Genomic DNA, 144,179 nt, shown 5'->3' with positions numbered 1-144,179 from the left:
GTCAGGGCCAACAAGGCCTTCTCTGCTGGCCTAAACTCAGAATCACTGATTTACGTTTTAATATTTTCCCATTAATCATTTTAGATTATTCCTAATAGTCTATGCTCTTCATTTCATAGCGTGTCTCTGTGTCTCTGGGCTGGGGTGCTTCCAGCAGTGTATGTCTATATTAGAGCTTTTATCCAATCATATTTCAGCCATCATGTGTTGCCAGGGTCAAAGAAATCTGCCCTGAGGCTTTCAGAATCAAAAGTGCAGGCGCCCGTAGCTTAAAATACATCGCAATGAAACTGTTGCTTTAACCAATCAGATTTCGAGTTGGTGACCCCAGGGCCTTCTAGCAGGCGTACGATGACGTCAGTATTTTCACGTCCTCTGATTGGCTGGTCAGAGAGCTTAGCCAAAGCTAGCGATTCTTATCTGTAGCGACCTGCACAAGCTAAAACTTTATCATAATTGTAAGTATTAATAGCAGTTTTTTTTAACCCACAATGGCTGACGGAGGAGAAGATGTTAATTTGGTCGCAGATCTACTTAGAAATCCATTTTCAAGGCGGACTTTCCAAGAATAGCTGGACATTTTGAGGAAATGCCGGCCCACCCCGAAGCTAGCAAGCCTGTCCCAGCCGGGAAAAGGGTTAGTCCGCCACTTTCAGGTCAGCAACTACGAGCGGTACCTTTGGCTTAAATTGTGTTGCTGAGAACGCCTGGTATTGGCAACTGAACGACTCTGTGTTTGGAGCCCAGTCGGTGGTTAGAGTGTTTGATGTATATGGAGCAGGTGCACAGCAGCACAGCTGTGGCTGCAGTGACAGGTGACTTGTTGAATTCTTTTAATTGGGTTTCTTGCTTTAGTGACGTCATTCATTCTCCAGCATGAGATACCTGTCTGCGATGCAACGTCCTGTTATACTGCCTTTCTGTATAATATTGATGGTTTCTATAGCCGTGGCATCATAATGATGGTATCAAGAGGTGGTTTGATTCAGGTAGGACGCCACTGAAGGCCCAGGTGTAAAATGAACGGCCCGCCACTGTGTTGTACTATATCATTCTTGTTTACCGTCTTCATTTCTTTCATGTTTCCTCATCATTAGTCCTTCCCTGATTTCTCCTGTTTCCCAGTCTCTGGCTGCTCACACGTCTTCATTCACGTCTAATACTCCCGTGGAATGGAAAACAACTGTTTCACCCCGTCAACAATGTCACACCCAAAAAATTACAGCTAATGAAACTGCATCCAAATTTCTCAAACCTGCCGTTGCTGTTGCATTTTCGAAAACTCATCCGCGAATCACTGTCTACCATGTCTCTCAGTCTCTCGCCCAAGGGGACCTCCTACAGGTTCCTGGCAGTGAAGGAGTGACGGTTGTTGTGAAACATGACTGTTGTATTGATTGCACCGAGCACTGCAACAGCTGGTAGGCTGAAAGAGAGCACAGCGTGCTATGGCCAAGAATGTGATGTGGAGGAGTAGGCAAGTGTGAATGTCTCCCAAGGGTTATCCCTCTCAGGATCTTTGCATAATCCCTCCTGATGGATACCAAAATCGATTTGGAGGGCGTGGCTGGGAAAGAAGGCCAGGGGAGATGGTGCTGGTGGGGAGAGATGAAGATCTGATATTGCCAATTGTGGGCCAGAGAGCTGACAGTCCTGATTCCCTGGAATGCACTCCTAGATCAGAGATATATGAACAGATCACTGTGTATCACTACACAATACAATATCCCTGCAATTAAGGAAGCATGATGCTGAAATGTGTGTGTGTGTTTTATGAAGAACTGGACAGAGATTTACGTTTTTCTGGTCACAGTATAATAGACTTTACTGAGTCAGTATGTATGGATGAAAATGCAAAGGAGATGAATAATATATGAGTAGTGTGTAGTTAAAGGTCCAATCAGCATTTTTATGACATAGTAAATTGTCTATATATTTGAATAATTAATTAAAGACGCATTGTTGAGGTAGTTGAAAAGAAAAATTACAATTGAAATTCTGCTTTTTTTTAAAAATCACTGCTATAGAGAGACCTTTTACAGCAAAATAATGTTTATGAAATTACTTGTCAGTCAACCTGTCATAGCAGGTTTCAGTCCCGTGTTCTGAATTTTTAATGTGGATCACAGATTGTGCCTGTGAGGTTGCATTGCATCTACAGCATAGTGCTAACGACGACAACTCAACAAAGCCAGTTGTTGATGGTGAGATAGCATGTGTTTTAGTGACTTTGTGAAAGAGGTGATGAATGGCATGAATCTAGTCAGCTAAGCAGCCAGTCACCTTCCCAGCCATCTGCTTTATTAGCCCATCTGTAATAGCTGAAACGCACACTACACATTACTATTGCATAACTTTTGTATATTTCATGTATTTTATCATCTCAGCATTTCATTTGACCCATATCCAAGTACAAGGTGAATTAATTAGGTCAGCACAGCTCTAAGTGTCTTAGCCTCTCAGTGCACTGAAGTCAGGAGGATAAAGTGGCACTAATGGCTCTCATTATTAACTATTCAATAACTAATCAAGCTCCTGTCCATTTTTGGCAAAGAAAATGGATAGAAATTTCAGTTAAGAGAGAGAAACTGCTTAGATACTTTCTTTATTCATTCTACTTCAAGCTTTCATTTTATTTCATCCATCAGACTAAAGGACTCTGTGGACTTCTACCGACATACAATGAGTATGTTGTATTGTATGTATATTTCTTTTATAATTTATACATTTAGTGTCATTTTGCTTTTGACTGCCTTTCTGCCATATTAAATTCCCATGTTTTCTTTGCATTATCCTGTTCTTACAATGCCCCAGCATTTGTCGGCATTTCTCCTTATTTTACTCATAAAGGGAACTCCACAGTATCAGTTTGCATGTCTTGGATTCCACATAAAAGAGGTAAGCTGGAAGAAAATCACACTTCAGGTGTCCTCCAGCATTACATCCATCACCTCTTTCGAGCAACCCCAACATACAGTGCTATGGATTCCCTGAATTATGGTTGACGCAGTTCAATAGTATTCTGATGAACTGAAGATTACATAGCAACAAGATAGTGGCTTTGGTGGGAGGGTGGTCATTATTCAGGTCTCCCAGGTCTGCCTCCATCACTGATTTCCCCTCTCCTGGTACACCACTGATCAGTGATTGCAATTGATTGGGGACTGCTCATCATTCCTCCTAGGGCAACATCAGGAATCATCGACACAGGAGGAAATGGATTTAGGCACATAAGCAAAATGGGAGAAATGAATGCAGTGAGTGGAGGGAGAATGAAGCAATGTGAGACCCGAAGGGGTGTAGTAAAAGAATTAAATAACGGGGGGGGCTTAGTGGCGTGACTTGTATTCCTAGTGTATTTCTCCTATATCCAAGTGGGTGTAGCCAGTGATTGATGGTGTAAGGCCTAAGCATGGATAGGAAAGGCACTTGGAGAGGTTTTCCTTATTGACTGCAGAGAAAACAAATTTACTACACTGCATAAGAAGGAATCCACCTACTTAGCAAACCGATACACCCCTCTGTCATTTTGAGCAGAACCTGATGGAGCACTTATTAACTATTGATCAGCCTCTGACTAAAGAATCATTCACATCTTCAGCGCAAAAACCATCATCATTTGGCTGTGGTGTGTTTCTCGACGTATGTGTTCAATTCAAATGAATGTATTCCCAAGCTACGGACACAAACGTATTTCACCTATTGTAAGTTTATTGTGTACTTTATTTAGATTAATCTAGAATGAAATGTTGATTCAACCTATAAGAAGAGTGAACAAAGACGCAATAAACACACCATCTGGCTTTGTTATTCCAGGCAAGTCAATTCCTGATTCCTGTTTAAATATTTCCTGTTATCATTCTCTAATCACCTACGTGAACAAATAAACGGAGCCTACATTTACATAATGGATGCAGATCATGCTCAAGCACACACTTGTCACATCTTGGAACCATTCAGTCTCCCCAACATGTGGCTCCTCCGGCCCACCAAAGTCCGCTTTGCGCCCTGTCAGCACAATGCGCTGCACTCGGGTCCCTGTTTTGACTGCACTGGCGCTCCAGACACAATTATTTGACACATGAGCCTTTAATTGTGCGCAGATACGGACGATCATGTGGTGATGTATCATTTCACAATGTTGTTCACGGTTGTTGTTTCGTGCCCGGCGGTCCAAAATGTGTGGGCGAGGGAATCTGTGTGATCCATCGGTCAGTGGTCGGACACTGTTGCTGCTGCTGCTGCTTGCATGAAATATCTCACACACACACACACACACACACACACACACACTAGCTCACTCACTGACTGGCACGCGCGCACGAGCACAGGAGAACTAAAGGCAGCTGACACCGAAGCCCCCATTGCAGGTAAAGTGTGGCGCCTGTCGTGCGACAGAGTAGTCAACACTGCTGGAAAGCTGAGCTATTCAACCACAAAAATACAAGCTACACACACACACACACACACAGAGAGAGAGAGAGAGACGCACACACACGCACACGCATCGCCAGTTTTATCCCCTGCGTGATTCCTCCCTCGATACTAAATCCCTTCTCGCACATCTGTCCATGGCGCGTACTCTCCCGTTCATCCTATCCCCGCAGAACCCAGCATAAATACCCGCCTGGCTTCATGTGACACTTTAAATCTTATGGCACAGATTTTAATCACTTCGTGCAGGAATAGCGCGCTGTGGTATAAAGCAACAACTGTAGCAGACCGTGTAGGGGGGGGGGGGGGATGTGGACTAATAAACAACACAAAAACAAAAATCTTATTCCATACACGTACGTCATTATCCAATATCACAAGTCTGCTCAAAATTGCACTTCATTCGAGCCCCCCCCCCCAAAAAAACAGGAAAAACAACAGGGTTCCACGCTCTCGTAAAATCAACCATATGGGCTCGTGTTGCACCAAGAGGACTCAACCCAGCAGAGCGTTGGAGTCTGTAGTGCAGGTGCATGCTCACTCCGCCGTCGCTTGCATCCATTGCATTTAATTTATCATCATATCGAGGTAACATTAAAACATCTCATTCAAATCTAAAAACGGAGAGGTAAATTCTCATACAGTACCTTCACTTATTTCCCTTCCAAATTATCCGTCCATTGGTTGAAGCAAAGAGAGAGGGGTATATATATATTTTTTTTTTTTTCCATCCACTGCTAACGTCGCAGGCTCAGCAGCACGGCGGGAGAGGATGACTGAGAGAGAGAGAGAGAGAGAGAGAGAGAAAGAGGGAGGGAGGGAGAGAGAGAGAGAGAGAGAGAGAGAGGTGGAGGATGCACAGACCTCTGCGTAGAGTAATATAGTTGAACTGCAGTGGGCATCTGCCTCTACTGGCTCTACTGGAGACAATACCTGCAGATACAGGTTGGGGTAGCGCTTATCTTCAAGTCTGGACCTGAGAAAGGTAGCAAATAAACGAAATAAATCATAAATAAATGTAGAATTATCAGTGGGCATGCACTGTACAGGAGAGTGACAGAGACACACATGTATCAGTGATGCAAGGTAGTCAGACTCATATATATATATATACCACATAACTCCACATTCCCATTACAATTAAAAGGCCAACATTTAACAGACGTTTCAGACACAAAGACAGATAAAAACCCACAACCACATTGAAGCTGATTAGCCTTTGTAATTCTACATCGGTAATCACTGTAAGAAATGTAGGAAGTGGAAAAAGGTGAGAGTGAGAAGAGGAATGAAGCAGGATTTTACTCCATAATATGAATCTTTTAAGAGGTAAATTATTGCTAAAAATACAGCATGGAAAAAGCAGCACATGTTGCAAGTTACAATGAATATCAATTTATTGAGGTTAAACAATAAACAAGCTCACAATAATTCCAACTAGCCAATGGGTTAGAATCCATACTATAGTCAGCTCCCTCCCTACTTCATGTCACCTCCTTCTCCCTTCTTTACTCACTAGTAATATATTCATTCTCCGTTTTTCTCCACATATACACTGGAAGCTATAGCAAGAATGAAAGATGGAGCCGGCGGGTGGGAGGTGAACACGTCGCCAACAGTTTGTGAATCAAGCTGTGGGAAAACAGTGCAAGTCCAGAGCTAGGAATGAGAAGGGCCCTGGTGATGTGCTGCATGCACGTGTAGGCGGCGGGGACATCGATCCTCCCTGTTTAACATGAGGGAATATGTTGAAGGTGTGATCATACTCAATTAACACTCTTCCCTTCCCCATTTCTCACTTGCCTCTTCTGTCTCCTCGCCTTTCTCACTCACAAACGCAAGCGCACACAGACACATGCAAGCACACGTGTATACTTCATCTCATTAACTCACTTTCTCTCCATCTCTGTCTTTTTTTTTTTCCTGTCAGTGGTGGACTATTAGCTCCAGAGACTAATGCAGTACTGAGACTCATTAATATTTCCTCATTATCAGTGCCTGTAGTGTTAAGCAATAGCACAATGGCTTGTCTTGGCATGATGCTTAACAAAACTGCTATCTATTGTTGCTACTGAGAAGATATGTAGTCGGTGTGATGAGCTAGTTCATGACTATTCTTTTACACACAATAGGTTACATTGTATACAGGCAAAAAAACACAGCTGTGCCACTACAACGATAATTTGCTAATGATGATTTCTTGCTTCAAAAGTAATTTCTTACCGCAGAACCATTATCCCATATCATCTGGAAGGTACAGATGCAGCCACAATACACTCTTCTCAGTATCCCCACAGCTGGGCTGTAGTCTTGACTTTAAAAGAACGGCCTGGGAAAATCGTGCTCAAATAATCCCGTCTCGACTGCAGTTGTCCTGATCTGTTTTTTTTCCCCTAGATTGCATTTAGCCAATAAATGCAGTCTCAGGAAAGCACAACAGAAGGCAAAAAAAAAAAATTAAAAAATCAGAGCAAGGGAGAGAGAGACGAGCAGGAGAGTGTTTTTGACTGACTCATCCTCCACTAGCCACAGCGAAGACGTTTTTGTTCCATCCTCACCTTTGCACATCTGATACAATTAATGGCCTCAAGGTAATTGGTTGAGCTGCGTGAAAGAGGTGGGAGAAAACAGAGACTTACAGGACTGGACTGGAAATGATGCAGTCCGGCGAGAGAAACACAATATTGACAGCAGATTTTATGTAAATCAAGTTGTTAGGTTTTGAGATGTTTTATCATGGATGTGTGCTCTGTGATTAGTGGGGCAATATGACGGTGAAGCATGATTCTGTCTGACCACGAAATTTAAGGTTTCAGGCTAGTGCTGATTGTCTTATGGGACACAATGATGCTGGTCTGTCTGCTTGCATTACTAAACAGCCTCATCCAGCTGTCTACTCATAAATAATTCTTTCCTAACTTCACTCCCACGTACAAAGACACTTTGATGCATGGGACACTTTTCCTGACAGCCAAACAATTAATAGCTGGTCTTATATTCTCAAGTTACTGCCAGGGACTTTTAATTTTGGATCCTTCTTCTGAGGCACCTATTTGTATGGAGACAAGTAGGCTTGTCATAACGCCACTACTTAAGGTTTGGGGGCAAAGACAGTGGCTGCTCCTTTAATGAATCTAAATTCCGACGCCTTCCCATTCCAGGCATCTTTCTAGCTAGGCCCTCTTTCTAAGCTTTTCTGCTTGATTTATCTTTTGTACTTTTCCCAGGAAACTGCTGTGGGGCACCTTGTCCACTTAGAATCCAACTGAGATCACATTTAGTAGCCTAAAATAATGTCAACATCTTGTTTAAATAACTAATATTATTATCAAAAGGAAAGAAAAAGGCTTTTGGGGGAAGGGGGCATGTTGCTGTCTATGTCTGATTGATAGTAGCTGGCAGCTTGGGAGACAAAGTAAACAACAACGCTGTAGCCTACATGTCATGGGCAACGTGGTGTTAGGGTGTTAGAGTAAGGACCACACCAGCATGCATTCCTGTGACAGACCGCTGACATTGCTGCTTTATGTAAGGGATTGTGTAAATGTCAGTCATTCAGTCATTCAGTCATTCAGTCATTCATTTATTATCTATGCTGCTTATCTTTAAAGGTCATGCGGTGGCTGGATTTTTTTTATTTTAGGCCAAATAGAGGAAGCATCCCTTTCCTACAGTGCATCACAACATTTTGAGGCATTGTCTAGTTTCTCTGCGTTCAATATGATAATCACAAACACCACATTGTATGTAAGTATGTATTTTGTCTGTAATTGTGGTTCCAGGCTGACATATGGCTCATGTACTCACTTACTCCTGATAAGGAAAATTTCCTTGGCATTAACAATTGCTCTGATCTGCATGGACTAGTAAACCAGTGTTATTTGTGCTGATAATGAAAATCAGGATGCAATGGCAGTGTTTACACATTACATCTAGTTGTCTTCGTAGACAATAGAAATAATTAAACCTAATCTTAAATTAAAAATCTTAGTTAGGTTCCTGTACTGATATTGATAACTATAGACATGAAATGACTGCTTTAAAAATGCATCTTTATTAAGCTCACGTGCCTGTCAGTGACCAGCTTAATCCTCACCCCTGACTGTAACCTTTCAACTGATAAATCATATGTGAATTTTTAGCCGCACAGTTCTTACAATTCTTCTGATATAACCTTTTCTATTTGGGTATGCCAAATAGGTAAAATAATTATTTTTTAAAAAGGTTGGATGTTAAGAGGTTAATAAATATGCAGAGTGATTTTGAACTGATTCTCAGTGTGTCTTTTTTTCCCTTTATGACTGTAAAATGACTGAAAAAAACATAAAGCCATGGCCGCTGCATCAGTTTACTTATGGTCTGATTGATAAAACAGGCTCGTACAGTATCTGTTGCCTAAATCTCAGTCAAATAAAGCATCAAAACTTGCAGTGGGAAAAGTTTGAAGTTGTCACATCTCACATGTGTCAGTTCCAACCCTGGTCCTGCCACCTTTCTGGCACCCACTACCTTTGGCTGATGTCTACATACTTTGACAAATGCAAACACATACCCAACATATTCAGTTCAGATTGCAGGATTGTTTACCAGACAAGGTATCGCAGCTGACTGGCCTCACGACTCAAGTGCTGCAAGTGTGTTTCCATGGTAACCAAGTATAGTATTGAGAAGAGGAGCAAAGAGTGAGAGACATTGAAGCTAACCCTGAGCACCTCATTCTCTCCCTCTCACCCTCCCTGTCCATTATTTCTTTTGGAGGCGGCTGCATCTTGAATATCATGTCAGAGCCACGGTGGCATGATTACCCGAAACATTTGTTAGAGACTTAAAAAATGTGTCTTGACAATGTGTCTTTGTGCTTATGCAACTCTGTTTTCAGTCCAGTAAGATTATTGCCTTTTACAGCTCTGGCTCAGCAAAGATGCACACATTATTGGTTTAGATAACAAATTTGTTGGACTGTAGTTTGTTACAGATGACACCATTTGGTACTTAGTGAAAGAACACAGACATTGCTTATGCAAAAAGCCTAAGCAAGAGTTTTATAAGAAAACTGAAGACCCCTTCAATGCTTTTTCTAGTGACTGTATACATTTGAAGCAATGAAGTGAATATGCAGAACTTCATGACCTGATATTTGTGTTGTCATGAAACTTTGACAGTGATATATTAGGTTGTTCAGCGACTGAATCACAGTTCTCTCAAGTTCAAGTTCAGTTGTGGTGCATACGTGTAAAAAAAAAAAAAAGAAAATCAGAATTGATATTAAATGGATTTAGTGTGTGAGCCATTCTGAATAAATGGGTGTGAACACGGTTTTCAGAGTGTGAATCTTGACTGAGTCATCAGTGGCCTCATTCCTGGACAGAGTTGAGGGCATCATCACAAGACTCAACTGGGATGCAATCAGCACTCAAGCAGACAGAACGCAGAGAGCACAGAGTTCCAGCTGATCCTTACAGACGCTACACATCATTAAACAGGAATATGCACAAAGGAGTGCGCAAAGTTTCACTATTCCTTACATACATGCACGCAAACACACACATACAGATTGTTGAAGCTAATCTAATCTAATTGTTAATCTTCTGTTTAAACACAGTTATGGGGTGTTTCTCCACAAACTAAAGCAAAATCCAGAGAGTATCACGACAGGAAATATGTCATGATATGATATTCAATGTTATTGCATCATAAATATTTGTGTATAAAGCAGATTAATACACTTTTGCTGCTGCAACGGCAAAGCTTCTGGGATAAGTGCTGCTGTTTAATAGCTAATATTGTTTCCATATAAGGGAAGCTAAAGGTTGTAAAACGCAAAAGGTATTTCAACTTCTGCTTGCTGTGCTTTAATGATAATCCTCTGAATAGAACAACAGTGCAAAGTAAGCTTGAACTGTTTAAACCCTCTGTTCCTGGTAACTCTGTTCTTGGTCTTAATTCCTGGAATTCAGTAGTGCTGTTATGTGTGTGTGTGATGTTGTATGTGGAGTTGCTTATATTAATGCAAGTGCAAGTTAATGCATAAAAGCAGCAGCTGATGATAGTCACTATGTCAGGTCAACCGGGACTGTTTAGATTTTGCACCAGGAGCCATTTGGGGAACGTTAGACCCAAAGCTGTCATAAATTAAAGGTACGGTGAGTAAAATATGACCCTTGGGTAACATCTAGTGGTAGTCATAGAAAACTACATCAGCAGCAGCAGCAACTGTGCCGATTCTACAGTATATTGGATTTGATGAACACATTTAGAGTTCAGCCCTGTTAGGTGCAGCACTTTTAAGATAAGACACGAGGCTGCTTAAACAGTGTAAACTGCACCTTTATCGACAATGTTAGCATCGGCCTCGATAATGTTACATCTACCCAACATTACAGCATTCTGTGCGAGGGAATGTCGGACTCTACAGACAAACTAATGCCATCACAAGCCTCTAATCTGCAGCAGTTTGTGTGCCAAATTTCACCAGCAGCTACAAATAAAATGCCCACTGTTCAACAATATTGCAGATTTCCAGGTAGCTCTGTGCTGAGTATCCCTAGTTATTACACTGATTCAAGCTCCTGTACAGAGAGGTTTAAATCTCAGCAGCCTTAACAGAGAAGAAATTGGCACTGTTCAAAAACACTTAAGAACCCCCACTGATACTTTGTGGTTATTTTTGGCAAAGAGCCTGGAAAATATTGAGTGCACCTTTAATCATCTAACAGCACTTAAGAGCACCAAGGTTGCAGTTGATGAGGGAGTGGAAGGAAAAGAGGACATTATTTATTTCCACTTTTTTGCGCAAATTTTCATAGGGGATTTTAGCTGCTTCCGTAATCTGCGACCCACTGTAATCACTCCACTATTGTTCTGCTGGGTAACTGGTCAGTAATTATTGCCCCATGTACGTGTTAATAAGACTGAGATGTGTCATACAAGCATCATAGCCACTAGCTAATTCCTATGACCAATCCTCTGCATCACCAGTCTGTCTGGGGATTGATGGCAAAAACAATCATTACAGAAATAGAGGATGTAAACAAGTTTCCCTCAGTCTTTTCTTATATTGGCATTAACGTCCCCCTCCGAAGAGTTTTCCTCTTTATCATCATTGTTCATGAATCCTTACTAGGCACCATTTCATTGGGACATAAAGGTACAGTTCAAAACAGAACACTATGATTCTTACTTTACCTAATGTTATTATTATTATTATTAAAGTAGGTAATGGCTTTAAAATTATCATCACATTGCTATCAAGAGATCAACTGCATTGTCATTGTATGCAAATAAATACCGCATCCTTGAAGTAGGCATATGCATTGTACTGCAGACAATACAAGCCAAAGATGTAACATTTCTAAAATGTATACACACTTATTGATTAGATGATACACAAAAAACACACACATTTTTTTGTCACTATATTTTACATTTGCAGGTCTAAACCTCTGGTGCAGACAGTATCATGAGTAGTGAGATCCATCATTATTTTACTTTCATAATTTAGGAGAGCAGGCAAAGAGCAACGCATACAGACATTCAAATGTCAGCAAGAGGTATTCCAAAAACAGACAACAACAATAATGTATATTATACTCATTCTGTAAGGCATACCTTACATGCATGTTAATACACAAAGAAGCCGACCAGATCAAACTAGGCTGATCCTTGCACTTTGTTAATGTGTTTCTTCACATTACTAATCAATGAATTTAAGTTTAAGATTCCTCTGTGATCACTGTATGTTATTCTAAATCAACTTGTCAGGTAAATATAATACCATTTAAATGCATACAATTTAAATGAGACTTTGCCTGTCCCTTGAATTTGTCTTGTAAAGTTTGACACACCTCGAGGTGTCCCAGCTGTCATGTAAATACAATACAAATGGAAAGAGAAAGAAACAACTGAGACATGAAGGTTTTTACTTTGTAGAAAGCTTGTTTTTTTTAGACAGCGACCATTGGGAAAGTTCCCACAGCAAATGAACAAGGAGGAGAGATGGTGACAGATTCAACAACTCCTCCTCTTGTTTCCTAAAAAATATACTTTTACTCTATTATTGTCTTTTGTGTGAGCCCCCCCCCCCCCCCCCCCTTTGTGCTGTGCTCTGTCCATCTGTGTAATCTAATAATTATTATGTTATAACTTATAACAATTATTCACACCAAAATAAATCTGACTATAGTAATTGAAGAAAGAGTACACTCATTGTTTGAAACTTCTTCAGTCCCATCAGAAAAAAACAAACAATGATCCACTTCTGATAAAGATCTTCGTGTTGAAATAAACATCACCTTCTTTAAACTAGAATTTACATTTAAAAAACATAAATAATAACTTGATAGAGATTATTTTGTCTTTCCTCTCTCTTTTTTTCTGATCACTTCATCAGGATTAGTTGTCATCCTTTTTTCTTCATCTGTCCGTTACTCATTCTAGTCCAAATCCTCAGAGACTGAAGGTGCGTCTTTCTGTTGATGCAAAGTATTATAACCAGTATTAGTGTAGTGTACAAACCAAATGCTTAAAATCTGCAGTGCATTCCAACTTTTAAAATAGGTGTCCATTAAATAAACTGTGGACATTTTTACAGCTGCTTTAGGTAATGTGTTGTATTTCCAGGGACTCACCACAGATCTGTCTTTTCCACAAGAGCATGTCAGCCATCTCATGTACTCCTCTCTAACCTGGACCATACAAATCAACAATTCAGTGCTTTGAAAAATATACAAAAAAAACTACAAACCGAATCATACACAGCTAGCAATGCTACATCGTCTACATAACCCACCACCGTGTAAAACTTTATGGGTTAGACATCAGTGTAGCTAATCTGTTTAACAAATGCAAATTGACATTCTATTAGCTTAAAATCAGTAGGTAAATGACAACTGGCTGAAGGCTACCTCCTTGTTGAGCAGACAGTGGACGATGAAAAGGAAGGTGCCCTGCTGGGAGTTAAGAATTATGAAGAGGACCTGGAAGAAAAGGTTTGTCTGGTACAGGCCCAGAATCCAGGTGCAGCCCAGTATGACAAACTGGGCCACGATCTTGAACACAATCAACCTGTGAACAATGGGAATTTTTGCCTTATTTTTTGCCTGAAGAATTTTTGACTCTTTACACATAGATGGCTACTGAGTACAGTATTTTTATTACTTCTGATTACGTTGACATGTCCTTTATCAGCTGACAAAATATACACTGTTGCCCATAGAGTTGGAATAATTGTTAAATACCCCCAGTTATGTTAAAGCCTGAATATACAGTTTGCAAAGGTTAATTGTGGTTTAAGTTTCACTGTGATATGTTTGGAAGAGTTTGATCAATAAAGTTGAGAAGATCTACACTTTATTTATCAAGAATAAATCACATTGTCACGATCATTTCATGAGAAGAGGTAAAAAACATTTTATTCCAACTCTATGGGTAACAGTGTATATATGGGAATGGGGGGGGGGTCCTGGAGTCAATCCCAGCTGACATTGAGTAAGAGGCGGAGTGCACCATGAGCTGGTCTTCATTCAATCACTGGATGACACATGGAGATAGACAACCACTCAGGTTGTCTTCTGTCTGACACCCAGGCAATTTAGAGTCACCAATTAGCCTGACCTGCATGTCCTTGGACTGTGGGAGGAAACCACACAAGCACAGAGAGAACAAGCAAACTCAACACAGAAAGGCCCAATCCAGACACAAATGTTCATACTTGGTGTCTTTGGATTGAGAAGCACCACTTTTCATGTTGGCCAAGGTGGGTCTCACACTCCATAGAGTAGCACAGAACAATATCCAGTTAAGCTTAAAGAAGAAAAGACACTGATGCTGAGCAGTATATTGCCAAAAACCTCCACAAAAACCTTCATCACTCCTTGTAACCTGAAGAAATATTCCTTTTCTGAAGGATGAATAAACAGACAAGCATTGTGTAACTAAGTACGACTTTAACCAACAGTGGGACTCTGTATCAAGCTTCCATTTCTTGTCTGTAAACTGTATTTGTCTGTAATCTTGAAAGCAAATTACATACAAAAGAGGAATTTATGCTAGCAATGTCCTCTACAGATATTCATCCACAGCTGGTTAGGACTACATTTCCAACCTACTGCTGAACCACTTGACTTTTTCATTACCTTTTTTTTTTTTTTGATAGATTTTCTACTCCAATTTTTTGCGTGTCTCAGGTTAGTGAACAAAATTTCGCTTTGGATTGTACCACATTTGATGAGTCCATATATCCAGCAGGGAATTAAGAGAGCTTCAACAGAGAAATCTTGTTAGCTTTATGTCTTACAGTGCATGTTTTTTTTTTTTGGTATACTAAAAAATGGACCAGACCAGTTAAAGTTAGAGAAATAGATGGGATACAATTGCTAACATGCAATATACTCACTCCAAGGATAGCAATCACAGGGCCTGTTAAAGCCCAGTTGAAACTGCGCTGCGTAGAGAGCCAGCACCTGCAATAGCATCAAACAAACAAACAACTCTTTGAACCCATGTGCACAGTAGCCATGCAGGAGAATATGAATGAGTGCATGTGTTACTGTTTGTCCTACTCACACCTCTGCCTCAGTAGCACCATATCCATCAGAATATACCAGTGCAGAAACACCCACAGTCACAAATGGAACGCCGTAGCCAATCAGGTAGAGAAATGGTCTGGGGAGCCCATCTCTCTGGATGACCTGCACCTTGGAGAGCCGTCGGACCACACAAAACTTGCGACGACTAAGAAGTGAAGAAGCCCCGCCATGACGGTGCAGGCCAGCTGTGGAGACACGTGATCAGATTTAGAAAAAAATAAATCTCCTGCTCCTGTAGGAGCCCTAAGCTTGATGCACAATTGGATACAACCACAGCGTAGAGTTGTTGCTGAACTTTAGTCACATTTAATACTCGTGTGAAAGCAAAAACAACAATCTGCATCTTAGTCTTAGTCTTAGTCTTAGTGTACCTCTTGTTCTACATATTTGTCATTCCACAGCAGCAGCAGATGGGACAAGGAGAGGCTGAGGCAGAGGTGAAGACGAGCTGTGTTGTTTATCTTGGGGTTCCAGCTACACAGGAGGAAGGTGAGGATGGCCAAAGCAAAGAAGAACAGTCCGACAATCACACACGTTCGGTTTAGCCACTCTAGGAAAGGATCCTCTGGCGGAGGCTGAGGAGATTGAAGATGCATACACAGAGAATTACTCGTATAGATTCTGATCAAACTAACCTTGGATCTGCAACTTTGTCCTCAGCTGGGTAGACAGTAGAAGAGCGTAAGGCTGACAGATGCCAACGTTCATAATAGCAGTCGCTACCCTACGATGCCATTTGTTATATCTCAGCCTCTATTGTGTCCCTGGCCTTCGTAATACACAGGAATCTGACATACCTCCCCAATCTGCATGATGAGGGCAAATGTAGAAAGGTGAGAACAGCTGCACACTGTGTAGTTTTCATCAGAGTATGCAACCCAACAGCCCTCTACTGACCAACGCATCGTCTCTCCCCCTTTTCCTCCCTTTTCCTCTTGTCCATCGTGTTTGCTCTTGCTTTCATCTTCCCAGTACACACAAGTCACTGTTCCAGATTCAGGTACTTTCTGAGAAAGAGAGATTAGGTGAATTAAAAGTTAGTTTCTTTTTGGATAGATGGGCAGGCGTATGAGCGTTAGATTTTGTTTGATGCCTCACCTTCTTATGTGTGATGGTGAAGTTGACAGGCTCGGTGAGGTTGGTGCTGTTTATTATCGGTAAGATCGCAGTTAAAACATCAGAGTACATGTCTGTCTTGTTCTCTGTTTTAAAGTATTGATGACTAAGAAGACTCTCCATCCCATTCAGCGTCATAAAGGCCGCTGCTGCAGAACCTGTATCCACATAATATATAAGAAATAGATAAACGTCCATAAATTCTTCGTGCTGATGATCATAGTCATCATGTTCTTTATAATCTGCTCTCTCACCATTGTTGGCTCTGGCTAAAGCTTGCAAGTTGATTTCCATTGTTTGTCCTTTGGCAGAAAGCGGTGCACTGTTGTCATCATGGCTCTCTGGACCAAGTGCACGAAGGCTCAAATCTTGCACGTGCATGAAAATTACAACAGGTAGACACATGATTGATATTCACTGAGAATTAAAATGATTGAAATGCACGTATAAACTAGGGGGAGCCTCTCTTACCCACCGTTGAAGTCTGCACTGTTTTTTCTGTCTGGTTGTGAGTGGATGGCACTATCGCAGAAACTAGACCATCTGAGATGCCCAGGATCACACTGCCGGTCTCCCCATCGCCTTCACTACTCACTCTGGGTGTCTTGGCACGTGGTCTAACACCTGACACTTCCTGCAAGAATTTAAGTTGTTTTAATGAATAAACAATCAGGCAGACAAAAACGCAAATATAATACGATATAAAGCTCTAATTTTGTTGGATGTTAGGTACCATAGCTGCAGAAAAGCTGTTTGTCACTGCAAAGACACCAAAAAGGACAGAGGAAAAAGTGTTAGATTTAACATTATTGCAGTGTCATCAACACATTACGTCACACTTTTAAACTACCAGTCAGGAACTTTGATATTTGTCTCTACATTTAAAACACACATTTAAATTCCTGCAAATTGGTTATTTTAAATTTAGATTAAAAGCTAAAGTTTAAATAAACCACAGTAGCAATAAATAAATGTATATGTGTAGCTAATAAGTCTGTGTGTGTGTATGTTACTATTAGTTATTACTGACAGCATGCCATGGTTTGCTACATACCGCTTCTGGTAAAGTGACACCTGTGTTGTTCTTAAGTTGTTCATCCATGATGTCAAGGAAAGCTCTTTCTTTTGTCTGACCCTGCAATGACAGTATGTGTTGAGTACTTGTTTACTATACTACACTGTAAGCTGATGATCTTTTTCTAAAAGAAAGGTAACTTTGTATAATGTCTAGTGGCACGTCAGCTTTACTCTTTTATCGTGGAACAGAGCTCGGTAGCTGCTAAGCTCAACATAATAACAAGCCAGGGCCAGCACAGCCATCAAGATCCTAAAACTCTGCTTTTTGTATTTGTTTATTGAGCATAGCATGATTAACAAAATTCTTAACCTTTAAATGTAAAATGCCATCTGGGCTTACCTCTTGAGGTACTATTTCATCTAGAATATCTTGGAGACCTGTCAGTAATTTGGAAAATATTGCACATGAACATCATTCCATTTTTATACATATTAATCATCTTTAAACTTGGCTTTGCTCACTTTTACAAAATGAGACCCCTATCCTCCACAAGATTCCAGTTGAGGGGTAGAATCCATCTGGACATGAACAATAGAAAGTCCCCGGTGCATTAGTGCACACAGTTTTTTTCCCCACATATACCAGGTGTCTCGCTGCATTCATCTATATCTGTGGAGGAGAGAGCACACACACAGGGTTTTGTTCTTATGGGTCATTTGATCCATATGTTTACAAAAAGCAAAAGCACAGTGTAGATACCAAACAAGGGCACGCACCCATGCACGGGTTAGCAGCACTGGCTATCACGTCTGCCCTGTTCAGACGATAACCAGGAAAGCAGCTGCAGATGTAAGATCCAATTGAATTTGTGCAGTTGGCATTAGGTCCACAGATAGTAGCAGTGGCACACTCATCAACATCTGTAAAAATACATACAGTACATAAAAAAAAAAAACATCATACACAAACAAGCCATTCGCAGTATTTTCTTACAGACGTTTTTTCAAATATGCTGCCTGTGGTACTTCTGAACACAGTGTACCATTTAATCCAAGCTCCTGATATGTTGAGATTATTTAACTCCCACCTAGCTGCAACCTGCCTCCTCTTCCCCTCTCCTCCTCTCGTCACACAGCTAGCAGTGCACATTTGGCATGCTCCATTTTCCCTTGCCAACATGCCATATTGGAGGGTGGGAATGACCTTGTATAATGAAATGCAACCTGCAGGTGCAGTAATATCCTAAATTTCTATTAGCTGCAGATCGAGCAATGGCAGGTTGTGTGTTTGAGCTGTAGTAACAGCACTTAACTAGTGAACAAAATCACTGTCTATAAGGCCATATGTAACTATAATAGTCTAAAGGTAATCTTTGCACAACTTCCAAGTTACAATCATTTTTTTATCTGTTTGGATTTAGCTATGTCGGAAAAACATACTGAATATGAATAATGTGTTGTAGAATTCATGCCCATGTGGTACAAACCAGCGCGGTGCAGGCTAGATTTTGGAGTGTACCCTGTGAGTCAGTTTCCTCTGAAAACCTGGGATTTATTTCGCCCCAGAATATGTTAGAAAACTGTCTCCTGGTGTAGTTGAGGTCTGAGTTTCCCCACACAAGTAACACAGTGGAATAGCAATTTTTTACTGAATACTTTACTAGAAAGGCTAGAACAAAAAATGTTATCTGCTTAAAATGTTCTTCTTTCACTCATATTGAAAAAAGTAATCCATGCACAGATGTTTGCTTTTGTGGTGTTCACAAATACCAGTACAGATGTTGGCCTCGCTGGGTTCTTCGGCTGATTGAGTTGGTGTGTAACCCAGTTGGCACGCGCAGGTATGAGCTCCTGGTGTGTTAGTGCAAACAGAATCAGGGCCACAGACGGTTGAGTTGAAGCACTCATCAATATCTAAGGGAGGGACAGTTACTGTAAGTGATCATATTCTCATTAAACTGATGATTGGCTCTGTTGTGTGTCATATCTGGTTGTGACAAGCCTAAAAGGACACAGTGCAAACTACTTTTACCTGTTAAGAGTATATACTAGTCATATAATGTTTCCTTTTTAGTATTGTTTTTGTCTGTCTGTACTGCTGCCGTGACAAAATAATTTCCTGTGAAGGATCAATAAAGGAACTATTCTATTCTAAACTGCTAAATTCCTACTATGACATAAATAAATACCCAAAATCCAACATCTTTTCCTTGCCTGCTTGCCTGCAGCTGAAACATGTTCCTGATGTTTGGAGGCAATATTCTAAGTTAAATGTGTATCCCCTACTGTAATGGAAATTATATTAATTACAAATTGGCAAAGATAAAATCATTATTAGCATTAGTTTGTTATGTATGTATGATTTGTTTCACTGGATTGTCAATGCACATTGCACTTGTATAGAATAGTATAGTATAGTATAGTACAGTATAGAATAGTACAGTATAGAATAGTATAGTATAGTACAGTACAGTATAGTACAATATAGAATAGTACAGTATAGTATAGACCTTGGCAATCAAGGGTATCGTCAGGCACAATGTGGTAGCCTTCATGGCATTCACACACATAACTTCCTGGGTTGTTGCGGCAGGTCCCATGATCACCACAAGCGGCAAGGCATTCATCAATATCTATAAAGAGCATTCGACAGACTCACATCAACCTGTGAACATATTTGGCAAACCTGCACACACGTGCTGTTATTGTACTGAGGAGAGAGAGACAGGGATTGATTTTTTTTTTAAATGGTACCTGTGCATTGGTTTGACCCCCCAGGGGGTAATGCTGGATCTGTTGCATTGAATCCATCCAAACAGGTACAGATGTGTGCTCCAATTGTGTTAGTACAATTAGAGTCAGGACCACATACTTTTGCTGTCTTCTGGCACTCGTTAATGTCTGGCAAAATATATTACGGTTAGGATTTGAAGGAAAGCACACTGTATTCTTTAATTCTATAACTTAGTTGCACATGAGGCTTCTTGATGCACTTCCCAAACTCCCCACCTATATGGGGGAAGGTCTAAATACTAAAGATCTACAGTAAAATATGTCTTTGTACTCTCACTAAAAATCACAACATGGCCACACATAATGTCAGTTTTCAATTATGACATTATGGGTGGTTATGTAATCTCGAAATTGAAAGTCTACAGTTGAGCAGCTCTGTCATATTGTTTGTTCATCATTTTAAAACTGTAAAAAGTATTTAGCCTTGTTCTCCCACCACAAGGTAGTGACTTTCTACTTTAATTACTTGGTGAACATAAGTCATACATTTTCTACCATTTAGATGGAATACAATGTTCTTACCAACACAACCATATGATTCCAGGATTGTGTAGGTGTGTCGGTGGGATTTCATACCCAGGAACACAAACACATCCTCCATCATTTGTGCACTGAGCAAGTGGTCCACAAGAGTCTGGTTTACAGTCATGGTGATCTAAGCAGACAGAAAAATGAAGGCAACTTTGGTACAGTATTACATGTGGGCCTAGATATGAAACATTAAGCTTACCAGTAAACCGATGGCAATAATGCATCTTGTGTCATGGTTGTGAGGATGTGTTTGTACTCAAAGAAAAGCTTAACGACTGATGAGATCACATGAATGCAAAATAGTATTTATTATAATGGCTGACATAATTGACAGTCGATTACAACAATTAGCAGGAACTCACAGTAACCCAGCACGTAGAGTTCTCCAGGACACAGAGCCACACTCAACGGAAAGCTAACATTACCAAATGCAGTTTCTGTTTAGGGGTAAAGGACTCCCTGACATACAGGGTGTCACAAATCTGTCTCCACCGATGGCAGTGAAGCTCCACCAGTGATTAAGTGGATGCACATCAGTTTTTGGAAAGTCAGGGAAAGAAGTAGATGTCATAATTTGGTTGTGCCATAATTTCAGTTATGTTGTGGTGTATCCACAAAATGGCATCCAAAAAAAAGTGTTTTTGAACCAAAGCATCTGTTCAATTCAATAGCCAGTATGTTTTGATCCACTAAATTTAGCAACATGAATAATTCCCTGTTTCTATTCTCTTCTCTGCCATCTTGACTGTAAGGGAGCCCTTGCAAACAGGTGCTGTGAGTCAAAGTCACTTCCCCCATCAGATTGTGTTTTCCGTTGCGGTGCCCTCCACAGTTGGGTTCGGTGTAGCGGAAAACCGCCTGGCGGAGAGCTTCACTTTAGTGAGCGCACTTTTCAAGTTGTAAATGAATATCATCCATACCAGGAGGAAAATCACAAATGAATGGGATGACAAGTAAGCCTGACGAGGAAAAAGATGAAGTTAAGGATGCTAAATTCACTAATGTATTAACGTAAATATGTAAGTTTTCAACAACAAACATCATCATGACAAAGGTCAATACAAATTACCTTAATTTCTAAAATATTGAGATGTAGATTTAGAAGATATTTGACACATCATTAAATACCACATTTATATATTCTATTATATTATATATTATATTATATTTATATGTTCTTTGCTATAAAATTTAGATCAAAAGGCATCACTTACAATAGTAAACATCAGTTCATTGGAATGATTTGTCTTTTCTTTTCTTTCTCAAAATGCTGATTCAAAATAAATCATGTTTCATCTAAACAACCTTATCTTAAAATTAGCACCACTGACATAGCAACATTTATTTCCAATGAATTCATAAGGACTAGTCAAACGTAATACCCTAAATTGATAAGTTTAGACATTCTCACACATCTGTATTAAAACAAGGTTTCACTTACCCAGGAGAAGTGACGAGGCGCAGTAGTTCATCATGACACGTCAAATCTGCAGATCCCTTCTGTCTGACAGAAGTCTAACTTAACGTCTAAAATTAAAAACTAATTTTTAAAGGTTTAATCAAAATGCAAAATGCACCGACTTCCTGGTGTTGAAGGTCTTTTCGATTACGGAGCAAAAGTAAAGTGGAGAAAAGGGAATATTTTCACTGCGCCCCCTTATTACGAACGTGTGCCAGTGCTGTTATTGTGGTGGGTTTAATAAACCACCATTTCAATGTTCATATGAGTGAGTCAAATGTACAAATTCAAGGTGATTGTACTTTATTTGAGTGTTTCCATTTTATGCATCCTTATACTTCCACTCAACTACATCTTAGAGGCAAATATTGTAGTTTTTACTACACTACATTTTACTACAATACATTTAGATGATTACACGCTATTGAAAGCATAGTTGACCATGACTATACTCCATTTTTGCTGGTACATTTCCCTAAATATTACATACTGACCCTTTAAGTAAAGGATGCTTCTTCCACCACTGGCCCATCCATCCCAGCAAACTTGTGCTTTATATGACATTATTTTACACTGGTTTGTTTCAGTTACTTTGTAATCAGTGCAACATTTGCCTGTAATGTCACTTTTGAAGCACAGAGATCATTTGCATATTAAGTCTGCATGTTTATTTCATTACATTTCAATACATCAAGCTTTGTGTATTTTTGCAACAACTTTGCATTACTCACAAGTCACATATCCTGCTTTATGAGTCGTGTGAAGTAAAGGCTGATACGCGTAGAATCCTCCAGGACAGAGGGCCACGCTCACTTTTAAACGTATGCCATGACACCCACCATAGTAACCGTATGACGTCCCTGTTGTTGGAGTTGCGGATTCATTAGTTGGATAAGCGAATGGAATAAAAATAGTATTCCATGTGCCACCACGTTTAGCTGATAGACATTCTCTAATAACTCTGTCTCCACCAATGCCTGTGAAGCGCCACCAGTTTTTAACAAGCTTTGCATCATCTTTAGGATGGCCAGGGAAGGAGCTGGATTTAAACTCTCGGTTGCGCCATGGCTCAGTAATGTTGGAGTATCCATCACAAGGGTCTGTGTGAAGGCAAACAGTTGTAATAATGACGATTATGGTTATTTGAATCATGCACAGAAGCTTTTTTCTTTGTCTCAAGTAAACATTATTCGTACCAGGAGGAAAATCACTAGTTACAGGGATGATGAGTAAACCTAAAACAAACAGAGACAATGAGGGGTTATGGAGAATGTCCTGAATACAACTGCATTTCTGAAATGGCATTTTTATATTTTGACAAGGCATTATACAGGTTACCTTCTTCATCCTCAAAAAATAGTTCTACATACTTCATTTTAAAGGTTCCTTTAAATTAACATTAATGCAATAATCATAATTGAATAACATCTACTGATTCTAATGGTGTGCCTGCATTTCTTTACTGGCAAAATAACTTTTAGTAGCAAAAGATGTGACCATGCGATCACGAGGCACGCATACTAATAGCTCCTTGAAATAGATTTTGAGTTAATTTCATGGAGACCAGTCTGATAAAGTCCTTTCAGCTGATAAGTCTAGAATCACTCTCAAATCATTGATATGAAAACATGAATTAACTCACTCAGGAAAAGTGACGAGGCGCAGCAGTTCATCGTGACAGATCCTGCATCAGATCTGATGATCAGTTTTTACTATCCAGTGTCTACGTTGTAAAATTTGCATTGCACTCAAAATATGTTTGGTTTTGTGGCGCTCGTGCTGAAAAATGACAATGCAAATACACTTCAAGGAAAGTGAAAGATGTGGTCTATATTACAGAATCTCTCTAATAAATGTCTAATATATAACTATATTAGAAATTGCAATTGTGTTTAACTAATATCAGTATCAGTGCTGCCCATATGAAGTGTCATTTTGTTGATTTTAACAAATCTATATTGCACAAATAGATATTGGTAGGTGTCAGTTTCCTTTGTGTGTTTGTTCATCTAATAATTTAGGACCAGTCCTCTGAGATGCCCTTAATTTGAAAGGTCTCCAGCATTGTTTTCCTTTTTTATTTGACAGTTATAGTTCCTCTCCGCAATGTTAAAGTTTACAACAGCCTTTTTGTGGATGTCAGAACCACCCACATCCTCTGTAGTGACTTTTGCATGACTAAACCTGACAAGGACACAAAACTTTTTTTGTGCACTCAAGGGTTTGAAACAGGACAATCAGTATAGCACAGTTTTCACAAACAAGATGAAGGAAGACAAGTTTATCTTTTCTTAGTCAATCAATCCCTTAACCCTAGCATGTATACTGTAGCTCTCTCTCTCTCTCTGGGAGAGTGATTCCTCCTTTATTGCTCCACTTTTTTCCCGCTAAAAGGTTTCTTTTTTACCTCTCATTCAGGAAATATTGTTTGTCATCTATGTCATCTTCGTCTGCCTCCATCCCCCAGGCAATCATGTTCAATTACCTGGCTGGGTTCTGTAGCTCCATCTGCCCCCAACAAAGCTTAAAAAATGTGTTTTTTTGGGGGGGCTGACAAAGTCAGGGAACAACGTCAAAATCTCCAAAAAAAATATAGCTATAATAGCTCTATAGCCACTGCTTTAGTGCTGCAGGCGACAACAGTATTATTGACCACAGATAGTAGGAGCAGAGTTGTTTTGAGTCCTTTAATATTATTTGCCGACACCCAGTCCAGTCTAAAGCTTGTATTTACCTAAATATTGAAACAGGTGTAGCCTGCGCAATTTGGCACACATTATTTTTGGTCCTAATTCAAAATCATTAATGAGCTTTGGAGGTTCTCCTCAGCCACATGAAAACATGTATTGAGTCACCCAGTAGAAATGGGAAGGCACAGCATTTCCTCACCAGCAGGCTCCACTTGAGGAGCACAAATCCTCACTGGGGTTTAGGCATACTCTTAAGAATTTGCACTGCAGCCAAAAAAAATGTCCAACTCTCAGTATTAAAACCTCTAAAAAATAAAGCAAGATGAGCTGAGGGAAGAAAAAAAACTGCAGACACAAAAAAGTTCTTTAAAACATATACTCAAGGGTGTGAAATACATTGATGGGATGCAATGAATCACGGTGCTTCCATGAAGTGTCTGTGTTGGACAGGGTGTACTGTTGGACATCATTGTGTCAAGTGTGCAAATGCTGTAGTTATTTTCAATTATTGATTTATATCTAAACTCATGTTCGTAGATTCAGATTAGTGACTGTAGGATTTAACATGTGCATCAGTTCTCCTCGCTCAAGTTGTTTTTCTGTATCAAGAAGAGTTGAGTGATATCCACACTAGCAAGTCATCCGAGATACATTCAAGTTTTGCTCTTGCTTTGAATTTTACATTTGTGTTTATACTGGAATAGTTTCCAGTGGCAGTAACTGCTCACTGTCTGAACGTACATACTGCATATCTGATGTCAGAAAAACAAGGGGTCTTGGCAGGATTCTTGAGGAGACTGAGGAGACACTGTTAGAGCAAACACAAGGACCTGATTTATTGGCAAACTTCAATTTGCAAATAGAAACAGGGTTCCCTGTGTATATTCCAGCAAAATGCAGCTGAATCGGTTGTGTCTTAGCTTGAGGACAGCAAACTTACAGAGAACAAAAGGGACTGGAGGGCACAGATTAATTGGCAGCTTTTAATTATGCAAACAAACTAACATTTTCACACAGCTGTCTCTTCATCAGGGTCAAAATGGACAAACAACATAATTTAGTCAACCCAGACCAGGTATACAATCGTCATTGGGTAATTGGTTAAACAGGGTTTCAAATCTTTCTGATAATGAATCCAATGATGAGAGTTGCCAGCGTCAGTCCAAGAGCTAGAGCACTATCACCATGTCAGAGAAGAAAGAGCACAGAGCTCTCTTACAGTTACGAAGATAAAAGTACAGGAAATACAAGTACAAGCATCCACCAAATGTGAATCCAAGAAGAATGAAGAAGAATGTGAAGAATGCGAATCCAATATGCCTCTCTGAAGAGCAGTGAGCAGATGATGTCTCGAGCTCAAGGGGAGGGTGTGCTCCAGTCCCTTTTGTCCTCTGGAAGCAATTTGCAAATACTTAGCCTTGTATTAGCCATGTTTTATTACCTTCATAAGTATGAACTGTGAGTTGTTGTTTTTTTAAAGTTTGGCTTCAATATGACGATGATTTGTTATTTGATAGATACATTCACATTCAGACCTCCATCTTTAATAAGTGTTACTCTTAGGCCATGTAATCAGCGTAATTTTTTGTTTTAAATCACAACGAAGCTCAATGCAGTTTCTTATATATATCACCACAAGACAGCACAACACATAAACAGTTACAGAGACAGTGCACGTTAAGCTTTTTTTGGCAATGACATGAGTTGTATCTTCACAGATCTAATTTCTGAAGTGTATGATATCCCACCTATCCTATATGGTAAAAGATGGGGTGTCAAACCATTGGGTGCATCTCAATAAGGAACTGGGAAAACACAGAGGCAACAGAAGTTTATTATGGACTCAAAACAATAAAACAATAGACAAAGCACACAAAATATACAAATGAATTCACAGAAATACTAATGGTTCAAAGTGAATAAGACATGTATTTTTCCTCTCTGCCATCCATCCCGCTTTAGTCATAATAATGCCATCACCATTAGCCTTTATGTTCTTCAGTCTTGTCCAAGTCCTCTGAGACTGACGGCACGTCTCTCTGTTTGAATACATTTTTCATGTTACTTTAATACATCATTAAAGTAGGGGCTGACATTCATCCATCATTTCACCAATCATAATTAATAATTATACACAAGACTGTTTGAGAAGTGACTTTTACATAACACAGATTCGGTTTTTACTAAAACTCACCACAGATCCTCCGTCTCGGTGCTTATTGAAAGAACAAGTCAACCATTTCATGTATTCCTCTCTGACCTAGAAAATACAATGAAACAAAATGAATTTAAAATTACTGGTTAATGCCACAAAAAAAAAAAAGAAAGACCGCTGTACCTCCTTGTTGAGCAGACAGTGGACGATGAAAAGGAAGGTGCCCTGCTGGGAGTTAAGAATTATGAAGAGGACCTGGAAGAAAAGGTTTGTCTGGTACAGGCCCAGAATCCAGGTGCAGCCCAGTATGACAAACTGAGCCACGATCTTGAACACAACCAACCTGTGAACAATGAAATAAATGGTTACTAAATACAGTATTTATCAAATCCTGTATCTGCATAAGACTATCGAATACACTCAAATGAAAACCATGTGAAGTCTGTGAAATAATATCATACTGAACGTACACTACGGATAAATTGTCACCTCTAACTTTCGTGGAAACAAATCATTCCATTATACAAGCCAAACAATACAATTCAGACACCAAGTTCAGATTTTTCATTTCTAAGACAATCTTGAACAGTCCTGGTTCATACCTGGTGTCTTTGGATTGAGAAGCACCACTCTTCATGTTGGCCAAGGTGGGTCTCAGACTCCATAGAGTAGCACAGAACAATATCCAGTTAAGCTTAAAGAAGAAAAGACACCGATGCTGAGCTGAGAAAGATCACCGCATAGACCTTAGCAGTGCATGTAATTGATGTGAAATATAGAGAGTAATGCATCGCCGTGAGAAAATCTTTGAGGCGATGACCCACTGGAAGGGTACATTACATGGGCGTGTCAACACTTGCTTCGTTAGATAAATAAATAAGAAGCTGCCAGTTTTTTATTGATAAATCAAGTCCTATAGAAAATCATTAGGGGCAAATTTCTCTTTGGATAGCACCACATTAAATTGTTATTCAGTATATCATAAATTCATTGAGAGAGCTTCTAGAAGGAAGTCATTTATCACCTTTAAGTTGCCCAACAACAACATTTGTTGGTATGTTTTTTGCTTAGCTAAAAAATATACTCACTCCAAGGATAGCAATCACAGGGCCTGTTAAAGCCCAGTTGAAACTGCGCTGCGTAGAGAGCCAGCACCTGCAATAGCATCAAACAAACAAACAACTCTTTGAACCCATGTGCACAGTAGCCATGCAGGAGAATATGAATGAGTGCATGTGTTACTGTTTGTCCTACTCACACCTCTGCCTCAGTAGCACCATATCCATCAGAATATACCAGTGCAGAAACACCCACAGTCACAAATGGAACGCCGTAGCCAATCAGGTAGAGAAATGGTCTGGGGAGCCCATCTCTCTGGATGACCTGCACCTTGGAGAGCCGTCGGACCAAGAGGTGGAGCTGGAGAGCCTCCAACAGCATCCACACAAAACTTGCGACAACTAAGAAGTGAAGAAGCCCCGCCATGACGGTGCAGGCCAGCTGTGGAGACACGTGATCAGGTTTAGAAACCAATAAATCTTCTGCTCCTGTAGGAGCCCTAAGCTTGATGCACAAGTGGATACAACCACAGCGTAGAGTTGTTGCTGAACTTTAGTCACATTTAATACTCGTGTGAAAGCAAAAACAACAATCTGCATCTTAGTCTTAGTGGTAGTCTTAGTGTACCTCTTGTTCTACATATTTGTCATTCCACAGCAGCAGCAGATGGGACAAGGAGAGGCTGAGGCAGAGGTGAAGACGAGCTGTGTTGTTTATCTTGGGGTTCCAGCTACACAGGAGGAAGGTGAGGATGGCCAAAGCAAAGAAGAACAGTCCGACAATCACACACATTCGGTTTAGCCACTCTAGGAAAGGATCCTCTGGCGGAGGCTGAGGAGACACGGCAGACAGATACTGTTATCTACCTGACTTTGGGGATATGGAACCTGGATTAGCAAATGCATATTCACACACGAATCTATAATACCTCCCCAATCTGCATGATGAGGGCAAATGTGGAGAGATGAGAGCAGCTGCACACTGTGTAGTTTTCATTAGTGAATGCAACCCAGCAGCCCTCTACTGACCAACGCATGGTCTTTGTCTTTTCTCCTTCTCTTTTACTTCCTTCTCCAACTCCTGTCTCCTCTGTTTTGTCCTCCCAGAACACACAGGTCACAAAACCTGATTCAGGTAATGTCTGATGAAACCACGCAAAGACACAAAGATTTTCAGATACGTTGAAAGATAGTATGCCATATATTGTCACAGACAGTAGATGCATAGATAAGTTGAGCAGCACCTTCTTGTGGTGGATGGTAAAGTTGACGGGCTCTGTGAGGTTGGTGTTGTTCGTCAAGGGTAAGATTGCAGTGATGACATCCGAGTACATCTCTGTCTTGTTTTCTGTTTGAAAGTATTGATGACTGAGGAGACTCTCCATCCCATTTAATGTCATGAAGGCAGCTGCTGCAGAACCTTGAAAAGTCCACATAATAAAGGTGATCATCACTTAAAAACACACTGATAGCATAAATTTAACAAAATAAAAGTCTGTGAAGGATTATTTACTATAATGAAATGAATGAAAACTAGTTACATAGTAGTTTCATTAAGTAGTTTGATTATTGCCATCATTTTTTTAATAATTTAAGCTTTCTCACCATTGTTATTTTTGGCCAGACTTCCCAGGTTGATCTCCATGGTGTTTCCATTGGCTGAGAGAGGAGAGCTCTCTGCATTGTCGCTTTCAGGCCCAATAGTTTGGAGACTTAAATCTAACCCACAAATCAGTATTACAACAGCTTGAATTCATATCCAACCAGTTGATATACAGTAAATGTCCACAGTAAACTAAGATAAACATATCTTACCCACTGTTGGACTCTTCACAGTTCTCTTGGTTTGGTTCTGGCCTGGCTGCACTATCGCAGACACTAAGCGGTCTGAGATGCCCAGGATCGCACTGCCGGTCTCCCCGTCTCCCTCACTGCTCACCGTACTTGACTTGGCACGTGGTCCAACACCTGACACCTCCTGCAAGACATATTTGAATAACTGACCTGCCCAATGATGCAAACACTGAGTGAAATTGAAGCACTGCATTGCAAGCAGTGACACGGGCTATCTATGGAACATGTACCATGGATGCTGAGAAGCTGTTTGCCACCGTCTGTAGAGAAAGAGAGAGAGGGAAAGAAGTATGTGAAGTTGCAGTGTCACCCACATTTAATGTGCGTCAAACTTAAACTGACGTGGAATTCATTTCCAGTTTATGTAAAAGTAGCCTTGCACACGATGAAACAACTTTAACTGAAAGCTTGTTGTCATTTTAAAGGTTTCTTCCCTGATTTCTACTTACTGGTTCTGGTAGGATGATGCCTTCATTGTCTTTAAGTTGTTGGTCCATATCACCAAGAAAAGCTCTCTCTTTTGTCTGTCCCTGCAGCACACACACAAACGTGACCTCGTGTCATTAGATGGAATGTAGTACGCAGTGTAAAGTATTCAACCGTTGAGATATTTGGGGAAAATGAAACATGCCACCATTTTCACCTTCGCCTACTCACATTACAAGCGTAGTGGTCCAGTGTGTGGTGAGTGACTGGCACTGGCTAGCTGTATTCCCATCTAATATCCCTGTTGCATACTGAATACTGACAACACAGTGGTGCCACTATGAAGCAGTCGCAAATTTTACTGAGTTATTCGTCAGGCTAACTCACTTCTCTCGTGGGTAACTTGGATCTGTATTTGATTCTGACAAAACCTACGGCACCTGTGTTGTAGTTTTCTGTAATACGTTGTGGATATTATCTTGCACATTTCTTAGTATTTGCACAATTTGTTGGTTTGCTAAATGTTTTTGTTTTTTTTCCTTGACAGTGCAACCTTGCTGGATATATTTACCTCTGGAGGTTTTATCTCATCTAAAATCTGCTGAAGACCTGTTGAACAGTGTAGAAGAAAATGACAAAAAAAGCATGTACCAGTGAGCACATCAGGATATCACAGTGTACTGTATATACTGCAACCAAATGCATGCTGCGCTCACTTTTACAATATGAGACCCCTAATGTCCACACAATTCCAGTTGAAGGGTAGAATCCATCAGGACAAGAACAATAGAAGGTCCCCGGTGCATTAGTGCACACAGTTTGTTTACCACATATACCAGGAGTCTCACTGCATTCGTCTATATCTGTAGAGTGAGAACACACACAGTTAAACAGATAATGGTCAAATATATGATGATAAAAGTCCCACTAATAGTGAACACGTGCACACACCTGTGCATGGGTTAGCGATGCTGGCTATCACTTTTGGGTTGTTCAGCCGATAACCGGGGAAGCAGGTGCAGATGTAAGATCCGATTGAGTTTGTGCAGTTGGCATCAGGACCGCAGATAGTAGCATCTTCTACACACTCATCAACATCTGCCAAAAACACAATACTTAAATGAAACAATAATCCAGACAGCTTTGTATGTGAATCTTGACTTGCTAGACCAGTTGGAATAGCATTGCTGTTTTCCATCTGATTCCTAGATGCCGACAAACATCTTGCAAATTCAAATACCAATACAGATGTTGGTCTCGCTGGGTTCCTGGTCCGGCTCAGTTGTTGTGAATCCCACTTCACATGCACAGGTGTGAGATCCAGGTGTGTTCGTGCAAATAGAGTTTGGGCCACAGATGGTGGAGTTGAAACACTCATCGATATCTGAGGAGTAGTTAACGCAGTTGGTATAGAATTGTGAATATGAGTTTAACAAAACATATCTCACTCAGGTTTCATATTAACTGCTAAACTGAGCCACGTTAGAGGAAATCAGGTATTTTAAGTCTTGTTCTAGAGTGGGTGTTATTATAGATGCATTGTGACACTAATTGCCGTACAGGTGGACATCACAGGTCAAGTAATGCATTGAAGTGTATGGTGAAGACATCACTGAATCAGTGGTTAATAATTTTACAGTAACTGGGTGTGTCAGTCACCCCTTGTCCAGATGACAAAGTCAGATCTGCCTAAAGTCCTCACTTCTCACTTCATAATCTGAAGGATATATTTGCTCTCCAGTTGCCTGGCGATGGGTCAATTGCATCCATGATTAGATCAAGTAGCCTCAATACATTACTTCCTTTATACTTTCTTTACATTCTTTAAAAAAAAACCTATTAAAATGGTTGTATATGATGGTATAACTGTATTAACATGGTTTCTGGGGAGGAACTTCAATGTAACATTTAGAACTGTGTTTGGTAGCTTAGATAACGTGAAAAAAATCTGTAACATTACTACAGTATAAACAGACCTTGGCAAAGAGGAGCTGCATCAGGTACAAGTTGGTAGCCTTTATTGCATACACACTCAAAACTTCCTTCGTTGTTTTTACAGGTCCCATCATCACCACAGACATTGTCAAGACATTCATCGATATCTGCGAAGGAAAAAAGATCAGCTGGAGTCTCAGCTCATGTATCAGCCTGAATGCTGTAATGTCTTTGCAGCTCAAGATTGGCAGCGAGATGGGGCACATTTTTAAATGGTACCTTGGCATTGGTTGGACTTCTGAGGTGGCAATGTTGGATCTGTTGCGTTGAATCCAGTCAGGCAGGTGCAGAAGTACCCTCCAATGGTGTTGTTACAGTTGGTGTGAGGACCACAAGATTCTGTGATCTTCAGACACTCATCTATGTCTGCAACGAGATGTTACAAGGTAGGGACTACAGTACAAGCTCACAAAATGCACACCTGAAATGTGCATGATAACCTTCTAGCACTGAAAAGAGACAATTACAGTTATTATAAATCACAGTTCAGATTAAATGAATGTACGTACCAACACAACCATATGACTCTGGTGTGGGTAGCTGTTCTGGGATAAGTTGATACCCAGAAACACAAATACAGCCTCCAGTACCTGAACATTCAGCGAGTGGTCCGCAAGCGCCTGAGTTACACTCATGATGATCTAAACAGAGATAACACACACACAGAAACAAACAATATAAAAGGATAAAAGTTGGTCTCTTCAACTGCGGTTAGCAGCGCATCAGTGAGTGGAACATGACTACACTAAGACAAAAAGGATGACAATGAGTAATGATGATTCCTTACAGGTGGGATAAGCCATCTCACTACGTGGGTGACTCGCTGGTTTGTATATGTAGAATCCTCCAGGACAGAGGACCAGGCTCATTGAAACATGGTAATTGTTGCAGTTAGTATCACCATATGCAGTCCCTGTCGTGGGAGTTTCAGACTCAAGTGTTGGATATGAAAATGGCACATTCATGCCATATCGGGCGCCAGCAATAGGGCCTCCATGGCAATTTGCGATAATTCTGTCTCCGCCGATCCCTGTGAAGCGCCACCACTTGCCAACAAGATGTGCATCATCCTTTGAGAATCCAGAAAAGGAAGACGATGTATATAATACGTTGCGCCATGGTTCAGTTAAGTTCTTGTATCCGTCACAAGAGCCTGCGTGGAACAACAAAATGGAATAATGAGAAGAGAAAAAAAAGCCTAAAACCATTAGAATCTATATCTGATTATATCTGATGTATCTGTTTGCAAGTGATCATCACCCATACCAGGAGGAAAAACACAATGGCCAACGATGAGGAGCGAACCTAGGAAGCACCAAAGGCCAAGAATAGTTATTATTTTTAAGAAAAGCTGCCCGTAAAAAAACATACTTCTCAAGATAATACATACATTTATTTTGCATAGCAACATAATTTTACTGCCTCCTTTAGTCCTCTGATAATCTTAAAAACGATTCAATGTAAAAAAAAAACAACAAAATTTTCATTGACATAAGCTCAATAATTGCATGAACAAGCTCATCAATTCTGACTCATTTTCAACAATATGAACCATGAATGAACTCACCCAGGAGAAGTGCAAAGACGCAGCAGTTCATTATGTCAGGTCCCAGTCAGGTCCCAACATCAGTCATCACAGCTTAAGTGATGAATGCGTACATTTTGGACATTTGCACCGCATCCAAAAACTGTTTTTACAAGGTTTGGCATCAATGCAAAAACCAATGCAAATTCACTTGAAGTGAAGAAAATCCCAAGTGTAGCACAACACACGCCCAGACATGAGGAGGGCGCAGCGCTCTGAGAGACACACTGCAATAAATTTATCACGCCTGAAAATTCACCATGTGTTTAGAAGTACAAGGATCTAACCCCAAACAATATTCCACAAACACTCAAAAGCACTGAGAGCATTTTGTAGTTTAATCAAAGTCACAAATTTAGCCATTTGTTCACAGAAATGTAATAGTATAGAGCCTCCTTTGCTATCAAAGTCCCCAAATCTCAGTGTAAATGTGTTTGCATCGACTGAACAGTTATAAGTGGGTCAATGTTTGCTGGGTTGAGATTGAAAAATAAATACATGAAAGTTTAAAAAAAATGATGCTTAAAGGAATCACATGGACCAGATTGATCTGTTACAGTTACCATGGCCGCAAAGAGTGAGACACCTCAGGAGAGAGGGTGTGTGCGTTTCACCTGTCGTGATCATTTGTCTTGTAAAGCTGTAACATGGTAGAGCGTCTGGGCTGTATGTAAATGACTTACAAATCTCTGCAAAGACAAATGGAGAAAAAAAAAAGACTGTGTTTTTTAAGGCAAAACAACAGATTCTGAAGTCATGATGAGTGTCAGACTGCGAATATCTTGCTTGTCTGTTCTTGTTCACTTCAGCGTTAACGGCCAGTCTAAGTGCTGCAGTGAGAACATGGTTGGTGCGCAGAGAACAGCTAAGATCTAAGAGAAAATCAGAAAATACACTATTCAGAGACGATCACTGATGGCTATCACCATGTAATTATGTTATTTATATTAAGGATGGATTCATTCATTCAATACGCAGCAACATTATTTCACACGCCACACGTTAGTACCAAAAACACAGAAGGGAATCTGATAATATATTGACGAGCAAACATGAGAAAAAACATTTAAAACTGCTCATTTCAGTGGAAGGTTAGCAACAGGTATTTCTGTGTATATATATACACATATTCACCCATATTGACAACACAGTGCACTGGTGTATAAGGCAATACACAACCACAATAAACATAAACACAATATATAAAATAGACAGGAAAATAAAATAAAATATTACAGTAAGTACCAATATAGATGTTACAGGTCAATGTGTATGTGTATGTTTTTTCACACTAATATTGAGTTGCATTTTTTGTAATTTAAATCAATATCGCTAATAATACAGGCCATTGAATTATAATAATAATAATAATAATAATAATAATAATAATAATAATAATAATAATAATAATAATAATATATATATATATATATATATATATATATATATAAACATTGACTTACTAAATTATCCTGAAATTAGCTTCTAGGAAATCACTTTAAATCATGAGTGTCCACTGCCCTCCAGTGGTCATATTGAGGAACTGCAACTCTACAATTAATTCAATGGCCTGTATTATTAGCGATATTGATTTAAATTACAAAAAATGCAACTCAATATTAGTGTGAAAAAACAGCTGCATTTCTGTTAATCAAGAGGTGTTTTAATGATAAATGCTGGTCCTGGAGGCCAGTTCATCCTGCTAAAGATGTTCACATCAATGTCAAGGTGCATATGTTTGCCTAATAATGTTACCAATTATTATTATTTATTCTAATTTATAATAATGAGGCTTCATGGATAGAACTAATGATAATAATATGTGTGTTGATTATGAAAACCTTTTTATTAAACTGCACCCTCACATAATGAATGTGGTGTGTGGCTTGTGCCTGCCTTGACATTGTGGTGTAATCAGTGAGTGCTTACTGCCCCCCAGTGGTCACACTGAGGAACCGCAGCACTCAAAGGTAACATTAAGTTTAACCAGTGCTTTTCTGCTCTCCTACCGCCATATTGGAGGGGAGACACTCATTCATAACTCTTATTGCATCATTTATTGACTTTATAATTGCTCCAGCTTGGTTTCTAAAGTGACATAAGGCTTTTAAAGTGAAAGTTTATTGTCTTTGTGTATTGCCATAAATTTGACAAATTTAATGTGCTGCAGTTCCACGTTGTGGCCACTGGAGGGCAGTAAAAAGGAAAACCACGATTTATGATCAATAAGTGCCTTGAGGTATGTTGAAATCAGTCTATCTCAGTTATGTTATTAAATCTCCTCAAGGATTTGTGAGCGAAATGTCCTGTTGATATTTAAGCTCAATTTATTGTGCATGTATGGATGCATGACTATTAGTGAATTAAAATGTTTGTCCTTAGTTAATGTTGGTCAGACAGTTCAGTATAACCAAACCCTGTCTCCATGTCTGAACTAATATATGGAAGCAGGTGTGTGCACAGGCCGCAGTCTCAGACACTCCTGGCATCCACACATGCAGTAATTCGCTTTAAGTAATACGCTGTAAAATTGTGGAAAAAAAGGCGTTTCACTAAATTACAATCTCTGAAATTCGCTACCACCTTCTACTGCACACTGAGCAGAGGCAGAGTGGGGGACGTTTGTTCTATTTGTTATTTAATATGTATTATTTTTTTCCTGTGACTTTGTGTAACATATTAAAAGCTGCAATAAAAAAAAACTGACCTGTAAGCATCGTACGTCTGCAACATATTGCAGTTCCTTGTGGTGGCCACAGGGGGGCGTACACACCCCAGTAATTTGCACAATAACCTTCTTTCGGTAGAAAGTTAATATTTAATATTAGCTTGGTTAGTTTGCAAGATTAGAAGTGGCTATCATCTACTGCTATCTGCATCTCTCAAATTTGCATGTTTTGACTTTTCTCTTTACCTCTATTTACTATTAAATCAATGCTTAAATCAACGTGTGTGTATTGAGAAACATGGGTGCTACAACTGTACTCCTCTAGCATCAAGCTAGAAATAACTGCATAGTGTTACTTCAGTTTAAAATATTTAAAATTGATATCTGGTACGTGTCTGACCATCAGATGGCAGATTACAGTATAGACGTGTTGGTAAAGTGCACTTTCAAAATAAGGTCAAACGTCTGAAGCCATGATAAACGAGATAAAAGAAACTTTCATGAAATGGACGCTTTATAGAGGTCACAATTATGATCTTTTCCTGTGGGTTTAGGAGAGCTGGCTTGAAGAAGAATTTCACTGTGCGGTGAAACTTTTATCAACCCGAGCCCCCATCATGAGCTACACAAAAGGGGCTAGGAACCATTAATTGTAGTCCAAGTTTCCTGTCGGCAATTTAAAAGTGACGGAACAATTACGGTGGAACTGCAACAACCGGTAAATTAGTGACGATGTTGTAACTGTTTATACAAATATCGTGTCTTAAATGTCTTAAGTCTGTAGATTTCTGTTTGCGTGCACGACTTACATTTGCTTCTCCCTCCATTTCACATTAAACACCGCGAGAAGCTGGATAAATAGTTACCTTAGTAGCGGCTAGCAGCTAACTAGCCACAGACTGAAGCTAAAAAGGTTTTGCTACATGTGTTCCTGCTGTTTTTCTTTACACCAGGTGCTAAATTTAACGGTAATACGGCTTTGTGGAGGTTTTATGATGCGTTTACTGACTGCTGTGTTAGTAATTTAGCGCTAGTAAACCGTCATGGAAACAGGACGACAGTTATCTGTTCACATGACGTTGATGTCCCGTTACAATGGATCAGCGTTGATGCTGATTTTAATGTCGCTCAGTCTAGCTACTCTGGGCAGCTTGGATAAACTTGCAGGGCCTTTTTGCCTTTGATTTACATTTAACCAGGTTAACTTAGCAGTTGTAACGCACTAGTAACTCCTCTTTTTCAATAGTGAATACAACTAATCTGAAGCAGCTGTTGATGTGGTGAGAAAATCCAGAGAGAGCATCAACCATGACATCCCTGGTAAGTTTTTATTCTCCTCTCAACTGCAAAATTCAAAACTTTTATTCGTGTAAATCTGTAAACTCATCAGCTGTAAGTTCGCTGCAGTCACATAACCTGATCATGAAGACAGAATTATTTTTGCTCATCACACAACACGACACTGTGATGATTTGGTGATGCACATCCCTCATAGTGTGTTACGTGTGGGGGGGAAAATAAAGTGCAAACATAATCCTCTAAAAGTAATCTTCTGAATCTGTTTTCCAGGGGAGCAGCAGTTCCTCAGCCACAGAATACACTGTGCGAGTCCCCAAGTGAGTAGCATGGACTGGTGCACATGTCCACTGAAAAGTGTCTGGATTCAAGCCTTGCCTTGTCTTCAGTGCTTTGTGGTGGGATAGGAATAGGATAAAATCTTGAAGGTTGGAATTTCAGCCGTTTCTATGTAGGATTGTTGGGTAATTTTGTGTTCACATGGGTTTGGTAAAGGAAGTGATACCACTACTAACTACTTATTTATGCATTGTATACTGTAGGTGTTAATGTAAACGTAGTTGCAGTAAATTTGTTGTGATCTGGAAACCAGTCCTGTGACCCTCTACAGCAATAAACAGGTAATGTTTATGCATTGTGTCTTGATTTCTGTTTGTCTCTCCCATAGAAACACCAGCAAGAAGTACAACATCATGGCTTTCAATTCAGGAGACCGAGTCAACTGTTCAACCTGGACACAGGTGGGCTTCATGTCAGTGTGTCTACACAGAGCCGATAGTTTGAGCTGCACTCGCTGCTTGGCAGTAGTGAAAGACAAAGGACAAATGGTGTGTTTACCCTATAAACAACACAGAAGTCTGAAGCTTTGCATTTCTGAACATTTCCCTTCCTCTCCCTTCCCAGGCACGTATGGAAAGAGACATGAGTGCCCGGAGGATATATGGGGAGGAAGAGACGCAGGAAGGTGCGGCTGGCAGCGAGTTTGGCAAAAAACAGCGCGAGGAAGCGCGGCGGAAGAAGTTTGGTATTGTGACGCGGGAGTTCAAAGTGGAGGACCAGCCATGGATTCTCAAGGTCAACGGCAAGGCTGGCAAGAGGTGGGGAGAAAGACACTTTTCATTTTCACCAACATTTCTCTTTCTGAACCTGTTGAGGTCCAGGGGGAACACACACATTCTTATGGTGAAACTGACACTGTATTATTTACACATCTCTCAGTCGTTTATTTGGAATCCGTACAGGATTTTAAGTTTTGAATACAGCTACTGTCTCCCTCTGTCTGTGTGCGTGTTTGTGTCAGGTTCAAAGGTCAAAAGAAGGGTGGGGTTACAGAAAATGCATCCTACTACATCTTTACACAGTGTCCTGATGGAGCCTTTGAGGCATTCCCTGTCCACGGTTGGTACAACTTTACACCGCTGGCTAAGCACCGAACTCTCACTGCCGAGGAGGCTGAGGAGGAGTGGGGCAGGTGAGAGAGGGGAGGAACAGGGAGGGGTGGTTATAGGTAGTGAAGGACAACAAATCATATGTACTTAAATTACCCAACTGCTGCAGATGTGTCAAGTTCTTAATATCTGCCATTTCTCCCCTATTACAGAAGGAACAAGGTGGTGAATCACTTCAGCATCATGCTTCAGAGGCGTTTTCGGGAGCAGGAGCGTGGGGAAGATGACGAAGATGAGGGCGAGAAGTCTGGGAAGAAGAAAAAGAAGGGGGGTGGGAGAGGGGGCGACCTGCGCATTCACGACCTGGAAGACGACCTGGAGATGAGTAGCGACGACAGTGACAGCAGCATGGGGGACGGTAAGGAGAGAGAAATAGAATGAAACAGAATTAAACGAAATCGCTGTTGATTGCAGCATACCACTCTTATTCATGTCACATTTCAGTGTGTTTGAAACTTTAGTGCTTCAATAAGTGTGATGAGGGAGCCACTTAAACAGAAGTGCTGTAAAGCAATCAATGTGCTTTTAATTTGCCATCCCTCCGTCACCACATGATTTTCTCTTTTCCACCACATGAGTAATCCTCTGTTTTTGGACAGATGGAGAGAGCAAGACGAAGGCAAAAAAACCCACGGGGAAGGGAAAAGGGAAGAAGAAGAGAAAGAGCAATGAGCACGAGGCCTTGGAGGACAGCGATGACGGCGACTACGAGGGTCTAGAGGTGGATTACATGTCAGATGAGAGCAGGTCAGATTGCTTATGTATAGACACTATAAAGTATGGTTGGGTTTTTTTGACTGTGTGTCTTCTTTTACTAGAAAATAATTTTGTTTTCCCAATTCAGTTCAGATGACGAGCCAGAAAAGGGAAAGCCCAGCAAAGGAGAGGACCTCCCTAAAGGTCAGATCATCTGCAGTTAAACATTGCTGATCTATTATTCTATGCTTATGCATATGGGAGGAATTTCATGTTGGTGCCTATAATCTTGGTCATGTATGTGTCCTTCACTGATTGTATTTAAGTTTTTGAAATGTCTGCAGACACACATTTCTGTGCATTTTAATGTTTTATAGTTTTAAAGATTTATTGAATGATTTGTACTTGGGGGTGTTTTTAATTTTTCTTCCAAACATTTGTCCTTTTTTTTTTTATAGGGATTGATGAGGCGTCTGAAAGTGAGGAAGAGAGCGAGGAGGAGAAACAGAATGAGGAGGAAGCAAAAGAGGAGGAAGAAGAAGAGGAAGGAAAGAAAACCCCGGTCCAAGTGGAAAAGAAGAAGAAAAAAGGTACAGATCTCATGGAAACGGACGGCGGTTTTACAAAATACAATGTCATGTGACGCTTTACTTCTTCCTGCTTGTCTTGAGTTGTACACATTTGTGTGTCGCAGACAGCAGCGGAGAGTCGGATAGCTCAGACGACAGTGACATCGAGGGAGAGACGGCCTCAGCTCTGTTCATGAAGAAGCGCACGCCTCCTAAACGTGGAGGTGGGCGTGGCTCTGCCGGCAGCTCCAGGACTGGCAGTCGCCCCGGGACGCCATCCATAGACTCTGCTTCCACCTCCAACACACTCCGTGCTGCTGCCAGCAAGCTTGAGCAAGGTGTTTTCTCATACACCACAACGCACAAAATACACACACCCATGCAAAATTATATTAGACACATGATGGATGTTTTATTGTATTTACGTGAAACTTTCAAACATGGCCATCAACTGAAACTTGAGGTCCCATTTTTGTTTGTCCACTCCAACTAAATCTCATTCTGACAGGTAAGAGACAACCTCAGCCTGCAACTGACTCACCAGCTGCTAAAAGGCTGAAGATGGAGCCCAGCAGTCAGAGCCCTGCTCCCTCTGGGAAGAGTACACCTCAACCCCCATCGGGCAAATCCACTCCAAGCTCAAGGTACTTTTGTTACAGGTCTTCCTTTATACCCCTAAGAAATATCAAATGATTTATTTATTCTGAGATAACTGTTGAGCTGAAAAATATACAACCATCACCATCAAAATACAAATACTGGTCACAAGGCCTGACTGGGTAAAAACTATGCCCTTCTCCATTCATGTACTCCCCAGTGATGTGCAGCTAACAGAGGAAGCGGTTCGGCGCTACCTGATCCGTAAACCGATGACCACCAAAGACCTGCTGAAGAAGTTCCAGACCAAGCGCACAGGTTTGAGCAGTGAGCAGACTGTCAACGTGCTGGCACAGATCCTGAAGCGCCTCAATCCGGAGCGCAAGAATGTGAACGACAAGATGCACTTCTACCTCACTGAATAATCGATTGACTCGAGCAATGGAGTGGCGGAGGTGGAGAGGATGGAGGAAACCGGGTAGGGCAGCAAATTAAAGTCTTCAGATGAAAGATTTTCATGTTGAAACCCCTGGAAGAGAGGTATTGTGTCTCTTTTAAAACAAGTTATGTTGTGACAGTATTTTGTTGAGCTTCTTCAGTTTGTTTTTCATAATCCAGAATCTCACATTAGATAACTGTGGATCCTCTCTACGTGTGAACAGTTTAACTTGGAGCTTGATGAATGAAAAAAGTCCTTGCATTGTTTTTCTTAGGTAGAAACTTTTCTAATAAAATTTAAAATCTGATGCCGTATAAGGCTTTTCTCTTCGAACCCCATCCGTCATGGACAGTTCAAAAAAAGAAACTTCTTGCATTCTTAAGGGTCTTTTGTCCTCATTGAGACACACAAACCGTATGTGTGAAGTGTAAATTATCATACACACACACTAGTGTAAGGAAAAGTGAGATTTCAATACATAAAAAGTATTTAAAAATATATAGAAAGAGAAAATACAGTAAATTATTACATTTATTTCTCAGGCTGAAATCATTCCAAATGATGAAATATTTAGTAGTTTAATTAAGTCCAAAAGTGTAGCTAAAATGATCCCACTATTAATGCTTTAATGTGAAATTCCATCCAGAGATTAAGAGGATTCAATATAACCGGAGTCAGTCATTTGCTTGATACCAGAACCTCAGAATAGTGATCACTTTCAGGCCAGTGTTTGACCACTTCATCTCCTGGCAATGTCATAGTTGGCCACAAACCAGTCACAGGTCATCTGTATAGCTAGAAGGATGGAAACAAAACAAAAACTGGTCACTTTCACAAGGCTGAAGGCGTATGCAAACAATCATTTAAATCTCTCATTTGTGTACTGAGAAGCACACAACCGAAGGCTTTTTGTCATCGTGACCCATCACGCTTATCTGATGTCTCATGGAAATTTTGTTTTCTTTTTGGTGCATATAAATTTGCAAGTACTAAAACGGCAGCAGGGCTTTACTTATCAATAAGCTGTACAATACCTTCCTTTAGGGGTGTAAAGGTGAAGTTGGGGAAGTAGCGTCTTAGCTTGGCAGTGCTGGCGGTCTTCTTCATCTGGCCGTCTGACAGGGTGGTGTCGAACTGATCTCAGGGGTTAAGGGGAGACCAGATTTTAACCCTGTGGATTTTGAGTTTAATATGCTACAGACATCATAACATAATCTCACTTAATACCAAACGACAATTTATTTGGGAAAATAAACCGTCTCTTAAAGTGGTTGATCAAGAATTTTTGCACGAAATTTTGGCAATATCCAGTAACATGATTTTCTTCTAAGCCAGCAACTCCTTATGAAGCATTTGTAAAGAATCTCTTAACATTAGAGATAAGTTGAGCAGTTTATAGTTGGTCTACAGCATTTAGCCTGCTGTTTGCTGCTCTATGGACATAGTGTGTCGGATCACTGGAGAATCTTGAAAGGATACTTGGATTTTGCCTTTGAAGTCCAGGGCCGTTGCAATCATGTCCACGACCATTTTGATTGAGACCTCGTCCTCTTCACCCACTGAAAACATATCAGTGAATGGCTGAACTGCACTTGTAGCGACTGTGTGTCACACCTCTAATGTTTTGAGGCAATGGCTTCCCTCGTTTTCTTTGGTGTATCACATAATCGCAAAGATTCCCAGGAGCGCATTATAATGCACTATAATACACTTTACTCACCAGAGAGGATTATGGGGTCAATCTCATCATATTCTCTAAGGACCCAAATGATAAGACGGCCCAAGTCCTGAGAATAAACAGACAATAAGACATAATAAGAATAATACGCTGTCTTAGTCAGCATTAAAAAATGTTAGACTTCTTTCATATAAGCACATACCTGTACAGTGAAATCTAAGGGCAGTACTTATATAAATATATGTATTTACATTCTAAAGTCATATTGTATCTACAGTACACTCACAACAGGTAATAGCACACAGATATCACACCAGAGAATAGATGAATTGTCTTCTAGGAGCTCCAGAGCCACATACATTCAATGGAGTTCCTTCCTCTGTGAGAGACAGAGAAAACAGACTGTTACCTGGCTTTTATCCATCCTATTAACTGTCGTGCCAAGATGGATTAGTAAGTTTGAGTTAGTTACGTTTGGCTTCGTATGTCTTGTTAATGAGTGCTGACAACACGTGACCATTTTCTATGCTGAAGTTGTCATAGGGACCGAACACGTTGGTTGGGATGACCGCTGTGTAACGATGACCGTACTGCTGGAAGTATGCCCTGTCAAGATACAGGCACACACAATCAGACATTCTGTTATACATTCTTTTTCCTGATTTCCCGCTTTTATCCTCCCACCTCAAACGGTAAATAAACACAGCGTTAGTGTTCATGTCGTGGCGTCTCAACGTAGAAACCTGATCTCTCCTAGAACCCATTTGCTCTACGACATTCACAAACTGAACTGGTCTGAAAACAAAAAAATGTGCACCTGGCTCGATGCATTACAATCAATTGACAGTCACAGAAGAGATGATTTGCTTAGCCATACAGGCACAGCCACAAGTTAAACAGAACCTTTAGAAAAGGCAAAATAGAAACTATTTGCCTGATGAAGTGCACCACACCCATGTTTGCACTGCATAGCTGCTCACCTATTCAGAACATCAATCATCCTCTTAGCATGTGAGTATCCATAATTGGAGTCATGAGGTGGCCCATAATGTATCTGTGAGAGTGGGGAGTTAGAGTTAAAATATGGTTAGTTCAGTGACCTTTGTTTGTCCTTTATTTAATTACATGGCTCTGTTGCAATATTGTACTGTCTGTCAGGGTTGTCAGAGAGACTGCCCTTCTTGGAAATCTGAGCCAATCGAAGCCAGATAATTTTGTGTCACTATATTTAATTATAGTTAATATACAATAAGACAATATCACTTTTTTTTATTACCGCATTCCTCAACATTCCATAAATCTCCCTGAAATGAAGCTTGAAATGACCTTTGATATATAGGCAGGAGCGTTCATGTCAGAGAAGCAACACTGCACTGGGTAAATAAAGCATTTGTTTAAAAAAAAAAGAAAAGGAAAAAAGCTTACCATGGTCTCATCAATGGGGTATGTGGTTTTGTCAGGGAAGATACAGCTGGACAGGCAAGACACGACCTTGGTGACACCCATCTCGTGGGCTGTTTGTAGTACATTGTCATTGATTTTGATGTTGTCCCTCTGTGAAGGTGTCAGAGTGTCAGCTTCCATCACACTTACAAGACAATGTTGATATTTATAGACCTCATCTGTACAGTGGATTTCCCCTCGACAGTTTACAATTTGCATTTTTGATACCAATGTACTGTGTGGCAGCATTATCTCACCAAAAAGTGCAGGTTCTCCCGCATGTGTAGATACAGTCCTCCGACTTTTGCAGCTAGGTGGATGACATGAGTGGGACGGTACTTCTCAAACACAGCCCTGGTCTGCCCAACATCTCTGTTCATGTTTTAACACCACGTTTCATTCACAATTAGGTAGAGCTTGGAGAACACACAGGTTTGAAAAAGGGACTTGGTAACTTTAGGGTGCCTGCTCGAATTCTCATGCTTGGTAGGAAAGTCTGGACAGGAGAATTGAATGAACACTTTTAACAACATCTTAAGTACCTCTGAGCAAGGCTGGTAATCCCTTAGTTCCTTAGTGTACAGTACAAAACAGTGGAAGACTAATTGAAAGCCACATATGTGAGCACATTACAGAGAGTACAGATGAATAAGAGTGTAGGTGCTCATCATTTTTTCCCTTTTTAACAATATATTGAATGCAGGGGTTGTACAATCAGTTTGACGTTGTCATAACAGCCTCTCAATTTAATGATGTTTCCTCCAGCAGGCGTTAAGCACACAAGAAATATGTAAACAGAGAGGCAACACCCTGTCTCAGTATAAGAAGATGTAAAGCATGAGGTGGCAGGTGTGGTGATGTAGACTGACTGGCAACACATATGGCACATTAGTAGAAAATAGCTCTATAATCAGTGCTTTTTATCCAACACATTAGCTATTATTCTTAGAGTACAACTGCAGCAACTTACATAAGATCAGCGTCCTTTGAAGAGAGGAAAATCCATTCTTCTCCCTCCAGTTTTCCAACCTCCTGCTGCACCACATGCTGAATGGCTTTGCCTACCAACCCTGATCCACCAGTCACCAGGACACGCATTGGTCTCACTTTGATTTCTGACCCCATCTTCTGTATCTGTGCTGGCTCTTCAGAGTCCGAGTGAAATTTACACAGAAAATACGTTTTATGATTCAAATAGATACGTTCCTCAATGCATTACTATAATATGTGAATCTAATCAACGTAAATAAATTAGTCATGTGCTCAAATAAAAGCCGGGGAACCAAATGATTCCACAAAGTCAGAAATCTCGCATCATACTGCCGTAAATTAGGAGTCTCAGCTGAAGAAATAGCAGGAACATACAAGTATAACAATTCAAATGCTTTCATGCTTCTTACCAATGAGTTCAAGGGCTGAGGTGAGCGTGGACAGCAGTGAGGAGTGTTTATCTATCTAACCTGGGGTCGTCTACCTGTAGGCGGTCCTGTCTAACAAGTACATACACCTTTTCTATTCCTTTGGATTGATGAATGGGGTTTAGGTGTGTGAGGTCACTTGTGACTCCTCCTCCACATCTGTCTTCTGAGGAGACAATGAGCTGCTACCATCTACTGGTCATATGTAGGTTAGACTTGTAAATATGCATGAAAATAGAATTTTGACTCTTTTCACTCATATTTCTCAAATATTTATTTTATTAAAAATAGAGCAGATTCCCCCTGAGCAGCTTCACAAAAAGAGAATTACTGCATCCAAATTCAGTCTCTGTATTATACAGAAGAAGAGGAACACACCAAAGAGATCCTCCCTTGCTTTTAATGTTGAACCAATATGTAAAAGCATATATAAATAAGTATAATCAAATATTTTATATATTTAAAGCTGACATTTTCAGCAGTGAGTACTAACTGAAATGTTAAAACTACAGCCAAGACAGTGCAGTTCTTGTGGAAGGTTGTGTAGAAACCTGCTATTTATTTAAATTAGCCATCACAAAACTTGAAAAAAAAAAAAGTTTGATAATAACGGGCTCGTTCAGTTGATTTTCATCCCTGAAAATATGAATAGCGGGTAATACACATCACTGACAGTGTGCTGGTTCTGTCAGAAGATTGTTTTAGTAATGTGACAAGTGTGATCAGTCAATCCAGTCAGCACAGTATGGAGCGTGTCTCCACGACTGAATGTCCTGGACACTTCACCATAGAGATCATAACAAAAGGGAAATGAGCTTTCTATCTGAATGGAGATGACTGAAACATTCCTCCAAATTCAGGTTATAGTCTGTTGTTATCCAAGCTGGGTCAAAGTGTGTGTTATCCCGGAAGGTTCCGACAGATGATGGAGATACGACGCAGCCGAGGCACTCTCTGTCCATTGAACACAGACTCCTCGTCCTTCAGGATCTCGTGAGTGAAGTTATATCTGGCCTGGTCCCTGTGTGGGTGTGAAGGGAACAGCATGAAACATGTCACTGCACCGTTTAACCCTAGAACACGAACGTCGGGTGATTTTCACCCACACAATTCTTGTCATGTGATTTTCATTGTGTTGCTGCTGTCTGAGTTGCATGGGTCCTTGGGTAGCTTCAGGCTGCTCACTGATGTTATTAATGGTATGTTTGTTTCCCTCCTCCCATCTATGGTTTTTTCAAGAGGCATGCATTCGGGTGATTTTCACCCGACGTTAATGATAGAGAGTAACATATTTTACGGGTGGAATTTACCCGATGTTAGTGTTTATGTGTTTAAATCCCACAGTTGTCAGTGATGCAGGAAGACTGTGCCTTCACCTGACAAGGCTCACAGGAATGGGTGGACCGAAGAACAAGTTCCCAGCTCCATTATTTTTTTTGTTTGGAAATTTCTCGTTAAGGATTACCTGATTTTTCAATAATTTTGCTGCCTTTTTAAAGGGTCCCCCATGGTACCTTTTTTTTTATTTTATGTGATATTGTATATTGGGAAATTAAAGAAGAGTACTACAATTTGGCATACAATGTTGTACTTTTACATAAATTGATGAAAACTGTATTTTATCTGGGATATTATATCGGGTAAAATATACCCGACGTTAGTGATAGTGTTACTAATTTTAACGTTAGTGTTCTAGGGTTAAAGTTAGATGTTGTTATAAGTGTCTTGAACTCATCCTGTAGCACAGCTACAGTTTTCCTGGACAAGACAGCTCTGTGTGTTCACCAGTGACTCAAATACTTCATATTCAGCCTATATCTAAACATGTGTAAGGCAAGCGCATTATATACTGAACCTCAGTATGTAGAGGGAGTGTCGGGGCAGCAGCAGGTCCAGCCATTCATTGGTGCCATCCTCCTTCACCAAGCGCATGATGCTGTCAGACAGAAGACTCAACCCTGCAATGGTGCTGCCACAGAACTGAGGAGTCGGACGATGGACAGATGAGATGACAGCACGGCCAACACATTTCCCAAAGGTTACGGTACTGAGGATATTATCCACATTAGAAAACTAACATTTGCGATTGTCGGTTTTCTTTGTCTGTATTCCTACCTTGACGCTGTCAATGTGAGGCTTGATGTAGCCGGTCTTGTCCAGATCTAGAATGTGCACAGGCCCGAGGAGCTGGCTATCCTCCGGAAACGCTACAGATCGGACACGATTCAGCACCTCCTCACACGCTCGCCCCCAACTCACCCGCTCAGTCTCTCTGTACCCGTGAATAGCCTGAAAGTGGGGAAGTGGACACAGCATAAATATATATATATGTTTAACTGCTGCCTCTGTGAATAATTAGTTAGAATTAATGACTTAATTTAGTCACGAGTGTGTGGTTTTGTTTTCCAAATGCAGGCTCAAAATAATGTTGAGAAACAATTTCACATGCTGAGATTGTTACTGTATGTCACCTTGACATATATTGTTTGTTACAAATTGTTTTTGCTGCCCATCTTGGCCTGATTTTTAAAAGGGAATTTTTATTATGAGATTTACACAAAAACTAATCATGATTGTCGTTCATCATCAGGTATAAGACTAAGGAAGACAATGTCTCCCCAGACCTACTGCCAGAGGCGGAAGGTTAATTTCTTTGCTGCAAATTGGTGCAGCGGTCCTTTAACTACGTCTAAAGGTACCAACATCTTAACCATTACAACTTGGTTTATGTAAATCCTAAAATCTGTAGCTGGTTTTTTTTATGTTTCATACAGACAAGTTGTAACTAGCAGCAGTTATGAACATGACTTACATCGTCCCAGTGGTCGAATTCGTAGCGTTTCTTCCTCAGGCCTGACTCCAGCTCGCGTAAAAAAGCCTCCTCCTCGTCCTCGGTGATGAAGCCCGTCCTCACCTCCACCTGCGGTCCGAGCCTCCGCACGAGCTCCCGACTTGACCCGACGATGAGCGCCTCATCACGGACAGGAGAGAGGCCGCTGCCCGCGCAGGAGCTCCGACAGCGCTGCCGACTGGTGTAAACGGCTGGTGGGTGGATTCGTTTTAACGCTGCGAGCAACAGTTTCATCCTCCCGCCTGAAATATTATTAGTCAACATCGCTGTTCTGCCCTGTTTAGCTTTCGCTGCGTCTTGGTCTTGTTGACAGAAGTCAGGCGGCTGTGTGAGACGCCATGATGGAGGCGCAGTGCATTATGGGGGGCGTAGTCCTACATTAGTAACGCGTGAATTGTGCGGAGGATTTCACCGCCAAAGGTGTGACTCAGAAATACAAGCCAGTCTAAATATTAGGTTGAATGTAGCAATCATTAGCAAGCAAACGTACATGAGATAGTATATTAAAACCACATATTGTCACATAAAAATAATAATAACATGTCCTGTGGCATACACTATAACCTTGGGAAGGTGACATAAACACAGTCTTACATAGTTCTCTAAAATAACCTTTTATATTGAGGATCCACTGTATATCACGTAATAATGATCATTGTCTGTGAAGGGCACACAGGCAGACACTTACACTTAATTAGGCCTCATTAACTCTGTCATTTTCCTCAGTATAAGTGTTTCTGCATAATCTTATTTGAAGACATCCAGACCTGCATGCAACACAAACGAGGCTGGCTGAATGTAACCCTCTCTCTTCCTCTTGTGCTCCCGTAGCTCGGGGATATGAAAGGGGAGGAGTGGCAACACGGAGAAATGAGCGACTGCAGATGTTGCAGTTCTTCGCCTTGACCACTGGGGGGCAGTGAACACTCGTGGTTGTAAACACGCGTGGTCAGTTGTCCACCCCACCTGTGCCAACATCTCGTGGAAACTTTCAAAGTCAAGTGTTCAGACGGTAAGGGATGTTTCTAATTTGCCCTTCGCCAAGCGTGTAAACGCAGGTGGAGAAAACACTCGTAAAGGTCTTATTTTTGCACGGCTGGTTACTGGAGGGGAATACATGGGTGCAGGGGGTGTTTGATTACAAGCAGCTGGGTTTTGTTCAGATCAATGACTTCATCTTTATTAATAACCTCATTTTGCACTGTGTATCATACTCCATCATACTCAGACAAGAAAGAAATACAGACATGAATGATGAATTATATAAAGAGGGACATTTGTACATTTATTAAAAATCTAGGAACAGAAAACTGCACAGAAATTATTAAAGACATATGAATGTAAAAATACAGAACAAAATTAATAAATTCAGTAAAAAAAATAATATTCTGTTATGGGTCCACACAGTGAATGGTGAGAATGATGGGACCTGTTTAAAATATATGAAGGGTTGAAAAAGAAATGGAGAGAGAGAGAGAGCGAGCGAGCGAGAGAGAGAGAGAGGTGCTCTGAGAGCAGATAAAGTGGTGAGTTCATCCTCACTAGAGATTCCCCCCAGAAGAAACGTTGGCCTATTTACCACTAAGGACAGGTTACCACGCTCTCTCTCTCTCCTGCTCCCTCTTTTGCTTCGTTTCCAGGCAAACCCTTTGTTAGTGAACTATTTGCTATTTGTACACAAAGAAAATGAGGCATCTCCTTGAAATCTGTGCAGCTTAAAACTGATTTCTGATCAGATAGTTCAGATCTAAAAAAAAAAAAAAAAAAAAAGGGTGTCTGTGCGTGAGCCAGGAGGAGATTGAGAAACAGATGCAGAGAGAAGAGTTTGCTTGTGCAAGTTCAGCTGTGTTATCCTACTTATGAGAAGGTTAATAATTCTAGATGTTTAAAAATGCATTGTGCTTATTCCGGCAGGCTGAAAACTGCTTATGTGGCTGTATTTTTGTGTATTGCACCTTGGTCTATCCACTATATACTCACTTTTGATACGTGTAAGCATGACCATATACATGTAACATGCACATCGTAACCACATCCACTGCATATATATACAAGGATTATTAGTGCTCCTTCTGTGAGCCGGCTGTTGCTCTCGGTCAGTGAGCATCCACAATAAACCCCCCCCCCCACTCCTCTAACACACACACACACACACACACACAACTGATGTGATGCCCATTTCATTGTTGGATGCCATGTTGCTGCCCCCAGCATTAAATTCATCCATCCATGATGAGTGTTTGGGGTTCATATTCTAATTCCCAGTTGGTGCACTCATTTAAAGCTTCTACGATTCATTGCATTATCATCGGTCAGCTTGTCCTAGAGGCATCATTATGCCATCTGTTGAATCATGCAATTAAACTGAAAATAGCCAGAAAAATACTTGGCAGCGGACACTTTGGTACATGTGTGCAACCTGTCTGCCATTACTGCACAATGATACACACCAAGTCAGAATGCCACAGGATAATCTAAAGCTATTTATGCATCATAAATTCATGAAAAATGAATGAAGTGGAGCAGGCTGGCTTTTATATCGTAGCATAAGAGAAGTACAAATACCTCAGCACTGGTGGGACACAGACATTTCTTTTTTGATTTAGCAACCAGTCCACCATAGCAGGTGCAGCTCATGCACCCACTCTTCCACCAGAGTTGTTCGTCAGGTCTTTTTCCCTTGATTGCTGATTAGAGGCATGTGAGTTCGATTAGCAAATAAAAAAGATGGCCTCCCACATGCTCTGCGTCATCCTGCCAAGCTCTTGTGTTGTATATGTGCTCTGTTTACTCACGTTATGATCCAATTATCCCTCAAAGTTTCTGTCAGTCTCAGCGTTGCGTGTTTGCCAAAATCCATCCGCTACACAGTCTCTTTGTTGAGCAGACCCAAATTGGATGTCATTCTAAACTAAACTAAATGCAGCATCTGACCCAATTTTCTATGACTGGACACTTGAATCTTCACCTACCTAACTTTTCACTCTGGTTATGTAAAGATATGTGTTTTGGGAAGGGCAAAATAGCATTTTATATGCCGCATAGTTTAATAAGTCATTAGCTGGCGTTTTTTTGTTAACCACAATTTGTTGCATATGATGTGGACCGGTCTTGCAGAGGTTTACATGTAAGTCTGCATTGAGTCTGTGGAGGACAGGGTTCAGCAGGGGCGGAGTGCTCTACATGCATCCAGCCATTGAATTATTCAGCCTTATGAATCATTGAGTCACGACACTCCTTTTTAGGCCCTTGCCTCAGAGCTCTAGCCTCACAGCTACCAACTATTAGAACATCTGACAAAGAAAGAAAAACAACAGAGAACAATCCAACACTTTAAAACTCTGGAGATGGAATTAATGGGTTTTTTGTAAGCGTGTTTGAAACGTACAGAGGAGATCATGCTACCGCCATATTTAGTGGTTCATTTATGAAATACAGGCGTATTCAAGCGTTAACATATCTTAGCTTATAGGGTGGGAGCAAGTAATTCTCAGTTCTGATAGGATCATTCATTTCAGCATCATCAGCTTTTGATTAAAGTGATCTAATTACTGTCTCCATCCATTGGTGCTGAATCATTATTTTTTTAGACAATGTGGTTCAAAGTTCAGCACACATCGTTTCTGAAATATGCATTTAGTCAGTCCCACTGAAGTTAAGACAAGATAAGATAAGATGCACTTTTATTTATCCCCCAAGGGAGAAATTCTCATTACACAACAGCTACTTTAGAATCGAAGAAAAAGGAGATCAAAAATTGAGAAGAAATAAAAATACAAATATACAAAATACAATGGAGATGTGCAAAAAATACAAATATAGAAATGTACCAAATTAAAATATAGTGCAATATGCAATCTGAAAGAAATGTACAAAGTGTCCACAGGTAGTGCAAATGTACCATTATGTGCAAAATGGCAAAGCTATTTGAATTCTACTGTATTTCAAAGAGGACAAAAAAGCATGGAGAGTAAAGACATGGAGCTGGATGGATTCAGAGTCATAATGTCATTGTCGCAGATACTAAAGGAACCAAACCACCTTCTTCTGGAACCCTTTATCAACTTTAACCCATTATGGATTTCTATACTGAAGTGTGGGCCATTCATTACCTTATTATATTATAAAGAAAATGTTCTCCTAGTCTCAGGTGAGGCAGTGGGGGTGGTGTCAGCCCTTGTCGAAGGCTCACTCTCAAACACACTGCTATAGAACAAAGAAAGCCTATCGTGTTGCATTAAATTTCTCAGCAAAATACGCTATAAATACACAGTTTCTCGTGTATCTCCATCTCTGCTCCACAGACAATGTATGTGTTCTTGTGAGGTAACAATGTTTTATGCATGGGTGGCTTCAGAGCTGTTGCTCTTCAGTGCTTCTTGTGTTGGCTGTGTGGAATAACAGGTTTGGACAGAAGGCTGCTGCTCTTTAAAGGCTCCAGCTCTGAGGGGCAATAGATAATTTCACAGATCATCACACCCAAGTGTAAACACGCGCATTTGTGAACACACGCATGCACAAGATACAACGGCCTATAAAACTGGAAGACATCTTTTTTTTTAAAAGCGAGAGTGAAATTAATTTCATATGTGTTCACTGCATCGTTATTTGCTTTTCACTTTTTATCTTCTTTTTAGACAGCAGAAATGGGACAGCATGTAATAAACTGCTGAAGTCTTAGCATTTTAAGACACCCATGGTAACACATGTGACATCTTTCAAATGTAAAACACCCATAAACTAGCGAGACTAAACGGTAAGACATTATATTATAAAGTATCACCTCCTCCACAACACCTCGCACATTCTCACTCTCTTATTTAGGAATTTATTTTAGATTTAAGTTTTTTTTTATAATGTCTATGTATTGGGGGTTTATTTATACTTCATAGTAATGCAACACTCCACTAGGCTTAGTGTTGTACATGTGTTCTTAGCTGTAAAAGTTGTACATTTCAGCATCAGTCATACGAGCGCAGTGGCGGAAGTATCCAGATCTTTTACTTAAGTGAAAGCAGCAATGCCATTCTGAAAATACTTTAATACATTATGTAACTAAAAAAAATAGCCTACATAAGTATTGTCAGAAAGATTTCAGTGTCAAAAGTTAAAGTACTGATTGGTCTCTGTCAGTGTTACATATGATGTGTGTGTACTGCTGCCACTAATGTGTATGTTGCATTTAGCTGTGCTGTGTGTTGATAAATCCGCGGCGCTGTCCGTGGTACTGAAGTAGCACACGCATTTGCAATTGCACACTTTTCTCTCAGCCCTGTCAGTTTTGTCTTGGATATATGATATATATATCTATAGTATGATATTTTCTATACAATAAAAAACTATACTGGTATAACTCTATACCACTGTAGCCTATATACTCTATACGGTTTGTCACCTTCATGATCTTAGTGACTTAAAGCAAGATTTTAGAGGCACACTCCTGCCTGTGGTGGAGTAAAAGGAACAATATTTGCCACTTAGTGGAACAGAAGTAGGCTATAAAGGTAGGCAGAATGGAAAATACTCAAGTAAAATCTAAGTATCTCTAAGTGTACTTCAGTAAAAGTAGTTCCAGTCCATCACTGTGGGAGTGCAAGGCACCAACTGGACATGTACCAGATATTTTAATAGGCAAAGAGACCATCATCCGGTAACTGATGCGCATGTAAAGAGCTGCAGCATGGGTGTCACCCCTAAGACTCCCAAGACCATTCCCACTCCCACTGGTTATGATCAGGAATTCAAATCTATGTTCTTGTTTGCCCTTTTAGTGAGGTCAGTCTCGCTCTCACGGCCGGAAGCCCTGCTTAAGTGAACACAATGCAAAACGATCCCTTTCTGACATATCGGATGGACGTTTTAAGGTCGTGCTGCTATCGATTGGCGTTGGCACGTGCAGGGTTTCTCCTCTGATTCAATCTCTCGGAGAGGGGGGAATTAATTCTTCCAGTCACCCTTAAATCAAATCTGTACGTGTATGATCATTTCCCATTCACAGTGGCGGCTATTTCTGGAGTCAATCAATTATAGGTCACATAATAGATTAAGAGAACGTTGCCCTGTAATGGGCTGTGTAGACTTCCTCTGCTCTCACGGTGTAGTTGTGAGTGATGGCATCCATTGAATATGAGACCATATGTCATTTTTCCTCCACTCTCCATAAACAGAAAACCCAATAAAATCATCCTGTTCAATCAGAGTCAAACTGCGTCTTTGGAGATGTCGATGTCAGACTGAAATTAAAATGACAGGTCTGAAAATAGAATAATAAAATAGAATAGAATTAGTGTTTTGTATAGAAATGTTATCACATGGGGGGGGGGGGACTGCAGTTGTTATCTCTCGGCATTGTCCAGCCACGTTGCCCTTGTTGCCTCTGTGTTATGTCGTTGAACATCTTTGCTGTGCCTGCCTGGGCTTTAGCGCAAAGCGTACGTCGCACCTTGGACAGACACCGGTGTTTTTGGTGGAGCTATGAGAAAAGCCGAGAGGAGAGGAGAGGAGAGGAGAGAAGAGGAGAGGAGAGGAGAGGGAGCCAAGGAAGAGAATCCTCGACTCGGTTTCGTGGAGGGAGGGAGGGAGGGAGGAGAGAGCTCTCTTCGTCCATTAATTTCCAAATGTCTGTTGCTAAGAATAGCCCCCCCCCCCCCCCCCCACCTTCCCTAACAAACACACACAGACTCGTGCGCGCACACTTTGACGCGCACTGGCTCCTCTCACGCGCCCGTGTGCGCGCAGTCATTGTCAGCTTGGGTTGCAGCTGTATCTTTGCGCGAGCTGCATGATGCCAACACCCCTCCTCTCCACCACACACACACACATATACACACACACACACGCGCGCGCGCGCATCTGGCTATAATAAGCATACTTATGAGGTCCTTATGAAATCACACTCGTACAGAGATGGAAGGAAATGAGAAAAAAAACTGTCACACAGTTGTCAACTCTTCGCCAACAGGCTATTTTACGCATTATTTGAAATTGATTTGGAATTGGTCCGTCTGAGAGGTCCAATCCAAATGGCCCACGGCAGCTTAAAATGAACAGGCGATAGACTGTCCGTGTCTTACGTCTGGAAGTTGGACGAGCTGTGTGCGTCATGTGCTGCGGCTGCAGAACAGATCGGGCTCTCATTATTGTTCACGTAAAAACCGAAAGGCAACGCATTGGTGCCATTTCTTTAATTTATAGGCAGACTCCGGCCTGAATTCCAAAGACACAGCCGTTCCCCTCCCTCTCATTTCTGTCTCCATCCATTCCTCGATCCATCTATCCATCCGTCCGTCAGTCTGTCCCTCTCCTCCTCCCCTTGGGGCCGCTGGATGAGGCCGTGAGGAACGCTCTACCCTACTCCAGTGAGAGAGAGAGAGAGAGAGAGAGAGAGAGAAAGGACGCTCTGCCAGGACATTTGGGCTCATCAGTGCGGACGAAGGTAGACTTTTCGGGGCGGGGATGGATGGACGGTGAGGGACTTTCTCGGCACTGCTGCACCTCGAACAGCCAGACCAAGATCATGAGAGGGTGTAAGACGGCGGAGAAGCGGCCGTCATACCCTTGTCTTTGACAACGCCGTCCGTGTGTCCCTTGCTCAGCTTCTGGATGGCCGCTCAGGTGACGGAGAGAAGATGATGGTTTCAACGAGACAGGATGCTATTCAATGCGTTTGAGAAAACAGTTTCATCTTCAGCGCCTGACAACAATGACACCGACATTTCAAAGGAAAACGGTATTTTTCTTTCTCCTTTCTACTCGAGACTGTGCACTCTGAAATAAGATGCGTTAATACCAATTGTGCTGGTCTCAAGGCTTGTCAGAGCGCACTGGTAAAACAACTGTAAGGTGGCGGGAGCCACATTATTGCCACACACTGTGCCAAACATTGCGGATGTTTCACAAATAAATAAATAATAGTAGCTTTTTCCCTTTTCAATGCCTGTTAAGTCTGCGGAAACGCGTCTGTCTCCAAAATGTCTAGCTGAAAGCCACTGACGGCCGTAGCTATAGGCTGTTGATTATTTTCAGATTTATTGCCTACAATCTGATTTATTGAGGCCTGTGTGATATCAGAGGCATTTAGATTGTCATTAAATGCTGTCATGACAGTAAAGGAATAAATCGTCCAGAAAGGTGCAGGAGGCTGTGGTGCGCTCTGAAACAGGCACGAACCATGGAGAACATGAAACATTCATGTTAACTCGCTACAGTCTCCCCATGATTTCATGTTGGGGGCGAAACCTGCTTTTCACGGACATAAGAACGGACTAAGACTGAGACACCCCACCGCACTACCCTACAGTGCAACCAGTCAGCCAACCGACCACACATTTAATTTCCTCACACCCACAATTGGCCGTTGGCAGAGACGCACAGAGAGGAGACGGTACATGGGCGTCCTCGTCTGCTAGAAACCAGCAAAACTGCTCGCCGAGTGCAGGTGTTCAGCATAAGCCTTCGAGACAACCCGTTGTGCATATGAGACGTTCTGATCCAGATGGGATGTAATGTTGTGTGGCTGCACAGCTGAGCATTGGTCTCCTTCTCCGCTGCTTCGTGAAGATTGCCTTTCGGTGTCCAGAGAATGGCGCGGTTCGGAGATGAGGTACCGGCCAGGTACGGCGGGGTGCCCGGCGGAGGGGGCCCGGGCGGCCGCGGTGGTAGCAGGCAAGGAGGACCCCACGGACACGGTCACGGTCACGGCCACGGGCATGGCCACGGCCACGGCCACGGTCCACCCGGAGGGCCCGGAGCCCAGAGAATGTACAAGCAGTCTATGGCGCAGAGAGCCCGGACTATGGCCCTCTATAACCCCATTCCCGTGCGCCAGAACTGTTTCACTGTTAACCGCTCGCTGTTCATTTTCAGTGAGGATAACTTCGTCAGAAAATACGCCAAAAAGATCACCGAATGGCCATATCCTTTACCTGGCAGTGTACAGTGAGTAAAAGCTGCTACTGTAGGCCTTACCTAAGGATCAGGTAGGCCTAATGTGCAGAATTATGTCTGACTGTATGGTACACATATTTTCCACGAGTTAAATGCCTTAAGTGAAGTCCTGGTGACAAAGGTGTAACAGGCACATACATCAGTCCATGTGAGGAAGGCTACAGGAGGTGGCAGAGTAAATGCTGGACATGTAATTTATAGTTAATTAAGAGGAGGGGGCTGGAACCAGCGGCCCCCTCTATGGGGCTGTTCATCACCATCAATTACATTTGTTAGTAATTTCATGTCACAGTCGCGTTGGACTTGCTTGATGTATGTTTCCTGTGCGCGGAGAGTGTGGTGCGTGCGTGTGTGTGTGTGTGTGCGCGTGTTAGTGGTGGTGGTAGTGGTTGGGGTGGTGGTGATGTGGAGGGGGGGGTGGGTGTCTAGGGGGCGCTGCTGGTTGCTGATGTCAGCATGTGCGGTATAGGCCCAGCGCCTGGCGCGGGTGTAGTAGAGAGGCAGGAGAGAGAGAAGGAGGGTGAGGAGGGGGGGGAGGGGAGGAAAGGTGGGAGAGACTAAGGGAGAGATGAAAATAAGCAGCTACAATTTTTGTAAGTGTGTGTAGGTGTGTGTGTATCCTTGCAGTGATGCTCACTGAAGCTCCCATATCAGCATGATGCAGGTGTCTTTCTAGATATGGTGTGTGTGTGTGTGTGTGTGTGTGTGTGAGTGAGAGAGAGAGAGAGAGAGAGAGAGAGAGCAGGTATGTAAGTGTGCATATTGTAGGTTATTAACTTGTGCACTGACACAGTATTTAATTTTTTCCCCATTTTGAGCCTCCTCTTAATCACACAAGGTGCAGGTGTCGCTGAATGAATGTGCCACCATTTCAAACCGAGCATGTGTGTGTGTGTGTGTGTGTGTGTGTGTGTGTGTGTGTGTGCACATGTACTACAACCACTGAGTGTGACAGTGTTAAATTTCTGGCATTTCCCTGAATTTTCACCTTTCATGAACACATTGCGCCATTCTAGGAGAGAAATAGCAAGTGATTTCAGCAGTTTCATTTGCAGGATTTGTGCAGGCGTGTGTGAATGCATGCAAATGTGGAAGAAAGTTTTTTTTTGTGAGAGTGTTAATGACAAGAGGGGAAATTGGAGTAATGATTGTATTGATCCAGGCTGATGTTGAGCCGTGACATAACTACACACACTAATTGGGCTGCTCTGGTGAAATGCAGGAGCTACTTATAGTGCTTCTGAATCATGTCTATTCACCATCTAAATGACAGACGAGCGTGTGAGAGTGGATGCTGGAAATGTTCTGTCGTATATTCATAGATTACCTTTCCAAAACACCATACAGTCATTTAATAGCTCTAAAACTCAAGAACATCCATGTAATCTTTTTATGGAGTAGTAGGCAACATTTATTTTGAGTGGAACTGTTCATTTAGATGGTGGTTTTCTTCCTTTTGAAGAAAACATTTTAGAATTGGGTTGTCATTTTGGATATTAGCCGGTATGTGTCCTTTGTTTAGGCTTCAACCGCTCATAAATAGCTGACGCATAAGCAGCTAACTGATGGCTGAAAGAAAACCACGGTTGCACTGATTTCATCCATTACTGTGCTAATAATAAAATGAAGAAAATAAAAGATACTGGAAAGAAAAAAGGGGCCGAAGGCACAGGGTCACTTGGTGGTTTGATCCAGGACATCCCCTATTAAAGGCACAGGAAAGCACAGCTCTTCCTTGTACTGGCCTTTGAAAAAAAAAAAAAATACAGTTTTTGATGTGCCTAAAGCTTGAAGTTGTTAAGTTAAAACCCACCGAGCAACTTTCCCGGGAATGGCAGGTTGCAATACATCATTTTTGCAGAAGACATTTTGATATGTCACGGTAGGAAAAGCCCAGGTGTACATGGCTGATATGTCTTGGTAATGTGCATGCTCGCTCATTTTCACACCGATGGCTCACTGGGACACATGAATAAAACGGAGCCATCATTAATATCATTAGTAACACCTGAGCTTTTCCTACTTTGACGAGTAGTCCACTGTGAAAAAAGGCTCATGCCTCACAGCACAAACTGTCATATGGCTTGTCCCAGACCGCTTTAAACATCTTTAACTAAAGTGTGCAAACAAAATGTATCATTACAGAAAATGGTCTTTTTTCCATCTGTATATTTGGCAGCATGGGAGATGTCCACAGTATGTAATATTCCTGATTAAATTCTTAAATTAATCTTATCCTTAAATCACTTTAGGTGTAGAACTGTACGTATTAGTTAATTTCAAGATTTCAGAAGAACTTTTGCTCAGATGTTATCATCTGAACTTGAACAGATGAGGTTGATCATTTTTGTGCCGTTAGTGAACTTTATGGCTGGTGTGTGATGATATAGATATTTGCATAGTCTTTTAGGTACACAGTCCCAATACCTGTGTAGAGGTGTTTGATACGATAACATGAGTACAATTGAATGTAATCCAACACAGTAGCTCTGCAATAACTCCTACCTTTGCGAAGCTTACTGTTCAATATTTGTTGAGACTGTGTCAGGGTGTTGATTCGATTTATTGGCAATTTCTGAAGCTGTGCTTTGTGGTTTTGTTGTTTACTGGATTGTAAAACATTGTCCGGTGTATCTAGTGCAGCATTTTAGCCTCCTCACAAAGGAATATATTCATGTTATACATGTGATCCTCTGTATATTGTGGTCTATAATGTAACCTTGGGTATGTTTGAGATACAGATGATATTATTGTGTGGCCAAATGTGGGAAAACTAACCAAGCAGGGGGGAAAAGACGGAACAAAGTGGCTTTCACAATGAAATGCCATTGTCAGATTTTCATATTCTCCTTTTAATTGATATTTTGCAGGTGTCAAATCACCCATTTATTGGTAAGGATTTAGTTAAAGCTGCCCAATTCATGTTTAATTGTCACTGTGAATGGATTAGGTCCTACCAAATGACCTACTGGGCTAAAGCTAGAGTCCGGTGCAATGACAAGGCTGATATCAATCATGGGGTCATCTCAAGTAACTCCAGACATCACTGCACCACTATAGACTGTGTCTAGATGTTCAGTGTCTCATCAGTCGATGTGCAAAACTTAACTGTGCTGCAGTAAAATGGTTACTAAGGGTATTTCTATTGCTTTCATATTCAAATAATTGGCCAGTGAGTGAGGTAGATTTTAATTATCATTGCCTATATTAACACCTTTGTCTATTTTAACACATTATGCCCTGGATATACCATGTTTCATGGTGTTGTAATTTAGCCATTGGCTTTTAAACTTATTCAAAACATACAACATTGCGCTGCTGCAATCTGGTTTAAATTTGCAGATGTGGCGTGAAAGTGCTGCGCTCTTTCTTGTAGATTCAAAACCAGTCCCTTCACCACAGATTCTGGATCATCATAAATAAAAATGTGTACTTTATACCTATATATGATGGAAAACATCAGGTTCATACTAGCAAACCTATTAAGGGACCCAAAACAAGACGAGAGGCAAAATAAACCATCACCCTCATTTTAAGAGGTTTTCTTCTCAGTGGTGACACAGTATCTGTCATTTGTTCTTCAATGACTGTTTCATGGTCAGTATTAAAATCAGTCTTATTGCATAACAGAATAAAGAAAAGGGCTCAGAAATATTGGTGATATTGTTCAGTAAAACACAGAAGAACTGTGATTGATTCATCAGAGCCGGCAGCCAACTGAAGTGTTATCAGGTGGAGTTGGTGGATTCAATGAACTGATGTTTCACTGAATGGAGACTGAAACAGCTTTTTGATTCACCAGATGTATGAGTCTCAGTGGATTCACTATCCAGCAGAATTATGACCTGCAGCTTTATTTAGTTGTGAACTGACTGTGGACCCATGGGAGTACCATATAAATAACTATTCTCTCACATCCGCATTTAGATACTGTAGACAGATATTTGGTTGTTTAATTAGAATTAGCATAACAGAGTTCAAATCAGTGCCATTTTCTTTTTTGAAACAAGTGGTAGACAAAGAGCGCCTTTTTGAAATACAACTAACACCAGCATCTATCTAGTCTGTTAAACACAGGCCACTGAACTTTAGATACACATAGAGTTACAGATACAATATCAGAGACTTCAACATTATTTAATTACATTTACAGAAACAATACCATGCAATAAATCTAATTACATTTTGAAAAAAATGTTTTCTTCGATTTTTTTGTTGTAGAACCTCTTTCAGAGGCAGCAAACATTTATTTTATGGACTGACATTTTTTTTTAAATGAAAAGAATAAAGATTCACTACTCACAATTATTTTCCATCCCAATTTTTGCAAATAATAATCTTTTTTTATTTATTTTTTATTTCTAACAGTTTAGAAGATTTCAGTCTAAAGGTGTACAATTTTGAGGAGGATTATGTAGCATCCCATCTATTTTAAATCGTATAATGTAGACAGTAACCTGCTGCAAATTTCATTTATTGGTTATTGGTGAGCAGAACTAGTGTCACAACAGATAATCCCACCGCCTTTAATAGCATTATTTGTTCCCTATTGTTTGTTATTCGGTAATTTACGGTAATTTACGGGATGTGCATGTGCATGTGACCCGCCTCCCTCCTGCTGTGTGGTTACCTACCGATTTCTTGCCGAAAAAAACACGCCATATTAGAAAACATTCACTCTGCAACGTTGCCTGAAATCTAGGTGGCACCACACATGTAAAGAGTGGTTTTCTAAGGCGACGTGTGCGTTGCAAACTCCTCATCAATTGAGTAACACTGACAAATCAGAGGCTACTTCCAAAGTAAATCAAAGCTAAACTTCTCCCAGTCAAAGGCAGGAAGCAAGGCCATGTGGTAATGTGTAGGACTTGTTGAGAATGGCCAACTTCAGATGGATGACTGGAACTGAGGTAATCATTAACACAACACCCAGTAAGCAGCATTTCACTGAAAAACTCCTTCTAGGTCAAATGTAATGACTTCTTATGTTAAATGTTTCCTGGTGAGGCAGGAACAGAAATTTTCTGTTTCTGTTTTATGTAATATAATTATGTATTTATAGTTTGGACACTAACTTACCAGTCACAATTAATGCACTTAAATTTCACGACAGGGTGTTAAATCTGAACTGAGACTATATTCTTTGTCTTTGTAATCACAGTGTGTTGTTTTATGAGATTGCTGATAGATTCCACCTTGAAAGTAGCTCCAGTTGATTACTTGCATTTTGGTGTCACTAGTTTACTGAAATGTTTTGTTCATATATGCATTTCCTGAACAGAAATCTGAACATGAGATAAAGCCAGGTTCAAAAGTCTTGTTTCATTTGTTGACATATAAGAGACAAATGTTTTTACAGTAGAATATTTAAAAAAAAAAAATTTTTCATCAGTCCATAAATCAAAAAATACTCACCAGCCATAAAAAAAGAAACAATTTTCGCCACATTTTCAGGAATAAAATGTTACATAAGTCAGTGTATGAATGATACACGAACAAGCCCCTCTGCAAAACCTTCAGGATCTAGATGGGAATAAAACTGTAAAGTTTGGTGTATGATGGTGGCGTATGAATAAATATGAAATTAAGAGAAATCTACAAAAAATAAAGAAAGTGTAGTGAAATAAATACACAAAAGTGTAATATGGATGTTTTCTTTCCACTAGTCTAGAAGAAGACGTGTGATGGAGGCAAAACAGCTCAAAATCTCAAAATTGACCAGTGCATTGAGCAAAGCTATTGCACAGTGATTGTGCTGTTGTCTTTTCATTGTGCTCAGAAATAATATATCATGTTACACACCGGAGGAAAGCTGAAACTAAACTGATCATCCTATAGGACCCTAGAAATGAAATCCCCATCAGCAGTCCTACTGACCTCTGACCCCATATGCCCATTTGACCTTGTCAAATGCATATCAGGTGTCATACACTGGAGTTGGAGTAAACCAAGTAACCCTGCTATGTATTAAATGTCAGCTAATGTGCACTTTCTACGGGACACTAATTTTAGCGCCTGCGAGCATGTACATAAACACACAAAAAAAACACGCGCACACTCTGTTCACCCCAACACACATACACGACACACGCCATATGGTGTTGCCTGCGTCATCAGCATACGCTTCGAAGTATTTTCCCCTGCTATTGTAAATGGAGAGAAGGTCAATATATGTCCCAGCTATCTACAGTTACAATGAGCTCAATATGAAATATAATACGAGTAATGTGTTTTATAATTTAACCCCCCTTTCATAATCATGGGGTGTTAAAGGTGAAACATCCTACTGACTATGTAAGCAATATAGATTTATCAGAATATGAACATGCCATTAGTTGGTTTGTGCATGCTGTACATGAAATACGTTTTAGGTTTTTGCGCTTGTGTGTGCTTTTGAATGAGCAGTAGTGCCTTAATCTCCTATATCCTCCATATCTGATCCGAGATGACCCAGAATCAATGAGAGATTAAATGACCATTCAAGACTCGGTTAATTTCCTCACTCAGCGGTTTCACTGAGCAGTCGCCGTTCTTCTTTTGTGTCTTAAAAACCTCTTCTTAGGTTGTGGTGCAACATTTTGTAAAACACATTTGTTTCGCTTACTGGTCTTCAGATCATAGATTTGAAATTGCGTTCTTGCAAATTTGCAATGACATATGCATGCTGTTATCAATACTGCTAATGCTGCCATGCTGCTAAGGTATATGAAGATGTGACAATCATTAAGGATTTTAATCTTTTCTTTCTGTATTATTTATGTATAAGTGAATTGTGATTGACAGTTGCTGACAAGTGCAGGCTGGTGTGATGTTGTGTGGGTTTCTACCAGATCGTATTGTCAACATATCGCCAAGGGAAGCACACTAACCTTTTTCAGGTCTGTGTGTGTATCGGTAGCACTTTTTCACCACATATTTAGTGTACCTGGCCAGACCATCATCAAGAATAGCCAGGTCAGTCATCTCCTTGGCAACCATTTGAGTTGGGTCCAGAGCACAGACGCGCATCGTCAGGATATATATAAGTGATTAAGAGAGTCAGACAGAGAGGAAGTGAGACACACCCAGGAACAAAGAGAGAGAGAGAGAGACCTGGGTGTTTTTGGGTGAATGTGGAGAGCCAGTGATCTACGTTCACTGCAGAATCTAAATTATTTATTGGCCTTTCTCCAGCTTGCAACTGTCAGCTGTTAACTACATAGACTTAACATCAGCTTAGTTTTTTCTGTGTGTGCATGTGTTCACAATTTGTGGGTTTGAACGCATATATGGTTATTCATTTGGTTACAGGTCTATCACATTCTGTGGGTTGGTCATCCTCCGCGCTGCCTACTTTTTTCCTCTCTGCTTTCATTTGGAAAACCAAACATATACAAATGCACACACATGCACTCTCACAGTACACAGTCTCACTCTCTCTCTCCTCAATCTGGTCATCATCAGGCCAGCCTAAAAATACCAGGAGCTGCTTGAAAAGAGCCCTTTTCAGCAGCTATACACTATCACCCCCACCTCCTTCAATCCTCTTTCCTCTTACGTTCTCCAGTTGACGTAGAGACTTGATTGTTAGGAAAGTTTACAGCATTATCATGGAGCGCGTATGTGTGGTCTCTTGCCTCTGTTAACGGAAGGAAAACATTAATAGTTTGTGTTGAAAATATTTCATTTATATTTGTCTTCCAAATATTTGGTTAAAGGGTTAAATTGAGTAAATGAAAGCTAGTTGTGTGTGTTTATGTGCTTTGTGGGATAAAATGAAGGAGGAGATGAGGTAAAAAGCTGTTTCTGCTCTGCTTCTGCTATGCAGCCAGACTAGAGAGAGACAGAACATAGAGACCGGACTAATGAGTGACAGAAGTAGAGAAAGGAGGAAGGCAGTCAGTAAGACAGAGACATTATAGAGAGGGATAGACTAATGAGAAACAATGGAGAGAAAGAGCAAGAGGGGGAGAGAGAGAGAGAGAGAGAGAGAGAGAATCAAACTGCCTGTCCGCATATAAATCATTTAACACAAAGTGATGGAGAGACAAACACTCTGGGTTAGCCAGCTACACTGCAGCCAGAATACACACACACACACACACACACACACAAACTTGTCACTTAGAGTGACATTGCATTTACTTACATTTATTCCATAGCGACTTACAGCTGCACCACCAATCATAACCCTAATCTTAACCAAAAACCAAAGTCTTCACCATTTATTGTAATGGTTCACTACGTGTTGACAAGTGATGTGAGTTCCCATCACAACTAGCAACTAACACAACCACACACACACACACACACACACACACACACACACACAGTGTGTTGCAGTGGTTTCTGCTAATGCCACTGCCCTCTTCCACCACCTCCTGCCCAAAACACAAACACACACTTTGTTGGTCTGTCCTATTTTCTCTCCTCCCCTTTCCCCTCCTCTCTTTGACTGATAGGAAGTGAAGTTTTGTCGTCTCCTCTCACGTTTCACTACCTGTACTTTTTCTCTTTCACTCAAATTCGATCTGTCATTCTTTCCTTTACTCTCTCCTCCCTGCCACTGCTGTTCCACTCACTCGCCTCCACTGCATCTTGTCCTCCCTCTAATTGGCCGCTTCCGCCTTTTGTAATGTTAATGTAAAGCATTTGTTTGAAGTTTTGGGGATATTTTGCGGAACATCCTGGCAGCTGCAAGTCTTGTTTAGTTTAGTTTGCTCGCAATTGTAGGCAGTAGAAAGTGCATGTGAGTGTGTGTCTGTCTTCCTAGCCTATGTGTTACGATTCCTTGTGTGTGTGTGTGTGTGTGTGTGCGCGCGTGTGTTTTGTGTGTTTATGCCCTTTGGGCTCAATCTGCCTGCCTCATACCTTTTGACTGTCTAGTAATAAATGGGTGAATTGATCTGTATCCTGTGTCCCTATGGGCACACTCGGTACTGGAGTTTGCATGAACACGTGCACACAGACACACACACACACACACACACACACACACACACACACACACACACTCACAGAACTAGAAACAATATCAAGCTTATAATAAAACCTGATATATTTAGATTGTTTTTCTTCATTTTTTCACACTTGAACAAAATGCATTGTATTTTTCTCATTATGTGGTGTATGTTTTTTTTTTATCTGCACTGTTGCCTTTAGAAAAAATGGACTGATTAATCAGCCAATATTTTTAGAAAATAGAGAATATATGAGACCTTAGAATATACACACATCTTTACTATATATCTTCACTTCGCGATATTGATCATCAGCAGAGCACTGTTTTACTTTTACCTTGCCTGTGCATGTATGTGTGTGTGTGTGTGTGTGTGTGTGTGTGTACTGAAATATATCTGTCTGTCCTCCCACAGTGTGCTTACATAGAGGTGGAGGAACACTGAGGTCATTTGAGGTAGTGAGGAATCAACATCTCTCACTGTCTTTCTGTTTCTCTCTGTCTTTGTCTGTCTCTTTCTTCCAGGTTACAAGTTGAATTGATATTTTATTCACAAAATGGCACAGACATTAATAGCTAGTGTATGGTGTTACACAACATGAAGAAACTTCAGACTTGGACAGCAGAAGCGTGTATTTACCATTCAGACCATTTGCGTCACAATACAAAATGATTTTGACACGATATTTATTTTTACAAAATACTACGAGCACTCTGCGTTAATTACCTGAAATAAAATCAAAACAGTGAAGTTTTAATATTTAATAATAAGAGACCACTGTTTCTTTTTTAATTTTTAAATTGAAACATGATGTATCAAGTTCTAATACATTAATACATTAGAAATAAATTATTACAAGGCAGGTATGTACCTTTTATTAAAGATGCATTTTATGATTTTTGACAATCTGCTTGGCAGAAAATCTCTAACATAATCTTATAGCCACAGGCCTCTGATGTTCCATCTGCACATTTTATGGCTAATAGGTAGCCAAAAGAATAATGTATATTATATAAGGTTCTCCAACAGCAATGATAATGACAAGCGAGACTGTTGTCAGATGGTAAATTGATCCTGTAAAATCTGATAAATGCATCGTGCTAGCTGTTTTTTTAATATACTGCAGATGGATGTTCTTGTAACATATATGCCAATTGAGAAATGGAAGCAAAATCAATGTGGAAACATGCAGCTGTGTAGCAACTAGGGCATAAATCACAATCGAACTATTGGTGTCAGTTGCTGTTGGCAAAATTTGCCAACGCCACTACCTCAGTTCAAACCTTGTACGTGCAGATGTTTTAGACCACATTTAGTTGATTTAGTGCAGCCGTGGTGCATTGTTACTTCATTTTGGACACGGCTTTGCGTTTCAACATCCATGGATGTAGTCAGAAGTAGTAACAGAGAATTGAAACTTTAAGCCCACAGAGATCAGTGTAAAGGTTTATTGAAGATTCACTCAAAAAAATCTCATTCTCACACAGGAACATGCCGTGCAAGTCAAACATTCTGAATTTTAAGTCGTCCTTGTCAAGGATATCGAATTTCATGTTGTCAAGCAACCTGTAATACAGAAAACCAGGCAGGCCATTGTTATGGTGCCAGGAATTACTTTTGTGGTCTGTAATTGACAAATAACACTCAAGACATATTAAAAATGTTGATATATGTAGATAAACATCCTGGATTCACTTCTATACCTATTTGCCACAGAGCTAACATCCACGTGTTTATGCACATTGACTAAAAGATCATATTTTTCTCTCTTTCGTTTCTCTTTGTTTCTCGCTCTCTTCTTTCCGTCTGCATTTTTCTCATTCTCCTTTCTCTTAGCTGTGCATTCTGGCTCTGTTGAATAATTCAGTTTCAGTTGCAGGCTAGTTTGGGTGGATGTGTCTGTGTGTGTGTGTGTGTGTGTGTTTGTGTTAGGTGTGTGTCTTTGGGAATGTGTGTGTCTGTGTGGGGGGGGTGCGGTGACGTGGAGCAGTGCTATTTTGAGGAGTCGGATACATGGGGAGAGAGAGAAAAATAGAGAGAGAGGGAGAGAGAGTCTGTGATGGATTGATTTTTTTCCTGCCCGTGTTCTTTAGTCATGTGCTGCGGCTGTTACTAGACAAACCCTGCTGGAAACCTGCACTCTACCTGCAGGGTATGCTGGCACACACTCTCTCTCACTCTCCCTCATACACACACACACACACACACACTTACATGTACACGTACACATTAGCAGTGCACGCAGTTAAATCAGCAAGTACTGCGTAGTATACAAACACACATTCATACTAACACACCTGTACTGCCTTTCTCAACATACAGCTAATCAAAAAATCACATGCTGCACTGATACTGCTATACACAGCCTGCGGCACACACACACACACACACGCGCGGGCGCACACACACACACACACAAACGCACACACTCCACCGTCAGCATCTTGCACAAAGTGACAACTCGGCTATATGTGGGTGGTGAGGGTGAGGCAGTAGCAGGGGTGAGATAGAGACACAACATATGCCGTATGGAATAAACAGGCAGGAGACGTGGGCGACTGTAAGGACTATACACACTGACTGATGCTAAATCAGACTGAGAGAGGCCAAGCAGGGCTAAACTGGCCTTCGGGCGCTCCCATTTGTCTGGCAATGCAGTCAAACATGGTGCCAAAGTAGGATAAATGTAGAATCATTACGTTTTTTTTGTGGCATTGAGGCACGGACATGTGTCCGGATTTTGTTTTGATTTTAGTTCTTTAGTCCCGATTTCGTTCACAGTGTTGAATGCAACAGCAAAAATCATCTGTCTTTGTTTTGGAGGAGTATTGTCCCATGTGTCAACGCCACTCAGTAGAGACCATTTTCTTCCTGTTTAGGGCCTGCACTTCTAAATGAGTGTACAGCAGGGAAACACAAGCAAAGTGATTTGCTGGATATCCTCATTCATTAGACAGACAGACTGTTTTAGATTTTAAGATTCCAGGCTAAAGCTCGGAAACACAAGCTGAAATAACGTGTATCCACCCATACTTCACAAAGTGTTGCTCAATGTGAAAATGCAAGGCAATATCTGAAATAAGAGGAGACACTGTAACTGCGATTGGTGACATTCTATTTAAAATGTATGATGCAGGAATAAAACGAAGCGCTTCATCCATGTCTCTTATCTTTTATGGCTGCTGATTATCAAAATAATTAGATAGGTTTCAGCTGCAGTGCTTAATCCCATTCATTTTATCAAATCAGTGCTTCTGAGGGAAAAGTGACAAGAAAATGAAGTAATCATTTGAGCTGTTCTGCCAGTGCTCTGCTGCATAATGTAACAGGACAGAGAGAGAGAGGGAGGGAGGGAGAGGAGAGGAGAGGAAGGGAGGGCAGGGGAAAGGAGCGAGGCATATAAAGAAACTGACGGAGAAAAGGGCAGGCTGTTAAATTATGAGTTCGACTTCTCTGCTATTTTCTTCTCGTTTGTCCTCTTCTTAAAAACAACACAAACCTCTCACATGCAGCACAACCAAAGTACATTCGGAAATTGTATTTGATGTTAATGACAAGACTTAATTACAAATTACAAATTAGTAATGTTGTAAAACACAGTACCTCATACATAACACAGACACAGACAGATATAGAAAGAGAGAAAGACAGAAAATATTAGTAGGTTAGATGATCATTTTGTCCTTCCTGTGGCTCCTTTTGATTTTCATATTTACAAAGCCAGACTTGTCAGTCTGAAGTTCACTTGAATGATGATAATGAAATTTGTGCCATTCTTGAGCCTTTTTTTTCTCTTCACAAACATTTCAGGTTAATGTATTACAGCAAACTATTAACAAGGGTAGTATATCAAAAAATAAACTGAGCAGATAGTGAGTGTCAAAGTGAGAGAGGCCCATACTATCATGCTTGGTTTTATTAATAGAGAGGCTGGCACCTTCCCAAAGGGTAGCAGCTGGTCTGGACTCCATTGGCAGACAAGAGCAGTGAAGTCTAATGTTGGTCTATGTGTGTACAGTACATGTATGAATATGTGTGCCTGAATGGCAATATGGCACATGCTTCGACGGGATGGAGAGAGGCAGGACTGCAGAGGCTATTAAGGGGCGGACATTTTGACATGAGTGCTCATTTGCGGACGTATGTGTCTGCATGTATGTATGTGAAGGAGGATGTGGAGGATTTTTCATGCGCGTACATTTTTGCCGTTGCTGGCATCAGATTTAAGGACTTTTAAGACGTGTGAGATATTAAAAAAAAAAGGAAATATTTGGACATATGCTCATGGGGTGGTGCGGAAATGTGTGAGGCATGTCAATATATAGAAGCATGTGAGCGCTGCAGTGATTTACACAGCACCATGTGTCAGTTTTACATGTACATACACTCATACATACTGTATGTGACAGTATGATGTGTAGTCTCCCACCTACTCTCTTCCCTTTATCCCCCCTCCCTTTATATATATATATATATATGTGTGTGTGTGTGTGTGCTCTGCCACTAACCTACTTTCGACAGAGCATACACATCGCTCAGGAGAAGAAAATACCGCAATACTCTCACACCCCTCTGTCATTCTCTCACTTTATTCCTCATTCAGCAGTCCTGTGCTCTCTGTCTCTGCCCTTCTCTCTTCCTCACTGTTGTTTGCCTCCCTCTGCTATGTCCTGCCCTCTTCTCTCTCCTTTATTCCTCGCCACTCACTCTTTTCAATCATGTCTGTGCCCACAGGACAGTTTCTTTCTTTCTCCATTTTTCTCTTTCCTACTCTTCTCCTCTCTCCTTCATTTAGCCCTTCATATATTTCCCTCCTATCCAACCTCTTGTTGTCGCTGTCCTCGCGCATTTGCTGATGCGGCATCTCGTTCGCTATTGAAGGGAGATGGCATGATGGAGATAGGGGTGATTGATGGGCGGACTTGGCGAGAGAAAGGTGGACTGAGGAGAGATGAGAGAGAGATGCGAGAAAATAGGAGAGATGGAGAAACAAGTGGGGAAAAAAAGAGTAGAGGGGAAGAAAAATGAGAGCGATAGAATAATGTAAGAGGGGATGGTAATACAGAAGCACAGAGGTATGGGAGAGAGAGACAGAGAGAGGAGGCTTAACAGGGCGGGTAGAGAGAGAAATATATCAGTGAGAAACAGGCAAGGGCTTTACTGCGGAGGAGAGAAGGTAAGATAGAGAATGAACAGGAATACTGTATGGAGCGCTGATGGACAAGGTTAAGAAAAGGCCAGTAGCTGTGTGCGTGTATGTGTGTGTACGTGCGTCATTTGGCTCCAGTGGTGTACTTTGAGGGCCTCACTTCCCTTTTCTTGGCGCGACATCACAGTCTACGACCTACTACTGTCCCCATTACAGTGTATACACACAGACACACACCTAGACAGATAATAAAAAGCAAGCATATGCAGAACTACGGGTTGAGCGAGAAACAGGGGAGGCAAAAGAGAGAGAAACTGAGGACAAGGAAAACATTAGAAAGATGAAGGGCGCAAGAATGGTGAGAGAGCAACATATTTTCTCTCTCTCTCTCTCTCTCTCTCTCTCTCTCTCTCTCTCTCTCTCTCTCTCTCTCACCCGTGATGCTTCACTTGCTTTTAACTTTGTCATGTTGCTATATATAGTCATTGAGGAAGGAGGAAGAGGAGATTCATTATTGAAAGGTTTATCGCAAAGTATGAGTCATTCATTCACATTCTAATTTGTACATATATATGTATGTGTGATTGCATTTGGCTTCTTTAAGGATACTTGTGCCTTATTTGTCACACCCATATGGATACAAACACACACACACACACACACACACACACACACACTGCCACTTTAAAGAGGGAGCAAATCACGTGGCACCTTGAAGGGACAAAATGTGCCTAATGATAACCCTATGCGCACATATTAACAGCCGTTCCTCATGAGAACCATTTCTAATACACATCACACACATTTGTCCCTTTGTCCCTGTGTTTCTATATCAGTCTCTCTCCTCATCGCCTCACTTCCCCACCCCCTCCTCTCCCCTTCTGTCCCTTTCTCAGTCAACTACACCCTGCCCTCTCACAGCCCAACACATACGCACATGCATATAGATAGATGTACATGTACGCACACTCACATTTATATACACACACACATTGCTGGAGGGCAGGGAGGCTAATTGAGTGGTGTCCTGGGGGTTCTAGTAATGTGTGCCTGCTAAGTGTGGTTAGACAGATGCATGCGATCACAAACACACACACACACATGCACATTTTGGGCTTTGACCAGGCTAGAGTAGCTTTTCAGTTACCGTTGATCATCATGACTGGAGAAAACAAACGCTTGGACACACACACACACACACACACACGTACATGTACATGTAACAGACATGTTTCACACATATGATGTATGTGTCCATAAATAGCCTCCTCTTCCTTTCTGTCTCTTCACAATTGAATTGTTCCCCTCCTCCCCACTACCATGGGAATGGCTGCTCCCAAAGGAAGCAAGCAAGTAGGAAAAAGGTTAAGAAAAAGAGAGAGGACATTAGATTAGAATAGAAAAGAAATATTTTTAAGTGGCTGGAAAATACAAATTACAAACTCCTGAACTGTATATGCTGCACCTGTGATATATATACACATAATCTTAATATGAATTATTAGTCACGCTAATTTTTCCCTTATTCTCATCTTCCTGTCTTTGCCTTTTTATTTCCCTCCTCTATTTGCTCCTTCCTCTTTCTTTTGATCACTCATTCATCTCCTTCACACAATTGCACTCGCATTCTTTCTCTCAGTGACTCTCTCCCCACTCGCTCCCTCTTCTCTTTTAAATGTAACTATTCATCTTGTGACCTTAACGAGACAGGGGGATTGATTTAAGCAGACACCACCAGCGTGCGTGTGTGCGCTGTGTGTGTGCGTGTGTGTGTGTGTGTGTGTTTGTCTAAGAGTGCGAGAGAAGGAGAGAGAGACAGATTGTGACAAACACAATTAGATGTACAATGAGATACTCCCTCTTTCTTTTTATTTGTCTCTCTCTATCTCTCCCTCACTGAACTCGCCCCTAGACGTTATGTACATAGAGCCAAATGGTGATGTCACAATAAATCTCACTCAGTGTCCAGGCATGCTATCACACACTAACACTTTAATATAGCCTGTGTCCTTTCTGTGTGTGTTTGCTTTGTTTGTCTGTGTGGGTGGTGTGTTACCAGAACATAGACTTACACATGCAGCAGAACTTATTTAACTGACTCATACTGATGGCTTTTGGGTGTGTGTGTGTGTGTGTGTATAAACAGGCTGCAATGGTAGTGAGAAGCTAGATATCAGCCATTTAAGCTGTATGTCTACTCTCTGTCTGACACAATAACACTTATTGCATTCAAACTGCATACATTTGACCTTATATTTGACCTTTGACATGAAAGTGGTGATGTTCTCTTAATTGCGGGATAATTTTGCCACCTAATATACTATGCATTTTTGAGCCAGGATCACTTATCTCTCAGAAAATACTAATCTTTTTAGTAATAGTACATAGTAGTACTGCATGGGAGATTGGTGACAATAATAACCTTTGTGCTTGCTAAATTAAAACACCAAGAAACCAGTAGGTTCTTTTCAAAGAAAGAAAATAATGTTGATATGATACAAACATTGCACACAAATGTGAAGATAGCTACAGTGATCCATGGATATTTGTCTATTAGGGAATTTAATTAGACTAAACTTAACTAATGAGTAATGTATTGTAAATCTTGTGTATCTGTTAGAAATTCATTTGTTGGTGCCCATTGTTATTCTTCTGTTATTTCTTTAAATGGTGTATGTTTAATTTAGTATATAAACTGTTCAGATGTATGTCTTGAAGTTTTCTTCCTTGACTGACCTTCCTCACTCCATTTGAGTGGATGATTTTAGCTACCATCATTGCCAACTGCATCGTCCTGGCTCTGGAACAACATCTGCCCGACGGGGACAAGACGCCACTGTCTGAGCGCTTGGTAAGTTCAACAGACATGACACCGTAGCCATATGTAAACATGAGTAAGTCCAGGTGACAGTTTTGATTCCTTATTGAGATACATGCAGCTACTCCACTGAAAGACAACGTTCTTTCACTTTGTGTATGACACATAATAAAACACAGATACCGTAGGACTGTACAGTATATACATTCAAGTTAGTGTCCATAAAACCCACATTTCTGAATTTCTGAACATATACTCATGTAGTTACTGATAGCTTCCTTATGTTGTCTTTAACTCTCCCTCGTTTTCCTTTCATTCTTCTTTTCCCTCTCATTCCCTTTGCTCTCGCTCTCCTCAGGATGATACGGAGCCATACTTCATAGGGATCTTCTGTTTTGAATCTGGAATAAAGATCCTGGCACTTGGTTTTGCCTTCCACAAGAACTCGTACCTGAGGAATGGATGGAACGTCATGGACTTCGTGGTGGTGCTCACAGGGTGAGTGGCAACCAAAGAGACACAAGCCGAGGCTCACACCTATTACAAACATACATTTACATACACGCACCTGCATGGAACACTCAAATATGCACACACACTTGTGAAAAACATGAATCGGAATCAAGATGTGGTTTTCCCTCTGCTTTATTCAACTAGACCTGGAAAAAAATTGAGCAGTTTGTCATGTGGGTTAGTGTGTGTCTGTGCATGTTCGCACATGTCCTATCCCTGCTCCTTTGCCCTAATGAATGGCCCCATTCTGGGCAAGGAAGCAGCCAGATCACAGAGCAGAACTGCAGGCAGCCAGTAGCCTGGGCAGCGAACAAATGTCACCACAATACACACAGAGACAGAGGGTGTGGGGGGCACTGAGGGAGCACACATTGGGTGGAAGGTATGAAGAGAGGATGTAAGAAATTTCACCGATGCTGGTAGCTAAGTAGAGACGGAGTCAATGGAAACAAATGGAAAGAGACAATCGAAGAGTGCAGAGTGAAGGAAATGAGTAAGAGAAGGAAAGACTTTCCCCTCCAAAAACAAAAAACAGGGAGCAGAACATCCATCCATCCATTGTCTATATCCCCGACTGTGTGATGGTATGTTTACCAACTGTCACGGGTGCAGTTTTATGTGTAAAGATTAATGTGAGTCATTTGAGTTTGATTGTATGAGTGATGGGTTAGTGAAAAGATGACAATCTGTATTAAATGCATGTGACTATCTTACTGTGACATAAGAATGCTCTCAGTGACCTGAAGAACAAAGCTGATGTCTTCAGATTTCCACAAAGCTTAAGAATTGATTAATTGTTAATGTACTTAAAGCCTGGTTCTCTTGTTTATATCTTTCTGTCTATTAAAACAGTAAACATAGAGTAAATGACTGCATTTTGACAGCAGTAATAACGTTTTCCTGTCATTCACTCGTACTCTCACTGTCACAAATCACATAGTGAAACTTTGTTACTATAGGCTACTGTGTTCAGTGAAATTATTGTGTGGGAGAGTTGGCACAGCTTAATATGGTGAGATCATTGAATATTTGTTTGCATGCATGTGGTGATTTGGAGTGCATCATGGGTTACATAAACCTTGCGCATCTTTGCTGACAAAGCACCAGAGAAGCAAGTGATTGCCCTGCTCTCACATGCGCGCGCGCACACACACACACACACACACACACACACACACACACACACTGAATGAGTGAGCACTCAGTCTGGCAGTATGTCCTTATGCTTTAATAAGAGCAATCATGAAGCCAAGCTCATCTCAGCATGGTACAACAGTGACTGCAAGAGAGGAGTGAGAAGACAAGTGTCAGCAAGACAGCAGGAAGTAGTGAGATGCAGAGAGGAGAAGGAAGTGAGGCAGTTCTAACTTGAAACTTTAACTAAATGCCTGGTCTCTCATAATCCCCCCCTCTGTGTTTTGTAATAGGAAATCTTTGTGTTTTGACAGTGAAACCTTCTGAGCAAGCATGGCACAGCAGTTAAATCATCAGTGTCCTCTAAAGGCACAAGCATGCTATGTTGAGCCTCTTTAGGCAATCTTTAAGCTGCACTCCCAATATTTATATGATTTATATGAATATTTATATATGTGAGCTGGCCTCAGGGTGATCACTGCACCACTAAATAAGCTTTCTAATAGGCATGCAGCTAAAATACATTTGAGAGTGTCATAAATAGATGATTGACAAGTGTACCAAAAATATTGCTATTGATGAAATGTAGTATTCTCAAAATATTTGAGGATGTATCAGAATGTCTGAGAAATGATTTATCATGGATGTACTGTCCAAGAAGAGACAAATCAATATGGGCACCATGAAAAGTCAGAGGAAATCTCATCAGGTGAAAAGACACAGGTAGTTTAGTGGGTTGTCCACTGATCACCGGGTTGGAGAATCAATTCCCACGTCTGCCTGTCCACATGTCGAAATGTCCTCTGGCAAGGCACTGAACCCGACTGTCAGGCTGGCACAAAATGAAAGGTGAGGCAATATGTAATACGTGAGCAAAAAATAGAAAAACAAAAGGATCATAGAAATAGGAATTAGCGCAAGGAGCGGAGGAAGAACAGAGAAAGTGCAACTTTTATTAAATTCACATCATCATAATGCATCAAAATAATGCAGTAATCAAATGTTTTTTTTCCAAAATAACAATTTATTGTTTTGGATTGTAAACAATAGTCACAGCACACACCCAGTAGTCTGCATCTTTCTGACAACCAGCTGTGTTGTCACCGTTGCAATAAAACAGGAAGCCGCAGAAAGATAAGCAGACACAGAATATGCCGCATGTGCCCCTTACAGCGCACATACTGTATATTCCCATGATGCAATATGTTCGCTGACTGAGGTCAATACATTTTACACGCACACACACAAATTCTTTGTTGTGCACTCTATCAATAGGGGTTGTGTTTTTAGCTGTGCTGCTCTTTGAAGATGAAAGACTACTTGGCTTTTCTACCCACCTCTGTCATCAAAGGTTTCACTTTGATGACACACTGACCAATGCACGCAGACGCACGCATTACCACTTCAAACATTCCTTTCCATTTCCTACTCAATCCTTGTGCACTTGCCTGTGCAACACATACAAAGACAAACACACAAATGGCAATTAAAATGTCTGAATAGATTAGCTATTCACTCTACAACCTTATTGGATGTCAGTGGATTTGTTTGCACCTTTGTCTCTGTGCCCAAGTGTATGTTGACCTATCTCTTGTAGTAAATTGCCTGAGTGATTTGGCCCCAGGAATAAGCTAGTTGTTTTTTATGCCCACTATTGATTATTAGTCCAATTACCCTTAGTTTACAGCCATTCTTGGCTTGCATCCTCCCCTCCGTTCCTCCTTCTTGTACCCTTGCTGAAGCTCTTTTGATTATATATATGAATGGTACAGGGATAGTCAGGGAAGAAAGGAAGGAAGGTCCTTTCAGTGACCTTGTAACCAACTGAAATTGAAATTTGCTAAACATACATTTAAAGTGAAATAATGACAATACAAATAATGAGTGGTCTTCATCTTAAAATGATCTTCTTCATGACTCCTTTGTCACTTTAGGATTGTGAAAGCATGCTCTGTTGGAATAGCGTGTCTCCCAGGTTAAAATGTGTTTTTAAATTACTGTAAAACAGTATCACAACTCCCAGCAGCCATCACATTCAGATAATTACGTACTGTATAGAACGGTCTGGAGGTACTGCCTTCAGTTCTGTCATTGTCAAGAGTTGTCCTGTGTAGACTGATGATATGCTATGTGTGTGACATTTTCTTCCCCTATTTTGATATCATATAATCATCATCACGTCAAAAGAAGGAATAATGTCTTATTAATAATCTTAACACGTTTTCTGGCAAAGGTGGGTATACTATTAATATAAGAGAACATTTATAGTTATGCAGAAATGTAATTGTGACCCTTAAGGATAAACGATATAGATAAAAAATGGATGGATGAATCAGGTAATATAGGAAAGTAAGGAGACAATTAATGAAAAGTTGAGACTTTGGAGAGGAGATGAAGTGATTTGTTCAGTGATGTGGACAGGAGATAATCAGCCACGTTTAGCTGAAGTCAGTAGGAAAGCAGACGGAGAGGAGGGCAGAAAAGATTATGTTTGTATAATATGTTGGTGTCCCATGAGAAGGGGTCAGTGAGGAGATAGTGCAAAAGAGATATTGGCTAATGTGATTCTCCTTAATCATTTGTGCCCCTCTGCGCACAGTGCAGGTTGTATGTCTGTGTGTTTACCTGTCTGTGTGTATGTAGTATAAATGTAGAAGATGTACTTTAGACAGCATCTCTGTCCCTGACAAGGAAGAAATTGTTTTGCATTGGTTATTCCAAATGACCTACTTTCCAGTGTGCATACGTGAATAAAATTATACACACTCAATATGTGTGATCTCCAACCAGCTCCTGTTTGCTGTGCAGATGTGCACGTCTGTGTGTATGCGCTTTTATCATCAATGTGTCTATTTCTGTAGTCGTGTGGTTGTCTGTGTGATACGTTTACATTAAAGAGAGAAGAGAGGAGAAAAAAAAACAATCAATCAGGCTCCTCCCTTGGCCCTGTTACCAAGGTGATACAGAGATTCTATCAATGAGCCAAGGTCCCTGTTGCCATGGAAACACTTATGAATGAGAAAGGGCCCAGTAACCGTGGAGACGGTGTGAATGAGGAACTGCCTCATCGGACACTGTTTGTGACAACGGATGCTGTTTAGAAACTGAAATATTTATCACTGCCGTCACGCTGCCATCATTGTTATATATATGCTGTTATATATGTTTTTACTATACTCATTGTTGCAAAAATAAATTACATAAAATAATCTGTAACTGCAGCAAAAGGATGTCACTCAAATGGTTTCTGTTACATTCCCAATAATACTGAGATACATAACATATCTGTTCCTTTGTGCATTCACTCCCCATTCACCTCCACTGATAGCGTAAATATTACACTTTACACCTGATACTGCACATCCCCATATTTTGACCATGAAATCCACAAGGCTGGCTAACTATGTTATTTATAGCTCTCCACTGATCTCTCTGTCTAGATTTTGTTTCTTGTTCATTATTTTAACTTCTATTTTGACTTTGCCTGCCTTTCCTCTGCATTTTCTGTCTGTTCATTGTATTTCTTTCCCCTTGTGCAACACATACTGTATTTCGCCTTCCTTTCCCACATCACCTTCCTCTCTCCCTTTATTGCCATCCTCAATTGCGTCAGTGCAGTGTTCTGTCTCGCCAAGGATATTCTACGCTGATGTATCCTGGAGCAAAAGACTCAAAAGTCCTCACCTGGCTTGTGGCTGACTTTCTGTAGCTCTGTACATGTATAGATTAGACGCTGTATGTTAATGAAAAAACAACATGTCGAAATAATAAATCACAACATAAACTAACACAAACCCTACTAACCCTGCATCCGTTCTAAGTGTCAGAACTACACATTCTCATTTTGCACTGTACTTAGCAATATGAAATATGCAACATCACACACATAAAGCACCAAAACTACGTGGTTAGGATTAGGAAGACGTGATGGCTCGGCGACCTCAACTTTTAGTTTTACATGGGACACAAACCTGGGCTCCTGTGTTTGACCCATCTGACGATCTCCCTACACAGGCTTGATGCTACATTTGTCATTTACTATTGCCATTATTACCCCCTGCTGGTACTGCACCCTCCTACAGGCATGTATTTTACATGCTAAGGTGAGGCAAAACATGACACTGACCGTATCCTAGTGGACCACCGGTTCTATTACACATTTTGATTATGTAAATAGTTGGTGGTAAAAAAAGATAATACAGTATATTGGCAATAAGCTAAAAGTGGCTGATGTATTCTATACATACAGTATGTCAGATAGGATTCAGTAAGTTGCTCAAGTGCACTTTTGCCATAATGTTTTAGCTACACACACAGCTGAAGTACAGTGTTGCTATGTGATCAAACCGGGAACCTCTCAGTTGCAAGTCAGCCCCTGAGCCATTTGATATCACACAATGTCATTACAAGGACCCTAGCCTACACTCGTGATGCAGGACCTACCACTGGGGGCTTCCTGGTAATGCAATACAGCATTTAAAGCCACAACTGAGTATACTGTCACCTATAGATCCTGGACAGGTGTTACTTTTCCCTTCCTGCCAATTTTCTAGGTTTCCAAGCAAAACAGGCTGACTTCAGACTGGTGATTAAGGCTCTGCTGTGTCACTAGACCTCTTAGTGGAACAGAGGAAAGTGGAAATGTGTCAGAGAGATGGAAAGAGAGAGAGAGAGAGAGAGACAGAGAGGTGAGAAGGAGGGTGATTCATAGTGTGCGTCAGACAAAGGGACTGACTGGAAGTCTGGCGGCACAAGGGAACATCTTAACCCTCTCAATTACACACATACACACACATGCTGTTTACAAGACCTTATTCAGATGATGAGTAGTGAAACAGGTGCTATAACACACACCACAACACATTTACTCTGTAGCGCGGCGACGGCTCGAACAGAAGCATTTTAAACGTACCAAGAATAAAAATAGGCAGAAATAAGCAAGTCAGCATCTCTGATTCTCACCATCTGCCAGCTCTCTCTCTCACTCTCTCTCTAATCCACCCGCCCCTCCTTTGTACTCCCATCTTCCCTCTCCTTCCCATAACTCCATCTCCCCTTTTCCATTTTACCGTCCCTCTCTTAACCCGATGCACAACAGTCGTCTGTCTTCGGCCAATCCGTTACTTGTCTTGATACACTTCTCTGTCCGTCTTCACTTGTCAGCTGTATTGATCAGCTCAGCTCTTACAGGATTTACATACAGTGCTCACCCAGTTGCTTGTAACGACCTGGCATGGGTTTGTGTTAAAGCGTGTTTGTAAAAGCGTGTGTATGAGAAAGAGGAAAACGAGAAGAGGCTGACTGACAGTGACAAGCTTCACTGGCTTAAATATTGATTGCCTGTGCGCTTTTGTGCATTTCTCTCTCTCCCTTCAGGATCCTGTCCACTGTGGGTTCAGATTTCGACTTGCGGACCCTTAGGGCTGTGCGAGTGTTAAGGCCCCTCAAACTGGTGTCCGGTATTCCCAGTAAGTCAAAACTCTCAACCAGCTATGACATTGAAAAATAAAGACAGTTTCTTTCTTCATCCCAAACAGCCTCTTAGTTGAGAAAATCTAATTTTTTTAAGTGCTGAACAGTTTTAGATTTTATTGGAGGATCAAAATAGCATGGAGAAGCATTTTGTGTCAAGGTTTTTATGCAGCTTCTATGTTGTTCTGCATAATGCACCCAAAGTGTTCCAACAAAAGTGGTTCTTCTATGCACACTCTGCTCCTTTTTGCAAAACGTTATAGTGGCAGTAGTGCTCCAGCACCACTGCAGTGTTATTAATAGCTTGAACGCCACTACAGGTTTGAACAGGCAAACCAAGGCTTACTCATCATAAAAGTCAATAAGCTTCCTGTGAAAACCAAATCAGAAAAGTTGAAATTTGTGATTGTGTGATTGGTTTTCACAAATGAACATTTCACATGAAATTAAAACTTAATACAAAATGAGAATGAACCTCAGGTATGGTTTATTTTACCCAACTGTGCAGCATTTTATTGACTAAATTTCCCCCTGGGGATTATTAAAGTAATTCTGATTCTGATTCTGATTCTGATTCTGATTCTAAATAGTGTGGTCACACCTCCATCAAACATTGTAGCATGTGCCAGGTTAGCCTTCCCTAAACGGTGCAGAAAAATCGTTAATGGATGATGGATGATAATAATTGGAAAACGTTAATAATGTATACACTGTGTCCTCAAGGCTTACAGGTGGTGCTCAAATCCATCATGAAGGCCATGATTCCTCTGCTGCAAATTGGCCTGCTTCTTTTCTTTGCCATCCTCATGTTTGCCATCATTGGCCTGGAGTTCTACATGGGCAAATTCCACACAACCTGCTTTGACAATCACACAGGTAATGGAGTGTGTGTTTGTTTGTGTGTCTGTGTCTGTGTGTGTGTGTGTCTGCGTGTGGTGGGGTTTGTATTTGTCAATAGTTGAGGCAGAATTAGTTTTCCAACTGTTTGCCCCATGATGAAAGCGCCTGTTCCGCTTGAGGTAGACTTTAAATAGTTGCAGTACTAAAATTAGAAATGCAATTTAGTTCCACCAAGCAGCAAAATACCATTTTGCTGCAATTTTTTCCTTTTCCCTTGTATGTTAAAAACTTGTTTCTTGGCCTATTCAGTATTTATGATGAATCTCATATACAGTCTGTATATGTAAATACTATTTTGCTGTGTGATGACTATTTCATGTTGCCTATTCATTCACATATTTAATTCCAAAATGAAAATAAGTAGCTAAATCTTATTTGGAGCCAATAGATAGCACTCACAATTCCACAATTTCCATATACATGCCTTTTGTTTTGAAACACCTTTTCATCCATGCTCAGGTGAGATCCGAGAAGAGTTTCCATGTGGGACAGAGCTTCCGTCACGGCTGTGTCCTGCAGGCACCATGTGTAGACAGTACTGGCTGGGACCAAACTACGGCATCACCCAGTTTGACAACATCCTGTTTGCTATTCTCACCGTCTTCCAGTGTATCACCATGGAGGGCTGGACTGACCTGCTCTACTATGTATGTACTGCTGAACAGTTTTTGGAACACATTTACGCACTCCGTGATTGCCCACTTCAGTCTGCAGTTATGCATCTAGTAAAGCAGGAATGAAAGATATTGAAGGAACCAGTTACTGTTGATGGTCCCAGTACTTGTTTTCCATGCTGACTCGATGTATAGGGATAATGCCTTGGTTTTGCATTAGTGATTTCATTATTGCCATATTTGGATGCCACTTTGTGTGGATAAAACATGAAATACGTAAACACCACCTGCACTTAGGTCCTATGTTTGTCTAGCATGTCTGCTGGTGGTCACAATTGTATTTTCAATGTGTAGTTTTAAGCTAAGTATTTTTGAGCCACAGGGCACATTTTAGAGTTGAGTACTGTATCATTTTAGAGTTTTAGAGCCGAATTCCAGCTTTGTTGGGCACTGCCACAAAGTGTACACGGGTGAACAAGGACCGATCAACTTTTCCTGACCGGCTGTCTGACATTAAGATAAATCAGAAATTTTAGTTGGCCATCAGGCTCTCGCACAGTTGAAGCAGAGCTAACAAACAAACTTCTACCTACCATGGAAATTTCAAATTAAGTTTTATTGATTAATGTCAATTGCCAGAACGATCTGCAGTGGCCAATGGGCTGTTTTACATATGTGAACACATAGATTATGAGCTTTGGCTTTATATCTGAGACTATTTACTCGGACAGGTAAAGTTGTAATTGAATAACAACATATCTAAAATAGTACACTGGAAGCCCAGTTTAAGGCTGAACAACCAAACCACCTAAGATTGTTTCAAAATTCAGGTGCTAAAAAGTCCAGTGATTTTCACCTGTGCACACTGTGCGTCTGCCCATAAAACAGCTACCAGGTCTTGAACAGTGTCATTACTCATGCCCAAGACTGAATAGTTCCCTGCTGTCAGTGGCAACAGTTGCTAGGAGACCAGAGGTAGATGAGGGTCTTCGAGTGTTACTGTAGTCATCTTTTTACCCTTCTCCTCTCCCTCTCAGTCTATCTTATTCTTCCAATTGTTCTTTTTCTTTATGGTTTCTTTCTTTCTTTCTCTCTTTCTTTCTTCTCTCCCCATTCCTTCATTTCTCCCTTCCTTCCTCTTTTCCCCTCTCACTCTGTGTCTCTCTCCCTGTGTCCCTCCTTCCCGGTGCTGCTCTATATTTAAAAGGGCCTGTTCAGCCCAAGTTATTCTTGCAGCTGCTGTGGAGGGGAGCGATAAAAGTTTAATGGTAGAAAAAAGGGTCTGCGGTACACTGGGTACACAGCAGCTTACATGCAGGAAGAAGGAAAGATGGAGGAAGAAGGAGACAGGGGGGACGATAGACAGGGAGGCTAAGAGAAGGAGCACAAAGTGAGAAAGAGAAGAGGATGTCTGGAGGTGGGAAGGGGTAAAATCAATCATTGTAGAGGCTGATCTGTCACAGTGAGGAGGAAAGGAACGATTGTACAGAAAAGGGAAGGGAGGACGTATGGAATGAAGGAAAGAATGGAAAAATGAACAAACATCACAATAAATTAAACAAGGATGGGGAAATCAGGACCCAGCAACGGATGCAAAAGGAAGAAAATATTAAGGAGTGAATAAAGAAAATGGAAGGAGAGTCTGGACAGTAGGATGGTAGAGACAGAAAGGAAGAGACCAAAGCATTTGTTATACATTATTTACTCTGCACTGAGCAGCTAAATAGAGTGGCAGATATGCATTTACTTATTGAGATGACTTAAAGCAAAATCATGTCAGCCCTGCTGTTGTTTATATTTCCAACAGCAGTGGACAGCGCTCTTGAGTGCATGGGCCTCTGTTTCTTTAATGACCGTCATTATCATTACATTTAATGATGGGTTTTAGACAGATGACATATTCTAACATGATATTCACTCCAGATGTGTTTTTTAAATTAAATTAATAGGTTTGAAGGGTGAATATTTAAGACGCATACCATGTGTGCAGTTCCTAGATGTAAACAAATGCACCTTAATTTGCACTGGTATGTTCTTAAGTGCAGGTGTGCCGAGACAGACATTAATATACCCTTAACTTTCAGGATAGACGGACCACCACTTGTGTCATTGCAGCTGACTCATGAAGCTGCACAGTCATTCTACCTGTGCCTGTTTCACAGATTTATTCTACATGTTTTAAAACAGCCCACAACCTGCTGTAAAACTGGTCATACATATTATTACTTTTGATGGAGTCGCAAGACTGTCTAATGTCTCAGTCAATCAAATCTTTGGTCATTATGAGGTGTGGCAAATTTCCTAGTGTTCACTGTAATAAACTTATAACCAAGTGATGTTTCTGCTTGCTTAGATGCTATTATATCAAGTTCAGAGGCGAAGAGCAAAACATTGATTACTCTGTCTGATGTCTGTGTGTGTTTCCAGAGCAATGATGCCTCAGGGAGTGCATGGAACTGGATGTACTTCATTCCCCTCATCATCATTGGCTCCTTCTTCATGCTCAACCTGGTGCTGGGTGTGTTGTCAGGGTAAGTATGTGTGTGTGTGTGTGTGTGTGTGTGTGTGTGTGTGTGTGTCTGTTTGTTAGAGAGAGTGCTTGTGACAAAGGCAGTGTTTAGGTTGTTTATTCAGAATCTTTCATCCCATACACACTGATGCTTTAATAGATTTTTAAATTGATGATTGGTTTATTGTTGTTTAGCGTACGGTATGTATGTCACTCCAAAATGCAAGGTATCTACATTAAGTGTGTGTGTGTGTGTTTGTGTGTGTCTCTGCAGGGAGTTTGCCAAAGAGAGAGAGCGTGTCGAGAACAGGAGTGAGTTCCTGAAACTCAGAAGACAGCAGCAGATTGAAAGGGAACTCAATGGTTATTTGGAGTGGATCTGCAAAGCTGGTATGGACAGTATGCTGTATGTGTGGTTCATTATTCACACACAAAGACGTTCATACATTATGAAGCGGGCTGCAGGAAATGACGACCTATAGTCATTTAAGTTGCAGTGATGGAAACAGCATTTAGATATTATTTTGTCAGTCACGTAATATAAATTATCTTCTCTGTTTAATTGCATTTCATCCGCAAAAAAATAAAATTGCAATTCAATTATGAAGCTTAGATTATCGAACATGCTTCGTACTGTACATCTGCTGCATGCAGATGTGTCTTCTCCAGTTCTGTTTTTCCTGTCCCCAAAGTTGAGTTGTCATCTCCTGCCTCTCACATTATACAAATTCACCATTTCAGTGGCGCAAGTCTACTGGAACATAATTTATCCCTGGTGAGGTAAAGTATAGGTATTGCTATCCTCAGAAAATTAACAAATAAATGTATAGTCAGTGCCATGTGCCCATAACAGCCTTGATTTACGTCACTGTGGCAAGGATTAAAGACCCCCTTTTGATGCTTGGAGAGAGAAGACCACTGTTTCCCCATAGGTCTCTTTTTCTCTCGTCGTTTTAATCTGGCCCATCTGCTGAGGGCAGGAAAGATGTAGAGACGATGAGAGGAGTGGAAGGTTGGATGTTGGATGTTGGAAGGAGCGGATAAAGGGGAAGATAGAAAAGACAGACCTTTTGATCTTCTTGAAAAGACAATCTACATAAAAACAAGGAGGCTAAAAAACAAAGGAGGGAGGGATGAGTAGCAAGCACAGGTGCAGCCCAAAGACTCCAGTTTTAATTAAAATGAAAAATGATAAGTGATGATAAAAAAGACTGATAGATATTGTGGAAGCCATTAAAGATGCATTTTATGTGGCTGTATACTGTATTAACATATTTGTTTTTGTGTTTTTTGTAGAAGAGGTCATCTTGGCAGATGATGATAATGAAAATGATTATGATGGTATGAATTGTGCCCATGTGCGCATACATAAATGTAAAGTTTAACACATTCAAGCACATCCATATTGTTGCGCTATAGATTTTGGATTTCATATTGTTTTTCTCTATTACAGGTTCCCGTAGAAGAGCCACGAAAAACCATAAGAGCAAAGCTGAGCTTCTAAACCCAGAGGAGGGGGAGGGAGATCTGGCAGTAGGTAAGATACATGCTCTATTTGTCTTTATCTAACACACACACACACACACACACACACACACACACACTCAAAGGCAAACCACAGGAACATACAGATGCTATCTTATCTTGCATATCAGCATTACCTGACCCTCCTCTCCTTCCCTCTCCTTCCCTCTCTTTTCCTCTCCTGTCCTCCGCTGCACTGCACTTCTCTCCTCGTGTTTCATTTTTTTCCCTGTCCCCCCCCCCCCCCCCCCCCCCTCATTTTCCCCCCCACCTGTCTTTTTTCTAACCTGTCCTTGTTACTTCCTCCTTACTTCTCTGCCCCAACCTTCTGTCCCCAAGCTTTTCAAGCAGAGCTCTTCTCATATCACAAAAGATTTTTATTTTCTACCTAGCGATATTATGTTGTGTACATCATAAGCTAAGAAGAGCACAGATCACATGCTATCAGAACAGAATTATTCATCAATTTAACATAAAAACAAGATATAACGCTAGTAATATACAATTTGCCTTGCTTACCCTTCCAGGGTCACCATTTGCCCGTGCCAGCTTGAAGAGCTCCAAGCTCGAAGGATCAACTTTCAAGCGGCGGGAGCGACGGCTGCGCTTCTTAATCCGACACATTGTTAAGTCCCAGGCCTTCTACTGGACAGTACTGTGCTTGGTGGGCCTCAACACAATGTGTGTGGCTGTCGTGCACTACGACCAGCCAGAACCACTTTCAGATTTTCTAAGTGAGTAGGAGGGAGGGGGATACATGCATACTTAGTGCAAGCATGCACAGATTATCTTCACAAATGCACAAATACTCTCGTCACAGATTACTGGAAGGGAGTGGGTGAGCAAATTCTTAAGTAAATGTGACTAAATCCACGAAAGAGCTGACCCAACCAGTTAACACAAGCACCTCAAACAAGCAGTGTCTTCTTTTGACACAAATTCTTGCTGTATTTCTCTTTTGTTTTTTACACATTTTTACGTGTTGTTGTTTCTGGATTGGTTCACTGTTTTGTACTTCATAGTGGTATGATCATAGTAGCATAGTGTAACCCATGATACAAAACAGGTCCATCTTAGGTGATGAGAAAAAAATATCTTTGCTAATTTAAATGACAAAAAAAATTAGAATTTCATTCTATTTGATACAAATGACAAAATAAGATTTTCTGTGCTGAAGTACATGTATCATAAAACACTGCCCTTCCTTATGGACATGGATGCTGGATAGGAGGGTGGATAATTTGCAGATACAGGTCGAAGGATGCATGGCCTGATGGTCTCTCTTCACTTTTAGAGCTTCTCCTCCACCTCTCCTCTTGTCCTCTTCCCTCCGTGTAGATTTTGCTGAATTCATCTTCCTGGGGATATTCTTGACAGAGATGTGTGTAAAGATGTATGGCCTGGGCAAGCAGGCCTACCTCAACTCCTCCTTCAACTGCTTCGACTGCATTGTGAGTCCCACGGCACTTGGGGACAACGCCCCCACACAAGGACACACATAAACACACACACACACAAGCTCAAAGTCACAAGCAGGTGCAAACACTCATTTTACAGCTATGCGCACATGTGAAAACACAACCATGCATTGACAGTAGACACTCTAACAAAAATGCATTGAAGATTTGCAGATGTGTGCACAATATTTGCTCATTATGATGAATATCCACATGCTTGCATATGCTTGTATTTGTATTAGGTAATATGCGGTAGTATATTTGAAGTGCTTTGGTCCATCATCCAGCCGGGCACATCGTTTGGCATCAGTGTGCTACGAGCTCTCAGGTTATTGAGGATCTTCAAAGTCACCAAGTGAGTCTACTGTATTATGGTTTTGTCATTTCTTATATTGCTATAATGAACATTATTACTCACAATGAAACACACACTTTCTGTCTGTTTTTGTCAGGTACTGGGCATCTTTGCGAAACCTCGTCGTCTCTCTGCTCAACTCCATGAAATCCATCATCAGCTTGCTCTTCCTGCTCTTCCTCTTCATAGTTGTCTTTGCCCTGCTGGGCATGCAGCTCTTCGGAGGACAGTCAGTGCTGTTTTCCTTTACCTTAGCCTCTCTCTCTGTCTCCCTCTCTCCTCCTCTTTTTTTACTTTTTAATAGTCCTCATTTGATTTTCTACTAAGACATTGGTTTTTGTTTATTGCCAGGTTGGCAATTTGTGAGTAGAACAAGAAAATACAAAACATTTGTCCTACTTATAAGATGCTCTTGTGTTTTGCCCTCACATCTCTTTTCCATCTCTTTCTTGACTTTTGATTTTTTTTTTCCCCCTGCTAGGTTTAATTTTGAAAATGGGACTCCTCCGACCAACTTCGATACCTTCCCTGCAGCAATAATGACAGTGTTCCAGGTGAGCAGAGGAGACGGTGTAGGGGGGGGGGGAGCAAAGTGGTGGGAGAAGACGAGGGCTGACTTGCACACGAGGAAGTGATATAACCCATTGAATGCTACTTTTGAAATTCTAAATGCCAATAGTCAAAAGTGTCATTGTGCTGAAGCTTGTCTACACGTTTATGGTGTGTATGTGTGATACCATTTTAGATGAGGGGATATTGTGTATGTGTGTGTTTATGTACTCAAAGCATAATTAATCATCTATTTGCTACATGTACTTGGAGTAATTATGGCCTCATCTGACTATTTGTGCGTGTTTGCGTGCCAGATCCTGACAGGCGAGGACTGGAACATGGTGATGTATGATGGCATCAAATCTCAGGGCGGAGTCAACAAGGGCATGGCCTTCTCTGTCTTCTTCATCGTACTCACACTTTTTGGCAACTGTATCCTTTGACAGTGAAAACGCAAAGAAGCACACATGCACACATATATTGGAAAGACATTTGCAGTTAACTTTTTACATGTTTTAGTTACAGACTAACACTACACTGAGTACAAGTGGAGATACACATGTACGTACACAGATACTGACACTTACCGTGCGTGCTCTATACATGTATGCAAGCAAACTCCTACATGCTTGATTTCCTGTAACTCTCTGTTCAGACACTCTGCTGAATGTGTTCTTGGCTATCGCTGTGGATAATTTGGCCAATGCACAGGAACTTACAAAGGTACACCACAGTCTGATTTTACTTAAATCATCAGTACCATTTCTTTTCTTAGTTCTTAGAGTTATGCTCCTCAACTCAGTGAATTCCTTCAATTTCCCTCATGTGCATTTTTCTCACCTCATTCGTCTCTTGCTTTTCCTTCCTAATCTCTCTCTCTGCAGGATGAACAGGAGGAAGAGGAGGCTGCCAGTCAGAAAATCGCCCTGCAGAAAGCCAAGGAGGTGGCTGAAGTCAGCCCACTGTCTGCTGCCAACCTCTCCATTGCAGCGTGAGTCTCTGTCTCTATTACTGTTTCACTTTCATTTTTGTATCCATTTTAAAACATTTTCACACTGGGAAGGTTTTTTAGGCACACATATCTTTAAAGAAACTCATTCAGCAACTGGCAGTCTTATGCAGGATTCAGCACCTTGGAGAAAGCACAGTATACTGCACCGCCACAAAGAGTTTTTGGAATGAGGAAATTTGTTGATAAACCTCTGTTTAAGTTTGGGCCCTCACCACCTCACTTGATCAGGTATCAGTCTGCCAATGGCTTTGTTTCTGGACAGTGAGCTTCATAGAACTTTGCCCACATTAATAAGAATAAAGAATCATCCAGTTGATCTGACGACAGTAAAATGTAGTGATAAACTAAAACACACATGTACATGCCTCTGTTTTCCTCTCTGTCAGCTTCTTCTTCTCCCTCCCTCCCTTTTCTTCCTTTTATTTCTCTGTCTCTTTGTCACACTCTTGTGCATACTGAAACACACACACACACTCACTCACACACACTCAAGCCAGTGTGGGATTGATCTGGGCCAGCCCTCCTCTGGTCAGGAGAGTCTGAGTCTTTGATCTCTTTTCTCTGTATACACAGGGGTCTTTCCTTTCACTCCTGGTAAAGTTCACACACTCACACACACACACACACACACACACACGCACACACACACACACACACACACACACACACACACAGAAACACACACACAGAAACACACACACATGCATGCATGCACACACCACTCTGTGGTCTGTCCCTAAAAAAGCACAACAGGGGAGGCCAAGTCTGCTTAGAAATACCACACACACAGTCTGACCTTTACCGCTGTGATACATCAGCCTCTGCTCACTTTATACCACACACAGATGCAATGAAGGAACATGCCCAAGATTTAACATATTCTTCATTTCGTAAAAATCACACTGTTTCTTGTGACTGTATGTGATGTATGTACTGTGGTTCACCGTGTTGTGACCATTTGTGTGTGTGTGTGTGTATCAGTAAATTTCTTTTACCTGGAGTTTAATTAAGGTTAAATATTTATTTTTCAATACAGCGCATATGTATCTCTGTGAGTCTATATGTGTGTGTGTGTGTGTGTGAGTGTGTGTGCGTGTGTGTGTATTTGAGAGAGAGAGTGTTGGTTAGAAAAGCTACACCTGCATACTGAACCATCCTACAGCAAACTTGATGAGATTGTTCGCAGAGACACCTGTCTAATAAACTAGCCACCTACACATACTTTACATTGAAAATATGACAGATGTCTCAGTGTGTTGCACAATCCTTTTGTACTTAATAACCAAAGAGGTTTGGGTAGAGTCTATAGTAGAGCCTTGGATTAGATTTTAGATGTTGAAAGTGTTTTTCTTGAATTAAATCTTGTATCGCAGCACTGGCAATGCAGGGCTGCACTGTGCACTACATTCCACTGTATCTGTGTAAATCCAAATCCCTCATTTCTGTAGTGCAATGGAAAGACATTGAAATTCCAATGGAGATAGGCCTTGTTTTTCCAAGCAGGGATTTTAAACATGGGGACATCAGTGGTGCGTGAAGAATCTCTTAAGAAGATATTCTATGGTAGCTTCAGGAAGGAGGCTGCCATGAAAGCTACATAAAACCCATGGGAAACAGTTGTAAGGCTACACATCTCTAACTAGAACGCTCAAACTGACAACACAGTGACCCTTAAACTACCAGGGAATCTACATGCAAACAGATTGCAGGAACTTTCGTTTTAATCACTTTACTGTTGTCAGCCTAAAAGGCTGATGGAAGTTTCACTACTATTTTTTTCAGATCTCTAAACTGGATTTTTCATTTAGCTGTGCTGTGCACTAAACCATTTAAGAGAGGAGGAATTTGATAAAGAACTGTGATAGTGAAGAGAGAAAGGGCAGCAGTTTAAAATATATATATATATATATATATAAACAGTGGAGGAAAAGAATGACAAGAGAGTTTGTAGAAAAAAAGAGTGTGATTAACTGGAAAAGGTACGTAGAAAGATTGAATGTACTGTACAGCCAAGTAGGAACATCAGAGATAATGCTTAGAGTTGAGAAATATATTGTTAAAGATGCAAAGAATGATCAGGACGGAACAGCAGTAGTGATGCAGAGTAGGTGAGTGATGCAAGAAAGATGAAATTTGTGAGATTGCAGAAAGGAGGACAGCAAAAAATAAATAAGATTGTTTTAGCACAGATGGAGCAAACTGCAGAGGTGAGTGTGCGAATGTCTGGGTGAATGTGTGTGTGTGTGTGTGTGTGTGTGTGTGTGTGTGTGTGTGTGTGTGTGTGTGTCTGTGTGTCTGTGTGTGTTTTTGTGTGTTAAGGGTTGCATTCCAAAATGTTGAATCTTTGTGTTCAGTTTTTTCATTTTTAGGAATATATATAGTTTTTACAGTCTAATTTATTTGAATATTGACCATTTTTCAGGGTAGATTGTTTAGTAATTGGTTGATGGATAGCCCATTTTGGAATGAAATCCTCCCTCTGTTCTTTCGTGCCATCTCACTCACCAGCTGTTTCCCTCCTCAGCAACAAAGTACACAGTGAGTGTCACAACGCTACCGACCCCTTTCTGGACTGGTATTTATTTATTTGTTTATTCATTTCTGAATCCCTTCTGTTTATTGACTTTACTACCATTCTTTGCTTTCTTTTGTGTTTTAGAACACCCTTTTCTTGTCCCTTTTGTTCCAAACTTTTTAACGAATTACATCCCTGGCTTTCTTTAGCTGTTATTTGTGTTTGCTTATTTTTAGAGTCCATTTTCTGTTGCCTGCACCTCGCAGTACAGCTGTTGCTTTACTGTGCTTGAATATTGGCCGTAAGAGAAAAGGGAGTTAAAGTTGATCACTGGTAGAAGTTTTTGAGGGTAAGAAAGAGGTGGTCACAGTTTTACAGGTATTTCTGTATCAAGTAGATAAAAAAATTGCAGAGTCACTGTAACCAATAACAGATTATTCTGATCATTGTGACTTTGCCATCTATTCACGTAAGCTTGATGGGTATTTTGAGATGCCATTTCAGCTTTTTGCCCTGCATAAAGCCTGTTCATTGAATTGTTTATGCTTTAGTTTGGGTAGGTTAATTATAGATTATCTTAACAAATCCTGACCTTTCATTAGTGTTATCCTCCATTTTGTGTCCCCACATGGTTTACCAAAGTAGGGCCGTCCTGCCCGGTGCTTTGGCAAGCTGTGTAGACACCCAGAACCTTGTTTTGTTGAGCTTCCTTGTTCTATAGGTCCAGCCAAATGACCCGTTAAATGTCTGTGGCCCCCAGTGTGTTTTTATGTCCTGGCTATTTTATGTAATTATATTTTTGGTGTTGGTTTTCACTTCATTCTCATGGCTTTGTGTGTATATTTGCATTGCAGTGCATGTCTTTAAGCAGGTCTTAAATGTTGTCAATCCCCTCCTCTCTCTCCACCCTGCTTCATTTTGCAGTAAGGAGCAGCAGAAGAACCACAATAAAGGGATCAATAAGTCGGTGTGGGAACAACGCACCAAGGAGCTGAGGAGGCAGACTCTGGTGTCCAGCCGCGAGGCCCTCTATAATGAGCTGGACCCTGACGAGCGCTGGAAGGCAAGGGCAGGGAGGGAGGAGCAGAACAATGTAAAGGACAAGGCAAACAAAGGCCCCTAGACTTGTGCTATCAGTGTACACAAGTGACGGCAATGATGATGATGATGATTATGATACATATTGCTTTCCTTATGCATAATTTATTATTTTTCTATGATAGATTTCCCATTTGTATTCTATGTATTGGTTGGTCAAATGTAACTGCAATGTAATGTTTTTTTTTTTTTTAGAGAAATTTTGCCACTTTTTGTCCAGCTTGTCAGTTATGACTTTATATAGTAACTCTTTTTGTCTCTCCCGTATCTTCAATCTCTCCCTCTATCCTGGCTCTCTATCCTGCCCTTACTTTGCAGGTGAACTATTCACGTCACATCCGTCCAGACATGAAGACTCACCTGGATCGACCCTTGGTGGTCGACCCTCATGAGAACCGCAACAACAACACCAATAAGACTTCTGCAAACAATTCAGAGCTCTGCTTTAGCCAGCATCATCCCACTGATGAGCTCCACAGACAAACGCGCCTCCACGAACATGGTACCCAAGTAGGAGGGGGTGGTGGGGGAGGCTCAGGTCCAGCTAGGCCTCCCATGGAGCGGGGCGAGTCCACAGAGAGCAGGCGGAGCCGTAAAGGGGAGCACCACCACCACAGCTCTCATGTGCGGTTGGATGCAACAGTGATTCCTGGGCCAGGCTCGGAGGAGAGGCCGTCCAGGCGCCATCACCACACCCGGAGTGGCAGTCGAGGGGCAGGGCAGTCAGAGCACAGGAGGCCCAGGTCACATCGAAAAAGTGCAGAGGATGGACAGGATGGTGGGGGAGGAGCTGGAAAAACAGGGAGACATAAAAGCAAAGGGGTTGACGGAGGTGGAGAAGGAGGAGAGCAGGAAGGAGCTGGCGACGGCAGTGAGAGGAGGCCAAGAAGAAATCGCCATGGCAACCAAACAGAGGGCGAGGGGAAGAGGATGTGCCAGCACAGAAGGAAGTGCGTCTATTGCATGTGACTGTAGATACAAATATCAACTGCAACAATGATATTTTTCAATATTTACTTTACTAATTTTTTACCGCCTTTCCCTTTCTTCCTCTCCTCTCTCCATCTCCTCTCGCTTTTTCTCCCACCAATTGTTTCTTCTTACTCCCTCTTTCTAGGGATTGCAGTGTTCCTAACCTTTCTACCACACGCCCCATCCAAAAGAGCCTCTCCAGACAGGATAGCCAGTACAGTGAGGATATGGACAACCTCATGAATACCAAACTGATCTCTGGCTCACCCACCGAGAGTCACCCTAATCCAGTTACCAACCACACTGTGGCCCCTGGCTTTGGATCTGCCCTCCATCTTGCTAACAGTGGCACTCATGGGAGTTTGGTCACATTAGATAGCTATGGGAGCATTGCACATCACCGTGCCAACAGTGTCATCAGGCTGCCGCACCCTGACTACACAGCGGTGGACATGCCAATTTTTCCATCTACCAATGCCATACTGCAGGGTAAGGGCAGAATGAATGTGTTATTTTTCTTCTGTTACTTCAATAACAACTTTTCATTTTCACCCCATCCTGCCTTTGTTTCTCTCCCTCTGTGATCCAGTCAATAAGAATGCCAACACAGAGCCTCTCCCAGCGAAGGAGGATAAGGACGATGATGATGACGAGAAGGGAGGTGAGGGAGGACCCAGGCCTATGCCGCCCTTCAGCTCCATGTTCATCCTGTCCACCACCAACCCGTAAGTAGCGTAGTCACAAATACACGCACACACACACACACACCTAAGCTATATGAATTGATACAGGCTGACACACAGTGCTACATTCTTGAGGCATTCACCGAGCATTCGTTTTTTCTCGATGTTTGGATTCAGAGCTGAATCCTGGATTGTAAATGAATCGGCTACAATGTCACAGTTGCATGTCCAAACACACTAGCACATACATACAGATGCAGAGTACACTTGTGGATAAAAAGCGAATACATGATACTTACAAAGCAGATCTAATGGTAGTCATTGCACTAATGCAAGAGAAAAATGTCTTTGCCTGCTCCTAGGTTTAGGCGGGCATGTCACTACATCTGCACCCTGCGTTATTTTGAGATGTGTATCCTGCTGGTCATTGCCATGAGCAGCATTGCCTTGGCTGCTGAAGACCCCGTCTGGCCCGACTCCCCTCGCAACAACGTAAGAAAGTGGACATTCATTCATGCGCCAAAGCTTTTGTTGCACTAATTATTGTGTGTATACACGTTATTACAATAACTGTAACTTTTGTTTTTATTTAATATGCTGGTTGCTTTTTTCTGTATAGTATCACTGCAGCCCTCTACATGGGTGGAGCTGGACCAATCAATAAATTAACAGTATCACATAAAACATAGAAATCAGGCACCAACCATTATTTTGATTGAATTCTAAAATCATCACACTGTAAACGTTCTCTCTTTTCCACCAAGTGGATGCAGCAGCAAGTTTTTCCCTCTTTCTCTTTGTGCAGGTTCTACGCTATTTCGACTATGTCTTCACGGGAGTGTTCACGTTTGAGATGCTGATAAAGGTAAGACGGTGTCCAGAATCAAGAATCAGCTGCCCTTGCTTTGCAAAGTAGGATTGGACACTTTTCATTGCATGCTAGGGCCACATTTCACATCCGTTCCCCAGGGGTTAACGTTTCATAATCATGTTCTCTTGTTCTCTTACAGATGGTGGATCTGGGGTTGGTCTTGCACCAGGGCTCTTATTTCCGGGACTTATGGAACATCCTTGACTTTATAGTGGTTAGTGGTGCTCTGGTGGCCTTTGCCTTCACGTAAGTCTCACTCCTACCTCCTGCTGTTCTCTCCTCTCTTCCCCCCTCGCTCCTCCTTCTCTCCTGCCTGTCTACACCTTGGAGTACCGCATCCTCTATTCTTCTTTCGTCACACATGTTTGTTGTTTTTTTTCAGCTCTCTCTGCCTCTCCACCCTTTTCCTGTCGCTTTGACTTCAGGTCTTTCAGACATTATCTCCTCTCTCTCAGCCTCTCTCCATTCTCTTGTCTCCTGTCTTCTCCTTTATTCAACTTTTTTCTACCTATGCTTACAAATAGCCAATCCTCCAGTTGGCCATTTCCTCTGCCAGTTCTCTTATTCAACTTGGCTCCCACAGTCCTACCATTTCTAAGCCCCTCCACCAAACCCCTACACCCCAACATCGATACAAAATAGTATCGCAACATCCCCTTCCTGTCCACCCCTTCTCCCCCCTGTGAGAGGTGAGGACCACCCTTTGCACCTGTAACCCTTTAGTGCCCAGGGCGTTCTAGAGTTAAACGCCCATGCAAAGCCAGGCCAGGCCATGCTGAGCTGGCTTCCAAAAATCACCACACCCTTCTCCACAACAAATCAGGTACTTTAAACCCTCCTTAATCTGCATGACTGTGAGGATAAGATACAGTAAAATTTGCTGGGTCAAGTTACGGCTTAAGCCATACAGAGTAGAAAGCATGAATTGTGTTTTGGGATTTTGTGTCAAGCTTTTGCATGGTTGGAGAGAATATAAAAAGAAGCAGGCCTTCAGGACTGCAGTCACAATTAAAATGTAATATGAGATTGCTATAGTTTGAAGACATGCAGTAGAATAAGTTTAGAATGTAATGTGTTGTATCCTCCAACACAAATTCTCTCACAGGTCATCTGCAGAAATATAAGGTTGTGCTTGATCATGTTTCCCCACTTTAAATATTCAGTTTGCATTTTCAGGAAACAACCATGTCTGTGCATAAGACACCCCACAAATGTTTAGTTGTTGTGGCCTTGTGCGTGGGTTACACCTGCGTGGGGAAACGTGGGTGTTATGATAGGTCTGATAGACACAAGAAGCACCCACATGTGGAGACCAAGAAACTCTGGCCACTGGATATTGTTTTTTCTATCAGAAAAGAATTTCCAACTTATGTTCGTCCTGCCACATTTTCACCCTTCAAGTAAGTGACCATTTGTAATTTCTCTCAAAGCCAATTTGCCACGGTATAAGCTTAGCACAACTGTAGCTGTAGATGACAACATTCATTGGCATTCCAAAGTCTGAATGAAAGCCTATTAACCACCTAAGTAAGACATTTGCTTACCATTTATGATATTTTCAGTGTATCAGTCATGAAGGTTGACATTTTGTGGCTTTGCAGTCCTCTGAAATCATGTTCAAACACTCCATCAGGCCCTCAAGATTCAGCCACTTGCTTCAAAAAGTGAGATTCCACAGACATATTATGTTTTTTGTTTATGTTTAAGTTTATTAAATTAAGAGTTTGGCCCTGATCACTCAGCTTTCAGATTGTCTTACATATACGGAAGCTGAACGGCAATAAAGCATTAAGTTATTATATCATTATAGCCAAAGAAGACTTGAGAGAAATACCCAGTCATCTATATTTATGATTATCTCCCTTTCCTCCTTTGCTCTTTGTCCATCCCTTCACCTCTTTCACTGTTCATAGCAAGACCCAACATCCTGACATCTCCCTTACTTCTTCCTCCTCACCAAATACACAACAGAGTTCTTTCAGGTTAACTAGTACAACAAGGACGAAAAGCTGGGAAAATCCATCTTTTGAGCTTGCTCATCGCAGAGTTACTCTGGATTGTTCACATTTAATGTTTCATCTACCACCAGGGCAAAAATAATGTTTATCTGCCTCTACACTGTGGTCTGTGGCCAGGAGTATCATTAGAGAAAAAAAAAAGGCTTTGTAATACACTGTTTTCAGCCTCAGTTTTTATTTTCTTTAATTTCCAATGGCTGAATTGCACAGTGATGAATTAAGATAGTTGTCAACAGACAAATTAGTACCAGTGCCACTTCTCTGGCGCAGCTCTCCATAAATGATTTTATTCTATTGGAGAAAAATATCAGCCGCCTTATGGACCTGTTTTGAGTCCCATTTCAACACTGTCTCACATTTTCTACTCTGAGTGAAGATTTGGTACTTCAGCAAACATACACTGACATGCTTGGATGCGTGTTTAGCTCAGGCTAAATGTCAGTAATATAGGATGTGCTTGTGGAGGACAAAAACATGAAAATTTCAACCTTTTGAACACCTACTACTACTTACTCAGTGGTGCGTTGTTACTGATGCAGGCTAGCATGAAGATGCGAATTTGTTTGTCCTGTAAAGAAAATCTGAACATGGCAGGTGCTCCAGGTTTCTAAGGGTGGTGCCTGATCAACAAGTCTTTCAATACAATCTTTCTCTCTGAGTCATTTTTGTTTGTGTGTGTTTTTCACTAACACTCCTCCCCCTAATTTGTAGTTATGTATGTGGTGCACATAAACCCGTCTCTGTTGCCGTATGTGTATATATACCTGTGTGCTTCTGTCCTTAACTCTGTGTCATCTAACGTCTTTCTGTTTATGTGGGTCTTCTTTGTGTGTTTCTGTATTTCTTCTCTCTTTGACTAAGTCTATACTTTCTAGGGAAATGTTAACTATGCACTAAAATAACTAACTAAAAGATGTATGCAGTGACACACTCTTTAAAGTGAGATCAACTTATTGGTAAAAAATAATGAAACTTCAAGTGATTGTATAGAAATACAAAATACAAAAATGGCACACCAGCTAACAGCATTTAAAGCAACATTTACATGAATGTTGGAAATAAAGTTAATAGAAGTAATAAATGAGTACCGGAGAGAGAAACAGTATTTATACAGGATGGTGTGGTGTGTACTGTATGTCAGCATGAAAACAAACTCACAAAACAATCAATTAAACCAGTTGAACCAATTAAGTCTGATTTAACTATGATAGGGGTTAACGACACTAATGGTTTATGAGGAGATCCGAACCAGTCAGAACATACTCGCACACATCCAGATAGTTCCTTAATTCAATTGGTGGAAATCAAACAGCTCTCCAGAAAGGCTCAGCAGTCTCATTGGAGATGTTTATCGCTCCTTTAATCCAATTAGTCTGGACCGAAGGCGGCTGGTGTCTTGGACCGCTTGTGCCGCTGTCCTGCACATTTCTGCGGCCGCACTTGAGGTTTATGTCCTGACGGGCTCCCGATGCAGAGACACTTGTTCTAGTAGACATAGTATGTTTAAAGTGAGCTCAAGTGAGCTTGTTGCACTCGTATTTATTTTTACTTGTCTTCATTAATATTGAGTTTCATCTCGCAGTTCAAATGTACAGATGTTACAGAAGTTGCTTAAAGAATCAACATCTGGCCTGTAATTCACTAACAAAATGTCAAAGATGAAGGTAGTTGTTTAGTGCTGTGTTCTAGTCGTGCTTTTTGTCTAGATTTTCAGTGTGCGTTTATGACATTTGTGTTAGATTTGGTAATAGCGATCTTTGGGTGGGAGGGTTGATCTAATAAAAAGCAGGCCTTGTATTCTCTCTTTTTCTCTCTCTCTCTCTTTCATATGGATGTTTTCCCTCGAAATCCCTTGTTTCTGTGTGTCCCATTCTGTTTCTTTCTCCCACCCTTTGTCTTTTTGTCTCTCTCTCCCCTTGTCTTGCTGTCTCTCACCCCTCTCTCATCTCTCCGTTCGGACAACAGCAGCGGCAGCGGGTAAAGTTCTCTCTCTTTTTCCTCCTCATTTTCTGCCTCTGCACTCTCTGCGCCTGTTCTTCTGATCACACATCTCTTTCCTTTTCATTCATCCCTCATCACAGTTGACATCTGTACTTGTCTGTTCTTCCCTTTTTCCATTGTTCACCATGGAACAGCTCGGACTCAAATAAAACTAAACCTCAAGTTAACCTATAACAGATCCTGATATTTTTCCTGCTAATCACAGGTTAATCACAGAAAAACATCATTAGAACAAATGTGAATGCAACCTAAATTCTTCTAAGTTCTAGGAAGTTTTCAATCAAAGACAGGTGAAAATGTGACTAAAAAATACTCACAGACACCAAATGCATCAAAAAGAAAAAAAAAACTAGACACATGCACACACACAAGCACTTAGAGCAGACACACACTTGTACATATGTGCACACTCGCACTATCAAAGTCTACATGCACCTTTGACCTTAATGTCTTCACCCTGACCTTCATACTGAATATTTGAGAAATTTAGAAAAATCAGGGCAGGGAGTTTAAACTACCATAAAGAAGTTTGCCAGTTATTTTAGTAAAGCTGTTATGGTTTTTCTGTTCACAAAGTAGCCTAAGCCCCTGTATTGTTCCTTTAGAATCTCATTATTTTTAGCACTATTTATAGTAGTTTGATTCTAAAGTGCATAGTGAGCTTGCTAATTGGCAGATGTTTTTCCTTTTTCCTCACATATGTAAATAGAAGTGACAAAAAAAGAGGTTTGGCTTAGCATTTCTATCAAGAAATGCTCACTAAAATATCTTTGTCTTTGCCAAAACGGTCTATAAGACAAGATTCCATGCTGTTTGAACAATGCTGTGAAACCAGCTTATCGTAGTTGTAGTTTACAGTTGATAGGAAATAACTGGTTTAACCATGAAAAGAGAGAGTTTGGTTGTTTAGTCAAGTTTTTACCACTTTGTACACATTGTGACACTAAACTTTCAGCATAAGTCATATTAAAAAACAATTGTTTTATCTTCTTAAACTAAATAATGGGGAGCATTTGTAAGCTGTCGTTATGTTAACAGGAGGGAACTCTACTGTAAGTTACCACTTTAACAAGGCTTCTGTTAGTCAGCTGCCAACAGGAAACATGGGGTGGTTTATGTCTCATTGAGACCACGACTAAACTCTCTCTGCAAATATCTCTGTGTAGAATAGAGTTCACCATCACTAAAAATGCTGCTTAACTGAAGAAATATTGCAGCATGGAAAGCAAGGTTTCAATGCAGCATGAATATATTTCACCATCAGGTGGGCATGTGCAAGGCGAGGCTTTAGCCGTCTTTGTAAAGCATTGAAATACATTGCAAAGTATTAAACAAGTGTAGCAACTAGATAGTGTTCAGACAGGAATGACATTAGTTGCTCCCATAGCATGTACCGTAGTTGTAAAATACCACCTAACTCTAGCATGTAGCTACAATGCTAACCTCTCACTTAGAAAGAAGGCTAAAGCATATTATGATAGCAATGCTGCATGTGTTGCTATGTATTTAACCCAGACGAAGTTACTCAGTATGAGTTAACTCGGACACAAATACCATCAAGGAATGGCTGCCCACTGCCATTTTGGAATCCAGAGGACTAAGCCTGTCATATTTGCCTGAACCTGCTGACCCTTTTTATTTGTGCGTGTGTGTGTGTGTGTATGTGTGCGTGTGTCTCTGTACACTTCTCTGTGTGTGTGTGTGTGCGTGTGTGTGTGTGTGTATCTGTTCCTGTGTGTGTGCACATGTAGGGGGAGCAGTAAAGGAAAAGATATCAGCACCATCAAGTCTCTGAGGGTACTGAGAGTGTTACGACCTCTGAAGACCATTAAACGTCTTCCCAAACTCAAGGTATGTTAACGTTTGGAAGTACAGGGACATCTATTTAAAACAAAGGTTTAACATCAGTTGTCATTCTTTGCTGTTCATTTGATATCATTTCACTTTAAAAGATAACATACTTAGATACATAGATATATATGTATCCTTGTCTTTTTCAAGATGCTTAATCAACAGAATAGATTAGGCCGTAATGCACCATCTTTCCCCACAAGATTTTAATAGCATTTGGTGCCACAATGCAAGCTCAAAGTACACATTTTCAATCCAGTGCATTTCTTGCATACAATTATCATCATCTCTCCCTCTTTTGGTGTCTGTCCCAATCCCCAGGCTGTCTTCGACTGTGTGGTGAACTCTTTAAAGAATGTGCTCAACATCCTGATTGTCTACTTGCTCTTCATGTTCATCTTCGCTGTGGTGGCTGTGCAACTCTTCAAGGGACGCTTTTTTTACTGCACTGATGAATCCAAAGAATTTGAGCGGGACTGCAGGTCAGGAAACATCCGACTGTATTCAGCCTGAGCTGGGAAAATGCTCTGGTCATTTTGATAAATTCATGCGTAATGCTTGGCTCCAAAACACCTGAAATGTCTCTGCGTCTTCAGTATCTATTCAAAAACATATTTGGATGCAAGCCTTCCTTTTTTACGCATTGTGTTGATAATGTGATATGTGCATTTCAGGGGAGAATATCTAGTGTATGAACGTGATAACGAAGTGAAGGCGCAGAAGCGGGAGTGGAAGAAGTACGATTTCCACTACGACAACGTGGCTTGGGCCCTTCTCACCCTCTTCACTGTGTCCACTGGAGAGGGGTGGCCGCAGTGAGTATTGCCTGAACATGCGCAGGACGTGCAGCACACACACATTCTGACATTCCTTAACTCTCCCCTGTTCTCTTCTTCCGCAGGGTGCTGAAACATTCAGTGGATGCGACTTATGAGAATCAGGGCCCGAGCCCGGGATACCGGATGGAGATGTCCATCTTTTACGTGGTGTACTTCGTGGTCTTCCCCTTCTTCTTCGTCAACATTTTCGTGGCTCTCATCATCATCACCTTTCAAGAGCAAGGAGACAAGATGATGGAGGACTATAGTTTAGAGAAAAATGAGGTGAGGAAGGGTTGAGGGAGTGAAGGAGGGTGGGGATAAGGAGTATTGGTAACTACTGAGTCGAGGAGAGGGGATAGATAGAGGAAAAGAGGGAAGACAGGAGACGATCATTGCAGGATTACAACAAAACTTTAATTTTGTTTTTGTCTTTTCAGAGAGCCTGTATAGACTTTGCTATCAACGCCAGGCCTCTCACACGCCACATGCCCCAGAACAAGCTGAGCTTTCAATACCGGATGTGGGAGTTTGTGGTGTCACCGCCATTTGAGTATACAATCATGGCAATGATCGCACTCAACACCGTTGTGCTGATGATGAAGGTAAAAGTCTACATGCCACAAACATAGAAACAGTATTGCACACTAACAATACGACATTAACTACTGACACTTGCTGACGTCTCTCTCTTTGTACCTTTATCTCTTGTTTAGTTACAAAACATCTACAGATGTTGCTGTGTACACCATTTCCTGTGATAAAAAAAAAAAAAACAGTTTAATGAATATGTTTGATTCTCTATTGGGTGAGCTGGACTGTGTGTCTCTATATGTCCTTATACTCCTCCTCCTTTCCATCCCTGGCGTGTGTGTGTGTGTGTATTTGTGTCTGTATGTGTGTCTACATTAATGCACACTTATCTGTGTGTACGACAACCCATTCTCTTGTATTTGTACACTGGTTTGTTGTCATGAATGTGTGTGCTGCCTGTGTGTGTGTGTTTGTTTATAGTATGATGGAGCTTCTGATACCTATGAAGCTGTGTTAGCCAACCTGAACATAGTGTTTACCTCCCTCTTCTCCATGGAGTGTGTACTCAAGATCATCGCCTTTGGAGCACTGGTGAGTATAAGTGTGCGTGGGTTTGTGTGTGGTGAGGATGTACTGCTCTTCTGTATCTTTGTAGAAAGTGCTGAAAATCAGTTCTCTGTTATTATTTGCACATGATATCACATTGATCATTAATACTTACCAGGTGGAGTGAAACTATAAGCACAGCCTCTGACTTACAGACAAGAAAAACAGTCCAGATAGATTTTTAACTTTTTTTGTTTTATTGTTATTTTAACTAAATAAGTGTCATGCCAACAACTGATGACAGCAACACTTAAAATTCAGTGTAGGTCCACTGTACCCTGCCTGAAACCCACCCTCAACTTGTAGCCCAGGAAAACTTTGCTGTGTTGTGTTTGCAAGTAATAATAGTAAACCTACAAATAAGCACTTCCAGCTACACGAAGCAGTCTTTGGTGGGAATAATAAGGCTTAACATTAGACATGCCTGCACGTCCAAACAATGTGGTGCAAAAAACTAAGATGTTGAAAACAATGACATTTTTGTGTCTTCACTGTATCCCCATTTGTTATTTTGCTAAATTGGGAAACATTATCTGTCATGCATTTTTGCTTACACGTTTAAAGAGAAACTTTGGGGAACTAATGAGCTATTAAAGGTAATCGGAGTCATCAAAGTCATCGGAGCTGCAGAGGCGTGGGAGGGAGGCGGACAGTGAAAAAATGGGTAAAAGAGATAGTTTAGGGATGAATGTGGGGAGGAGACACAGGACAGAGGGGGAACGGTAATACAGTAATTAGAAGAACAAGAGTGAATGACAGATAGGCGGTAAAAAGAGAAGCACAGATTACAGAGAGGGTGGAGATTAAGCAGGATAGGATTGGAGTCTGGGAGAGTGCGCTCAAACACTGACCATGCACAATCACACACACATATAACATTGGACCTCAGAGACGTCTGTGTGTGTGTGTGTGTGTGTGTGTGTGTGTGTTTGTCAAGGTGGTTTATTTTAATAGCCGCCTCCCTTGCTCTCTCTGTCCATGTCCCTTCACTTGTCTAATGCACAGTTTGGCTGTGGGCAATATGTAGGAGAGAAAAAGAAGCAGACGTCCCCACTCTGCTTCATTGTCCTGCTTTCTCTTTGAGTTGCTCTTCTTGTAAAGTGAAAATTTAAAAATCTGTAATTCTGTATATCTGTGGATAAATGTGTGTGCCGATGCAGGGATGGAGTTGATGAATTACATACAGGAGAGTTTTTGAAATAATAAGGAATTCAGTCTGACTTTGCGTCAGTTTGGTTTATGATGTGAAGGGAAATACAGTATGTGATGTTTGATGGCTGGCGTAGTGTTCTGATGCAGTACAAGTTGTCCTTAGCTTGTCTGCTGGCATCCATCCAACGTGCTGTCACCGATGGTCCATTTGTCTTATCTAATTTCTTTCCTGTTCCTGTCGGACACTGACATGTCTTTTACTTTCTTGTTCTCTCTCTGTCTGGCTCTTATTCTCTGTCTTGTTCTTTCTTTCTCCCTTTGTCTCTCTCTTTACCTCTAATCCTCTTTCTGCATTTTACATTTTTTCATTTTAATACGACTTCAACCTGCCACAACCCGTTCCTTGTTATTTCTATGTGGTCTGCCTATGCTCCCTCCCCTTGCACCACCCATTTCTCTGTCAATATTGTATGTGTCTTTATACCTGCGACATCCATGTTTCTCTACGATTTACTGTCTTACTCTTTACATCGTTATCCTGTCAACTTCCCTAATTCCACCTTGTCCTCCCTTTGTCCTCTCTATTCCTCTCCCCTCTCTCTCTCTTGTCTTTCTCCTCTCCTCGTCTCCCTATTGTCCTGTTCACAGAATTATTTCAAAGATGCCTGGAATATTTTTGACTGTGTGACAGTTCTGGGCAGCATTACTGACATCCTGGTCACAGAGCTTGGGGTAAGTAGCTGGATCGGAGGTATTTGTGTGTAGATGTGTATGTTTCAGAGATCCGTACCGAAGAGCCAAAGCTGTAAACACACAGACATGATGTTGTTTTAGCAGTGTTTGTTGAGCAAGTCACTATTTGTTAGGTGAGCTCCAGCATGTGTCTATGGACTTGTACATCTGTCACATTGTCTAAAAAACATACAGTACACAAGACAGCGAGTTAGGGGAGAGCATGAGTTAGAGGCCACTGTTGAGTCTTGCATTGCTCAGTCATGCATGAACGTCTCTTGAAAGTCTTATATAATTGTCCCAGTTGGTGGGACGCAGAGAGACCAGACTTCAGCTGGCTAGCAAGGCAAGCATGCTGATGCTTTATAGTCAGACAGCTTCTGCAAGCAACCTAATAGCCAATCAAATTATTCGATAGCATCTCAGTTGGCCAATAGAGGTTTTGCAGTTGCATCAGACGTCTTTAAGTAACTACAGATTAAGTCTTGATTGGGCGTGTGACTGTGGGTTACGTTATTGCTACACAGTGCACTAAATTGCTTTGAGCCAATGCTGGTAAGATGGCCAGGTAGTTTAGTTAGTTATTTTATTTGCCAGAATGAGGCGTCATATGGCCAGGAACTGTGTAAATGTTCACTAGTTTGTATGTGTTGCATGCATATATCTGGGGAGAGTGTCATCTTTTCTTTTCTTCAGAAATTGAAAAGGTGTGTTCAGACAGAACATGAGGCAGTTTTTAGACGTGACGCGATTGTATACAAAGTCGATGTGTGGATGCAAACAGTCAGTTTACACATCTGTCCTCGGATATTCAGTCTGTTTCCCGTTTACTTCTACCGAAGACCATTCAATGGACAAATTCAATCATCCGTTTCCTGTTTCTTTCTAACTTCTAACACGCATTTGTGGATTCACAGATCACCTTTGTTCAACTTCGACCGAGCGGATGTGCACAGTCACCTGATAGAAACTCTGATGCACTGTGTTTAAAAAGATGGAAACATGCATTATCACACTACCAGCCTGTAAACTGTAGTGTCCCTGTCATACACTGATTATATATGTTTTTGGGGGGCTAGTGCAGGGCAGCTGTGTTGAATGGAAATGCGACCGTACCTTTAGACTTGAATTTGCACGTGGTTTTGCAAATCGAGGTGAGGATGCATCTGTGCAGGTTGAAAATATTTCAAGGTGAAATTTTTTTTTCATTTGTTTCAAGTTCTGTCTGAACACACTTTAAGAGCTGCCTTAAAGTACTGAACTGCAAAATTACAGGTAGACCTGGTAGGAATGGAATACATAAACTAAATATTTACTAGCAGATGTATCAACCTCTTGGATAGCCTTGATCCAAAGCAGTTCAAAAAGGTAAACGCAAGAATGTCAAATTTGTACAGTATTTGCGAGACCATATTCAGGAGCTGCACAGCCATTATCAAGTGCTGTGACCTACACACTTTACCTACCAGCTCTGTCTGAGGAAGCAAGGGATACCAATGATTCAAGCCATCTCAAGGCTTAAACCGATGCTTCAGACAGTTTCTAGTAATTGGTGGTTGGTCTTTATGTTGGTATATAGTGGTAATTTATTTCTAATCCATACATTTTTACAACAATCCTCTGCTGTCTTGATCCTTGATATCCCTGCAATATGGATGTACAAAATTTGCAGGCAGAAACCTGCTGCTGTGTTATTATGTCTCTATAATGACTGTTGATTTTTTCTTGTTTTTTATCTTTTTACATGCTTTCTTTAAATCGTCCACAAACTTAACGATGATCTACTGTAATCTACTTCGCCCCGCCCCCCTTCTCCCCCCAACTCCTACTACTTCCTGCGATTCTGCCCAATCAAAATGCACTATGAATCCTCTGTGTCCACCATGACAACCGGCTTGGTCAATCTCTCTGGTTGTTCTTCGAACCAACCAAAAATCCCCAAATTTGCCGCTATAAACCATATGTCTGCAACATCCACATGTAGATGGTTTGTAATCTTTTGAAGATCTTATTTTACTGCATCTGTTTTAACTGCATCCCAGCTGGTGTTACAGCTGTGAAGTGTACATGTTTTGCTTGACTCCCACCAGCCACAACCCTCAACTTAGAGTGAAAGTAGTCAAATTTTAATTTTTTTGCCAAGTTTACTAACCTCTCTACCAGTCACTGTATTCATTTGTATATTTTATTCAGCCATAAATCCTACCCACATTGTAGATCCTTTACTGAGAACTAGTGTTCACTTTGTAAAGGATTGGATTATATAAACTGGAATAAATTTCTACATCTATCCATTGCGATCAGCCATTCATTGTGTGCACATACATAGACACATACGGACCCACACATATGACAGTGACTGGGAGAGTGTTTCCAGTAACAACAGAGTGAATCCAAAGCTTTGCCTCTGGCAGAGAGAACAAGTGATGCATGCTGCCCCTTGCATGTCTTTGGCAGGGACCCTTTATTTTCACAACACACACACTCACACATACGGACACGCACGCACGCACACACACACACACACACACACACACACACACACACACATACAGACACACACACACACACACACACACACACACAAAGAGCAGTGTAATTCATCCTGTATTGTAGATGGAACCTGCATGTGCCTGCTGCCAGTCCCCTTTTGAGCACTTTAACCCACTTCAATTGCACTTCAACTGCAGTTGTTTGTTTGTTACTGTGCTACACGGTTGAAGAACTCCGTACTTACTAATCTATTTACCAATTTCCCATAAATTGATGATAATAATTTGTATTTTTTAGATAAAACCAACAAAAATTAATGAACTTGAATGGATTATAATTGCCACAAAGATGTAAAACGCAGACATAAGGCACATAATCATGCCGATGAGATTGAAAATTTAAGAACATATTTGATACGTGAAGAAATTCACATAAGATATAATGACCTTAGTTGGTCCTTCAACCACTTTCTTGCTCCTGTTTGGCTGTAACATCACTGCAGAATGCCACATGACTTTGGCAGCCAATCCTATTGGATGGTGCATCATCTGCTTAATGGCTTAACTGGTTTGCTTTGTATTAGTGCACATCTGCATGCAGCATGCTTGCTTCATGTTAAAATCTTGCATATTTTGCCTTGAGAGAATTAGTGCATTTGGTTGTCTTTCCAAGGAAACGTCCTGACATCCCTGCACTTTAACAACTCACCATTCCTACCACAGTTACTACTACATAACCCAATTGGATGAACCTAGTTAGATTTGGATGACTTCCTTTCCCCTGTGTTGTTTTGTTTGGTTTTGTCTATCTTAATGGATATGAAAAGCTTGTTGGAGTCTTGCTGATTTGAGTTTGGTTTGCTTTGACTTGTTTTTTCCTGATTTATTTTATTTTTTTTGAGTTTGAATCTCCCTCAGTTTGAGTTTGACTGTTTTTCTCTCATTGTTTTGTTTTGGTTGTCTAAGGAAAATTGCTGCCATTTTGGACTGCGACTAACTACTCTCTCCTTTTATTCCAACCCCAAATCCTTCTTATCTCCCTATCTCCCTTCTTCCACCTTTCTCTGTTCTTTTCATTTCCCTTTTTCTTTTCTTCCTTTCTCAAACTTTCATTCCTACGCCCCCCCTCTCTCTGCCTATCTTTCTCTTTTTGGCTCCCTGTCTCTGCGGTTATGTTGTCGCTGTACTGTAGAATAATTTCATCAACCTAAGCTTCCTGAGGCTGTTCAGGGCAGCTCGTCTCATCAAGCTACTGAGGCAGGGAGAAACCATCCGCATCTTGCTCTGGACCTTCGTTCAGTCCTTCAAGGTTTACACCCAATTATACAGCTTAACAGACACAGGAATCATATACATGTACATTTGTATATTTTACAGAAATACATATGACCAGTATTGTGTATATTATTGTGTATATATGCATAGATGATGCTTAGGTACAGTCTCATATATCAGGCACGGTGCACTCATATGTATCAAACTTAATACCAAACAATTCATGTATCTCCCCTCAGGCACTGCCTTATGTCTGCCTCCTCATTGCCATGCTGTTCTTCATTTACGCCATCATTGGGATGCAGGTGGGTGAGAGCCTCAAACTAAAAGTTGCTATAGTGCTTTGGGGATACATTAAATATGTTTTATAGGATAATAATGATGAAGAGGAGGTGGGAGGGGAGAATGAGGATCATGATGCTAATGGTCATAAGGATTTTGTGCATAGCCCGAGTAGGAGGATGATTATGGAAGTGACGGTTTGCAGTAAAGTGTTAAAGTTGTAGACCCTGCTTTAGTGACGTAGTAAGCCACAAGTATTCAACTTGTATTAACTGTATTCAACAGCTCTTTGGGAATATTGCTATTGAAGAAGACGGAGAGAGTGCCATCAACCAACACAACAACTTCAGGACCTTCATACAGGCTCTCATGCTTCTGTTCAGGTGTGTGAATTATTTGCTTTATTTGCACTTCATTGTTATCTTAACAAATTTAAGCCTGTTACAGTTTTGTCAGACCTTATACTCCAAATCCTCCATAAATCAAGTTCTTGTGTGGTTTAGGAGTGCAACTGGAGAGGCGTGGCACGAGATCATGCTGGCGTGTCTGGGGGGTAAGGCGTGTGACCCCCGGTCAGGGAATCCAGAACCAGAGTGCGGCAGCCAGGTTGCCTACCTCTACTTTGTCTCCTTCATCTTCTTCTGTTCGTTCTTGGTGAGTACATACTACATTATCCAAAACCTGCACCCTGTCCCTAATTTATGATGTGATACCATTCAAAGAGCATAAAACATATAAATTATGGATTATATTTTTTATAAATGTGGAAACATGCCCATACATTACATTATGTAAAACAGAAATCCTGCCTGAAAATATTTTCTCTCATAAGAAAAGCCTATTATGTCACTGTAACATCCTCTAGCAAGGTATTCTAAATCCCAAGAGTCCAGATGGGAAACTCCCACTCTCATTTTGTCTTTAATCTCTGAGAACTGACTTGATATGTCCTTTTTGGAGTGTCTCCGGTTATTCTGCTGCTCTTAGTTACAGCTCAGAAAGGAAATGAGTAGTCAGTAACACGTTTCTTCTGCTGTTCCATAAAAACTTAATTGTTAAACTAATGATTTTGTGAAATCAGTTTTGAGTGGCTGTATTTGTCAGATAAGATGTTAGATAAAATGTGTGTGTGTGTGTGTGCAGATGCTGAATCTGTTTGTAGCCGTCATCATGGACAACTTTGAGTACCTGACGAGAGATTCATCCATACTGGGACCTCACCACCTGGATGAGTATGTCAGGATATGGGCCGAGTATGATCCTGCTGCCTGGTGAGTGGTAATGTGCACACAATCAGGTGCATACACATGCACACAATTTGGCAGGCCTTGACACTGACGTGATGCAGCTTTTATGACCACCTAATGACAAAGCAAAAACAAAAGTTGTATCAATATATATACGTATCACACTTCTAGCTGTGTTAGTGTGTACTAGTAGTTAATTGTGTTCTTTTTATCGTGTAAAACATCAGCACAAGGTATTTCAAATGGTCTAGAAATGTAAAACCAGTTAATAGAGCAGAATCTCCTAGCAAAAGAGCTGCAAGGGGGCTGTAACGGATCTGAGTATAACCTCATCAGGCATCTGGTTATCTCTCTGTCACCGTACAACCCCTCCCCTCTCCTGTCCTTCCTCTTTTCTGTAAACTGTCCTGAAACACCTCCCACCCCTTACCAAACCTTCTCCCTCTTCTGGAATCTGCATACTGCTAAAAGCTTAATGTGGCAACGTCTACAATCCAAATATAACTCCCCTGTCTAACTCTGTAGTCTTAAGTGTCTACTGTAGACATGCTACGTTTCATGGTATCTGTATTCCAGTGCCTGCGTGTTGCCCTCGTGCTGTCCTGTAGACTGCACATAGACCGGTCTAAACAGGGGAAACAGTGGGAAAGAAAAGGAAATGAGGAAGAAATAAGAGAATGAAAGATATGGGTGGATAGCTAAAAGAGTGAAATGAGGGAGAGAATGTGACTGGGAAATTGAAAGAGAGAAATCTGAATAGCTAACTTGCGGTTATCAAGGGCTAACCTCTATGGTTAGTATACCTCAGAAATCAATAGATTATTTTTAGTTGTCTTATCTTTTCACCATACGTAGACATGCTGCATACGTATTGTTTCCCTTAACTGAAACTAATGTGCTATTTTCAACCCCACCTTACTGACTATGACAAGGACACAACTGCACAGGGAACAGAAGAGAGGGAGCAAAGACACAAGGCCGACACTGAACACATATTTAAGAGGGAGGGCATTTCCACACCACAAACAGCTATTACGCATTTAGCTGTTTACCGAGAACATAATTCTCTACGCTGCCTTAATTACACACATCCAGTTAGAGGTTGGACTGGAGAGAGGAAGGAAAGGGCTGTCGAACCAAGGATGAAAAAGCAACAGAATATAGGAAGGAACATTTTGGAAGAGTGAAACTGGCTTGGCAGTGCTCAGGACCACATTTAACATTGTGTGGCATGCAGTGAAGTGTGCATAGGTTTGTATTCAGGTGCAAATGTGTCTACAGAGTCTGTTATTTCCAGTAAATATATTGTAAAGTATTTTCAGATACTGTGTACTTGTCAATCTTGTGCTCTTCCTCCCAATGTTCTCTCTTCTTTCTGGGTGTGTATGTGTGTGTGTGTTTTTTTTCCTGTGTGTACGCATGTGTTTCTTAACTCCCCTGTATTCTTCTTGCAGCGGGCGCATTCATTATAAGGACATGTACAGTTTATTACGAGTTATCGACCCGCCTCTCGGCTTAGGCAAGAAATGCCCCCATAGGGTGGCCTGCAAGGTTTGACTTCCATTCAAACAAAATCTCTCAACCACACTTGCTAGCCACAGCATCCAGGAATGGAGTGAATGCCGCTTTATATATATTTTTTTTTTCTTTTTCATTTCAATTTTACAACTTCTTTTCCACCATTACCGACTTGCATTCTGAACTGCTGAGAGAATGTGCGGGACAATGCAGACACCCAGAGAAGCATGTGAAATGCACTAAGTGAAATGGGAAAAACATCCATATTCCAAGACGTTTTACCACATTGTAAAATAAATATATATATTTTTTTTTCTGAGTATCCTTTTTTTTTGCTTGCTGTGGAGCCATGGCTATAGTGTAGCAAGCTACGGTTGCCCACTGTAGTGTTGCATTGTTCTTGGTTTTTGGGGGTTGGGGGAAAGACAGAAACTGCATTGACACCCCTTCCTCTTCCTCCCCTCTCTCCTCGTCAGAGCAGGAGCAGCTTGGTGTCTGCCGTCAAGCTCTGCCCTGCTCTTCTGTGCAAACACACACAACACACACACACACACACACACACACAGATATATATATTTATGTATTTCCTGCTTGCACATAATTGTCTTCTGATACTACAAGAGAACATTTACCTCTCAAATTCCAGTCCTAATCTTCCTCCTGTTCTCTCCCCTCCCTCTGTTATTTATCCCCCCTTGTTTTTGACATGACAAACTGTTAGAGAGTACTGTAGCTGACAGAGAAGTCTCAAGGCCACAGTCTCTCCAAATCACCCCAATAACCTTGTCTTTCTGTTGTTTTGTTCTTTTACTTTGTTTTTGGTCTCCTTCTCTCTTTCTCCCCCTTTCTCTCTTAATCTCTGACACTGTGATCCTCTCCTCTCTTTTCAACTCTATCCTCTAATCAATCATCTCCTCTCAATCTGCTCTCTCTCAATATCTCCATCTCTCCCTTTTTTTTGTGCTTTTGTTAACGGGGTGGTGGCACTGGCTGATGATGCAGTGGCAGGATCAGTTGCAGGGAAATGTATGACATGCTGAGGCACATGTGTCCTCCACTAGGCCTCGGGAAGAGGTGTCCAGCACGGGTGGCCTACAAGGTCAGAAAGGACCCCATCTTCACCCGAGTCTCCTATGGGTGTCGGGGTATTTTGGGGGGTCCAGGAGGGAGGGGCCAGGGATTTTAAGCGCTCAACGTGGTGTAAACTTTAGTGTTGTTGTTTCTTTCGTTCTGTTTCTGTTTCTTTTCGTGGAAAGTGGGGGTGGGCTGGTCGATGTTGTGGCATTGTGTGGTGGTGTGGGATTGGTTGGGCGAGGCAGCAAGACAATTAGGGTGTACGGTTAGGCTGGGGTGCGTATCCACAGGAGGAGACGAAAAGAGGGACCTTCTCAGCTCGTTTGCGCCGTACATATGACGCACACACAAGCTCACTTGCACGGACATGCAAAAGTCATGCACATTGTAATCAGTAATGTCAGATTATTCTTCACGTAAAGTGATTGTATTGAGTGTATACATGAGTGCAATTATTTAAACATCTAAGGACAAAAACATTAAAGATATTAATTGATTAGACAAACCTTTAACACATGTAGACACTGATAAACACACACGCTCTTACACAAAAACATGCGTGTGCAGCAGGGCTTGGAAGGTCCGCTAGACTTACGTCCTCTGATTCGTTCCGTCCTGTGGATGGGGCAGACACACACGCACGCAAACACACCCAGAACTCAGTCACATCAACCTACACATAGATATTATCTGTTATTTCTAATGGTAGAGAGAGCAGAAGGGCTTGTATAAGTGATGTGTTTTCCTCAGAGAGCCTTTGGTTGCCATACAGAAGCAGTTCTTTTTCTGTTACCCTTCATGTAGCAGCGCCAAGCCCCCAAGCAACCTTTTCTATCTGCAAGTCCAATCTTCTCTTTGTCCTTTGGTTCTGTCGTCAATGCAGTTCTATTCTGTTTCCAGCCCCCCTCATCTCTGCATATTGCTCCCCTCCCCACACATACACACTCCCTCACCTGCCTTCTGCATGGCCCGATAACCACCAACCACCATCAACCCCATGCACAGACCCCTGTCTGTCATATAATCGGCACTTGCGCAATAAATCTTACACAAATTGTTATCAGAACAGAGATGTGCAGAATGATAACAAATTTAGCTTTCTGTTACCACATGTTCCTGTTGCACCTCTTGTGATCAACGCAACAGTCTCATGAAGTATCATTGGCAGATCACTGTGAGCCTCAGGGCAGCCGGCCAAACAGCCTGTAGGCACAGGAGATCACTCCATCGCTAACCATTGCTTCATCCAACTCCCCTCTCCTTCTCCAGCAGACCTGGGGCAAATAGTACTGCTATTTAATACTATTTAAGGTTCCATATGGACGGGCTTACATATCAGTACAATTTATACGGTTGTCAGTTAAGGAAGATGTACCAAACTCATTTTCATTGAATAGTTAGCTTTTACAGTCTAAGGTTATTGTCCTATAAAGAATTTTCCATCCACGTTTGCCCCTTGATTATAAGAAAAACTAAGATTTCCACCTGTGTGGACTAAAATGTATTATTTGACCCAGGTTTTTGCGTATCTCTCTCTGTCTCTCTCTCAGTAAATCATGTTGTTATTTTTAACCCCAACCTTAACCTTTGGTGCTCTCTTTCTCTCCTCATCCTTTTGGTTTTACCCTAAAAGCCTCCTCCCTGAACTAAAAGATGGAACCTTCAATCTCCCTGCCCAACAACCTAACATGCTTCACACGCATGGTTTTTGGCAAAGCTCCCAGGCCATCTTAATCTCACTTATTATTACTGGAACAATTCTGCAGAAGGTCGCCATCCCTGTGTTGATGCCTTACCTCCCCTCCCATTTTCCCTAAGGAACTTGCCAGTGAGAGAAATCCAAACCTTACCTTTGACCCTCCAACCAGCCCACAGAACAATGACCCATCTCGCTCTATTGCTTTTAACCTTCAGTCTTCTCTGTCCTGAAGAGAGACAGCAGAGCCTTCAGGCAGGACCGCTTTCTTACAGACACAGCCAACTAAGTGTGGTGATGTTTCTTTCTTTTTTTCTTTTTATTGATTCATCTTTTCTTTGTGTATCTTTGGTCACTTTTTCTCTTTAAATGCTCCAGCTCATAGTCTGTTTTACTCTCTTCTGTTTTACATCTCTTTTTCTATCATCTTCCAATTTCTTTTCTTCTTATTTTATATGTTTTCTGACACAAATATTTATTTTCATGTCACGTCTGCTACATATACGTGGATTATGTTGACCGGAACAATCATTTTGCATCTTAACACCAAAACAGCACGTCCGTGGTGGCAATTTTTTGTTTATTCATTTTCCACAGAATGCTGCTCTCTCTCACCTATTAACCTTCTAAGTCTGTGCCCATTTTTCACACATTAGACATCAGATAATTAGCGATAGAGCTAGCTGCTCTATCAGTTTAGCCTTAGCCCCATCGTCTACAAATTCTCTTATTCCCTCAAATAACAACCACGTTAAAACAACTCACAAACTCATTTTAATGTCGCCAACAGAGGATGCTTTCTGTGTACGGCTGTGCAGCTGCTTGTCCTGTGAGGCATATTGCGTGTGCATCGCATGCCGCATGGTGGTGGGATGTGCAAGAAGGGTTTTGGGGAATAGAGGTCTTAAAAAAAGTTCTGATGGATGGATTAAAGTAGAGGAACTTAATCAGGATGTTGGGGGGGAGGCATGATATGCTGCATGTCTGGGTTGTCGCCGTTTTCTGTCACCAAACACACACGAATGTCACTCTGCCATCTGTGAGTAGGTGTGCGTCTTTGTATTGTCTTTGAATTATAAGCCAACAAGACCTATAAAGGATCAAACCAATAAACAAAAACCAAAGTCTTCCCCTTCCTTAGATTGGTCCCTTGGTTGTTTTTGGTTTATTGGTTGATCATCTGGTCTCTGTTGTTTTCACAGTGAACCTCCAAACCCCAAGGGGGAGCTCTGCATAATTGTAGCTGCAGCTCAGCCTGTCCTCCTGTTTCGTCAATTCTTCAAAGCTCAAGACTTTAAACAACCTGTGAGGTTTTTTGGATGTCAACAACCATACATAGATTACACTGCAGTTATGAAATGAATGAACATACAAGCCAAGGGACAAATGTGAAGGTGTCTTCATTTAATAACTCACAGGTTCTTTCATATCACAAATCCCTACGTGTGAATTTATTGTCACCGCAACACTGAAAATCAAGTGTACCTAATTCAAAATATGTGGGTGAATCTGAGTCTTTTGTTACAGGCAGACAGACAAAGTAGGTGCTTACTACAGATGCTATGCACAGCTCCTTCAGCCTCCTTTACCCAAATCCATTGCGTCTCCCCACTCCCCCTCCTGCTACCAACTCAGTGCCCCTCCCCCCGTGTCACCTGGAGGTTCCACGTAGATGCCACCCCTCTTACTTCCTGATTTTCTCACTGCTCACCTCGATTGGCTCTCCCGCAGAGACTGCTCCGTATGGATCTGCCTGTGGCAGATGACAACACAGTCCACTTCAACTCCACACTCATGGCCTTGATCCGCACAGCCCTGGACATCAAGATCGCCAAGGGTACGGAAGGTTTGGAATCCCTCTTACCTCCTTTAGTCCCATTTTCACATGCCTTCTTGTTCTTTTTCTTATTTCCCCCGTAGTGCAGTGCTGTCTCCCATTTCTGTGCTGAACCCAGAAACCTTCAGCTCTTCCTGCTGCTTCTCCTACTGTAGCTTAAGTACAATGTGATTTCTATGATAGTAGATCCTGTGTGTAGCATGTTGCAAGTATATGTGTGATGCTGAAGGTTGAGATCCTGTGTAATTGATGCTCTGTCACTTAAGGTTAAAAACGAAATTTATCAGTGCAGTTTTGATTTGATCACATCCACTATGACGTTGCTAATAACATGATATTTCTTCTGTCTTTGTTTTCGTGTTTGTACGTCCTTTCTTATACCTTTTCGTATCAATCTGAATGGTTATGAATGGTTTGTGTGTATGACTAAACTTTTTTATGCACATTTCTGTGCGTGCATGCTGATATGTCTGAATTTCTGCGTGTCCATGTATTTGGGCATGAATGGCCGTGTATCTATACATGTGCACGTGTGTCTGTATGTGTGCGCATGCGTGTGCTTGTTGAATTTCTCCAGGTGGTATTGATAAGCACCAGATGGACGCAGAGCTGAGGAAAGAGATGATGGCAATCTGGCCCAATCTCTCCCAGAAGACTCTGGATTTGCTGGTTACACCGCACAAGTGTAAGTTGCGAGTGTGGGTGCAGGCGCAACAATGTGGCTAGGACGCAGCCACCCTGTGCCGCCCAGTGCTCCAACGTTGTTTCTCTTCACGCCACCTGAGGACCGCTTCTCTCAGTCAGCCTCTCTCACTGCTGCACCCTCTGATACAGCAGGCACATTTCCTCACACATCCACACCCACGTAACTCAAATCTATGAAGACAAAATTATGTGAACCAACAAAGCACAGGTTGCATGGTAGACACAAAGCAACTACACGCACGCACGCACCCACACACACACACACACACACGTCATATCCTTTTTTTTCAGCTGCAGAAACCACACTCACCAGAATAGACCCCAACACTCTCCTTGTGCCTGAGATCAGAGGGTGCCTCACTATAGATCAACTCTCTATAGACGTCTTTTCACTTCAGCTGTGTACACTAGATGGCTGGCTGCACCTCATAGAGAATATTGTACTTTATAAGTGTTGAGAAGAAATGCACGGGTGCTAATGCACTAGTTGCATGATACAGTAGTTGTTTTAGTTTGTGAAATGCATAATATTTATTGTCAAAATAGCTAGGAAATGTATTTATGAATTTAATTTCTTATTTAATTTATTAACAACCAGATATCACAGATTTTATTCCATGTATTATTGTTTTATTTTTTAACACCATGGTTAAATTTTGTGTTGACTCTTGCAATCACATGATGTTTGATCTACATCTCAATGAGATGATTTGATTACCTGTAACAAATATAAATGCTAGATAGAGTTAAACTTAAGTGAGATACAGTAAAAAAAAAAAAAAAAATCAATCTGTCTGTGAAAAGACTATTTGCTCAGTGTTCATGTGTATGTGAAAGTCCAAGTGTGTTTCTCTGTGTGTGTGCATGCTTCACCCCTTTCTGCCATTCCTCGCGCTCAGGGTCCATTCCAAAAGGTCTAATCTTCCAGGGTAACTTGTCATTCTCTCAGCAGCAACAGACCTGACGGTGGGGAAAATCTACGCTGCCATGATGATCATGGAGTACTACCGGCAGAGCAAGATCAAGCGCTCGCAGGCTCTTCGAGACGAGCAGGTACTGCTGTCCTGAGGAGGAAAACACACTACCAGCATTTGATCCTTTTAATGTTAAAGGCAGACTGACGCACTGACTGCAGGGCCGGAGTCCCATTCTTATAAGCCTGGGTTGTGACAACCTCTGTCCAGGGAAGAGTCCGTTAGTCACCTAAAAGGGGCATACAGGGTGAACACATTGACTTAACAATCAAATACAGTCTCCCATCGCCTATATATAATGCTTCCTCTCTAACAGTAGAAACTGTGCTGCCACCTGCTGGGCTATGTTTGTAACTTTTTGCTTTTACAGTAATTGTAGCATTGGCATTATGCAGGACAAAATGCAAACATGATTCAAGAGGAGAAAAATTATTTTCACAAAATTTAAAATGCTAATTTAGCAGATGATGCATACCAATGTGTTGCAGTTATTTAGCCGTCTATAGGCCTGAGACTGCAGGGTTTGGTTTTAACAGGACCAATTGTTGTCACAACCCCTAAGATGCCTGTGCCTCAACATCACGGGAGCCCTCCTAATGGCTCCTTTTGCCGAGCTTGATTCTTTCCTATGTCGATTGCTTGTGAAGACACTCTACCTTCTCACTCCCCATCACCCATGCTTGTAACCTTGGACTGTTGCATTTGCATTATGATAATGCTGCACTGTAATCTCCAGTTAGCACGCTGTCCCTTGTTAAAGGAGAGAACGCTTTCAGTGACAGAGCTGACCACCCACTACATGAATTTTGCTGTATTTCATCTTAGTGAGTGAGATAATAAGAAATCTCATCAGAACTGAAATTTACTGATCTTTAACACGTTTATGCAGCCAGCTTGGACACATGAACTGCATGCTTCTGAGGACCTGATTCAACCAGATTTTTCATTGTATCAAACATGTCAAACATCAGCAAAACCTCCTTCACCCACCTCTTGCTTTTTCATGAACCTTTTCCCTCCCTCAGAGTCCTTCACAGGCCACACACAATACTCCTGTCACCCAGCCCATTGTTTTTCTTACTCTACTTCTTTCCTTCAACACACACTGTATATCATATCCTCATCTCCACAGTCCGCCTGCTGCATTGTAGGCTGCTGCCTGTCTCGACTGGGGCAGCAGTGTGTCATCATCCAAAAATGTCATTGGTGCAAACACAGTACACAACAATGTATAAGTTCCAAATGTGGTTTACATGTTGGGCTTTATGCTGTATTTAGTGCTTGCACACATAGACGGTAGGTTTGCCATGTTTTGGCTTTTAAGTCACAAAGCTCAAAGATTTCACATGAAATAAAGTCCAGTGACTAGTTTGAAAATATGAATGGTAGTTGTTAGCTATCACTGCTAAAACTTCTTAAGTAGATGAATAATAAATGAATGACAGTAAATTTTGCATTTATCCCATCATACATTTCACCTGCTATATGTTCCCCTCCACAGGATTGCTGCAGTGTTTATCTGCCATGATGTCTTGCATCCCCCCGTTGAATGAGGCCCCTCTTTTATTGCTCCCTCTTCAGCAACGCTACTTCCACCGCTGTGGAAGCATGATATGTTTTCCTCTAGTTTTTTTGAAAATGCATTTCCTGCATTTAGATCCGTCATCAGATGACAACTCCTCATCAGATGAAACCCAGAATGGTTACTGATCATTCCCTTAAATCCTACCTTGAGCTCCAGACCGAGTGGGTGAAACTCACCTCCTTACGGGACCTTACAGAGCTCTCTAATGGTTAGAGGGTTGCCAGGTCCCAGAATGCACTCTGAGTTCACCCATCTCTTCTTCCTGCTAGCTGCTGGGCATCTGTTGCTCAAGACCCCCCCCCCCACCCCCATCTATTCTTCTTCCATTTGCCGTGCTTCAGCCAGCAGCCCCCTCTGTTCCTGCTTTGCCCGTTTTCCTTCCATTTCCCTGTCAGTCTGCCTGATAGCTGGCGACGGCCATGTTGTATATCTCACACAGAATCGAACGCCATTACTGTTTCAGCGTGTGGAGCCGCCTTCCCCCACCCAGGATGGGGGTCCAGGACTTAACGCCCTCCCTCCACCTGAGACAACAGAGACTGTCAGCAGCCTGTGAGTTGGGTGTTATTTGCATATTTTACTCAACAGGAGTTGGTTTGTTGAAAGTTGACCAGTCAAAGAAGAAGCGCCTGTGACCATGTGTACGCGTATGTCATAGGCCGGTAGAGGGAGGGGTCCCGGAGAGCCATTCGTGGGTGACGCCTCGTGCTCAGGAGATGTCCCAGAAGGTTGGCAGCTGGAGCCCCGAGGGACACCCTGAGGATGGCCTGGGAAGCATGACCAACTCTCAGGTAGAAAGCTCATATACACACACACCCAGGACCACACACCTAACAGCACACACACACACACTCTACAAATAAAATACTTCTTTGTTGTGTGAACAGTTATTCAAACACTTGATCCATTCAACATTTGCTTTTACTTTCATGTCATTCCTACCAAATGAACTCCCAAAGAACCATTGAAAACACTTATAAAACTTATATTAATGCAGTTAGAAATACAAAGTAGATATCAACCTATTGTTAATCAGGGCATTGACTTTGTTCCAGTCCAGTCAGGATTATCGATATCATTCATGCTTATTGATGAGGGTAGCCTAGTCAGTAGTTGTGAAAAGAAACAACATTCTTCTTAGACACTGTATGTACTGTATAATCTGAAGCCACCTTGGTCTAAAGCTCTCTCTCTCTCTCAGAGCTCTTACTGTCCCATTGTTACTGCCTTGTTGCCTCATCATTTCTAATCAGTGGGTCATTTTCATTTCCTGAGATCTCCCTTAGCTCAATTCTTAACCTTTCTCTGACTAGTTCCATCTCTCAAAGCTGTCTCTTGGGACAATTATTATATCTTACTGATTTTTTTTGTATTTCCAAATTTCATTCAGAGTCTATCTTGCCTCCACCTAACAGAGTGGTTCACGTTTCTGTTGTCACACTGTTAAACCTCTCTACTTGTAGACCTCCTGGCAGGCCTGATGGGTCTCTGTGACATACTTCTCCATGTCAATCAACAGAGGTATGGGGAAGTTTAAAGTCAGTAGTTGGACAGAAGAGAGAGTGGCTGTCGGCTTCATTCAAACTAGTCTGAAATATAACCTACAGTTAGCTAACAACAGGTGACGTTAGACAACAAATGCCTTTACAGGAAAGCAGCAAGCACATGCTGCGAGTGGTTTAGAGTTTATTGTTGTTTATATTTAATATTTTATCTAGTCTTTTTAAAGAATTAATATAAAGGCACTTATTGAAATATCTGACAATCCATCTCAGTTAATACTTGGCATGTTTGCATGGTTGTAACCAAAACGCCATGCTGGCTTTAGATTTGATAGCCGCAGTGTACGCGCATTAGTCGACCGATGTCATAATTTTTGCACAACTTATCAGCACCTGCACCCAGCCATCATCCGATCCGCTGTGTTTTTCACATGTCCTTTGGGCTGCATATGGGTGTCCCCTCAAATTCATTCCTGCTGTGACCCATAAGCTTCTCCATCTGGCATAGATGCCATCGAACTAAGAATCTCTGCATTCGCTTGCAGCTCCATTCTTGGCAGCAGCCTTTGCAAACACAAAACAAAATGTGATTTTATTTGGAGTATACTCACGATGGAAAAAAAAAGACACATTTTAAAACAATAAAGACAAATAGGAAAGTCCCTCTTCACAGGCACACACACACACTCACTCTCCCACTAATTATTTTATCCTCTCTGAGACCATCAGTTCTCTGCTTTCTTTGGATGACAAACTTTCCCCAACTATCCCCAAATCAGTTTTCATGGCAGCCGTCACACCATCTCCTGCTCTCCTGCTCTGTTTGCAGACGGTAGAGATGAGAGAGATGGGGCAGGATGGTTACTCGGATACTGAGCACTTTCCACCAATGGAAGGCCATGGCAGGGCCGCTTCCATGCCCCGCCTACCAGGCGACAACCAAGTGAGCAGCATTCTCACCTTTCCACTCTCTATTTCCCACATTTCTCCTGTTCCTCATTTCTTTTTGTTTGAAAACATCATAGACACAAAGGTCTGACTTGTTGCTTAAGGATTTATTGCTCTGGTTACTCGAATCAATGTTGGAGAATGCTTCTTACAGTCACAGATGCACACTACCACTGGTATGTTAATGGCCAAAGGTTATTTATATTATATCAGTCAGTTCTTTATCAGTTATGTGACTACCATTAAATAAGATATGCAATCGTGACAATATTTCTGGCGAAAACATGGGAATGTTTCGCTGAAATGTTGACCCCCAAACTTGAATTCAAAAGGACCATAGCAAGGCAAAGTCAGACCTTCTGTTCATTTTCTCTTCTTCTCGTGGTGTCTTCTTCTCTTCCTCTCATCCTGCCACCTGCATGGAGGTTTTTAATCGTGGTTGTCCCCTTTCCATCTACCACACTCATTCATTTTATATTGTTTCATGTCCCGGTGAGTGCTCTGGTTGTCATATACATGTGACATATTTATAAATACAGATGTGCACGCACACACGCAGACAAACACACATACATACATGAACAGTTAACACAGTACTCTGCCCCATATTATTTCCTCTTCTTTTGTCAAGATCCTGATTTATTTAGCTTTTGTTGTTGTTTTCATTCTAAATTGTATCTTCCTTCCTATCAAAGGTAACCTGTGCTGAACTCTTTGAATTCTGGGGGCTTTTTTTTTTTCAACCAGGACTGGAACCAGCATGACATTGAGTGTTACAGATTTGCGGGTGTGTGCGTGTTACAGATGTGTTTGTGTGTGTGTGTGTGTGTGTGGTTTTGTGTGTGTGTGTGGTTTTGTGTGTGTGTGTGGTTTTGCGTGTGTGTGTGTGTGTGCGTGTGTGCGCTGTGCATATGTGTGTGTGCGCTCTACAGTTTTTCTGTGCTCTCACTGTTCTCTGTGCCCTGAAACTCACTATGTTTCTGTCACTCTGTTGTCTGCTGTTTTAGTCAGTTGTAATCGTGTGTGTTTGTGTGAGTATGTGTCTGTGGTTGTGATTACGCACATCCATTTGTAAGTGTATTTTGTCGATTTTCGTCATTGCTGTTGTGACTGTGGTGCCGCTGATTGAGCATTGTCATGGTGACCTTGTCTATATAACCCTGTTTCGGCACCAACCACCCCAAGTGTCTGTGGTAAGTGTTTCTCTTCCACCTTCACTGCTGCTTCGTTGTCTAATCAGACTCTCTTTCTCTGTCCCTCCTTGTCTTCCTGTCTCTCTTTCTTCTCTCCACTGTGGCATCCCTTCTGTTTTTGGGTTGAACCTCCACCTAACACTCTTTGGTTTTAAACACTTGTACCCCTTTTCTCTTTCATTGTGTATCAATCCATCCGTCTCCCTTACTTCTCCCCCTCTCCCTTCTGTACTGTGTGTGTGCCCCACGTGTTACCACACCTTTGTGTATTTGTGGCTCTGTGTGTGTGTGTGTGTGTGCGTGTGTGTGTGCGTGTGTGTGTCTTCTCTGTGCTTATACAGCAGCGGAGGAAAGGGAGACAACGTGGCAGTAACCTCAGTGTATGTACCCTGTCTTCCCTGTCTCGTCTCTCTCCTTCTCCTTTTTCTTTCCCTTTCTCTCACACACACTCTTAAAATGTGTTTTTCCCTCATTTGTGTCCATGTTGTGTCTTTAACATGGCTGAGGTTTCTTTAAAATTTAGTAGGTAATAGGACAATCTTTTTCGGCATGACCAAATCTGATGCCAGCCCAGCCTCCAAACTGATCCCAGCATCCATAACTACTTCTCTCATGCACCTAACTCAGTGGGTTTGGAATTGGGCCGAACTTTGCATGTCCCCTGTCATTATCAGCAGTCATACCACAATGTCTTGTGGCCTCCGTGTCTCAGTCTCTCTCTTTCTCAGCTGCTGCTGGTGCTAGTGCTTTGTTGCTACGTCCTCATGCCTGTGTGCTCATCTATAGTGATGTTGTCAACGTTTTCCCCATCAGTGTTCGAGTCTCCATTCACACCCGCATGCAAGAAATTTGTTGAAATACGTGTGTGTGTGTGTGTGTGTTTCTGTGTGTGTGTGTGTGTGTGTGTGTGTGTGTGTGTGTGTGCGTGTGCGTGCGTGTTTATGTGACTGTGTGTGAGACAGAGAGAGGAAATATTCGGCTATATGTGGGTGTGAATAGATATGTTGTTGGGATTCTCAGTGCTACTCCAAATAATCTGATGTTTTTTTTTTTTATACATCTGCCAGTCTGCCATCTCTTAGTTCATTTGTGTAATACACAATAACTGGAAAACTGGCCAGCTCAGCTGCCAACAGGATCTAGCACTGAAGTAGCCTGATATGGTTCACATGTCCAGGTCAGCAAATTGTGGCACCATAGGCTCTGTCCTGCTGTCCCACCTCAGAGGCCTCAGCACTGCCAAAGGAAGTTCTCATATGGGTAGAGGACTCAGGACAACCCCTATGTACCTGCATGGCTGGAGGGAAAGCACGCTGAAACCGAGCAGAAATATAGAGGAGCTTTGTGCAGCCTGGAATGTGCCATGTTCAGGGGTTTATTATGGGTGGTGAGGATGGAGGACTGTTGCAAGTAGTACTGACCTTTCTATCCCCCCTTTTTTCTTTTACGAAGCAAGTTACAGACGCATGGAAGGCATGGCCGTTTGCCATCATCTCTTTTATTTTATTTCTTTTTAACCCTTTTTTTAAAATGCTTTTTTTTTATTCTTCTGTATCAGGGGTCGGCAATTACTGTAGTTCAGCCCTGAAACCGTTTTTCTGAACACTGCCCATTGGGAGACTAGCATGGGTGCAAAGGAGACACGTCAATACTGGTGTCATTTCTGAGCAAACATTAATAGTGTTAATGAAATTAATAATTGATAACACAGTAGCAGTAGCTAAGCTCAGACCTACGCTGAATGGACGAAGAAATATTTCCGTCTTACCCTTGGTTGCCAGTACCAGTAGTCTCTGTCTCCTAAGTGTTAAAACTGTTGCTGTGAGTAAAATCAAGACTATAATCTTGCCAATGATTCTGCTAAATAATAGTGTTTAATTAAATGTGTATCAGTCAAAGAGGTGAGATATAGTTTTATTTTAAAAGTGGCTTTTATTAGCCATCTGTCACTTATCTGGTATTTAACTTTATTAGAATTTATTTCGGTACCAGAAGCTGTAAACTAGCTTGGTGTACAATGAGGGATGATTTTGAATAATATACGTGTAATGATGATCATTTGATTTATATTTATACACGATTTATATGTTACATCTATCAAGAGAAAATGATGAAAACTTGTGATGTGTTTTTTTGTAGTGGACAAATAATTGTGATGGAGGCCCTAGTTTGGCCCGTTAGCTGTTTTTTTGCTGACCCCTGTCTTATAAAATGTGTGCAGTGTCAATATTTTAGTAGCGTGATGGGGACATTATTTACAAATGTGGGATTCAGGATGAGATGTGGGAGGAAAGGCAGTTTGGCTTTTATAGACACCAAGAGACAGACCCCATTCACACACACATGCATATACATACTGCATACACACATACACAGTCTCTTAGCCACAGAAAACACCAACTCGACAATCAAAGGAAACCACTGCATCTCTCTCTCTCTCTCCTCTCGGTGGTCTGTCTCTTTCTCTCTCAGACCATCAATGACAGCAGTCCCATGAAACGCTCGGCGTCTTCGCTGGGCCACAGCAGGTCTGGGCGTGGCCACCGAGACAAAGGAGGAGCAGACGACTACAACATGGAGCGTGTGCCTGAGGAGGGAAGAACTTCCAGACATGGACACCGGCGAAAAGACCGGAGTCATCGGGCGTCTGAGAGGTCCCTCTGTCGCTACACGGAGGCTGACACAGGTGGGAAAGACCACACACACACACACACACACACACACACAAGAGATGCACAGTGTAGAGATTACATCATAAAAAGCAGGAACACAGTCTTACCGTTAAATTAAATGTATTGAACTCTGCTATGTATTGAAAGCTTTGTGTACCCTTTACTTTTAAGCGTTGCTTACTTGTGATGTCAATCTTAAGTGTTTTTGTCACACATATGACCCCAACGATAACTCCAATGAACTCCACCATCAGGCCTGGGCACAGACCTGAGCACGACCACACAGTCGGGCGACCTCACGTCCAAAGACAAGGACCGTGACAGAGATCGCGGCCGGTCCAAAGACCGCAAGCACCACCACCATCACCACCACCACCACGGCTCTGTGGACAAGGAGCGATACGTGACAGAGCGAGGGGGCGAGTACGGACACAGGCACTCCCGCGACCGAGAGCACGACCGGGAGAGGGAGAGAGAGAGGGACCGGCGCTGGTCACGATCGCCCAGCGAGGGTCGCGATTGCATGACACAAAGACAGGTGGGCTTTTGGGTACTTGTGTGCATGCGGTGTCTAGTTTGAAGCAACACCGCCTTATGTTGTACAAAAGTGCAGTGGTGTGAACACATTTTCAGAAGGATGAAAAATATAACAGGACGGCCTCGAATTTGATGGTGGTTAACTGGTGCAATCACCAAATACACTACTCACAAAAAGTTAGGGATATTTGGCTTTCAGGTGAAATTTCAAGATGAACCACCACCAATACATTTCCTGCTTCAGTTAGAATTGGTATTTTAACAGTCCTCCTCATCCTGCTGTTCACATTCTGACATCATGAGACCAAGATGACACCTAACTATTGATCAGCAGCACCTCAACACTGGAGGCTTCAAACAGGAAGTCCTCAGACGGAGGTGTTCACTGAGCTTAGAGGGTCACAGAGTGCCATCAGCAGGTTGCAACAGAGATACAGAGACTGGAAGAGTCACAGAAAGGAGAGGAGTGGACGTCCTTTGGCCACATCCCAATTTTACGTTTACCCTCGTTTACCCTCCACTGTTGTTAGATTTTCTTTCAATAAATTGTTTAAGATGAAGAAACTACCATTGCATGCTGATACTTAAATGTCCTACTTTCATGATATAATATCACTGTAGCATTCACTTTTTACATTTTACATAAATTTCACCTGAAAGTCGAATATCCCTAACTTTTTGTGAACCCTGTAATACCTTAGTTGTCTTTTCTGGCGATAATGTCACGCCACTGTTGACCACAAAGTATATTACTATTTGATATGGATGATAGAGTGACAAAGAAACATCAAGAGTTATTATAGCACTCTGTTTGACACAATCCTCAAATTAGAGGCCTAGATGTAGTTGTAGTCCTTAGCTACACACAGTTGTGTTGAAAATGGCAAAGGTTGTATGGACCCTTTATGCACATTCCTATATTCAGAAATGTTTGACTGCATGCACACCAACATATTCATTATTGTGGGTATAATCGTGTGACTACAAGTAAATGCTTGTCAAATGAAGTCAATGTTATCAAACCACTGTTCCAACAACCACACAAATATGCATAAAAATGTATATTTGAGTACCTGACTGCCGTCCCGATCTGCCCTGCCCTAAATGTTTTTAGACTGCCAGTGCTCTCTCACGTTCCCCCCCACTACCTTTTCCTTTATGGCATCTTTTTCCAAACACATAACCTACAACATTTTAGACTTCAACGACAACTTGAAAAGTCTTTGCAGAGGAAGACTTTCTTTTACCATGTGAATTTATGTTGTAAAGAAAAATACTTTTTAGAACTCAACATGTTGCATACATATCACACAGCTCACTCGCAATGATTTAAAACCAATTTATGTATGTTTGGTTACCCTGTACCACATTTGTTGCTCCAGAAATCAACCCTTTACTCTTCTTTTCTCCTGTCGTCTTTTGTTTTCTTTCCTCTGCGTGACATGTTGCTTCTCTATGTATGGTGCTGTTTGGAATCTCTTCTTTTATCTCTTCTTTTATCTCCACATCCACTGCTCTGTTACTTTTTGATGCCTTTCATATCTGCCTGTCTCTCCTCCACTACATTATGACTGGTGCTTTTATTCTTACTGTTGCTGTGGTTGTTGTTGTCTTTTCTTGCTTTTCTATCTGGACTCTCTTGCCTTCTCTCTGCCTTTCTACCTTGCATTCTCTCCCTCTTTATTTGTTTTGTAATCTCTCTTTCCCATCCTCTACTTTATTCTACATGTTCTGTCGTTGAATTTGTGGTTCGTTCTTTTTATTTGCTTTATTTCACTTTTTGTGTAGGGCAGTAGTTCGGTCAGTGGAAGTCCTGTCCCCTCAACCTCGGGGACCAGTACGCCACGTCGTGGCCGTCGACAGTTGCCTCAGACTCCCGCAACACCCAGGCCCCATGTTACCTACTCCCCTGTGGTCCGTAAGGCCATGCCCGCACCACCTGGGGGGCCACAGGGCCGACCCCCGGCCCCAGTCCCTCGCCGCTTTTCTCCTGAGCCTCCCCAAGGCCAGGGCCCTCCCCCTGCTGGCCTTCCACTGGCCCACCATGGTGCACCCCGCCAGGGTCATCATCCCCCACCTCGCTGGGGAGACACAGGTGGAGGAGGCGGCTCCATGGAAGGGGATGGCTGCTTCTACAACCAGGACTACCAGGACTATGAGCCGCACCATGAACCACCTGCCTATGAGCAGAGCCCCATGCAGGGTGGCAACCCCCACCCTCATGCCCTGACCAACCATCCACTGCCGCCTCCCCCACAGCCTCAGCCACATAACCCCCATCCCCTCCCTCCACCCCAGCCACACCCAGGAAACAACCCACACCCTCATCCACAGCCCACTCGCACCTCACCCAGGACTGCGCGCCATGCGCCCCCGCCCACCACTGCCCTGACCGGGCCTGTACAGGGCCAGATGCAGCCTGCTGCCCAGCGCCGCCTACCAAATGGCTACCGCTCTTCATCACCTTCCACACATCTCCATGGACCCCCACATACTGGGCCTCACAAGGTCCCCCCTCCAGCTGGGCATCCTAGGGGTCCCCGCAAGGGGCTGCATGAACCCTACAGCGAGACGGAGGACGATGACTGGTGCTAGCCTCTGGGGATGGGGGAGGGGCATAAGGAGGAAAAAGATTTGATAGATGGACCGAAGGATCAAGATAACAAGCTCTGAGCCAGAGCACTGACTGCCAAGGGAAACCATTATTTTTCCTTTCTCGTCTGCTCAACTTTTTCCTCTCCTCCACTGCTTGGCATGTCCCAGGGACAGTGGGCTAGATGAAGGGACAGGTATCAGGATGAAGGGATGAAACAAGAATGCTGTGGCAGGATCTGGAGAAACAAGTGGTATAAGAGGAGGTAACAAACCACCTCCATGTTCTGCTTGCATTGTTGTTGCATTCATTTCTTGATGCCAAATAAGACCAACCTCAAACTGTAGGTTGCAAGCAGGAGGGGTGATGGACACTAATCTTTGTGTGTCTTAAATTATGCCTCTGGCAATGAGCTACAGCCACTTACAAGATGTCAAGAGTTGCGACTCGACAAAAGACTTTCAGTCAGAGACAAAAGAAAAGCGACCACTGTTTTTTTGCTTCTCAAAGCTAACTTCAGTTAAGTTAGCTGCAAAAAGAATCAAATCCAACCCTCCCAGCCACCAGTTGAATATTGATGAGTTTTATCATCTGTGTTTTTAAATAAGAACAAAACTGACAATGAGCCCTCCACCTATATGAGGTGCGAAGGCTACGTGGGTGGGAGAGTTGGGGAGCGTTGCATGGGGCTGATAAGTCCCTCGGTCAAAATCTAGAGGGCAGGGCGGGTGTGTTCGAGATGTTTACCCCTGTCCTCAGAGAACACCCTCATCCTAGAAACAAACAATTTAACCAACCTCAACCTATGACCTATGAGGGAAGAAAAACAAAAAAGTGGAGATGGGTTTCAGAAACAAAAAAACAAACAAACCAATAACTGTTTTCTGCAGTATTTCTTCTTCTATTCCTGCTTCTCCTTCCTCCTTCTCTTCTACTTCTTCAAAACATTGAAGCTTGAATCTTCTGTTGCACCCCACACAGCTTCGTTTTTTAGACTTGCGGAGTTGTACACCCTGTGGAATCCTGCATGAATGATACAAAAAATAATAATAGCAACAATGAGAATCTACTGTATGCGGGGGGAAATTTTACTTGGTCATTTCTGTTGTGGTCTTTAGGGTTTCTCTCTTTTTAGTAAAAATGCCTTTCTGTTTCTCTCTACTATGTACTATGACATTCCTCTCTATCTTTATTTATGCTAAAATCAAGTGACAGAAGGCTATTGGGAAACTGAGTAGTTATTGTATCTGTATCTAGAAGGAACAAAATGATTACTATTTGCTTGCTTGTCTGTATGTTCCGCGCCAGATGCCTGCCACAGATACAGCTGGAATTGCACATATTTTTTAGTGGAAGTAACTTTTTGTAACTAAGGCGATAATCCTAAAGTGACATACTGGACAGCAGGGTAAAGCGTGGAAAGACGGGATGTCCATATTGGTCAGTACGTCCGACAAATCAGTAACATCTCAAAGTCTTCCAGGGTTTGGGGTTAAAACAGAAACACCAGAGAGAAAGAGACTAATAGAAAGGTGGTGAAAGGAGAGAAACTCTTCATCTTTGTTTTCTTTGTTATTGAATAATGGATAAACAGATGATATAACACCTTATAATGATCGTGATGATCTTGATAATGAGACAGATGCTCCATATTTGGTCTTATATTCTGTTCTGTATGTTTGTTTCGTTTTGAGCTCAGCTAATCATTTTTCCAACCCTGAGGTGGAGCTCTAACCCACAGTTGCATTGTGGGAGAATGAGTCTGCAGGAGGACAGGCGTCAGAAATTTTCCCAAATGGGTCTGCCTTTCTTGTCACTCTTTTTCAGAGACCATATAGAATTTAAACAGTGGGCGATTGAGAAATTTGAAATCGTCAAACACAGCAGTTCCCTGCAGGTTTCTGCATTTAAACGGACAAGTCCAATCTCCTGCAGATGCTGAAGCAGAGTTCCACCACCGATTGTGACCTTCCGGTGGCGCTGTATGACAAGCAGTGTCCCTCTAGCTTTTGTACTTCTCCCGTCACCTCTGATTCAGAGTTGTCACACAGTATCAGCGCACCAAGAGTACAGTTTAGCTCATTCTCTCACTTGAACACCACCTCGTCTGTGTTCATCACATATAAACACAGGCGACTGAATTGAACAGTCGCACAGTTCAGATGGGTTGGAGAAAAGATGCCTGGGCCTTGTCACGGTCCTGGAAAACATCTGTGTTGTGTGTATATCACTCCTATATATCTTTAATTTCTTTCTGTGTGCCTCAAACTAACACTTGACACTAACGCACACCATTGTCAGACCCAACATTATTATTATTATTATTATTTTATGTCTGCATTTCTTTGACCTACGTTTTACCTGGAGGCCTATCACATGTTGACCAGAGAATGCACCGAAAAAATAGAAAAGAAAAAAAACTGCCTATTAGTGTCTTTCCAACCTCAGTGGAATGTCACAGACAAGTATTTTTTCACATCACTACACTTAAAATCAGAAAGCACACTAGGTATGTAGCTCCTGGTTGTGGTGTGTGCATGTGTCTGTGTGTGTGTGTGTGTGTGTGTGTGTGTGTGTGTGTGTGTGTACTTGGGCGAATGTACTTCTGATCAGTTTTGGTGTTTTTTTTTGTGCTCGCTTTGCTTTCAATTCTTTGTCTCCAGAAATCCTTTTGAAATCTTAAGATGTTTTAGTCAAATCATTGTAACAATCTGCGACTCTGTGTGTGCGTGAGTGTGAGTGTGTGTGTGTGTGTGTGTATGTCAGTTAACCCCATGAATGAAACATGCAAAGCCCCAAACATTCACCATCCATCTTTGTGTCTATGCTGCAGTGAAATCCACTAACACGCTGATTAACCACACAAAGTCTTCAAAAAGCAATGTAAAGCCGCTACTGAGAAAAAAAGTTTTTTAAAGTATAAAAGATTAAAAAAAAGGAAAAAATATCTAGTTCCAGAAATGCATGTGCTATGTGCATGCCACACCGTGGGTTAACAGTCATCTTCAGGACATAAAAGAAAAAGCAGATTAATGACTACAGAGGAATAAAAAAAAAAAAGATATATAAATAGATAGATGTTTTTAAAAAGCAACGTTTCTTTTTTTCCTTCTATTTTTGAGAACAAAAAAGTTTAAAAATTCCAAAAAAAAAAATGTCTAAAGAATAAAAACACAAAAGAGACTTTGGTGAGAGTCAGTCTCATTTGTTTTCTTCTGTTACATGGGGTTGAGGCACAACACAACCATGTTCAGGACACCACAAAAAAGAACTGTTTTTAATAGAAAAAAAATATATATACAAAGAAAAGAAAGTACAGTTCAGAAGACGGTGTATTCTCCCTTCTACTTTCTGTGGGGGTCAGGGCGTGCAGGAGCTAGCCAAATCTGATGGTGTACTCTTTCTAACTGGCTGTGGAACCTTCGATCTCTCACTCACTTCCTCTTTTTTCTCTCTCTCTAACTCTGTCTCTCTCACACTCTGTCTCACTCTCAACCTGTCTCACCGCTGTTTCTACCAGTGCATTTTGTAATTCCAAACAGAACTCTTCCTAAAGAATAAAATCCAGAGAGAATGCACACCGTTTTGCCTCCTTTCTTGTCCACATTATTGCTTTCGTCTTCTTAACTGTGAGGATGCGCGTTTGTGGCTCATGATTTCGGCTTTAAAGGTTCCCTGTAGAGATTTCTTGTAAACTAACAAAAGTTTTATGTTTACATTCAGTGTGAATCCTTGAGATCTAACGAATGTGATGAATGCATTTTCTTCCTGATAAAACGTTTGCGACGCCAATTTTTGAAATCATTTTCAAACGTGCGTTATTCACATCCATGTTCCTAACGTGTGGTCTTCGTCTTTCCTGTCTTGTGCTTGTGCATTGCTGCATTTCTTGCCCACCTGTCAGTCAGAGGATTAGCATCAAACTATAGGCGGGAAATGTTAGATCACACAAAAGCAGATTTCTCCATAGTGCTACTGGAGTTGAAATACTTAAAAGTTGCATTGATTTGGCCACTTGAGCAGTAAACACCCCTTTGACATATCATCAGTTGACTGGTTCCACCAGCAGATGCACAGCATCATTATCTTTCATTTGGAATCATTTCTGTCCACCTGACAAATGTAAGTCCAATATTCACTCTCCTTTACCTCTGATTCACCAGCTCCTGACAGGCATATGTGTCTGTTCAGCTGATAAATACTTCACTATGTTCACCAGCTCATTGTTTAACTACGTCTGTGTGCCATTTGGTGCAGGACAGGTGGTGTACGGTGGGTTTTTTCTGAGCTTTTGGCCTGAAAACAGGGTTACTGAGAGAGGTGAGGTGTCTGTGGGTTGATTGCTACACTCTCATTAGTGCAGTTTTAGGTTAAAACTAATTGGCTAAAGCACACCAGTTGCTCTGAGTGTGGTCAGCTGATAACACATTGCCAGTCTCCTGTTGCTGTTTCCGTTAAACTTGAATTTTAGCAGGATTTAAAAAAAAAAAAAACATCCACAAGAAAATGTATCTTATGTTTAGTCGTGCAGAGGACGTGGATGCGTCAGCACATTCATTCACAATGAGCTTGTGTGAGAGAGAAGACAGCAGGGAGGAGAAAAGGGGCAAGGAAAGCATTTGAGTTGGCAGTACACACATATGTGAGAAGGCTGATGTGTGTGTGTGTTTTTACAGGCATGTCCAGACAGTTCCGACCCCCCCCCCTCCCTCCCTCCCTCCCTCCCAGCTCTGTGTACACAGACAGGGTGCTCTGGTTTCAGCCGGAAGGATAAGCAGCACAGTAGGGGCCTCATGGGGCTCACACTGGCACTTCCCCTCACATTCCTCCCTCTGTTTTCCAGGGTTAAATCACTCCCCCTCCCCCCTCAACTCTGGTGAACCCTCATTACCCCCCCCACCATCTGCATTCCAAAACTTACAGCCTCTTTTACTATGTCTATAAATAAAAGCTTCTATCTTATTCGCTATACAAATGACACTATAACTGCTATTATTATTATTATTATTTTGGATAGAGTTTTGAAGACACCCAATTCAGTCACTGGTGATTCAGTGCAGGATGACTGTAACCTTGCTCAGTTTGTTTATAGTACAATTTTCAATTCCACAAATGGCTGAATATTCCACCCAAACCTCTCCATCCTGAACTAGTGTCCATTACCACAGTATTCAGGCCTCAGTGAAACACCACTTTGAGCACCAGGGGACCCCGATTGTTTTGTGTGAGACCAGTCAATGGCTTTCCAGCCTCCCCCTCACTCTTGGGAGCCCAATCTCCTGAATTGTCCCTTCTTTTGTCCTGCAAATCAGCCTTGGGAGGGTGTGAAACTGTGGGGGGAAGGAAGCAAACTTCTTCACACCCAAAAACCAGTTTCCTGACACACACACACACCCACACAGCACATTCACACCAAAAGCAAATTTCCCCACTAACACAACTATTTTCCTCCCAGTGACTGAGATACCACATATCTAAGCCATCTACTACTTCAGTGCTCACATCTGCTCTGATAAAACACATCACGCCAAATTCAAGTACAAATGTGTTTAATAAATACTGAGGTAGTTGTAGTCATTGAATGTTTTACACTTGAATCCATCAATACATCTCCCATAATCAGTCAGCATCGTGGACATAAGCGCACAAGCTTCAGCACAGTCAGGAGATGGAACAGCCCGCTCCCTAAGCTGTTCAGCTCACAGCCCCCTCCACACTCTCAGCTCCTTTATTTCCGCCTTTGGCCGCCTGAAGTCAGTCCAACGAGCCGAGGCCAGTAACTGGGCCAAAAGTCACCGGCACTACCACGCACGGACGTGGGCTTGTAACATGCCCCGGCTTGCTCAGAGTCATGTTTGGGACTGTAGGGAGGCACCATCCCTGGTGTTCATCCAAGCGTCCCAGGAACAGGCCCACTGTGCGCGCGCTCAGGCTCCCACGAGCCGTGTCGTAAAGTTTATAGCCTTTAATCTGCGTGGGGTTTCAACACGCTGCGATGGCTCTGTGCAGGGGCATGGAGGCTCCCAGTCCACTGCTGCAGTTCACGTAGTCCATCAGCACGGGGTTTACAATGTGTTTCTGAAGGCAGCTCGCCTGCTCAAGTTTTGCTTTCTTGCAGGGCAGAAAGTCCGGATCCACGGCCACTTTGCCCCGTCTTTTCCTCGAGTGCTGCGCCGGGACAGGCGGACACAGATTCTCCTTGTTTTCTGCGCGCTTGTGTGCGTCGAGGCGCAGCGCTGCGGGGGAACCCACCACCTCCTCTCGAGTCCGAGGTTTCCCTGTGGCGAGCGAAGCGGGACCCTGGGGCTCCAGATGTGGCTCCGTGGTTGTCTGAGCCTCGGGGTGCTGCTGCTGCTGCTGCTGCTCGCACCCCGGTGGAACACATTCTCCCGTGGTCTGGGCCGCATGGTAGATGTCCCGGGCGGATTTCATCACCAGAGTCAGCAGGAGGCTCCGGTGCAGACGGAGACCCCCTCGCTGGGTGCGGGAGCCGTACAGCTTCCCCAAAGCCACGACCATGATCCTCTTGGCCTCAGTGCTGACCTCCATGTCACAGGGTGTTTTGAAACTAGTCCAGGAGAAACAATAACAGGTTAAGGTTTGTGAAAACGGAGTCTTTCCCCCCCTGGCTTCACGCACAGACACAATACAGGCTGCGTGCAGGGCAAGTACTTATCACCTCGTTGACGTCACGCACCAGCGTCATACGACAGAGCCCCGCCCACCGGCCTCGGCCTCAAACAGTCCTGCAACAGCTGGCCCAGGCTACTGTGGCTATTTCAGTCCGTTTCCATCAAGACTATTTAACTGTTCAAACACAAACTAAGACCAGAAGAAAGGTTGATAACTGTGCTGAGAGGATAAGAAACCAGAACACACAGAAATGACCCACAGGCACCTGGATTAAGCACATTATGCACACATGTGCAACACACACACACACACACACACACACACACACATATATATTTTCTCATATCTTTATATTTGTATTTATTTTTCCCTTCTTTTTGCACTCCTTCTGTTACTGACACATTCTTTCTGCACCTTAGTGAATTTTCCCAGTGTGGGATAAATAAAGTCTCTCTCATCTTAACTTATTATTACATTTCTTTAAATCGTGCATTAAGGTAGTGTACAGTTTATTATTCTGACTGTATTGTATCAGCTCATTTCTTCTAGAAAATAACGTCAACCGGCTTGCGAAACTTATTTCTATAGCTTTTAGGTATTTGCTACACATGTTTCATAAACAGATTACCTCATGCAGACAGCTTTTGATTCAGGACTAGCAGTTCTCCCCATCTTACAGTAGCTTTCCAAAGCTAGGTCAAAGAAGCACCTGCCCTGACATTTTTACATCGGACACGGGCTACAGATCCACTTGATCTGATGCTGGTTTTGATAAATAATGTGTGTTGGCTGTTGCTTTAATAGCTAAAGCTAAATTTGCACTTGGTGGTGGCAAACCTATCAATAACTGCAACCTCTCAGTGGCACAGAGTTTGATTTTGTCCGTTCTGATTTATTACATCCGGTCCGCTTAAATGGTGTTACATCAATGCCTAACCAAAACTCAATAATGAATTTGGGCTCAGGCTGCTGCGTGTGCTTTTACATTAAAACTCTTGGTTCAGCTTTAAATGGGGTCTGACTGAATCAGCCCTGTCACATGCAAGCAATTTATTTTGCCAATGTGCAAATCAACCCTGTGTGTTGTTAGATTACCATAAAACACTAAACTTGATTGTAAGAGCATTGAACTCTCTCTCTGCTCAGCAATTAATGACAGCCGAACTAAAGACTTAAGTCATTCAGTTCATCCAAGTGGTGAAAATACATTTAGGGATCTTCTAAATGTTTAAGGACATGTTTCGAAATCATGAACAAATTATAAATCGTCCATAATGTCCTGGTTTGGTAACCAAAACCTGGAGCAGGGAAAGTCTAAGCTGTCTGTGTTTAGTCTTTCCCACAGCACGCATGAATACCATGCCCCCACTATTATCTGTTATCTGGAAAGGTCAAAGAAGCCTGGCTACAACAGTCTCTGAGCTCTCCTCCAGTCTCACCCATCCCCCACTGTGCTGCTTCCTTTTGAAGAGAAAAAAGAAAAGGGGGGTGGAGGTTAACAGACAGATGCCCATATTAAGCACATCCTGGTCCTGTGGCACATACAGAGGAAAACCCATGACGTGAGTGGGAGCCCTTGTTTCCTGAAGCCATTTAAAGTAACAGCAGTGAGAATTGCGTCAGGGCTCGCTACTTTCCTGAGCCCATATATGGGCAATGGAATCCATTCTCCCAGCTTGTATTGTGATCCGAAATTACATAGTAGTTTTGTTCTTCATTTATGGACTAGTTACACAGAATATTACATTATCATTACAGCGACCTAAAACTACATTTTTCTCTCGAGCTTCAGTTTGAACGTGTGTCATCCCAGTAGATTGTGATCCTCTGAAACAGAAAGAGAGAGACCTTTATTTCCGAGCTGCACCGCATTTCTCAGAGGAATTTGTGGTATGTAGGTGATTGTTTCTGGTGGGGCTGCATTCTAGCAAAACATCAGTTGCAGAGGATGTGAGGCTGATATTTGTATTTTTATATATATATATATATATACACTGTTGTCCATAAAGTTGGAATAATTGTTCAATACTCCCAATTTTGTAAAAGCCCGAATACACAGTTTGCAAAGGTTAATTGTGGTTTACGTTTCACTGTGATATGTTTGGAAGAATTTGATCACTAAAGTTGAGAAGATATACACTTTATTTATCAAGAATAAATCACATTGTCACAATCATTTCATGAGAAGAGGTAAAAAAACATTTTATTCCAACTTTACGGGCAACAATGTACATATATATATATATATATATATATATGCTGTAATTGTCCTAAAAATATATGCTTGAATGCTTCAAAAATGATTGGCATCATGTGAAAGGAAGAAAAAAGGCAAAATGAAAAGCCTCTGCGGTCAATGACAAGTTATTATTATAAAAATAATTATTATTCACCCCTTAATTGTTATTTTTGAATGGTTGTCTCACCAATCTGATTTTCTTATAGTGTCCAATGGCACTCCAGAACATTAGCTCCTAACCTCCCAATGATGTGTGGAAACTCACACATTTCACAACATGTCAGTCCAGTAATAGATAGAAGAGTGCCATCCTGTGTTCAGTTATGGAACTGAGGCAAACTTTTGGAGGCTGGAGCCCATTAAGGAGCTACAGTATGAGCACCTGGAGTGGGAAAGACTAGGGAGGGAGGTGTATCCTGAGGCAAACTGCTTTACTTTTTCTCCATTCATAACCTTTTTTGACCTGTCTGGCATTAGTTCATAATATTATTAATCCAATCTGAATCCAGTGTCTAATGTGCATCCTGCATTTTACATATATTTGGCAGCACGTTTTCCTTCTGTCAGTGGAACCCAACTGAAATAGCTGAGATGCAGAATTCGCCAGATGTCATCTCCAATGTCAATTTGCTTTTCCTATACCCATGCGAAATCTTTCGGCTTTTTGTATTGCCTGTGCTCCATATCTGGAGAATCGTGTAACTACTGTGAATTCTGTTTTAAGATATTATTCCTGAATCATATATCGATCCATATAATGTAACCACCAGTAATCGATATAACATTACAACTCTTTACATAAAATATTTGTTTCTTTAACCCTTTAAATGCTTTTATTTTCTTCACCTAGCTAGTTGCTGATCTGTCTGTGAGCTGTTTGTTACTGGGTAAACTTTACTGTGGGTTAATGGCCTCCTGACAACGCTGAGTAATTGAAAACAGCTCAGATTCATCTCATCTCAATTAAATGTGCAAGTGGCAAAAAAATAAAACAAAACAAATCAATCATGTTAGTGAGTCTAAAAAGACATCAGGCATCATATGCAACCATTTTGACATTACATCAAGTTAAGTGATTCAAAATTGATATGAAAAATCTAAATTATGCAGGTTTACAGCACAGTGAAAGAAATTCACAAACGCTGCTTCCGTGGTTACAGCACGGTTCAACATACTGTGGCAACACAATAAACTAATCTGGCAAGTTGGCATTATAGTGGATGTTTCAGTGAATTATACAGAATATCTGTGTCTTTTTGGGAGGGGAAATTCCCACCTGCGCTGCACTGCCTTGAGCCTAATGGATACATGTGTTGCCAAAGAATAGTGTTTTTATTCAGCGCCAATCAAACCTCAGCGTAATCGGTTTAAGTTTGAACTTTTCAAGCAAAAAAATCTAAAGTTGTTTGCACACTGATCCACCTCCAGCCTCAGTCAGCTGTCTTGTCTGCTGTTCAACACTGGGTGGTGCACAAGCAAGGGAAATGAAAAAGATAACTTGATGTTGCTCTGAGCCGTGTACTGTCTGGTGTCTACTTTTGAGATCAAGCGAATGTTCAAGGAGATCGCACCAGCAAAGAAAAGGAAGAGGGTGCCAATAGTTTATTTAATACAGGGCCCATAATGAAAAGATTACAGTGCATCATTCTGAATTTGTTGATCTAGTCACATTTACATCAGAAATAATGTGAAATAATATTATTATGATAGCCTAAATTCACTACAGAAATGAAAATTATTGGATTAGTATACAATGAACATTTTTTTTTATCATGTTTCAGTAATAATTCATGCAATAGAGGGTGAATTACTTTGAGGAAAGGTAAAATAACCGCTTCAGATATATCATTTTGACTAGTTATTTATTTTTTGAGCCAGTATAAAGCCCAATTTTTTACAGTACAGTTGAGTTGTGGCATTTTGTCACAGGCATTAGTCCAAGTCTACAGAGTGGACCAATGGAACATGTCACTGAATACTGTACTCAGGAGGCAGCTTTCCTCATACTGAGCAGTCATGAGTATTTAAAGCCCTGTGTATCAAGCATGAAAACAAAAACTATAGCCAAACGAAGGCAGAAATGTGTGTGCAGGAAGATATGTTAGCATGAAAAAAAAACAACAATTGCTCATACATGGCAGCCTCCAGGTGTGAGTTAACTTTTTATCTGTAGGTTTATGGAAGTTGCGTATTTTTAGTAAATTACATGTAACCATTTCACAGTGAAAAGCATTTCTCCACAGAAATATTACACTACTCACAAAAAGTTAGGGATATTCGACTTTCAGGTGAAATATATGGAAAATGTAAAAAGTGAATGCTACAGTGATATTATATCATGAAAGTAGGGCATTTAAGTAGAAGCATGCAATGGTAATTTTATTCATCTTAAACAATTTATTGAAAGAAAATCTAACAACAGTGGTGGGTATACCACAACAAAAAATGTTCAGTGTCTCAATAAATTGGGATGTGGCCAAAGGACGTCCACTCCTCTCCTTTCTGTGACTCTTCCAGTCTCTCTGTATCACTGTTACAACCTCCTGATGACACTCTGTGACCCTCTGAGCTCAGTGAACACCTCTGTCTGAGGACTTCCTGTTTGAAGCCTCCAGTGTTGAGGTGCTGCTGATCAACTGTTAGGTGTCGTCTTGGTGTCATGATGTCAGAATGTGAACAGCATGATGAGGAGGACTGTTTAAATACCAATTCTAACTGAAGCAGGAAATGTATTGGTCGATTCATGGATCAAACCTGTTGTGAATGTTGCTGTTAAGCTTCTTGTTAGAGAACAGCAACTTGTGCAAAAAGTACTGAAACACTGAACAGTTGGACATGTGCATTCAAAGGTTTAGAGAAGGTCACATTAAGTTCACCTGGAAAGGTTAGAATGCATTTTAGGTTCATCCTGAAATTTCACCTGAAAGCCGAATAGCTATCCCTAACTTTTTGTGAGTTGTGTACTTGAGAAACTGACAAAATAAAACATACTAATAACTTTCAGTATATAAATGTACCGTAGTCAACACTGATATGCATTAAAAGCAACCAGAAACCTACAAGCAGCTAAACAGCAACATTCCAGTAAAAAAAAAAGGAGTCGGAGAGAAATTGTTACAAATCTTTTATTAAGATATTCATTATTTAATCCATTTTGACATTTTCTCCATGATTTGTATTTATTTATTTTACAGTCGTTAATGTGCAATTACCTTTGATAATGTTGGGTCACAGTTACAGGGCTTTCACAAAGTTATTGGCACTTGGAACACAGAAAGAATAGGATGAGCAGTACAGGATGTCCACTGGCGCTACTGGGTTACAGAGGGTGAGGAGCAGGGGCAAAGACATGGGCAGACCAATTACTGCACAGGTTGTGAAGAAGCGCTGTTTCTGGGTAAGTATATACCTCATGCTGCGAGTGCACAACAAACAATCTGACCTCTATGTGCGCATCTATATATAATATACAGTATTTATCTATACACGTGTATAATCATATTTATATATGTACTGTTTAGTGACAAAAGGTTCCCCATGCCGTGCCACACCTTATCCATTCAAGTGTGTAGGTCTACATGTCTTGTGAAGTGTAAACACATACGTTAAAAGGTACAGAAGTTACAATTTGTTTAGAACGTACTGGAAAAAAAAAAAAAAGGATGAAATGTCTCTATTCTCTAATGCACACAAAAAAAAGTAAAAACACAACCGCACTCACGCGCTTATTGCAGATGAAGCTGTTTGCAAGAAGGTTGTGAATGAGGAGATTTTCTAACATTAGAGAACTTTACATTTATGAGAGTTGGCCCTGAAAGCTGACAATGGGTAAAACCCTTGACACATACGGTCACCACAGTTATTTCTACTTGTTCAACTGATTGCAACACAGGCCCAAACCAGTCTTTCTGAGCCAGGTTCATGAGGCGCAACAGCAGGATATTCTGACTGGGTCAATGGTCATTGTGGACGTTTCTGTATTTGGGGCTGAGCTGCCGTCTAACAGCAGACTAACATGGCTTCTTTAGAATCAATGCTGACTCACAGGGGATGTTTCAGCTCCACTAAGTGACTCAGAATGGAGTTCGTCATTCAGAAGGTCATCGTGTGACATGGTCGCTCCAAGAAACCACTTTTAAGCCCTTGTTGTTTCTCACTTTAAAAGCTTCTTCATTTTCCATTTTTATCTCTCGTCTTTTACTTTGCTGTTTTCTATACTGTAAATATACTCTGGTGTCACCAATACCTCTGTCAAGGACACACTTAATAACAGTCCTGCAATAATGGAACTAAATGAACAGTAACCTGGCAATTGTCATACCTGCTTTTATTACTTTAGACAGGTATTACTGACAGATTTAGTTGACATAATACTATATGAGATATTAAAAAGCTACTTTATTTTTTATAAGATTCAATTTCATGGCCAGAGTGAATTCCCCCAAAACTCCCCACATTAGATTCAAAGGTAATTGTGACTGGACTCTAACACTGTTCTCTTGGTCCTTTAACTCTGTGTATATATAGCAATTATGAAGGAATTTGGTATTATAGTGGATTTATTTTTTAAACAGTTTGATTCCTTGCAAATCCAAAGAGACAGGTTTCTTCTGTATAACATCATGTGATA

The 144,179-nt window shown here is 41.4% G+C and overlaps 6 protein-coding genes and 1 pseudogene across 6 annotated transcripts; 2 read left to right on the top strand and 5 right to left on the bottom strand.

Moving 5' to 3' along the window:
* Nucleotides 1-12,795: 12,795 nt before the first annotated feature.
* Nucleotides 12,796-24,411, bottom strand: LOC139216368 (adhesion G protein-coupled receptor E1-like; annotated as a pseudogene).
* A 2,197-nt stretch (nt 24,412-26,608) lies between these two features.
* Nucleotides 26,609-33,712, bottom strand: LOC139216367 (adhesion G protein-coupled receptor E1-like). Its single transcript, XM_070847460.1, has 23 exons — nt 33,682-33,712; nt 33,381-33,419; nt 32,902-33,267; nt 32,624-32,755; nt 32,334-32,480; nt 32,096-32,221; nt 31,360-31,503; nt 31,071-31,217; nt 30,836-30,982; nt 30,691-30,728; nt 30,143-30,223; nt 29,924-29,953; nt 29,655-29,817; nt 29,445-29,558; nt 29,084-29,259; nt 28,769-28,981; nt 28,468-28,671; nt 28,040-28,281; nt 27,870-27,936; nt 27,384-27,475; nt 26,965-27,124; nt 26,821-26,886; nt 26,609-26,665 (listed from the first exon to the last, which is right to left on the bottom strand). Exons 1-23 carry the CDS (start codon nt 33,710-33,712, stop codon nt 26,609-26,611), a joined length of 2,982 nt encoding a protein of 993 aa, XP_070703561.1.
* A 3,333-nt stretch (nt 33,713-37,045) lies between these two features.
* Nucleotides 37,046-41,719, top strand: gtf2f1 (general transcription factor IIF, polypeptide 1). Its single transcript, XM_070847623.1, has 13 exons — nt 37,046-37,085; nt 37,614-37,687; nt 37,937-37,983; nt 38,331-38,403; nt 38,567-38,760; nt 38,964-39,134; nt 39,264-39,469; nt 39,711-39,858; nt 39,956-40,011; nt 40,266-40,397; nt 40,502-40,714; nt 40,885-41,020; nt 41,194-41,719. Exons 2-13 carry the CDS (start codon nt 37,676-37,678, stop codon nt 41,396-41,398), a joined length of 1,593 nt encoding a protein of 530 aa, XP_070703724.1. The 5' UTR covers nt 37,046-37,085; nt 37,614-37,675; the 3' UTR covers nt 41,399-41,719.
* Nucleotides 41,720-42,007: 288 nt separating this feature from the next.
* Nucleotides 42,008-45,658, bottom strand: LOC139216997 (GDP-L-fucose synthase-like). The gene is made up of 10 exons (XM_070848249.1): nt 45,504-45,658; nt 44,791-44,905; nt 44,516-44,644; nt 44,071-44,144; nt 43,563-43,696; nt 43,405-43,469; nt 43,133-43,199; nt 42,892-42,971; nt 42,447-42,546; nt 42,008-42,207 (listed from the first exon to the last, which is right to left on the bottom strand). Exons 1-10 carry the CDS (start codon nt 45,656-45,658, stop codon nt 42,152-42,154), a joined length of 975 nt encoding a protein of 324 aa, XP_070704350.1. The 3' UTR covers nt 42,008-42,151.
* A 638-nt stretch (nt 45,659-46,296) lies between these two features.
* Nucleotides 46,297-49,139, bottom strand: alkbh7 (alkB homolog 7). The gene is made up of 4 exons (XM_070848180.1): nt 48,764-49,139; nt 48,067-48,240; nt 47,807-47,931; nt 46,297-46,972 (listed from the first exon to the last, which is right to left on the bottom strand). The coding sequence occupies exons 1-4, from the start codon at nt 49,064-49,066 to the stop codon at nt 46,852-46,854; spliced, it is 723 nt and encodes a 240-aa protein (XP_070704281.1). The 5' UTR covers nt 49,067-49,139; the 3' UTR covers nt 46,297-46,851.
* Nucleotides 49,140-57,383: 8,244 nt separating this feature from the next.
* On the top strand, nt 57,384-130,679 carry cacna1aa (calcium channel, voltage-dependent, P/Q type, alpha 1A subunit, a). Its single transcript, XM_070847848.1, has 52 exons — nt 57,384-57,715; nt 74,582-74,687; nt 75,013-75,152; nt 81,678-81,769; nt 82,497-82,649; nt 83,133-83,320; nt 85,715-85,818; nt 86,071-86,186; nt 87,093-87,137; nt 87,250-87,333; nt 87,848-88,054; nt 88,659-88,771; nt 89,020-89,132; nt 89,230-89,361; nt 89,614-89,686; nt 89,999-90,116; nt 90,340-90,407; nt 90,569-90,675; nt 93,221-93,271; nt 94,080-94,082; nt 94,136-94,274; nt 94,628-95,259; nt 95,427-95,770; nt 95,871-96,006; nt 96,327-96,456; nt 96,770-96,829; nt 96,975-97,081; nt 100,819-100,830; nt 102,606-102,705; nt 103,027-103,187; nt 103,380-103,520; nt 103,607-103,808; nt 103,964-104,128; nt 104,538-104,648; nt 106,464-106,547; nt 108,532-108,534; nt 110,232-110,348; nt 110,554-110,619; nt 110,882-110,979; nt 111,100-111,250; nt 111,740-111,867; nt 113,298-113,394; nt 117,863-117,977; nt 118,546-118,653; nt 119,623-119,726; nt 121,672-121,784; nt 121,891-122,023; nt 123,564-123,677; nt 125,217-125,255; nt 127,348-127,561; nt 127,802-128,085; nt 129,873-130,679. Exons 1-52 carry the CDS (start codon nt 57,384-57,386, stop codon nt 130,677-130,679), a joined length of 7,560 nt encoding a protein of 2,519 aa, XP_070703949.1.
* Nucleotides 130,680-136,209: 5,530 nt separating this feature from the next.
* Nucleotides 136,210-137,304, bottom strand: ier2a (immediate early response 2a). The gene has a single exon (XM_070848128.1). It carries the CDS (start codon nt 137,224-137,226, stop codon nt 136,660-136,662), a length of 567 nt encoding a protein of 188 aa, XP_070704229.1. The 5' UTR covers nt 137,227-137,304; the 3' UTR covers nt 136,210-136,659.
* Between the last annotated feature and the right edge of the window lie 6,875 nt (nt 137,305-144,179).

Source organism: Pempheris klunzingeri, chromosome 17 (genome assembly GCF_042242105.1).
Source record: "Pempheris klunzingeri isolate RE-2024b chromosome 17, fPemKlu1.hap1, whole genome shotgun sequence".
Classification (NCBI taxonomy): Eukaryota; Metazoa; Chordata; class Actinopteri; order Acropomatiformes; family Pempheridae; genus Pempheris; species Pempheris klunzingeri.
The sequence above is the reverse complement of the archived record's forward strand: the minus strand, read 5'-3'. Positions and strand labels throughout refer to the sequence as shown.

Excerpts from the sequence above, each read along its gene's own strand:
- ier2a (XM_070848128.1), bottom strand. The coding sequence starts at position 137,226 with ATGGAGGTCAGCACTGAGGCCAAGAGGATCATGGTCGTGGCTTTGGGG.
- LOC139216367 (XM_070847460.1), bottom strand. The coding sequence starts at position 33,712 with ATGAACTGCTGCGTCTTTGCACTTCTCCTGG. Across the intron at positions 33,268-33,380 it reads CCATTGTGTTTTTCCTCCTG|GCTCTTGTGACGGATACAAG; the intron begins GTATGGGTGATG and ends TGTTCCACGCAG. Across the intron at positions 29,818-29,923 it reads ACAGCTTCTCAGCATCCATG|GAGGTGTCAGGTGTTGGACC; the intron begins GTACATGTTCCA and ends TATGTCTTGCAG.
- cacna1aa (XM_070847848.1), top strand. The coding sequence starts at position 57,384 with ATGGCGCGGTTCGGAGATGAGGTACCGGCCAGGTACGGCGGGGTGCCC. Across the intron at positions 86,187-87,092 it reads GGAGTGGATCTGCAAAGCTG|AAGAGGTCATCTTGGCAGAT; the intron begins GTATGGACAGTA and ends TGTTTTTTGTAG. Across the intron at positions 127,562-127,801 it reads CTACACGGAGGCTGACACAG|GCCTGGGCACAGACCTGAGC; the intron begins GTGGGAAAGACC and ends CTCCACCATCAG.
- gtf2f1 (XM_070847623.1), top strand. Across the intron at positions 37,984-38,330 it reads TACACTGTGCGAGTCCCCAA|AAACACCAGCAAGAAGTACA; the intron begins GTGAGTAGCATG and ends TCTCTCCCATAG. Across the intron at positions 40,012-40,265 it reads AGGAGAGGACCTCCCTAAAG|GGATTGATGAGGCGTCTGAA; the intron begins GTCAGATCATCT and ends TTTTTTTTATAG.
- alkbh7 (XM_070848180.1), bottom strand. The coding sequence starts at position 49,066 with ATGTTGACTAATAATATTTCAGGCGGGAGGATGAAACTGTTGCTCGCA. Across the intron at positions 48,241-48,763 it reads AATTCGACCACTGGGACGAT|GCTATTCACGGGTACAGAGA; the intron begins GTAAGTCATGTT and ends CCCCACTTTCAG. Across the intron at positions 47,932-48,066 it reads CTCACATTGACAGCGTCAAG|TTCTGTGGCAGCACCATTGC; the intron begins GTAGGAATACAG and ends CCGACTCCTCAG.
- LOC139216997 (XM_070848249.1), bottom strand. The coding sequence starts at position 45,658 with ATGGGGTCAGAAATCAAAGTGAGACCAATGCGTGTCCTGGTGACTGGT. Across the intron at positions 43,470-43,562 it reads CAAGACATACGAAGCCAAAC|AGGAAGGAACTCCATTGAAT; the intron begins GTAACTAACTCA and ends TGTCTCTCACAG. Across the intron at positions 42,972-43,132 it reads TGACCCCATAATCCTCTCTG|TGGGTGAAGAGGACGAGGTC; the intron begins GTGAGTAAAGTG and ends ATATGTTTTCAG.